This window comes from Schistocerca nitens, chromosome 4 (genome assembly GCF_023898315.1).
Source record: "Schistocerca nitens isolate TAMUIC-IGC-003100 chromosome 4, iqSchNite1.1, whole genome shotgun sequence".
In the NCBI taxonomy this organism is placed as follows: Eukaryota; Metazoa; Arthropoda; class Insecta; order Orthoptera; family Acrididae; genus Schistocerca; species Schistocerca nitens.
The window spans coordinates 538,973,297-539,117,475 of record NC_064617.1 but is presented as its reverse complement, the minus strand read 5'-3'; positions in this window follow the sequence as shown (position 1 = coordinate 539,117,475).

Below are 144,179 nucleotides of genomic sequence, written 5' to 3'. Positions count from 1 at the left end.
GTTTATGTTGATCTCTATTCCAATTTTCTGTACAGATTCCGGAACCCTCGGAACCGAGGTGACGCGAAACTTGTTTTGATGTGCTTAGTTTTTCCTCAGTTACGGATCACAAAAATCTTAATAAAATACGTTATTAACTTCGGTCGGTAATGATCAGCTTCAGACCTGAGTAAACGCAGTACGCTTATCATATCAAGTCGACTTGTCATTAACATACTGTGTGCGCTCTGGTCTAGGATGGTCATTGTCAACTGAAATTAATGACCTGATTTAAAACAATTTTGTGATTTGTGACTGTAATAAAAATATATATAAATATCTTTTTGTTTCAGTTTGAAAATTTTGCTGCTACTATGTTGCAATTCTTGACACCTCACGTCCTCATCTGCGACATGACTTGCGACGGTGCCATGGGGACATTTTTCAAGAGGACAATGCTTGTCCACACATGGACTGTATCTCTGTGAGTTGTCAGCGTCTTGCTAAGGCACTCTCACGGTCAGCAAGATCCCCAGATGGTTCAAATGGTTCAAATGGCTCTGAGCACTATGGGACTTAACATCTATGGTCATCAGTCCCCTGGAACGTAGAACTACTTAAACCTAACTAACCTAAGGACAGCACACAACACCCAGTCATCACGAGGCAGAGAAAATCCCTGACCCCGCCGGGAATCGAACCCGGGAACCCGGGCGTGGGGAGCGAGAACGCTACCGCACGACCACGAACTGCGGACATCCCCAAAACTGTACCTGATAGAACATATGTGAGCTCAGCTTTGACGTAATCTCCGTTGTAGTGCCTGTATCAAGGATACAAAAAACCAGTTCCAACATTCGTGTGGGAGTCTGCCAGGGGGAAAAAATTCAATGGCTTTATGACACCGTTCATGATGGAATCCAGCATCCAAGCCACAGGCGAGGCGACGCCATACTCATAGGCGAGCTCTTACCGCAAAGTTATTTTCAATTTTCACTCGAGTTTTTAATCAGTGAAATAACATCACGTACCCTCTCAACCTTTGAATAAACCCGTTAAGTTTCATTTCGTTTCCTTCTCCTCCCTGGGCGCTCCCCTCTTTTTGCGAGGCAGTGTGACTCCTCAATTTGTAAGATGCTTCTAAATGGCCCTTACTTGGGCACCGATTTAAGAGGTGTCTCTCTTCGGGAAGTAATGTTTGAAGAACCCAGACGCTGTGAATGCAGACCTTTTCAGCGAATTTCAGTGAAAACTTCCTGGAGTTTTAACAGATTGACGGGAATATCTTTGAAGGAAACGCTTTCACTCCTCCGCTAACTCGACAAGATTCGCTCATCCTAGACGCTGCTCGTCATAAGGAAATTAGCCTGGCAATAGATGCTTTTAATGTGGAGATAAAACAGAAGTCGCTCACAAAATGATTTTACAACAGATTCAGCCGGTCAATGACAACAATCGTTGATCAGATAGTCGTTGCCGTGGTGGCAATGCATTAGGAGATACCGTCCCGCCACACAGTCACACTTTTTATGTTTCAGTATGGAACCGTTTAACGATTCTCGTTGTTGATGGTCTAAACCTGTTGTAAAATCATTTTGTGTGAGCGCTGGCACGTTTACCTCCATATTACTCACAAGGGTCGCTGTGTCCCCGGCGTCAATGGCCTTGCCGCAGCGGTAACATCGGTTCCCATCCCTCAACTAAGTAAAGCAGTGTCGGGCTTGGCTAGCACTTGGATAGGTCACGTCCTGGTCTTCTGAGTGCTGATGGCAAGTGGGGTAGCATTCAGCCCTTGTGAGGCCAGTTGAGGAGCTGCTTGACTGAGAAATAGTGGCACCAGTCACGAAACCTGACAACGGCCGGGAGAACGGTGTGGTGACCACATGCCCTCCTCCACATCCGCATCTGGTGACACCTATAGGCTCAGGATCACATGGAAGCCGGTAGATGCCGTTGGGCGTTCGAGGCCTGTTCGCACGTTGTTTGCTTGTTTTGCCCCGGCAGTCCATGCCTGCGTTTCCTAAGGTGCACTTGAGGTCAACTAAAACCGTAACTAGTCGCGGTGTATAGCCGCGCGGTGTAAGGGCGTATTGTTACGGTCCGTGCGGCTGCCTCCGTCGGGGGTTCGAGTCCTCCCTCGAGAATGGGTCTGTGTGCTGTCCATATCGTAAATTAGTTTGAGTTAGATTAAGTAGTGTGTAGACTGAGGGAACGATGAACTCATCAGTTTGGTCCCATATGACCTTACCAGCAATATCCAATTTCCAAAAGCGCAACTTCTGTTCTGGAATTGGTGAAGCGCAGCTACGCATCCGTTCGTAAATCGCCATTGTGCGACATTTCTGTGGAGTTCTATGTCGTGCAGTCTATATCTACATCTTTACGCCGCAAGCCACCTTGCAGTATATGGCGGAGGATACTTCTGGTTCCACTGTTTTTTCCCCTTTCAAGTTCCATTCGTGAATGGTGTATTGGAAGAATGATGGTCGGTAAAGCTCCATATGACATAATTTTCTCTATTTTCCTCCTAGTGTGCATTTCGCGAGACGTGTGTGGCAGGAAGTAATATATTGCACAGCTCTTCTCAGAACGTACGCTGTTGAAATTCTGCATGTCGACCTCTCCAAGATGCACAACGCCTCTTGGATTTGTCTCCGTAATGGCCTGTACCAACTAAATAATGCCGTGACGATACGTTCTGCTCTTCGTTGGAGCTTGACTATCATTCTGTTAACGTTTATTGCAATACTTATGGCCAGATACTTATGAGCAGCGCTCAAGAATCTATCGAACAACTCTTTTGTAAGCCAATTCTTTTGCAAATAATCATGTATATTATTTCTCTATTCAACATCCCTGATTTTCAACACACAAAAACGTACAGGGATGAATAGGTATCGTCAGAAATGTTTCCTAGCCATCGTCTGACAATGCATACCTATTTTGCGCTAAAACTTACTATTTGTGGAAAATTTTAACATGAAAGAGGCTTTTAACTATAATAGGGAAAAGAGCATCTTGGATGCCAACTTCAGACCAATATTTTACGAATAACCTATTCATCGGAATGAGAGACTCCCTTCTCATATTATTACAAATACAGTTTTATTTGTTTCGGAGTACTTATTAACTGGATAATTTGTATGCAGCACTGTTACAGAGAATAACTGTATTCACTGTGGTATTTAATTCTCTCCGCCGTAGAAGTTGAAGTTCCTATGCGAATAGACTTTCCGAAACGTCAAACATACTTGTCACTGCGATCTTGAATTGTGATTTACCTATTGTTACTACGGCTTAAAGTGCTTGCTGCAAATGAACGCTGTTCAAAATTATACGCTTGGAAATGAACATGCGAGATGTATCACAAATTCATGATGATTATTTCACATCGTTCGATTCATTTTTAAAGTTGTTTTCGCTCCATTCTCACAACTACCCATATCCCAACGGCTACACTTATTTCAAATACTGTCATTATTTAAATTTACAGAAAGTGTGAAAGTTTTCAACAGATCGCTTAGCAACTGATGTTAAACATTCTCCCTGTGAATAGCAGTCAAGCATCTGCTTTTGCTACTATTAATTTTATGTAGTCTTTCCAGTTTAAGTTTCCCCAGTTACTTATCGCTTGGTATTCTACGGTATTTACTGCTTCCAGCGATGTGTCGTCTACTGTGTAATTGAAGAGCGGTGAATCTCGTCGCCTACTTGTGCGAAATACACCACGTTACGTTTATTTACGTTCAGGGTCGTTTGCCAGTCCCTACACCATTCGAAGATCCTCTCCAGGGTTTCCATCTTCTGGCACTGCAACCTTTCTATAGGCAACAGCATCGTCCAGAATATTATCCCTTACATCATTCACATCAATTGGCAATAGGAACGTTCCTATAATAAACCTTTTGGTTACTCTCAAAATTACCTTCCTAATTCCTGTTTTGTTAAGAACGACGTACTGAGTTCTATTTACTAGGTGAACTCGTATCTTTTCCACCTGACGACAGTGCGGAACTACATTAGGAAGTTAAGGAACACGATATCAACAACCAAGCGGCTTTACTACGGCGCTGTAGATGTCATTAACTAACAGAAGAACCTTAGTTAATCACGGTCTCTCTTTGCGGAAACTATTTTGATTTTTGTAGGGGAGATTTTTCTTCTCAAAAAGCGCCATAATATATGAACATAAAACCTTCCGCAATTCTATAATAAACTGTCGCAAGCGATATAGGCTTATAATTATACGTATCTGTCCGACGACCCTTCTTAAAAATGGGAATAACTTGCCCCGCTCAATCGATCCGTTTGCTTTTGCTGCAGTGCCTTAGACACCCGTATGAATAAGAATGACAGGAGGATAGTGAGTTGTAATCACGGAAATTCTTCACCCGGCCGTGATATACCACACCTCTGCCATTTTGGTGGGACGAAACAGTTCTCTCAGAGCTTTCAATGGATCGGTGTCTAGTGACACTAGGATTCCTCCTCTGATAATAGTACCAATGCTACACAGTGTACTACTGCACCAGTTACAGATACCACAATTAAATGATCGAAAAAATGACAAACTGTTAATCGAGAGGAAGTCATAAAGTTTTAATTGTTATCTCAAAAATATTTAGTCACAACTTCAAAACTTGGTGACAGTGCTAGCCGTTCTCTGCATGTTCATCCTTCAGAGGGACACATTTTTTCAAACCTTGGGTGACTTGGCAGAGAGCCTGGTTCTAAAATCGCTGTCCGGGAAACGTACCGCATCGAAATCACTTTGTCGTGAGCCCGCAGGTGCCTGCGACGCAGTAGTTTCTTCACCCGAGGAAAATGCTCCTGGTAAGGACACTCATGCCGGATTGACCAGTAGGTGAGAAACGAGACAAAGAGTGGCATGTTAGTGTGCTCCTCCTTCGAAGTATCTCGGTGAAAACCACATGGACACTTAGCCAAATCTGACTTACTTCTGTCACATTTCTTCTGTTTTCCTTCCTGTCAGCCGCTCTGGGCCAACCCCTGGTTTTTCGACCCTGGGTTTCGAGGCTCGAGGGTATCTCGCGTTCATTCTTACCTTCCATGGATAGAGGAAGGCCACATCAAATGCGGCGAAATCAGCTTTCCTAGTGAGCAAACTCATAAGACAAAGCCTGTTCCTCCTAGTTTAGGGGTGTTAGTAAGGCCGGTAGCCTATCCATGTAAAAATTTTAATACTCATAAGCCACAAAGTAAGTCTTCATTATAAATGAAGAAATAAGAGACGAACTGGAGTTAGCACCCATTAATTAAAAAGTAATCCAACGAAAGCAGGGGTGGAAACAGTGTGTACCGCGTCAGTCACCTCAGAGAACCAATCGGCCAAGTGGTGGAATACAGTCCCATTGGAAGAAAGGGTGTGGGAAGGCCAAGGAAGAGTTCGGCAACTGATCGAATAAGATCCCATTCGAAGAAGGAGATTGGGAAGGCCGAGGGAGAGATGATCAGTCTTGTAATGGAAGAACTATACCTAACAGCTTTTCTTAAAATGATTTCGACATACTGTAATCCATCGATAAAGTTCAATGCATACCTAAACATAAATTGAAAGCAGACATTTTTGTGATTTAGAAAAGTAACAAGTTTCTGAATACTTATTTATTAATATGGACAAGTAGTTGCGATAATTATTTTGATAAACGTATTTTATTGCACAACTCCCAGGTTTTATAAAATAGTAACTGGAATTTAAAAGTCGTAATAATGAAAGTAGCGAATCGTACATGGCTGAACAGCTCCGACGAACAGTGGTGTCGTGCGCAGCAGCAAGGAGAAAGGAAGACAGCGAGGCTTTGAATTGAGCAGCAGTGTTGTCTACGGCTCGTGACACAAAAATTTATTTTGTGGTAAAAAGTGTTTTTCAGCAACTTTAAAGTGTTGTGGCGTTTCTGAAATTTGTAAAGTTCAGATGCAAGAATTTCCACGCTACTGACGCTGCAGAGTTCTGGAGCTGTGACCGCCGAAATAACAATGGCTCCAAGTGACGTCATATTGTTCGATGAGCAACTAATGTATCAGAGATGTGAAGAAGCAGTGCGATCTTCGTTTGTCGACTGCTCGTCTAAACAACGCATGCAACAACAAACGTCACAACACAACAAGGCAAGGCTCTCCAATTAATTTTCTTGAAGACCAACTTGGCGATCATAAGGTAAACAGGAGTGTACTAGTAACAGTTTTTACCACAAGAGTATAAGACGAGTCACGAACTACTGTTTCCTAAACTGCGATCTTCGAGCGTGGACTTACGGATATAGTCACGATGTCAAAATGGCGTCAAAGATAGGCAGTGTAAACATTAAGACATATGTCATAGTGGGTGAAGTTGAGGATCGATCCCTATATCCACCCGTCGCTTTGGAAAAAGTAGTCGATCGCCTTTATTGTGCTTGAAACAGTCTGAGTAGGCACACACAGGTCAAACGAAATGTGGCAAAGTTGCTATCGTTATTTGCCAGATATTAACAGCGTCGGTGTACCGCTGAATGAAAGCGAGTACTTGCTTGCAGCAGGGTCCGGCGTAACAGTTCAGGGACACGATGCTGACGATGCCAAAATCGCACGCCGGCACACTTCGGACTAAAGGTAGGAGAGACAAACAACAGGGTACAGCGACAGGGGTCGCAGCATGTTGCTTGTCGTCACGAAAAATCAAACACTAAACAAACCTTTTAACGACACGATATTAACTGAAACTGTGAACAATATACCTGATCTCTTGCTCGACTTTTAATATTCATTGTAGAGATGTTAAGAATTTTATGCGAGTTGTACGCAATTTGTCGGTAACTGCAAAATGTGGATTTAATTAATAGTAAAAGATCTAGAGGGTTCGGTCGCAGGCTGGAACAGAACATTAGGCCTGAGCCAGGATTGACAGATGAAGAAGAAGGAAGCAGCATGCGAAACTGTGTTCTGTGCAGAGCAAAACCTCCTTGGAAACCTGTCCATGACACTTTGTTCCAACAGCCTCCCATGACCTTGTCAGAATATTTCGTGCATATGCCCCTGTGAAAGTTTTCCCCTTGCAAAGGTAGTCTGCTAGCGCCACAATGTGGCAGTCTCAAATTCATATGTTTCCACTGCTTGCCTTGCTCCTTTTTCTCGAGGTCACAGTGATACCCAACATTCATCCGTTGTGACCGTTGTGGATAAGAAATGGCTCTGAGCACTAAGGGACTTAACTTCTGAGGTCATCATCAGTCACCTAGAACTTAGAACTACTAAAACCTAACTAACCTAAGGACATCACACACATCCATGCCCGAGGCAGGATTCGAACCTGCGAACGTAGCGGTCGCACGGTTCCAGACTGTAGCGCCTAGAACCGCTCGGCCACTCCGGCCGGCCGTTGTGGTTAGGTGGCTAATGAAATCATGCGGATTGACTTAACACAGCTGCACAAATTCCGTTGCTGCCTGTGTTCGCTGGGCGTTTTGAAAGGGTGTGGACAGTCGCGGGGCCCGAAATGACAAACACCACATACATTATTAAGGCTCGGTTGACCATTTATCACTTCAGTGAGGATGCTATCCACTTTCGAAGTCTAACGGGAATCGGCCAATTGCCGCGAGTAATGAGGATAATGGGAAGGGGCGCTACATTAGTAGTGGGTGGTTAAGTGGAGAATTCGGATTCGAGTCCCGGTCGGGGCACACATTTTCAGCTGTCCACATCGAGGTATATCAACAACACCTGTCAGCAGCTGAGGGTTTCAGTTAGCCATCATTTATTCCAGGGAAAAGCTGCACGGTCATCAACAGTATTCTGTTCCTTCGAGAGCAGTTACTGTCTTCATATATTCTTTCTTTTGTTTCCATTTTATTTTTCATTTTCTTCTGTATATGTATATGGTAGACACATATAAATTTAATTAAGGGTAATTTCCCCTCCACACTCACACTGTTACTACAACCCACTCGATGTAGATGTTTAAGATATGGCCCGTGACCAGTTAATAGGTGCGCCACACCTCAAAAAATGGTTCAAATGGCTCTGAGCACTATGGGACTCAACAGCTGTGGTCATAAGTCCCCTAGAACTTAGAACTACTTAAACCTAACTAACCTAAGGACATCACACACATCCATGCCCGAGGCAGGATTCGAACCTGCGACCGTAGCAGTCGCGCGGTTCCTGACTGTGCGCCTAGAACCGCTAGACCACCGCGGCCGGCGCCACACCTCAAGTAGGGGCAATTTCACACAGTTTGAGCTTGTTCCTGATGCTTGGGAAAATGCTGTACAGTGCTCCTAGTGTCCCAGTCAGACTGGCATTCATCTAATTTCCAGCCTCGTAAATGTCTTTCATCAGTAATATGAGTTCCTTTGGTCTCATACTCACGGTCATTCGCTACAACCAATACAGCGCTGCCCTGTAACGAACCACGATATCCATCGTACATATCCCGAGGATTACCAGTAAACACTCTACAGGTGCAGAGCAAAAGGCACCCATGAGCCTCGGAAGTACACTCTTGTGTATTCGTCGCACTACTCTTTTGTAGCTGCCTATTCTAAGGCGATGCACCCACAGTGGTGTTGAAGATACCTTCGTGATATGACCGCACCACATGCAACGGTAATTTATAGTTAGCAGTGCCGGCACAGGCGATCTTATGTATAATTTTCGCCGCTTTCTGGATGGCAGATTGTACGTATTCTAGAAAGTTTCCTTACTCGTCTAGAAGAATGCCTAAATAACTACAAACAGTGGTGCGTTTTACAGCCTCGGGGGACGGTTTCTAGCAAGAGAAGTCTTTCCTTGTATTTATGTTGTTTTATGAACAACTGTATTCAGTTTGTTGCTCTGGCACCAATGCTGCAACTGAGCAAGCACATCATTCGCCATTTCCTCAGGTCTCGCCCTGGAGTTTGTAGACATAACTATTAGGATGGCATCTGCGTGTGCAACAACACCTTCAACAGCATCCGCTCAGTCTAAAAGATGTAACAGGTGTTCAATTGTAGAATACCAGAACGGTGGACTACTTATGGAGCTTTGAGGACGCCCTTGGTATCTTCTCTTCCCCGCAAACCTCTCGACGCTGTGTCCACTGTAATAATCTAAAAAGTTCTTATATAGACACTTGGCACCCTGAGTCCTACAAAGCTCCGAACATTGCAGGCCATCAAGGATTGTCGAATGCACCCGCAATGTGAATGGTGAGCGCGACTGCACCCAAGAGCTCCCAGTGCACCTGCAACCGATCACAAAGCAGACATTCCTGAACTTTAGCCAAGACGTTTAATAAGCAAATAGGTCTATAGCTAATCGTTAATGCGGGGTCTTTGTCCTTTCCCTTTTTACTCTCTACTGCTCTAGCTGTTTTCCATATCGCAGGCTTCCTACCAACTTGGAACGCCTCGTTTAATAATGCTTTCAAATATGACACTACCAGTGGACCTACGATCCGCACGACTTCTGTGCAGACGCCATCCGGACCAGGTGCCTTTCCAGTTTTGTGCTTGGAAATTGTGACTGTAGCTTCTTCTTGACCGAAAGACGTCACCAACATCTGATTTTCGTATTCGTTATCTAGTTCACTTCTAAGTTGTGCATGTATATCGGTATCTGTGCCATTCTTATCATCAGGAAATAGGGCGGTAGGCAGATATTCTGCTTACTCCATCCAGCCGTCATTGAGCCATCCTCCTTACGAATTTTGCACATTTTCCACAGGCAATAAATTATGCCGTCTTCCCCATATGTCAAACTGTAGTTGTCTTCGTATAAATTTCTCCCAGGGTATTGTTTTAGTTTCCTGAAGCCATGTTTTGTAGTGCATCTTAATTGCCCTGTATTCATGGAGCCTAGCAGTGCGCTCTAACTGCCCTAGAGAACATTGATAAGCTCTTCTTCTCAATCTTACCCTTCGCCTCTAGGCTCCAAGAGATTATAGTCTCACTGTACCTAAGACAATCCTCCTTTCCTCTGCTTCTATCCCTGTGTAATTATTTCGCCCTTCGACAACTGTATTATGGTCACTGGATGTTAGGGACTGGAGCACTTGCCAACTATTAATCTTAGCTGCTATCATGCGGTCTATGTTAGTGGGTACACCTGCTCGTTCCTCGAATGAACTCGGCTAACCCTCTAGATATAAAACAATGACCTTTCTGTACTGCGTCCTCTAGTTTCTCACCTCGTTCGTCAGTTTACTTACTGTGCCACAGAGACGATGCTATGAGGACACACGCACCTCGACCATATAGAGCAACTGCCCTGAGTTTTTCTATATAAGGTACGATGGGAGCGTATACTGCATGTATATGCTTGCTACAACCCACTTTGTTCGCGCGTCTTTTGCTGTGACCTTGTGCTTGTCACACAGCTGTGCCACCTTTGTTACAGTGAATTTCCTGCTTGTTACAATGGATTGCAGCCATTACCTCAATATGGATATATCCGCAGGAAAATATGAGACATTGTTTCTACAGTGTGGTTCTTTCAACTCAGATCGTCACTTAGTTTTCGTATTTCAATTCTTGCTAGTTTACATCGAGCAGCATTTACCTGCAGTCTCTTTTATCCTTTTACGTGTTTCGAGTGTAAACAAAGCACTTCGGAGGGGGGAGAGCTGGGACAAAGAAAACGCGTCCATATGCTTTTACAATATCCAGGTATAAATTCCGAATGTCGAATGGCATTTTTCTTCTCATAAATGACTGCCGAAGGAGGTCACATAATGGTTAAAACTCTCAAAAGAATCCTGTCTAACGCCTCGGATGCCGGACACGTAATAGATTTTCATTTAGGAGGTCCAGCTCTGGTAATATGTCTATGAGCAACCTGCAGTACATTGGGGTCCTTCAAACGACTTAACTGGACATTAACATCTAAATTATTATAAATTTTGTCTGTGTGCAATTGAGAAACACATTTAGTGAGGGTCTAGATGCTACAAAAGTTTTTGTATTTGATGTAAGGACCAGATTTTCACTGCACTAACCTGTTCTACCATTCTTCTACACGTAAGTATTATCACGATCACCACAATGGCCTTCACGCGGCAGTAAGGAGGCTCTGCAGATGATGTCGAAGCTGCGTGGATGTCTGCTGATACTGCAGATGCTGCGTCGATGTTGCGATGATCACCACCTATATCATACCCTTTCGCAGAAGTTTTGGTAGCCCTCTGCATCACAGTTGGAGCAGACTCGATTCTTTCACTTATAGATCCTCTTAGTGCGGAAGGGTCTGACGAGAGGTGTGCTACGGTAGTCCATGCAGTTGTGATGACCACTGTGTCCGGAGGGCGCAGCGATCAGCCCACCTGCCTAGTGAGCAGGAGGCTCTGGTTCAAATCCCGGTCTGGTACAGATTTTCAAAATCCCCATTGACTTAAATCAATGCCTACTGCCAGTTGACTTCATTAATTCCTTTGTGTCTTGATTCAAACTGGCTGCAGGATCCGAAAGGCGTCTGTTCTTTCGTACAGCACATATACAGATGTATACGTAGCCTGTCCATTCACTATATGCATGCATGTGGATTAAACGATTTTTATCCTGTCTGTTGTGTTGTATCCCCATTTCGAACATGAGGCTGGTCTCAACTATAATGCCTTCAATATTTCGCGAGCATTCCATTTTGACGTTTATTGGGAACCGTCCATTTAATGAGTTGTCATGGAACCTAGTTGAACGTTGAATTACAGACACCTCCATTCCAATATTTACACGTAGAGACAACCACGAGAACTTACTCCCATACGAGATATGGTACAGCATCAGTGGTAACTCGTGCAGAATTATACCAATGTGGTAGTACTAGGTGGCCCGCAGCCTTTTAACTCAGAATGGTAGTTATCGTATCTAAATTGAGTACGTTATCTTTTATGTGTTATATAAATTGAACTGTTGAAACATATTTAGTGATTAATGGTTGAACACTGCGAGGAATAATATAAAATGAAAGTGTTGGTACCCGCGGGTAGCGAACCCATGTCTGCAAATTACCAGTCTGTGCTAAAACCACTCACCCACAGTTCCATCAGGACAACAATAATTTTTTAAAAAAAATCTCATACTCAGTGCTTGCAAAATGTGCTACACGCAGTATCAAAGAAAAATGTTGGCTTTGTTCTGTGAGCAATGTAGGGTTGGTAGTGATGAGAAAATAGAGCACCGTGACGAAACAAGTGTTATATCATTTGAGAGATACAGAGGCGGGCGAATGTGCCGGGACTTAAGCCAGTTCACTGCTAGCAGCGTCACGTCACCACAACGCATATTTGCATGGCACACAAGTATTCCACCATAATTTAAGAATGGAATTAAAAGTTAAAATTGCTTTTTCAAACTTTGTCAGCATGTACTATAGTATATTAATACTTAGACTGGCAAATCTCAGATTGATCAGATTAATATTTTCCCCTAAATACTTCGTTTTAAGAAAAAAATAAGTGGAGTTAAATAATAAAGCTAGGACCTCATAAATTGGTTATAATGTGCAGACGTATGTCAAAATGAACTGGTACGAGTCACAACGCGATTAAACCAATATTTTGGTCAGAATCGATGTGTTTAAGAAAAACTGAAGGCTCTAAATATTAGATTTATAAACACGAAAATTTGTATGAAGCTTCAGTTTAGTATAAAAGTATTAATTATGTAACCCCACTGAGCTACCTCCAATAGTTTTCAAGTAATATGCTGAAAACTAAATTTGGATCTAAAAATGTCCTTATTTGTTGTATATTAAGCAACTATAATATTAATGGTAGAAAATTTTGGTTACAGCACTTGATGAAACCTATCATATAAAAGAGCTGTAACCAGTTTCAAGGCCTGGATGGAAATAATAGCAAACACAAGGTCTCGTCAAGTTCTACTGTCAGTTCCATTCTAAAAATTCTAGACGGCAAAGTTTTTATGTAGGCAAGCTAAAACTTTTTCTGTGATTTTAACCAACTTAACTACATTCATACAAAAATTATGAAGAATCTAATTTGATTCATGAGACTGTTATTAAATATTATGCGCCTGAGAAAGCGGCCGTTTATGGGCTGCTACCGTGGGCATAGAACGGATAACAGCATGGGCTCCCTTGGGCATCCGCTGCGCCAGTATGTAAATACAGCCCGAGAGGCAAGACTTGTCTTCACTTCGCACCCACCCAACATACGATCCGTGGCAGTCAAACACCGGAGTACACGATGCCTCGGATGACGTCACAGCCATACTGCAACTAATGTTTTCGATACAATGAAATCGCGATGCCTGTGCACCATCCTGAATCACTTAAATTTCGCAGAACTAACTGTTAGTGTACCGCCCATAAGGTTAACAAATCCGCGTGGCGAGTGATGACATTTATTTTCCGCTTTTGTGGTGAGCAAATATTTTGATTATCAGAAGTCAGGGCGAAAGACGGGAACTTACCTTAGAGGTCGCCTCTAAACTGCTCATAGTGCTGTTTAGGATAGAAGGGTTTATTATTAGTATTAGCATATTGAATATTACGATGTAGTGCGTGTGATAATTTCCCAAATATATCTATCACTTAGAACTCAGAATTTTCGTTTATAATCTTAGGCGTGATCCCGCTGAGCAAATGGAAAATATAAACATTTCTTTCAGTTGGTTGGACAAGAATGTGGACTTGCAGACTGGGAAATATGGTCAGTATGTTCTCCATCTCTTTGTAGCTGACGACAGAAATAGTTTACAGGCTCCCGTAAAAGACGGCGAACAAATTTCCAATATTCCAATAATCACAGTTTCCTACTGCTTATGACAGACTATATTATTTTTATTAACCTGCTGCCCCCCAGCATGTGCAGCAGAAAACAGAGCTGCGTCACTTCTCTAAGATGTGTATGCGCAGCTGACCGTCGTTCCAGCACTCGGCACTGGTTTCTAGTGGTCGCGGAGAGACCGCTACAACAAATATTTTCATCCATCTTATTTGCATACCAGCACGCAGTCGAAGATGAATGGCGTAATTTCAGTGCGATTTTCCTCTCACTTTCGAAGCAAATTGCCGTTATTTTAGTGCGATATTTACAGTTTGCTGTAGCCCATTAGCGCATGAAACTGGCCACCACTGGCCAGCTTTCAACCCTGTTCCTGTCCTGAGACAGCTCACTTCCTGGACAATTTTCTTTTAATATAGACGTTCAAGCTTTTCCCCATACATCTTTACAGATCACTTCAGCATTGACTGTTTCTATCGTTCATTGAAACTTCAGTGTACTATACGAAAAATTTTGTGTTCTAATTGCATTAGGATTTCAGTTCTGAAGATATTAAAATTTTAGGTCAAGCCTTAATATGCCAGTATCGTAGACCTTACAAGTATGCAAAAGTTACGGACGAAAGTAACTTCCACATGATGTGTCTCTCCCAAGTGACATAGCTCGATGAAAATCGGACTATACACAGAGAAAACGATTGCAGTATAGTACAGGAGATACCTGAAAGAAATGCGGAATGAGATGAACAGAAATGACATTTTTACTCAAAGACAGTAATTAAACTGAGGTCATCGCTATTTATTTCACCATGGATGTCAATAGCTGCTCTTCAGCGTACTCCAATGCTGGCAACAAGATCGGGAAGTTCTTGTGGTAGGGTATTCCATTTATCCACCAACATGATCGTCTACTGATGGCTGGTCGTTAGTGGATGTGAACATGCTGTAGGACATCTTACCAAAGCAGTCCACATAAGCTCGATGGGATTTAAGTACATGAAACAGACAGACTAGTCCATTCATCGAGCATCCTTTCCTTCCAAGAGCTCCTCCACGTGCGCTCTTCGATGTGGTACATCATTTTCATCCACAGAAACGTCCGAGCGAGGAGGCGTTGTGGTTAGCACGCTGGACTGGAATTCGGGATAGCGACGGTTCTAACCCGCGTCCGGCCATCCTGATTTAGGTTTTCCGCGGTTTCCCTAAATCGCTTCAGGCAAACACCGGGATGGTTTCTTTGAAAGGGCTCGGCCGACTTCCGTCCCCATCCTTCCCTAACCCAATAGGATCGATGACCTCGCTGTTTAGTCCCCTACACCAAATCTACCAATCAGCCAGCCACAGAAATAACCCCTTAAAAGGCGCACACGTGGAAGAAATACAGTTCCACAATAACGTTGACCTGTGAATGTACCAGATTCAAAAATTTCCGTTGGTGCTGAGGCCGTAGGGACTGAACCAACCAGGAGTGGGCTCGCGTGCTCTGGTCGGATGATAGCAGATTCTGGACATACGCTCAATATGCCAAATGCACACAGGAATGTCATCGAACATGATAGTTTTGTTGGTCCAAGTGTTGTGATATGGGAATCCTACTGATTTTCAAAATTTTTGAACACGCTATACTCACCATTCAGTGTTACTGTTACACTGCACACTTTCCCCATTTGCATCTTTTCATGGGTGAATTCGGTCCTAATTTCAATTTTAGGAATGATAATGAGCGACAGCATTTATTTTCGTCTCACTGTGTATTTCTTCCACTTTTCTTCTGTACTATACTGCAGCATTTCATCATACGAAAGTTACTTTCGTCCTTGTGTTTTGAACGCTAGTGTAGCGTATTTCAAAAAATCAGTTACCTTAATTAATGCAATGATTGTTCCACAGCGCTTAGAAAACCACTTATGTTATTTGCTGAGTATGTGGACTAAAACACTGATGGAACGATAAACGGAAGTGAGAAGTCTTCAAATTGAAAAGGGCGTAAGACAGGAAAGACGTTCAACCTGTATATTAAAGAAGCAATGAAGGAAGCAAAATGTTCTTAAGAGAGATTACAATTCAGAATTTCAGTGGCATAATCCTATTAATAAGCTCGTGCTATGGACAGGAGCAAAACAAATCAAGGCAAAAATAATGATGAGCAGGTTTTTCCCTTATCAAGGGAGAAAGCTAAGCTCATGTTGTTAAAAAGTATGATCTGCAAAAAGCCAACGCCAGTACAGTAATGCAATCAATTATATACTTCTACCAAAAACTCTGTCCTACTGTTATCGAATTTGGAAAAATACTTCTTGTGGTTTCAGACCAGGGTCCATACATGGCTTCGGCTGTTAACCAATTGAAACCTGTTTTCCCTAAGTTGAAGCATCTCGCATGCTTGGTTCATGCCCTCCACAGGGTTTGTGAATTCATAAGGAACGAATACGACGTCGCAAATCAATTCATCTCTGCCCTGAAGAAGACTCTGCTGAAAGCTCCGAGCTGTGTTGTTGCCTACAGGGAAACCACTGACCTGCCCCTCCCAAATTTCCCGGTCATTACTCGTTGGGGATCTAGGACTGAGTGTGCTACTATGCTGTGTGATAATTTTGAGAAAGTTATAGAGTTTGTGCTTTCTTTCGGTCCAGCCAGCGCAGCTGCAATTTCCAAGACATAGCAAATTCAGTTTCTGGAGCAAATACATAATTTGCAGAGAGAACTGTATTGTGTTCATAGTTACAAGTAGCTGCCTGCAGCTATTAAGCGATTAGATGAACAAGGCCTGGAAAAGGAAAAACAATGGGATATTTTTACTTCCGTGAGGGAGCTGTTACATGGCTTTCCCAAAAAAAACTCGAGTCTAGCCCTCAGAAGTATCCAGACGTCGAGGAATTCGCGACATCTGTAGAGTTTCCATTCATCTACAAACGCAGTCTGCCTCCTAATAGAAACAGACTTTTAAAAATGTCAAGCTCCTTAATGACTTGAAGTACAACAGCTTTATGTTTTTTCCTTCTTTTGACGAGTGATAATTTTATATACTTGTTTGTAATTCAGAAAACTAAAATAGAAGAAAGGGAAATTGTTTGATTACTTGAATAAACCAAAATCTTTTGTCCTTTTTTTACCTTGTTTGACCACCTTTCCTCTTTCTTCTTTCATCTGAAATTTGCACCTAAAAACCCTAACCCTGTTGATGAGTAACAGAAATGGGAGAACACGCAGTACATAAAGTGAAGGAATTCTGTTGCCTTGGGAGGAAACTAATGCAACACGTGGGAAGTAAGCAGGAGATAATCAGAAGACTAGCACAGGAAAAGAGAGCATTCAGGGCTAAAAGAAGCCCAGTAGCATCGAACATCTGACTTCATTTGAGGAAGTTCTCATACCGTACATGTAGAGCAAATCATTGAAAGGAAAAGAATCGTGGACTGTGGAGAATTCGAAATTAATGAGTATCAAAATGACTGAAATGTCGACGATTTCTGAAAAAAAAACTAAGTGGACTGATACGATAGAAAATAAGCTTTTCTCAAAATCAGCGAGGAAAGTGTGTGTGTGTGTGCGTGTGTGTGTGTGTGTGTGTGTGTGTGTGTGTGTGTGTGTGTGTGTGTGTGTGTGTTTTTCACTTTACGAGAGCTCAACGGCGAGGTTAGAAGGGCCCTGATATATTTTAAAAGCGGGAAAGGAAGAAGAAGATGGAAGTTAATAAGTCATGTGTTACGACATCATGGACTCCCGCAGAGGGCAGAAAGGATAGCGGAAGATAAAAATTGATTAGATGAACAAATGGTGGACATTGTTGGGCATAAGATCTACTCTGAGATGGCACAATAGGGGAACTGAAAGAGGTCTCGTTAAATCAGTGAGAAGACTCATGATTAGAAAAATGGAGTGGTTACAGGTACAGTGAATTGTGGACAATATATTACTATCATTTAGATACAACCCTAAAATTATTGCGTTATTACCTTCTGCTCGACAAGTTGGACTATGGTTCATTTCTGATCAATGAGAGGAATCAAGTTCGCGATGAATATTTATAAAGCTTATCAAACCAGTATTTTGCCCTTCTCGACATTGTTTAAATGTTTATGCTGACTTCTACGTCACCTGTTGCGTCAAAAATGATTCTCAGGTGTAGTTTTCTTCTTTTTAATCAATTATTTGCATATTCGCGGATAGTAATTGGGACCTTCCTGCATGACGCGGAAAGATTAAGTATTATAATTGTGGTACACTTTTCCACTGGAAGAAATGGCGTAAAACTGACTGTTTACATAATAGTGTTTAGATACCTCGATTTTTTTATATTCAGTTTATATTTCTGAAGGTCACTTTGTTTTCGTACTGTGGTTGACCATTTACAACAAACAATGTAAGGGGGCAAATTTACTGCGAGTCTGTTGCCAGTACTCGAAATGTCTAAAGGGCTTTATGCAAGACGCCTCAGTTGCGGAAAAATACAGTATGTGATCAAAAGTATCCAAACACCTGGCTGAAGATGACTTACAAGTTCTTGGCGCCCTCCATCGGTAGTGCTGGAATTCAATATGGTGTTGGTCCACCCTTAGCCTTGATGACAAGGTTTCTTAGGGAATGGCAGTCCATTCTTCACGGAGTGCTGCACTGAGGAGAGGTATCGATGTCGGTCGGTGAGGCCCGGCAGTAAGTTGGCGTTCCAAAACATCCTAAAGGTGTTCTATGGGATTCAGGTCAGGACTCTGCAGGCCAGCCCATGACAGGGAAGTTATTGTCGTGCAACCACTCAGCCACAGGCCGTGCTTTATGAACAGGCACTCGATCGTGTTGAAAGATGCAATCGCCATCCCCGAATTGCTCTACAACAGTGGGAAGTAAGAAGGTTCTTAAAACATCAATGTAGGCCTGTGTTGTGACAGTGCCACGCAAAACAACATGGGGTGCAAGCCTCCTCCATGAAAAACACGACCACACCATAACACCACCGCCTCCGAATTCTACCGTTGGCACTACACACGCTGGCAGATGACGTTCACCGGGCTTTCGCCATACCCACACCCTGCCATCGGATCGCCACACTGTGTACCGTGATTCTTCACTCCACACAACGTTTTTCCACTGTTCAATCGTCCATTCTTACACCAAGCGAGGCGTCGTTTGTCATTTACCGTCGTGATGTGTGCCTTATGAGCAACCGCTCGACCATGAAATCAAAGTTTTCTCACCTTCCACCTGTCAAAGTACTTGCAGTGGATCCTCATGCAGTTTGGAATTCCGTGTGATGGTCTGGATAGATGTCTGCCTATTACACATTACGACCCTCTTCAAACGTCGGCGGTCTTTGTCAGTCAACAGACGAGGTCGGCCTGTGCGCTTTTCTGCTGTACGTGTCCCTTCGCGTCTCCACTTCACATCGCACACAGTGGACCTAGGGATGTTTAGAAATGTGCGAATCTCGCGTACAGACATATGACACATGTAACACCCAGTCACTTGACCACGTTCGAAGTCCGTTGAGTTCCGCGGAGCGCCCAATTCCGCTCTCTCACGATGTCTAATGACTACTGAGCTTGCTGACATGGAGTACCGGGCAGTAGGACAGCAAAATGCACCTAATATGAAAAACGTATGTTTTCTTGAGTGTGCAGATACTTTTGATCACATAGTGTAGTTTGGGGGTTCCGGTAGATGAAAGTTCATTGCGATATTGAGACTGATCGGTACCAAGTTACATTTAATATTAGTCCCCCAGCTCACATACACCTTTTTTATCGTGAATATCATTATCAATCCTTAAGTGTGCATGACGGACGTATTCGTCTATGGTTTGCGGCTACTCAGTGGGTTCTACAGATACACTGGACATCCATCCGCAGCATTCTACAACTGGTAGTTCAAAAAATTGCTCTGAGCACTATGGGACTTAACGTCGAAGGTCATCAGTACCTTATAACTTAGAACTACTTAAACCTAACTAACCTAAAGGCATCACACACATCCATGCCCGAGGCAGGTTCAAAATGGTTCAAATGGCTCTGAGCACTATGGGACTCAACATCTTAGGTCATAAGTCCCCTAGAACTTAGAACTACTTAAACCTAACTAACCTAAAGGCATCACACACACCCATGCCCGAGGCAGGATTCGAACCTGCGACCATAGCAGTCCCGCGGTTCCGGACTGCAGCGCCAAAACCGCACGGCCACCGCGGCCGGCCCCGAGGCAGGATTCGAACCTGCGACCGTAGCGGTCACGCGGTTCCAGACTGTAGCGCCTAGAACCGCTCGGCCACCCCGGCCGGCAACTGGTAGTTGTTATTAAGTAATGTTTGCTCCACTGGAAGGCATCTCTCGTCAGTGAAGGTAATGTAGTCTCACTCAGTTATATTTTCATTGTTTATATTGAGAACGACACTAACTACGGCACTTAGTTTCCTGAAGTGAAAATAACGTATCGAATTCTGTTAGATCTTGATCATGATTTGCTCGGGCGGGGTTATTCTGTTTATCGTGATAACTGTTACACTATCCAAATTTTGTTGACAAAGTAACGAGTAGGAATACCGACGTTGTTGGCACTACGCTGACAAACTGAATAATAGCGAATACGTTACGATCTGCAGAACCAAGCAGGTGTACAGTACATGGAAGGAAAAGAAAGATGTTGTGAATGTCAGCATGTTCCATGACGATACATTTGAAGAAGCATATTCAGAGAATTTCATTGTGCAAAAGACAAGTGTTGTCGTGCGTTACAACTAGAATTTGAGGCGTGGATATGAGCGATTCCCACCTGATAAGCTACGAAATGGCTAGGAGCCAACTGAAAAAAAAATGATCAGAAGATTTTTCGACATATAACACGTCAGCCTCAGCTGCAGATGGAATCCAATCTTTACCTAGGTTTCAGCCAAAATAATTTGGCCTTCATCAGAAACTATTGACCTAAACTATTGCACGCCAAGGTCTGGCCATGTCATGTATAAAACTATAGCACCGTAGTACCCAGTCATAAATCTACATTACTTAGCTGAAGATAAACAGCAGGCCCCACTGTGCGGACGAGGTCTGTAGGCCGCGAGAGATGTGCTGGGACTAATCGCTGCGAGCAGCTCTGTACCGAGCACCGCTGACTGTCACGCGCATGCGCGAGTCGAAATATAGACGCATAACAGTAGCTACCTTTCCGTTAGGAATTGGATTAATATAACCATTACAACTGTTAATGGCGTAATATGTAACCGAACTTACTTCTGAGGAGAACGAGACACCCTTTAAACAGATTCTGAGCCCGTAAGAAAGACTAGCTATTACTCGGCAAAATTATACCTCAATTTTGAATACATTACTATTCGACTAAAGAAACTGGAGTCAGGCACCGGCGACTGGAAAGGCAACGTAACATCAGGGCCGGTGAAGCAAAGGATAACAACCTTCGAAAAATTCTTATTTATCAATTGTAGCTGGTCATTAACTATGTTTTCTTTATCAAGCAACAGGTGTTTAAAGATCTGCAACTCCTCAAGGATGTTAAGCCTAGTGCCTTTAACCTCGCAATTTAATAGCTCTGTGTCAATTGGTGGCCGGCCGGCGTGGCCGAGCGGTTCTAGGCGCTACAATCTGGAACCGCGCGACCGCTACGGTCGCAGGTTCGAATCCTGCCTCGGGCATGGATATGAATGATGTCCTTAGATTAGTTAGGTTTAAGTAGTTCTAAGTTCTAGGGGACTGATGACCTCAGATGTTAAGTCCCATAGTAATCAGAGCCATTTGAGCCATTTTTTTATTTGGTGGATTGGCAATAGAAGACAACCGTATTAGTTTCAACATTTTTCGAAAAAATACCTTTTCCAATAATATCATCCCAGCCGACTACACACCCCCAAGCCCACAAAAGGCCTTCTTCCATTCTTGCATACACCGAGCGCTCGCCATTCCTCTTTCAGCAGATGCAATGGAGAACGACTTACAAGCCCTAGAACTTATCACCTATAATAATAGATATAAATCAGAAATTGTGAGACAGCTCTTTAACAAGAAAACATGTAGAAAAACTGTGGCCTCATATACACTAGGTGTCGCACCGGAGGGTAACTCCACTAGCTTCATTTCTATTGCCTTCATAGGCAAAGCATCTTATAAAATAGCGCGACTCATAAACAGCCACGTCCTTAAGATTACATGTTCTACGAATAACAGCTTCAAAAGGAACTTGGTCCACTCTTTAAAGAATACTAATGACGAATTATCTCGTTCTGGGGTGTACAATATCAGCTGTAGTGATTGCCCGAGTTATTACTTCGGCCAGATAAGGAGCCGTCCCAGCTAGATATAAAGAACTTATACCCACGAAATGTGATGATGGCACGCGTGGCTCGACTTTTGCCGAGTACCTTGTTCAATTGGGCCATGCTCCCAATCCACCAAATAACACAGAGCTATTAAGTTGTGAGGTTAAAAGCACTAGGCTTAACATCCTTGAGTAGTTGCAAATTTTTAAACACCTGTTGCTTGATAAAGAAAACATACTTAATGACCAGCTACAATTGATAAATGAGAATTTTTCGAAGGTTTTCATCCTTTGCTTCACCGGCCCTGATGTTACGTTGCCTTTGCAGTAGCCGATGCCTGACTCCACTTTCTTTAGTGGAATAGTAATGTATTCAAAATTGAGGAATAATTTTGCCGAGTAATAGCTAGTCTTTCTTATGGGCTCAGAATCTGCTTATAGGGTTTCTCGTTCTCCTCAGAAGTAAGTTCGCTTATATATTACGCCATTAACAGTTTTAATCGTTATATTAATCCAATTGCTAACAGAAAAGTAGCTACTGTTATGCATCGACATTTCGAGTCGCGCATGCGCATGACAATCAGCGTTGCTCACAAGGGAACCTCCCCATCGCACCCCCCTCAGATATAGTTATAAGTTGGCACAGTGGATAGGCCTTGAAAAACTGAACACAGACCAATCGAGAAAACAGGAAGAAGTTGTGTGGAACAATGAAAAAAATTAGTAAAATATACAAACTGAGTAGTCCATGCGATGATAGGCAACATCAAGGACACTGGGAGTCAAGGAGCGCCGTGGTCCCGTGGTTAGCGAGAGCAGCTAATGAACGAGAGGTCCTAGGTTCAAGTCTTCCCTCGAGTGAAAAGTTTAATTTTTTATTTTCAGTTTATGTGACAAACTCTTATGTTTTCATCACTTTTTTGGGAGTGATTATCACATCCACAAGAAAACCTAAATCGTGCAAGGTAGAAGAATCTTTTTACCCATTCGCCAAGTGTAAAAGCTAGGTGGGTCGACAACATATTCCTGTCATGTGACGCACATGCCGTCACCAGTGTCGTATAAAATATATCAGACGTGTTTTCCCGTGGAGGAATCGGTTGACCTATGACCTTGCGATCAAATGTTTTCGGTTCCCATTGGAGAGGCACGTCCTTTCGTCTACTAATCGCACGGTTTTGCGGTGCGGTCGCAAAACACAGACACTAAACTTTTGCAGTGAACAGAACGAACGGACAGATCATAACTTTGCGAAAATAAAGAAAGTAAAATTTTCAGATGAGGGAAGACTTGAACCAAGGACCTCTCGTTCAGTAGCTACTCACGGTAACCGCGGGACCACGGCGCTCTTTGGCTTATATTTGCCTTGATGTTGCCTATCTTGCACATGGACTACTCAGTTTGTATATTTTACTAATGTTTTTCACGGGTCCACACAACTTCTTCCTGTTTTCTCGATTGATCTTTGTTCAGTTTTTCAAGGCCTATCCACTGTGCCAACTTATAACTAAATCTGAGGGGGGAGCGATGGGGAGGTTCCCTTGTCAGTACAGAGGTGCTCGCAGCGACTAGTCCCAGCACAGCCCTCGCGGCCTAACGACCTCGTCCGCGCAGTGGGCCTGCTGTTTTCCTTCAGCCCAATTAATGTAGATTTATGACTGGTTACTACGGTGCTCTACTGTTTTATACTTTACATGGCCAAACTTTGGCATCCAATAGTTTAGGTCAATAGCTTCTGAAGAAGACCAAATTATTTTGCCTCAAACCTAGTTAAAGATTGGTTTCTATTTGCAACTGAGGCTGACCTGTTATGTTTAATTATCACAGTTGCTGACAGTGCTATAAGATATTAAAATTTTTTAGATTTTTCGACGTTTGTTGGACGTTACGTAATTCAGTGCATACGTTCTGTACAAAAGAGTTGACCGTATCCCTTCCACAACAAGGATTATGAAGTAATTATGGTAGAGCACTTGCCTGCGAAAGGCAAAGGTCCAGAGTTCGAGTCTCGGTCCGGAACACGGTTTTAATCTGCCAGGAAGTTTCAAGGATTACGAATTCGGTGTCCACCTCGATCGCAAAAAGAGATTTTTCCGGATTTTTTTGAGAAGCACAACGAAGAAAACACTAAAACGGAGGTGAGGAATGTGCACGAGATGATGCCCTCGTGGCGAGACATTTTATAGATGTTCTGAATGTGAAGTTACTCTCTGGGCAGCACCACGTTTTAAGATATTGCACACAGGACACGACTCGTAATCATGTAAAACTAAATTTTAGTACTCTTCTTCTATACATTATGTTCTATGCTAACTGGCTTTTATTTTGGAACGTAAACTAAAGTCAATAGAGAAATGTTTTAATGAGAGCAAGTCACGTGGTTCGACTGCAGCAGCCAGCACTAGGCGGAACTACTCCCTGAGACAGAGATGCGCTCTCGAAAAACTCTCACTACACTTCATCCTTTACCGATGAGTCATGCGCTTCAGTGCCTACCTTCAAACATTTTTACACCTTGACCCCCTTGCTGCGTATCGAACTTGCCCGCTAGTCAGAAGATTACACACCGCATCTGGCCATAATAAGGGCTGCAGAGCCTTGGGACCTGTGGTGCTGACGTCCCCGGCGCTGGCCAGCTGTTTGACTTGCAAAAAGCCCCGCAGGCTTTACTCGGCGCTCCTCAAACAACGGCCAAGTGGGCGCCACGCCCCGCATACAACAAGTCAAGTGAGCGTGTCTAGGGACCACAGAGCGCCGGGGCTACGCCCAGCAAACACCCTGGAAAGGTCTACCGTCTGTCACCGGCTCCATCCACGTCGTTACAGTCCAGTGTCTCGTCATCCGATGTGTACAACAGCATTTACGGACAAATACACTACTGGCCATTAAAATTGCTACACCAAGAAGAAATGCGGATGATAAACGGGTATTCATTGGACAAATATGTTATACTAGGACATGTGATTACATTTTCACGCAACTTGTGTGTATAGATCCTGAGAAATCAATACCCAGAACAACCACCTCTGACCGTAATAACGGCCTTGATACACCTGTGCATTGAGTCCAACAGAGCTTGGATAGCGTGTACAGGTACAGTTGCCCATGTAGCTTCAACACGATACCACAGTTCATCAAGAGTGGTGACTGGCGTCTTGTGACGAGACAGTTGCTCGGCCACCATTGACCAGACGTCTTCAATTCGTGAGAGATCTGGAGAATGTGCTGGCCAGGGCAGCATTCGAACATTTTCTGTATCCAGAAAGGCCCGTACAGGACCTGCAACATGTGGTCGTGCATTATCCTGCTGAAATGTAGGGTTTCGCAGGGATCGAATGAAGGGTAGAGCCACGGGTCGTATCACATCTGAAATGTAACGTCCACTGTTCAAAAGTGCCGTCAATGCGAACAAGAGGTGACAGAGACGTGTAACCAATGGCACCCCATACCATCACGCCGGGTGATACGCCAGTATGGCGATGACGAATACATGCTTCCAATATGCGTTCAGCGCGATGTCGCCAAAGACGGATGCGACCATCATGATGCTGTAAACAGAACCTGGATTTATCTGAAAAAATGACGTTTTGCCATTCGTGCACCCAGGTTCGTCGTTGAGTACACCATCGCTGGCGCTCCTGTCTGTGATGCAGCGTCGAGGGTAACTGCAGCCATGGTTTCCGAGCTGATAGTCCACGCTGCTGCAAATGTCGTCCGTGCAGATGGTTGTTGTCTTGGAAACGTCCCCATCTGTTGACTCAGGGATCTAGACGTGGCTGCACGATCCGTTACAGCCATGCGGATAAGATGCCTATCATTTCGACTGCTAGTCATACGAGGCCGTTGGTATCCAGCACGGCGTTCCCTATTACCATCCTGAACCCATCGATTCCATATTCTGCTAACAGTCATTGGATCTCGACCAACGCGATCAGCAATGTCGCAAAACGATAAACCGCAATCGCGATAGGCTACAATCCGAACTTTATCAAAGTCGGAAACGTGATGATATGCATTTCTCCTCCTTACACGAGGTATCACAACAACGTTTCACCGGGCAACGCCGGTCAACTGCTGTTTGTGTATGAGAGATCGGTTGGAAACATTCCTCATGTTAGGACGTTGTAGGTGTCGCCACCGGCGCCAACCTTATGTGAATGCTCTGAAAAGCTATATTTGCATATCACAGCATCTTCTTTCTATCGGTTAAATTCCGCGTCTGTAGCACTTCATCTTCGTGGTGTAGCAATTTTAATGCCCAATAGCGTAGAATTGGGGAGAAGTTTGTGGCACAACTTGACAAGAAGAAGAGATCGGTTGGTAGGACATGTTCTGAGGCATCAAGGAATCACTAATTGAGCATTGGAGGGCAGCGTGGAGGGTAAAAATCGTATAGGGAGACCAAGAGATGAATACACTAAGCAGATTCAGAAGGATGTAGGTTGCAGTAGGTACTGGGAGATGAAGAAGCTTGCACAGGAAAGAGTAACATGGAGAGCTGCATCAAATCAGTCTCAGGACTGAAGACAACAACAACAACAGTGTAGAATGCAAAATCACTAATGCACTTTCGCATCATACTTACCCATCACACACAGCACAAACAACCGTAATATTTTCTCAGTAGGTCTAGGTGTAGTACCGAGCAAGGTGTCGCAATGGTCAAGAAACTAGGTTCTTACGCAGGATTATGGTGATGAAAATATCTTCTTTTCAGTGGACGACAATGATGTCTATGGAACAAGCGATGTAAGACTCATTTATGAAGGTGATTAAAACTACCTAAAACACACAAGCAGAGTCTACACATGTCAGAAACGTGTTATCTGGAAGACCTGCGACCTAGGAATACTATAAAAAATGACAGATATTTGTAACTAACTGTGCAGTTAACACTAATGGGATGAGCCAGTGTCTTTCAAAGCTGTAACACACAATCTGTTGGTGTAATTTAGGCGATAAAAAAATTTACATACTTCTTGTATGCTTCTCCCCATTCCCATAGCCGTCATATGCCACCTTACCAAAATAGGAAATAGGCGCTTTTAAAGCTGGCGACACTAGTTTTGGTATTTGACATGTAACGTTAACCAGTGAAGGTGCATATTTTATCATGGAAAATATTTAAATTGATAGGCTACAGGATTACTTCAACTGTATCGCACAATAAATTAAAAATAATTGACTAAATACAAAGAAGATAAAATTAATGATTGATAAATTTATTTGATATTAATTGATTAATATTAAAATAACGGTATCTGGTGACGTATTTTTGTATTAAATAAATTAAATATCCAGTGTATGGAAAGCTGAAATACGTAATTGGATACATGGCTCCTGCAGTAGACCACGTTCCCTCAGAATTATTGAGATTTTTGGGGGAAATAGCTACTACGACATTATTCCACCTGCTGTGCAACACACAGACGAAATACCCTCAGACTTTAGGAAGAACGTAATAATTTCAGACCCAAAGAAGACAGGTACTGACAGGCGTGAATACTACCGAACCATAAATTGGAAAATATTGTCGGTATATATTTACCGAAGAATGCAAGAACTGGTATAAGTCGACCTCGGGGAAGATCGTTTTGGAGCGAGATCTGTTTGTGCTAGCTATGTTCCTACATCCAAAACATGTAGAGCTGTTGCGAGCAAATCTCACGCTGCATGGAAGTCACGTGACATGGGCGAAGGTGACATTATATGTTCTACATCTACATCTATACTCTGCAAAACACTATGAAATGCATGGCAAGAAACGAACCCATTCTACCGGTTATCACTAGTTATCATGGCTTTTTGTCGTTCCGTTCACGTGTAGAGCGCGAGATGAATGATTGCTCAAATGCCTCTGTGCGTGCTACAATTAGTCTAATCTTCTCTTCGTGATCCCCAAGGGAGCGAGTTGTAGGGTGTTTTAAGACAGGGTGTCCTAGGAGCAATGGTCAATGTTCGGGGACGTAGCAGGAACGATCATTCGAAGCGAAAACGTCTAGTAAGCATAGAATCATGGGATTTGAGAAGCGCACCTTAAGAGATAGGAGCACTTATTCATCTTCGATACTATGAAAAAAAAACGCCTTCCACTGCAACATCTTTACTTTCCATATTTTGAGAGGTGATATAATTGACTAAAACATGACAAAAATGTACAATACACGTATGCCTAAGAGGCATACCTTAGGACCTATGAGCAACTGTGTATCTTTGCCATTGTTCATTACAGTTAAACATCTCTTCTACTGAACAAGAGCTCATAACTCTTAAGGTATGCATGTTAGAGCCCATGTTTGCTTTACAATTTTTTTCATTATTTGATTCACACTACCTCATTCCACAATATGGAAAGCAAAGAGCTAGCAGTAGACAAGATTTGTATCACACTATCGAAAGTGAACAAGTGGTCATAGCTCTTAAGGTACCCATATTTACTAAATTCTTTTACTTCGAATAATTTTTCCTGTCATTTCTCTAAATACTGACAATTCCTCCTGAGACGCTCTGTATATTCCTAGATTCAACGCTTAAAGTTCGTTCCTAAAACTTTTTATGTTGGTTTCCACAGAACAGGTTTCGTCTGTCATCAAGCGTCTGCCAGTTCAATTCTTTCAGCAACTTGTTGATACGCTTCAGAGGATCATAACCATTCGTGCTGCCCTTCTTTGTGTCCCTTCAATATACCCCGCTAGTCCTATTTGGTACGTTTCCCACAGCCTTGAGCAGTATTGTCGGGTGGGTCTGTCGAGTGTTCAGTCTGCAGTGTTCTTTGCAGACATACTACATTTTCCTAGTATCCTACCAACGAACCACACAGTCTGCCATCTCCTTTACATATGACTAAGATTACGTGATCGTTCCATTTCACATCTCTACAAAGTGTTACACCCAGGTTTTTGTGTGAGTTGACCTACTCCAGTTGTAACTCTTTGATAGTCATAGAAAACTACGTTTTTTTGTTTTGTTAGCTGCTCAGTTTAACATTTCTGGTCATTTAAAGGAAGTTGATAATTTTTGCATCAATTTGAAATTTTATCAAGATCTGACAGAACATTTGTGCAGTTTGTTTCAGATGGTAACAAGGGTCTCAACACATTTCCATGGGCCACATACGAAGTTACTTCTACATCTGACTATGATTCTACACCCAAAATAACTTTTCGTGTCGTCCCTACCAAAAATCCGAAATCCAGCTACATTTTGCTTTGTGCTCATATGAGCGTACTTTTGCTTTTCGTAAATCGAGGAATACTGCATCTACTTGACTGACTTGATCCGTGACTTTTACTGTATCATCCCAGTGAAGTGCGAGCTGAGTTTCATGTGATCAATGTTTTAGGAATCTATGCTGGATGGCACGGAGGTGATCAGACTGTTAGAGATACCTCACCTCATTACGTTTGAGCTCAGAATACGGTTTAGCATTCTACAACAAGTCGACGTTTGTGCATCTACGTGCTCACTCCATAAATACTGTAACCTATGGTTGCATCGGTCTCTGTCTCAGTAGTGCGAATGGAGGGTGAAAGTAAACGGCACACTGTGTTTTCTTCAGTTCTCCTTGGCTGCTATGCTGTCTCGTAATTGTTCTGGATTCTCACGTGGCATTGTTCCTATCAGAATGATAGAGAGTTACCCAGTATTTGGAATTGTGTACTTTCCACACATTTCCTCTGCTGAAAACGTCTGTTGTACCACTTGAAGAGTAAAGTCGAGAAGACCATTGGAGAAACACTGTGCGTCCACGATACTGAATTACAACAGACTCTTCAAGATCGAATATAGTCAGTGAAAATGAGAGTATACAGAGTGTTTCTGGAGAAACTTTATATATTTTAGGGTGTGGTAGTATAGAGTAATATTCGAACTGAACATTCCATATAACATGTTTCCAATTTTTATTGCTTTCGGGGATACGGCAAGTTGCAGGGAAGTTTTCATTTCACGCGTTAGTACTACAGCTGGCGAGGATTTAGTATTCGATTTTCAATTTTGATTTGTTTGAGATTCAGGTTGAGACATGTTGGACGTTTCTATTGTATCGTTTAAGCATGACGCACGTATTAGGAATGTTGAGTATACAAAGTAATCAGAAACAGTCTGGAAAGCTTTTAAGTGTTGCAGGGTAGGTTGTGCTGCAAAATAGTTATTAAGGAAAATGTTCGATACGTTGAGCTGTTTCCGAGTTAATTAGCAATAAAATTAGCCAATCAGGCAGTTGTGCAAATTCAAGCGGCCCTCCAGAGACGGTGTCGGCAAACGTTTCCTTCTAACAAGAGAGAAATACAAAATTTGGACGTGAGACAGCAGTAAGGATAGAGCCAGGGCCAAACCCCGAGTATTCTCGTGCGCTATGGGAACAGCTGACACTGTTTCTGGCGGACCATTTGAATTTGCGAGCGCAACTGTCTAATTGACTAACTTTGATGCTAGTTCACTCTAAAACTGCGCAACGTCTGAATTTTTTCGAAACAATCATTTATGAACACAAACTACCCTCAAACACACTTATAAGCTTTTCAGATTATTTCTGACCACCCTGTATATCGACATGGGACTTTCGTATGTGTAATGCAAAGGCAGCTTCAGCTTGTAGAAGATTTCCTAACAGCTGAGTATGGGATTATAGAACTGTTGTGTGTGTTTTAAACTACATGAGACTGATGCAGTGTCTAGCATAAATGCAAATCATCAGTTTATCGACGAAGTGCAAGGCATTATGCAGATGCTAGTACATAGTCCTTCAACAAGCACATGCAGAATTTCTACAGTTATCAGTGTTGCACAAACACTGTCGGACATTATTTGTGCAGAGCATCTCCTCTTATCACTTACAGTGGATTCAAAACCTTCAAGAAGGCGATGCAGGTAGACGAAACAATTATCCCGTTAGCTAATTGCAAATAGCCAAGTAATCACTTTAATAGTGTTTGCTGCTGACACTTTCAGACGTGATGCTATCAATAAAAATCGTTGTTAATATCGGCGAGCCGACTAGGACCAGCAAGCCTTTGGAGACAGGTTTTCAAGAACTCTTCCCTTTAAATGTGTGGTGTGGCATGATGGACAATCAGTTGATTGGGAATGTTGTGTTACCGCATCGCCATACATGGGCCCGTTGCCTAGACTTTGTTGTAAACTTCCAGTATTACTGGGAGAAGTTCCTATTGTTACAACGTTGAGTACATTCTTCCAACACGACGGGGCCCCGCGTAATCTGCATGTCCATATACCATCGCTGGGAACAAATGACTGTGTCCTGTGATGCCGATTTACACGCCAGTAATAACTAAAACAAGCAATAACTGAGAAAATACGGCCACCAAACTTTGTAAATAATACCAATAGCTAAAGTGTGTACTGGTATAGAAAAGAAGATATGCAGATATTGATATAACACAGAGAAAAAAAAAGAGTGTTACATTGGCAGAGGTCAGTTCCTACGTAGAAATAATGATAGACGGAACTGTCTGTAACCAACCAGCGTGGCTGGACTATCTGCAAAGTAAGCTGTCTCGAAAATACTGATATAAAGAATATAATGTGCGAACTACATAACGTTATAAGTCAGATAAAGTGATAACGATCCAGTATTACTCCAATAACAACAAAGGAACGTAATCAACAAGCAAACAGTGACAGAACCACCGGGCTGCTAGATTTGTTGCCAGTAGGTTCGAACAAAACGTAAGTGTTACGGAGATGCTTCTAGAACTCAAATGGGAACCCTGGAGGGAACATTACGTTCTTTTCGAGAAACACTATTGGGAAAATTTAGAGAACCGGCATTTGAGGCTGACGGCCGAAAGATTCTACTGCAGCCAACATACATTGCGCGTAAGGATCGCAAAGGTAAGATACGAGAATTTAGGGTTCGTAGGAAGTCATACAGATAGTCGTTTTTTCCTCGCTCTGTTTACGAGTGGAACAGGAAAGGAAATGAAAAGTAGTGACACATGGTCCCCTCTGCCACACACCGAACGATGGCTTGCGGAGTATCTCTGTAGTAGTAGATGTAGATATCACGTTAAAATGTACAACAATTAAAGCTATTCAACTGTTACCTATAAAACTAGAAATGATGTACCAAAATTATGTACCATTTACTTACAGACAACTTGGTGATGACAATTCAGCCTACTGCAAAAATAACAACAATCAAACTTAGCAGCACACCTGGAATTATAATTATACAATGTCCCTAAGAGACACACACTACGCAGCATTCCCAGTCGAATATAAATTGAGGAAATAAACTTGAGCTTAGTTATTTGTCTTTCCTTAGCACCTTCTGTGAGTATTTGTTTCGGTTTCATTTTAAGAGCTCTATCTCCGCAACCGACGAAAATTGGACCCAAGTTTGTGGATTCGTCTTCTTGTTCTTTTTATTAGCACCTTACCGTTCGAGCAGGGTCCACTTTTTGGATCAATGCACGTCATTTCGTACGGTCTAATGATTGCTGTGGATTTAGGCTTCCTGGTATTAGGTCTGCGTTCATAGTGCCTAGCCACCAGGTCTTCCACATTGTCTCTGGCCTTCGGCAGTGAGATGGTGGGCTGGGCTGATGACTGAAGTAGGTGGTGCCCGTATGATGTGCCCATACCACTGAAGTCTCCATTCTTGCATCTTTTCACTGACTTAAGTCACTCCAGCTGGTTGTCGGGACGTTGTGTTGTTGATGCGCCCGCGAAGGGAAATACCTTAATGATCTTCTCAGTGTCCGCGTTTCCATGAGATAGAGTGCACATCACTTCTAGATGTGGGATAACATTCGGTACTATATAGTGCAGTTGGCCTCGCCATTGTGCGGTACATCTTTGATTTCAGAAAGAATAACAGTGGCGTCTCTGAATCGCATCCAGGTCGTTTTGATGCTTGTCATCTGGAATGTTTTTCTCGGATTAGTCTATACAACCATCTCCTGAAATATTTGCTATTCCTCCGGAAACATGCTTTATCGTGACATGATGAGGGCTGTCCCAAGACGCTACGCAAACGGTGTGTGAATTCTTCTGTTGAAAAAGCTTGTGGTCTGCTGCTGAAGACCTAAAATGCCCCACCCGAATTTCTATGTTAACATATGTGGTCGCCCGTCACGCACCACACCAAATTACGTAGAGTGGTAGCACGTGAAAGCGCTACCTAACCTACAGCAGGAAGCCACAGCCGCTTTACGAAACAGAAAAGAACGAAACAGTTCAAGTACCTAATCGCCCTGTCAGATAGTGTTGGTTAGTTAGTTAATTCCATGACCCATGGATACCTTCGCGTGATACTTCGTAATGATATGGAAGAAGTCATTTTAAATTCAGATCGCTGTGTAATTTACGAATAAGGCTGCTTGCTGAAGGTTTTTTTATTTTAATATATAGATGAAAGTTAGTAATTCCTACCCACCATCTTTCGCACGTTACAACAATAGAAATTCAGAAATTCTTCTACGGCATAAAAGGCACTATTCAGGGAAGCCATCTTCAATTTTCTTTATATTGTACTTTTTTGTCTATCACACATTTTGTATAATTGAGTACGTGATACAAAATTTTAGCTGCAGTACTGTGCACCTCTTTTTGTGCTAAAAACAACCCTAATGGGAAGCAATTTATGTCATTTTTTCCTTCTGGTACTGTACGAGTAATCATGTACATCATTGTTCCTTTTGAAGTGCAGTGGATTTGTGACAACAAAATTCATGGGGAAATAGATATATTCTGAACCAGTAGTCAGAATACCCAACTTCTTGAACAGAAGTCTACAAGATGATCGTGGGTGAGCACCTCATATTATACTTACAGCACGTTTTCGAGCAACGAAGACTTTCTTTCTTAAAGATATGCTCCCCAAAACATCATTCCACATGATATTATTGAATGAAAATATGCTAAACATGTTAACTTACTGATTTGTCTCTCACCAAGAGTTCAGTGATGCTAAGTGCAAATGTTGCAGAACCGAGCAGTGTTACGACTTTCAGAATGTGCTTTTTTAAATTCTCATCAGTATAGACACATAAGAGCTATGAACTTTCCACCCTATTTATTAGTTCGTGATCACCCTAATCATTCGTGTAGTACCCACAGAGACGCAGTTAATCAGCACTGAAGTTAGCCATTCAGACCGTTCCGCGCGAAAATTCAAGTCGCCCGCCAGAAACGGTGTCACCAAACGGTTTCTTCGTTTGCTTTCCTAAAACCGAACAACAGTGCAATGCCAAAATTGGACATGGAAGGGGAGTAATGTTCGAACCCCAGAAAAAGTCGGAGCAGTCCCGTCCACTATCATCTACCCTATAAGAACAAGTGACACTAACAGCTTGAATTTGCGGGTACAACGACCTGATCGTCTAACTTCAGTGCTATTTAACTCGGAAACAAGTATGGAATTTTTTACTAAAAATTATTTCTCCGCACAATCTACCCTGCAACACCCTTGCAAGCTTTTCAGACTTTCTGACCACCCTGTATACAGGATGAGCCACCTAACATTACCATTGGAAACACCTCCCAAACCACAACAACCACTGAATAACCAATTCCGCAGACCGAAAGTGAGGAGGGGGGCTGGAGTAATTGATTAATACAAACCACTGAAAAATGCACGGAAATGTGATTTTCAACACATGCTTATGGTTTTTTAAAATGGAAACCGGTTATTACTTTTAGCACAACTGAAAATAGAAACAAATACTTAATCAATGCCGTTTGTAACATTGTAAAATGGTAATTACATCCAGAGTAATTTGTAATGCTTGAGTAATTCCTCAGCAGTTCAATCGTGTGTATCGGAGAGAACCGAATTAATTAGGAATACGAAAAGAACAGTGTTGTATCGTTGGTACAGAAGAGACATGAACAGCACGTTACGTCCACATGCTAACTTTTTTATTAGTCTTTTCTCTGAAGAATATTGTACGGCACTGATTTGTTAGAAGAAAATGTACATTAACATGAGAAAGTAGTTAAACTTACAAATCTGTTTTTTGATTTCAATTACAGAATGTTAAGGAGTGTGTCCTGACATTTCAGGCCAATAAATGTTCAAAGTGGTGCCCATCGTTTGCTGCACACATTTGCAGTCTACCTTGTAATGAATGTCTTACACGACGTAGTACATCTGGTGTAATGTTACCGCAGGCTGCCTCAATACGACGTTTCATACTCTCTGGGGTTGTAGGCACATCAAGGTACATGTTTCTCCTTTAACGTATCCCACAGAAGTCTAAAGGTGTAAGATCAGCAGAACGGACTGGCCAGTTTATGCGTCCGCCACGTAGTATGAAACACGCGTCGAATGTTCTGTCAAGTGTCAGCCTAGTGTTCGTTACAGAACGTGCAGGAGCACCATCTTGTTGATACCACATACGTCAACGCGTTTGCAGCGCGACATTTTCTAGCAATGTTGGCAGATCAGTTTGTAGAAACTATGTATTTTGCAGCTGTTTGGGTGCCTTCAATGAAGTGAGGACCAATGACATGGTCGCCAATTACTCCGACCATACATTTACTTTCCACGGTCGCTGTCGCTCTGCCTGTCGAAGCCAGCGATGACTGTCCACCGACCTGCAATGCATGTTTCGTACATTCACTGCACCGTGGTTTGTGAAACCTGCTTCATCGGTAAACAGGTAGAACTGCAACGCATTCTCTGTTAAAGCCCATTGACAGAAATTCACTCGTTTATTAAAGTCATCTCCATGTAAATGCTGATGCAGCGACACATGATACGGGTGAAATTTGTGACGATTAAGTATGCGCATTACACTACTTCGACTCATTGCACTGCCGCTAGCGATGTCACGTCAACTCATGCGTGGATTCACGGCAACAGCAGCTAACACACCAACTGCACCTGCTTCTCGTGTGATAGGTTTGTTATGGACGCGTTTGCGCGTTACAACCATACCTGTTGCATACAACTGTTTCTAAATAAATTTGCAAATTTGTGGTAAGGTGCCGGCCGGAGTGGCCGTACGGTTCTAAGCGCTACAGTCTGGAACCGAGCGACCGCTACAGTCGCAGGTTCGAATCCTGCCTCGGGTATGGATGTGTGTGATGTCCTAAGGTTAGTTAGGTTTAATTAGTTCTAAGTTCTAGGCGACTGATGACCTCAGAAGTTAAGTCGCATAGTGCTCAGAGCCATTTGAACCATTTGTGGTAAGGTCTTATGAGACAAAACTGCTTAGGTCATCGGTTCCTAAGCTTACGCACTACTTAATCTAACTTAAAATAACTTACACTATGGAAAACACACACACCCATGCCCGAGGGAGGACTCGAACCTTCGCCGGGGGCAGCCGCGCTGACCGTGACAAGGCGCCTAAGACCGCGCGGCTACCGCGCGCGGCGCACTTGTTTGCAGATGTCTTCAAATGCGCGGCGCGCTGTATGATCTCTGTCCGGGTACCTTCTGCATATAACCTGCAGTCTACAGCTGCATTTTGTCTACACTCGCCATAGATGAGTATCATCTCTGCCTTTTCATAGTAAGAATAAACCATTTTCACACTGCACACACTGTTGTACTTGCGACATTCTCACGTTCCTACTGTGCGTACTTCTGTTCTTCCTTGTGTACACTACACTATCACAGACGTCTGGTAACACAGTGTACTACAGTTATCCTGAGTACAAGGACTAGTTCAGCAAGCGCTACAAGCAGACACTGAGACACAAAATCGTAAACATCATAGTCTTCGTAAACAATAGTTCTTGTTTGTTACAACACGTGACTGAACGTCTGAGGTTGCGCTATCTCCTGTTTATACTGTTTTGTGGCAAAATAGCCGGCCGGGGTGGCCGAGCGGTTCTAAGTGCTACAGTCTGGAACCGCGCGACCGCTTCGGTCGCAGGTTCGAATCCTGCCTCGGGCATGGATGTGTGTGATGTCCTTAGGTTAGTTAGGTTTAAGTAGTTCTAAGTTCTAGGGGACTGATGACCTTAGAAGTTAAGTCCCATAGTGCTCAGAGCCATTTTGTGGCAAAATAAACACAACCTTGTAAAATTTTCATTTGTTGCTGTAATTTTGGACACCACTGCAGATGTATAAATTAGATTCGGTATCGCTTATATACAGTATAATCCAGTGCTGTTAGGACTGTTTGTATGAAATTCCAAACTGCCGTGCTATATAGCAGGTTGTGGTACGATTCTTGAAGTTTTAATAACAGTTGTATAGTAGGTGAAAGCGCTAGCATTACTGCAGCAGCCGTTCCTGCCGCGAATGTAACATTATGTGCCTGACACTCGTCGGAAAATGGCAGTGCGGCAGCGAGGCAACATTGAGTTTTGTGTTAAGTTAGGCAAATCTTCCAGTATAGTGTTTGGTACGATGGAACTGCTTATGATAGTGATTGTCCAAGTCATTCAAATGTTTGACAGTGGTATACTTGATTTCGTAACAGCAGGCAGCAAGTTAAGGTCGAGCCACGGGTACCAAAGTGGCTAGCAAGTCAGAGGGAGAAAGATGCGCAAAAAATCACCGAAACCATTGCACCAGACATGTTTCTACACGACCCATTAACGAGCTGTCATAAATACTGAAGACTACAGCACGCAGAATTTTGACCAAGGATTTCGACAAAAGGAAAGTCCGTGCGATGTTTGTGGTGCACGCACGTCCAGGAGATAATAAACATGGGAGAGTCCAACACTGCAAAGACCTGTTGCAGGCATCCCATAGTGATACTGATTTCATGAAATCGATTGTAACTGGCTACGAGCCATGGTCCTTCGACCCTCTTACGAAGCGCGTGGTACAGCTTTGTTAAATCCACAAAAGCCGAAACCAATGAAAGTGCGCTTGCAGGAGATCATACGATGACAATGCTAACAGTTTTCTTCAATTGCAAAGGAATCATTCATAAGGAGTTTATACCAGAAGGGCAAACCGTTAATTCTCAGCATTATTTCGGCGTCCTCCATCGTTTGCGCGCGAGAATTCGTTGAATTTGACCCGGATACCGAGAGGCAGGGTCCTGGTTGCTCCTCTATGACAACGCCCCACTCCACAAAGCGAAGATCATACACGAGGTTTTGCCAGCAGACGGATCATAGTCCTGGATCACCTACCGTATTCGCCGGATTTCGCTGTAGACAACATCTGGTTGTCCCCACATCGAAATTAGCAATATAAAAGGACACCATTACGATGCAGTTATAAACATCCAAGATAAATTTACTGGAATAGCAAATCCAATTCCAAAACATGAGTATAGTGACTGTCTCAAAAAAAACTGTTAATACGATTTCAGCTGTGTATTGATCCAAGGGGAGACTATTTTGAATAAATAAAGTGATTTTGGGAATATAATCCATGGCTTTCATTTTTAATAGCCAGTCCTAACGGAACTGGGACACACTCTGTACGTCGCAGGATATCACAAGTATACACTGCGCACAGGTGGCCTCTTGCAGAAAACTCTTATGCTCCTGGTATTTATTCTTGACAGGCTCTCATCTGACGTTTAATATGAAATTTTTCCCGTGATCTTGTTCACCAACATTTATTCAAAATTATTGCATCCCTGTTGGTGCAATCTTTGATACGAAATATCTTGAATAAGGAAAGAAGCGACTATGAGCCGCAGGCCGCAGTGGCCGAGCGGCTCTAGGCGCTACAGTCTGGAACCGCGCGATCGCTACGGTCGCAGGTTCGAATCCTGCCTCGGGCATGGCTGTGTGTGATGTCCTTAGGTTAGTTAGGTTTAAGTAGTTCTAAGTTCTAGGGGACTGATGACCTCAGATGTTAAGTCCCATAGTGCTCAGAGCCATTTTTTTGCAATGGTCTTGTTTAAGGAACAATGTTGGATGAAAGCGAATTGTCGACCACAATGAGACAACAAGATAGCTCAGTCCAGCAGTCAAATCTGGCGTTTTTGGAACTGTGAAAAGTAGTAAAAGGCCAGACATCATAGAAATAATAACTCAGATGATTGGTAAGTCATCTGTAGCTTTAAGGAGAATGAAAACCGAAAGACTGTCCCTCGAAATTAGGAACAGAAAACGAACAAGACGAAGGAGCCTACTCAGAGTGAGAAAACGATAGGCACAATAAAAAGTAAGCTCTTTTTATATTCAATGAAGAAGAAGGAGAATATTCGAATGATACCTGCCTGACAACACGAGTGAAACACTGACAAGGGCAGGTGGAAATGGAAAGAAACTTCATTGGTGGAAAGGACATGTGATGTAATTTTAGTGACTACAAAACCGCGTTAAATGTACAGATAAATTGGTAGTAGGAGCCCATATATCATTATGACGTTGCATCTCATTTAACCTGGATGCATGCTCTGATTCGGTTGGGAAGTGTGTCATAAAGGCGTTGTAGCCTCTCCTGAGGCAAGATGGCGCACAACTGTTGTAACTGGTCCTTGAGATTCCCGGTACTGGCACTGGAACGGAGTTAACGTCTGGACTGGTCGCCCACATTTCCTATGGTAGATACATTTGGGGATGTTGTTGGCACAAGAGCACCGCAGCATCAAATAGGCAGTTCATAGAGACACGTGTGACGTGTGAACGAGTCTTGTTGTGGTGAAAAATGGCACCGTGATACTGTCGCGTGAGGAAAACAGGACAAGAGGAGAGTTTGTTGCCCCGACGACAGTGTGATCATCAGAGATGGAACACAAGCGTACATTGCCATAGGATGAGGAAGGACCGTGTCCTTTCCAAAGGAGCCCTCCCGGCATTTGCTTGGAGCAATGTGGGGAAATAACGGAATAACTAAATCTGCATCTCGCGTGAGTGGTAACACACTAGGACGCAGGGTGTTCGTCACGTACTGTTGTATCATCAGAGTTCCTTCAGTCATTATCAGCCGTAATCTGAAGTCTTACCCTATGTCTCCTCAATCTGTGACCTCAATGGTAACACCCATGTACTTCTCAAAAACATTGGAAGAACGCAACCTCTCCTCAGTTGGCCTCTATACTCGCCAGCGATGGTCATCCGGGGTTGTCCAGAAGTGCGATTTTTCGCTAAACACAATGTGGCGCTATTCGTCACTAGTCTATGCTTTCCAGTCAAGGTACCACTCCAAACGGAGCTGCCTGTGTTGAGAATGGCACCCTGCGCATGGGGCGGCGGTAGCCTAGTACGGCTGCTGCTAATCCCTGAACTATGGAGTGGGATGACAGAGAAAGCTGCAGGGACTGCATTACTTGTTCTCGGATGATAGGAGTGGATTTGAAGAGTTTTCAGTGTGTCCGGTGCACTCTTCAGCGACCCTCCCTTGTGGTGGTTAGACGTGATCGACTGGAACCTTGATGACGAGTATGTCGACTTTCAGTTTCCCAAGCAGTCTAACACAGGGGCACTGTCACAACCAGATGCTTCAAAAATCTGAAGAAAGGACGAGTATATTAACACAGCAAGTGGAAACTCGTAATGAAGCCAGGTTTAAACTCAGTCAGGTGCTGATGACGCGACAGTAATCACTCAACATCTGACGCTGCTCACACCACTTGTATACCCTACCAGGATTGGGAACAACACTAAACGAAAGCAACACTAATGCAGTGTGGTGGTCGTTCTACGTGTCACAGAGTTTTGCTACTGCAGTAATTTATACACCGACCGATGGCGAGTTCGCGTACGAAGTGACCTTAGCATCCGACAATGTCCTCTGAGTGCTCCGCATTTTTTGACTCATCAGTCTTGTGGCTGGTTTGATGCGGCCCGCCACGAATTCCTCTCCTGTGCCAGCCTCTTCATCTCAGAGTAGCTCTAGCAACCTACATCCTCAATTATTTGCTGGATGTATTCCAATCTCTGTCTTCCTCTGCAGTTTTTGTCCTCAATAGCTGCCGCGCGGGATTAGCCGAGCGGTGTAAGGCGCTGCAGTCATGGACTGTGCGGCTGATCCCGGCGGAGGTTCGAGTCCTTCCTCGGGCATGGGTGTATGTGTTTGTCCTTAGGATAATTTAGGTTAAGTAGTGTGTAAGCTTAGGGACTGATGACCTCAGCAGTTAAGTCCCATACGATTTCACACATAACACAATCCTCAATAGCTCCCTCTAGTACCGTGGAAGTCTTAACGTACGACCATTCTTCTTGTCAGTCTTTTCCGTATATTCCTTTTTTTCTCCGATTCTGCTAAGATTCCTTACTTTATCAGTCCATGTAATTTTCAATTTTCGTCTGTAGCACTGCATCTCAAATACGTCGAGTCTCTTCTTTTACGTTCTTCCGTAAGCTCAATATCATACAATTCTGTGTTCCAAACGTACATTCTTAGAAATTTATTCCTCACATTGGAGACTATGTTAAATACTAGTAGATTTTTCTTGGCCAAGAATGCCCTTTTTGCCAGTGCTAGTCTGCTTTCTATATCTTCCTTGCTCCGTCCGTCATTGGTTATTTTGCTACCTAGGTAACAGAATTCCTAAACTTCATCTATTAATTGCCCATCGATCTTGACTCAAGTATCTCGCTGTTCTCGTTTCTGCTACTTCTCGCTACTTTCGTCCCACTATTTGCTCTGAGTCAATATTCTTTCCTCGTCAGACTGTTCATTCCATTCAGCAGATACTAATACTAGCATCATAAAATTTTTTTGAAAAGCGAAGGATAGTGATACAACGTTTACCAATGTCAGTCCTTACAGTTTGAGAAATTCTTTTTCATGCACTAACGATTATCGTAGATAGTAAGCACTTTCATTATGGGCATACTGTCTCCACATTTCACGATACAATGTGAATAAAATTAAAACGGGTTCGGCGTCCGCGACAACTAACGTGCACGCAAGCTGACCACTGTAGAAAGCCCCCCTGAGAGGATGAGAAACCACTTATATTAATTAACCTGAAAACCCACAAGGGGATGTCTATTTTCCTCCTTTCTTCAGTACGGAGTTAAATCTGCACCCACATTACGCTCGCTAACTGAATGGTAAATGTTGGCGTTACATGCCTGGCTTCTCCACCACTGTACCGAGCTTATCCGAGCCAGCTATTGCATTAAGTCCGTGAATAGCGGGCGCAAAACTTTTCTTACAAATATCGTGATAGGAGATTGATAACAAGTATTGTTCATTCAGGATGTATGCAGACTGAATCGAGAACGAGGGAACTCTGTATTTGTGGGAATGCCGTCGGGGTCTGAAGTATTATGCTTGCAGATGGTGTTAAAATCAAGGCAGAACTCGTAACGTAATGAATCTAAGAACGAGAACAATTCCCAATAATTGGGTTTTAAGTTTATCTTCTCACAAATGCCGTAGGCAGCTCATAACTCAGTATCTTTCACGCCTTCTTTTCGTTAGCGTTTACTCCGTCTATTGCGGGCTCTGCTGCTGTTAGAGTTAATGGTAAATTTATTTTATTCAACTTTGCGACCCGATGCCCTTACTGTACTCGCAGTCGTCAGTCACCTACTAGAGGGATGTCATGTGCGACCTCTGTCTGCGAACAGAGTGAACTTCGTTCTTTGTGTGATCGTACCTTAGATGTTCGTGTAGTCGTATTGCCTGAAGCGGAAAGTGGAAACGAACCTAGGATTTGCTTCGAGGAGAGTTGGAGGTGCGTTGTTCCATCACCTTTTGCCTACCCAGATTTAGGCTTTCGGTGGCTTCCCTAAATCATTTGTAGTAACAATCGGGATAGTTCGTTTGATAAGTAATCGGCCAATTTTATTTCTCATCCGTGTCAGATCGGAACTTGTGAAAGTCGATGGGACTTAGAGTCTCATTTTCCTAATACGTTAGTCAATAGCTAATCAACGCAAGTTTAAAAAGAATATCTCCCATGACTTTTGACAAGAGTATCCTAACACGAGAATCCAACTAATTTGCAAAGCTTCCCTCAGGTACTCACCGCTAAAAGTGTAAAAGCTTTTTTTTTTTACTCCATGTGGCCCCTACGAATTCCTCTGACGTGAAAACCTTTTCACCTCAGAGTAGCACTTGTTGTGGCCTCTCCAATTATTTGCCTGATGTATCTTCCTCTACAGTTTTTACCCTCTACAGTCCCTCCAGTACCATAAGAGATACTTCCTAACTCCTTCATGTCTTAACAAATGTCCTATCACCCTCTCCCTTTTTCTCGTCAGTGTTTTCTACGTATTCCTTTCCTCGCCGATTCTGTGGACAATGTCCTCATTCCTTTCCTTATCTGTCCACCTAATTTTCGACATTCGTAAGTAGCAACACATCTCCAATGCTTCGATCTTCTTCCGTTCCGTGTGACACTGCAATACCTCTATACGGTTTGCTCTGAATGAATATTCTGTACTCATTAGAGTGTTCACTCTGTACAACAACTGTTGTAATTCTTCTTCACATTCAATGATAATTGCAGTGTCGTCAATGAATCTTATCATAGACATCCTTTAACCTCAATTTTGATCCCACTCTTCTTGAATCTTTCTTTTATTTCCGTCATTGCTTTATCGATGTATAGATGAACAGTAGTTGCGAAATACTGCATCCATGTCTTACACCCTTTTTAATTCTACAACTTCGCTCTTTATCGTCCAGTCTTAATTTTTCCTCTTGGTTTTTGCACCAGTGTATAACACCCATCTTCCCCAGTATCGTACTACTATTTTTGTCATTATATCGAACAACGGAACATCACACACCATTTTACACTGTCGAACGATTTTTGTAGATCAAGAAATTATATGAGCGTGTCTTTATTTGTCCTCAGCCTTGCTTTCATTATCAAACGAAGGTAGAACTGCCTCTCTGTTGCCTTTACCTTTCCGAAAGCCCAACCGTCAGCTGACTGACCCTCGATTTGTTTTTCCAATCTACTGTATATTATTCTTGTCAGCAGCCTGGATTCAATGTGCTGTTAAACTTATTGTGTGATAGTTCTCGCAGTTATCTGTCCTTTGTATCATTGGAATGGTATGGTCTTCCGCCCGGCCGCGGTGGTCTAGCGGTTCTAGGCGCGCAGTCCGGAACCGCGCGACTGCTACGGTCGCAGGTTCGAATCCTGCCTCGGGCATGGATGTGTGTGATGTCCTTAGGTTAGTTAGGTTTAAGTAGTCCTAAGTTCTAGGGGAATGATGACCACAGATGTTAGGTCCCATAGTGCTCAGAACCATTTGAACCATTTGTACGGTCTTCCGAAAGTTTGATGGCACTTCGCTAGTCTCATAAGTTCTACAGACCAGCTTTAATAGTCGTTTCGTTGCCAGTTCCTTCAATGATTTTAAAAATGCCGATGAAATATTATTTATGCCTTATGCATTACTTGATCTCAAGTCTCTTAAAGCTCTTTTAAATTCTGACTTCAATACTGAATCCCCTGTCTTCCATATCGATTCCAATTTCCTCTTATATCACATCATCAGACAGGTCCTCCTCCTCATATACTCCCTCAGAGAACTCTTTCGAAATGTCTGCTCTGTATTTAGTAGTCGAAATCAAATTGCACTTTGAATGTTCCAGCCTATACTTTTAATTTCACCGGGGGTTGTGTTGTCCTCCAGACAGTCTTTTCTTCTTCAGTTTCTTCGCAGCTTTCCCGCAGCCATTGCGTTCTGACTGCCCTGCACTTTCTACGTATTTCATTCCTGAGAGATTTATACTGATGCATTCCTGTCTTTCAGTGGGAATTTTTGTATTTCCTTCTTTCGCAGATCAGCTGAAGTATTTCTTCTCTTTCCTGGAGTTTTTTCACCGTTACCATCCTAGTACCTACGTTTGACTGTCCGACATCCGTGAATACTCCTTTTAGAGATATCCTTACCGCAGTACCATCTTCATCGAGCTTCAAAAGCGTTTCATGATCCCTTAGTACTCCAGTGTTCCACTTCCGTCCACACTGATTCTTCCCGACTACTCTGTTAAAGTAGAGGCTACTCTTCATTACTGAATTGTGATCTGAGCATATATCTGCTCCTGGCTTACTTAAAGTCCAATATCTAATTTCGGAATCTCCACCTGACCATGATGTAATTCAGTTGGAATCTTCCCGACTCTCTGCGCCGTTTCCACGAACACCTCCTCTTCGTGCTGTTCTTGAAAGTCTTTGCTATTACTAGTCGAAATTTATTGCAAAACTATTTTTTTTTCTTCCTCTCCTCTCATTACTACTACCAAGTCCACAATCTCCCGTAACTCGTTCTTCTGCTCCTTTCCCCACAACTGCATCCCAATATTTACGATTATTAGATTTTCATATCCCTTTGCGTACTGAATTACCGTTCAATATTCTCACCTTCTGCTTGCGACATTTGCAGGTATACCGGAACTATTGGTGTCGGAGTTGGTGTACTGTCGATTCTGTTGAGAACAACCCTATAATAACCGAACTGTTCATAATAGCCCACTCCCTGCCGCACCCTCTTATTCATAACGTATCCTATTCCTATTCTGTTATTTTCTGTGGCTGTTGATATCACCCTATATTCGTCTGATCAGAAATCCTTATCTTCTTTCCACATCATTTCACCGATCCTCACCATATCTAGACTGAGCCTTCGCATTTCCCTTTCCATATTTTCTAGCTACTCTTCCACCGTCAAACTTTTGATATTTCACGCTCCTGCTCAGAGGACGTAATCCCATCGTTGGTCATTCCATCTTTGTCAGACCATATCGAGAGAACCGAGGGGCATCTAGTCCAGTAGTCCAGAATCTTTTGCAAATGGAGAGTTTATCATGACACTTTTTGAATTTAAGGATACATTTCCTGTGGACACACGGTATATGTCTTTAATGCAGTGATTTCCATTGCCTTCTGCATCCGCATACCGTTGATCACTGGTGACTCTTCCGCCTTTTAAGGGCAGTTTCCTACCCCAAGGGCAAGACAGTGCCCTGCACTTCTGTCCGCTCCGCCGTCCTCTTCGACAAGGCTGTTGACAGATAGAGGGTGACTTTTTACGTCGGAAATCTTCGATCACCTCTGCTGATGATATTTATTCCAAATTTAAGCAGTGGCTGTGTTCTGATTAGTAGTCAAAGATTCAACCCCTACACCGCAGGTGAAATCCAGTTGCCTAATACGAAGATTGCTAGTAATTTCATACGCATAGCCTACTAGTTCACGTCGGGGGCCATAAATTATGATCAACACTCTTTGAATTCTCACCTAGTAGGGTATCATAAAGGAGCCTATAATGTACAAGTAGATCCACTTAAAATCAATCGCATTGCTGCTTCTTCGTCTGATCCAGTAACATTATTTCTCGTGTTAATGGAAGACACAGAAGAGCAAGAAGAGACAGGAGCGCTAAGAGCCGCTGCGTAGTTCCCTGACAGGAATGAGACAGAGGGCAGAGTAATTTATGAGGGCCGGAAGTCAGAGATAGCGCTTACACGGGGGCTTAATCGGGCTCTCGGGTCGGCCGGCTGGTCGTTAAAAAGTTATTTGCAGCCAGACTGGATGGCTAATCTAGTAATTAAACTCCTCGGCGCGTATTCATTCCTCAAGAATAACTTCTCTTTCGTCGCCGTAAAATATTTATTGGACCGAATGGAGCCACAGCCAACCCACTGCTGCCATCCCTGATGCTCTACGAACATCTCACTAAATTGGTTCGTGACCGAGAAGCTGCAAATCGGTCGAGTTGAGAGTTTTATGAGAGGACAGGAATGAAAATACGTCCTTGATATTCATGTAAAGCCGCTGAAACGATGCAGGCATCGTGTTCAAATCTTTTATGGAGACATTAACTCTCTTGAAACGTGATTTGCTTTCTACGTCAAACTTTTTAAGCTTTCCTCACTTCAAAAGCTTCAAAACTGCTGTTTTTTTCATTAAATGCTGTTTGCAGACACGATCCTAGAATGAATTCTTCACTTCTAAGATCCATCCAAATGATTTCTCACCTGATTAATAACCACACTTATGCTCATAAATTAAGGATAATTGCAGAATGTGTTACCACACAACGTGGCACTACACAAAACTGGCGCTAATAGCATAGGCACATAGGAAACACACACGACACAGATCTGTAAGTCCACAGTATCGGTTATAAGTTGAGAGAACCGTTCCGAAACGTTAATTTAAGTATTAATTGTATTTTTCTTACTTGTCACTTCTTCTCCCGTGTGTTTTTGCTTTTAGGAAGCTTTAATTGTCGAGTGCTAGTAATAGTGTTCCATAGATTTCGTGTCTGTTTTGAATACAGTCAGAGAGAGAGTCCCTTTGTCAACCATAGCGCCCAGTAGTGCTAGTGGTTGTTTTCAATACAGTCCAGAGACAGGTAGTGCTATTTTCATTGTTTTCTACAAGAAGTGTCTAGCAACCACTGTTTAGTCAACAATCAGCCGCCTTTAGTGAATTAGCAGTCTAGTTAAAAGTTGATTAACTCTCTACATTTAGTTAAAAGTTGATTAACTCTCTACATTAAATTGATTTCTTAGGACGGATAGGATGTGTGACTGCTGTGTACGGACGCAGGAGGAGCTGGACACTGTTCGCGAACAGCTGAACGTGTTGATGGTCGCGGTCAGCCGTCTTCGGAGTGTAGCGGCAGTGGGGAGTCTGGTGCGTCGCATGGTACACCCCAGGTGTTACATGCTTCACCCACTGTCCCTGCTGTCGAGACATCTTCGCGGGTACCGGGCGCGGTTGGGCCACCCTCTCCCCAAGGGGAGTGGTGGGTTCAGCGGCGTTCGCGACGCACGAGGCGGAGGATCAATGTGGAGGCTGGCCGTGTGGCATCGCCCGCTCTGCCTGTGAGTGGACATGTGGCCGCTCCTTCAGCAAGGTCCGAGCAGGCACACGGGGGGAGGGGTTTATTAGTTATTGGGAGCTCCAAATTTAGGCGGGTGATGGAGCCCCTTAGGGAAATAGCGGTAAGGTCGGGGAAGACGGCCAGTGTTCACTCTGTCTGCTTGCCGGCGGGTCTCATCCGAGATGTGGAGGAGGCCCTGCCGGCGGCGATAGGGAGCACTGGGTGCACCCGACTGCAAATTGTTGCCTATGTCGGCACCAATGACTCCTGCCGACTGGGTTCAGAGGTCATCCTCAGTTCGTACAGGCGGTTGGCGGAATTGGTGAAGGCGGAAAGCCTCGCTCGCGGGGTGGAATCTGAGCTAACTATTTGTAGTATCGTTCGCCGTTCGCAGAACTGATCGCGGTCCTCTGGTTTGGAGTCGAGTAGAAGGCTTAAACCAGAGGTTCAGACGATTCTGCGGAGATCTGGGGTGCAAATTTCTCCGCTATCGGGTGGAGAAATGTAGGGTCCCCCTGAATAGGTCAGGCGTGCACTACACGCCGGAAGCGGCTACAGGAGTAGCGGAGTATGTGTGGAGTGCACATGTGGGTTTTCTAGGTTAGAGAATTCCCTCCTTACGCCCAACAAGACGCCTCCTGAGACGCGGAAAGGTAGGAGTAGGCTAAATGCAACAGGGAATAACAATATTAATGTGCTAATAATAAACTGCAGGAGCGTCTATAGAAAGGTCCCAGAACTGCTCTCATTAATAAAAGGTCACAATGCCCGTATAGTACTAGGGACAGAAAGTTGGCTGAAACCAGACGTAAACAGTGATGAAATCCTAAACTCAGATTGGAATGTATACCGCAGAGACAGGCTGGACAGTGAAGGGGGAGGCGTGTTTATAGCGATAAGAAGTGCAATAGTATCGAAGGAAATTGACGGAGATCCGAAATGTGAAACAATTTGGGTGAAGGTCACGGTTAAAGCAGACTCAGACATGGTAATTGGATGTCTCTATAGGCCCCCTGGCTCAGCAGCTGCTGTGGCTGAGCACCTGAAGGATAATTTGGAAAATATTTCGAGTAGATTTCCACACCATGTTATAGTTCTGGGTGGAGATTTTAATTTGCCGGATATAGACTGGGAGACTCACAAGTTCATAACGGGTGGCAGGGACAAAGAATCCAGTGAAATTTTTTTAAGTGCTTTATCTGAAAACTACCTTGAGCAGTTAAACAGAGAACCGACTCATGGCGATAACATATTAGACCTTCTGGTGACAAACAGACCCGAACTATTTGAAACAGTTAACGCAGAACAGGGAATCAGCGATCATAAAGCGGTTACAGCATCGATGATTTCAGCCGTAGATAGAAATATTAAAAAAGGTAGGAAGATTTTTCTGTTTAGAAAAAGTGACAAAAAGCAGATTACAGAGTACCTGACGGCTCAACACCAAAGTTTTGTCTCAAGTACAGATAGTGTTGAGGATCAGTGGACAAAGTTCAAAACCATCGCACAATATGCGTTAGATGAGTATGTGCCAAGCAAGAGATGGAAAAGAGCCACCGTGGTACAACAACCGAGTTAGAAAACTGCTGCGGAAGCAAAGAGAACTTCACAGCAAACATAAACATAGCCAAAGCCTTGCAGACAAACAAAAATTACGCGAAGTGAAACGTAGTGTGATGAGGGTTATGCGAGAGGCGTTCACTGAATTCGAAAGTAAAGTTCTGTGTACTGACTTGGCAGAAAATCCTAAGAAATTTTGGTCTTATGTCAAAGCGGTAGGTGGATCAAAACAAAATGTCCAGACACTCTGTGACCAAAATGGTACTGAAACAGAGGATGACAGACTAAAGGCCGAAATACTAAATGTCTTTTTCCAAAGCTGTTTCACAGAGGAAGACTGCACTGTAGTTCCTTCTCTAGATTGTCGTACAGATGAAAAAATCGTAGATATTGAAATGGACGACAGAGGGATAGAGAAACAATTAAAATCGCTCAAAAGAGGAAAGGCCGCTGGACCTGATAGGATACCAGTTCGATTTTACACAGAGTACGCGAAGGAACTTGCCCCCCTTCTTGCAGCGGTGTACTGTAGTTCTCTAGAAGAGCGTAGCGTTCCAAAGGATTGGAAAAGGGCACAGGTCATCCCCGTTTTCAAGAAGGGACGTCGAACAGATGTGCAGTACCATAGACCTATATCTCTAACGTCGATCAGTTGTAGAATTTTGGAACATGTATTATGTTCGAGTATAATGACTTTTCTGGAGACTTGAAATCTACTCTGTAGAAATCAGCATGGGTTTAGAAAAAGACGATCATGTGAAATGCAGCTTGCGCTATTCGTCCACGATACTCAGAGGGCCATAGACACGGGTTCACAGGTAGATGCCGTGTTTCTTGACTTCCGCAAGGAGTTCGATACAGTTCCCCACAGTCGTTTGATGAACAAAGTAAGAGCATTTGGGCTATCAGACCAGTTGTGTGATTGGATTGAAGAGTTCCTAGATAATAGAATGCAGCATGTCATTCTCAATGGAGAGAAGTCTTCCGAAGTAAGAGTGATTTCAGGTGTGCCGCAGGGGAGTGTCATAGGACCGTTACTATTCACAATATACATAAATGACCTTGTGGATGATATCGGAAGTTCACTGAGGCTTTTTGCAGATGCTGTGGTGTATCGAGAGGTTGTAACAATGGAAAATTGTACTGAAATGCAGGAGGATGTGCAGCGACTTGACGCATGGTGCAGGGAATGGCAACTGAATCTCAATGTAGACAAGTGTAATGTGCTGCGAATACATAGAAAGATAGATCCCTTATCATTTAGCTACAAAATAGCAGGTCAGCAACTGGAAGCAGTTAATTCCATAAATTATCTGGGAGTACGCATTAGGAGTGATTTAAAATGGAATGATCATGTAAAGTTCATCGTTGGTAAAGCAGATGCCAGACTGAGATTCATTGGAAGAATCCTAAGGAAATGCAATCCGTAAACAAAGGAGGTAGGTTACAGTATGCTTGTTCGCCCACTCCTTGAATACTGCTCAGCAGTGTGGGATCCGTACCAGATAGGGTTGATAGAAGAGACAGAGAAGATCCAACGGAGAGCAGCGCGCTTCGTTACAGGATCATTTAGTAATCGCGAAAGCGTTACGGAGATGATAGATAAACTCCAGTGGAAGACTCTGCAGGAGAGACGCTCAGTAGCTCGGTACGAGAACATACCTTCACCGAAGAGTCAAGCAGTATATTGCTCCCTCCTGCGTATATCTCGCGAAGAGACCATGAGGATAAAATCAGAGAGATTAGACCCCACACAGAAGCATACCGACAATCCTTCTTTCCACGAACAATACGAGACTGGAATAGAAGGGAGAACCGATAGAGGTACTCAAGGTACCCTCCGGCACACACCGTCAGGTGGCTTGCGGAATATAGATGTAGATGTAGAAACACATGTGCTACAAAACGCCACTGTTTCCTGCGCATGCGTCCCGAAATCAATATAGGATATGATCACCATACATATGTTGTCATACTCTGGATCAGATGGTCGAGCAGCTGCTGGGGTATAGCCTCCCATTCTTGCGCCAGTGCTTGTAGGAGCTCCTGAAGTGTCGTAGGGGTTTGAAGATGCGCAGCGATACGTCGACCGAGAGTATACCAGACATGCTCGATGGGGTTTAGGTCTGGAGAACAGGCAAACCACTCCATTCGCCTGATATCGTTTCGAGGTATTCCTCCTCCACGATGGCAGCTCGGTGGGCCGTGCGTTATCATCCATCAGGAGGAATGTGGGACTGACTGCATCCTTGAAAAGGCGTACATACTGGTGCAAAATGACGTCCCGATACACCTGACCTGTTATAGTTCTCTGTCAAAGACATGCAGAGGTGTACGTGCAACAATCATATTCCCACACCACACCATCAAACCACGACTTCCATACAGGCCCCTTTCAAGGAGTTTTAGGGGACTATCTCTGCCGATTTCATTCTTGTGTTCTCAGAGATCCCGTCAACATGGGAGTTGGAAAGTACTGACACCTTATACCGTACATCAGAGTGGAGACTGCTGTGCTATTTAATTGCGTATAAAACTCTACGCCATTCCAAACTGCCTTTCACGGCTAAGGTCTCATGATCTACTCTGTAGTTTCAGTCTTGCAGTATTTCTGTCCTACTTTGTAAACTCTACAAATGTTCTCCCGCACGCTAACTAAACTAGTATTCCTGAAAGAGGAGATACCGATAGTTCTTGGCTTGACACCCTGGTTAAGGTTCGTCAGTTAGAGTAAGGGACATCGTGTGGGGAGGCAATGTTTGCACAGTATTATCTTACGCGAGTAAAATAAAAAGAAAACATGAAATTTGCCGCCTCCTTTTGTATAAAGAGAAAAAAATAAACTATTCCTATAGTTTCAAGAAAAAATATCTTCGTAAAGTGGACATAGAATACATCTAATATTCCTGAGAGGGCAAAAAGCTATTCACGTTTCCCACCGTTAGCTCTCATCAGTACTAAACAGACGTGGTTACAAACACCGGACAGAATTCTTACTGATATTATTTGGTGTTTCATGTCTCATAACCAAAGGAAATGACTTACTTCGAAACATCTGCACATTTGGCCTTAAACTGTTTATAGTTGCTGTTGAGGTTCATCTTTTCCATAGTTTCTGAGATATGAGAACTAAGTGAATACAAATGGCTTGTGTACTTTACGCCTTTCCTGCCGAAAAAACGATTTCAGTTCCTTGGGTGATCGTGGCAAGAGTGTCGTTCGCTGTTAACCGTTCAACCAATACTGGCTACGAAGATCAGTAACATAAATGTCGATTGTAGACGCCACAGGAAGTGTATTATTAATATTCATGTTCCTTCATTCAAACCTGAGACGCCCGCTAAACCCGCTGGACAGAACAGGTGAGTAGGATTGCGGAAAGCGCCAAATAAGGTTGGGGTCAGTTTCACCTTAAAATTGGAATTTAATAACACATTTACAAACACAGCGGCACATAACCGAATCTTTACAACTACGGATTTCAAAACGCAATTCTTTCACGGCTGAAGCCCTCCAAACAAGAAATCTTAAAAATCAACAAGATAAAAATGCAGTTGAAATAAATAAAATAATTAAAATATATATATTTTGCAGCTAGGCTGAAAGTCTCAAGGCAAGAGTGGATAGACAAAAATAAACAAGATGCAACACAAACTGCGGAAGGTCCACAATAAAATTTTCAAGGTTTTAAAATAAATTACCATAACCTTTAAAAGGCAGAAGGCCGCAATGTTTAAGCTTGAAAGGTAATTTTAAGAATAAGGATCGAAGGCTGAAGGCTCACAATTAATTTTCCAAAATTAAATATATATATATAACCATAAGCCTTAAGTTCTAAGCATCTGAAACCAGACTAAAAGAAAAGATAACACAACGGCAATAACATTTCAGCAAATATCCACTTGCCGGAATTCAAACTTAATTACATAAAACACAGTAAAACCAAGAATTTCTTTTATCATTGGTTATGATAGATAATAGACAGACAATTAAACGCTGGTGAGAAGGACAGTAAATACAGCAGCACTCAGAAGCCTCCAGGGGGTCTGTCTACCGTCGTTTTCTTAGGTGTGACAGGTTGTGAGCTCAACTACATTTAATCCGTCTGAACCCAACCAAGGGAGAGCCATGGACCGACTGACAAACGACTTGCTTGCCACCAGTCGGTACATCAGAATTCAAACAGAAAATGTTACGATGTGATTATCCACAATCGAATACGTATATGTATTAAGCTGTCAAAACTACACACCGTGTTGGATAGCGACAACATGTGAGGAAAGGACACTGCCTGAAATTACGTTAGTGGCCAGTGCAGGTAACCGGAACACTAACGGCCAGAAGGCAGAAAATTCCGCTGGTGCACTTGAATTGTAATCAACCAATAAAATTAATTCCACCGCATGGCGGCTAAATTTCAGAAATACAAACACTCGGTGTTGCTCACAGGAAAACCTCCCCAATAGCGAACTACCGAAACGGACCACACAACATGAATGGACGTGGCTTGGGTACTTGAAACCACTACAGAACTTTGACGTCCTGGATCGGTGAACCACGAAGCTCGTAGCGATCGGACATCTTCATACACGCTCCCACAATGCACAGGGACCGCCAGCGGACCCAGCCAACTCCACCGCGAGCAGAAACTTCCCTGGTACTCAGCAACCGACCGACCGCCCTTACAATGCCGACAATATCTAAATAGTCGTCAGTGGAAATAACGCGAACTACACACACAACCTGACAAACACTTGGACGGAGACCTGAACAATACCCAACAGTAACTAAGCACGTACGAAGACAAATCGCGAGACGATGCACGCATACACACACACAACCAGCAGGACGACCGACCGACCAACGATCCACCAAGACCGTGGCCCGGCTCAGGTGATGCGTGGCGGCAATGGTCGGGCAGGCCATGTCGTCGCAGACCTCACTGCTGCTCCAACCCGACTGGCAGTCCGAACTCGCGACCCGAACTGCTTACGACAGACAACGACCGGCAAGTAACAGCAGTCGAGCAAAGATACTCCGAGAGGGAACATATCGATATGCGCTGCTAGCGCCGCTCATAGTCAGGCAAAGCAGCAACTCAGTGACAGTAGTAATTTAAATTAAGGTAGTGAGGTGTAAGAACGTTAAAAACAGGGTGTAAAATACATGATGGCTGGAACACGAACCATGCACGGCACAAAACCTATATGCGACATAACTATGTCTTGAACAGGGATATTATCTTCTTGGAAAGTTTCAGTTTCTCGCTGGTAACGATGTCGCTGAATGAACATAGTCACCGGCGAACATAGTCACAAAATAAATATTTCATTCTGCTGTGGATAGTGCGGTGTTATAAAATTTCCTAAGAGATTAAAATTGTACCCCGGAGAGGAACTCCAGCGCGACGTCTTGCCTTTCGCGGACATGCCTCTTAATCGTGTGAACTAGGGAAGCGCGACTCACTAGCCTCCCCCACAGACTTAATTCTGCCAGTGCCGCAGCTATGAAATGAGTGTCACCAGTCGTGCCTGGATAGGTTAGTCGGAAATAAGCCACGAAAGGCATGGGTCTGGGATCGAGTCCGGTCAAGCAAACAAACGTAACTACGGCCGACTGTATATATGCATATCGCTATCCCATGACTTTTGTTACTTCAGTGTACATCGCCAGCACAGAGAGATCTAGCTGAAAAGTTACATATATTTTGCATGCATCTTTCATAGGCATCTTCATTAACTGTATTCGATAACTCGTCTTATTGGTTTTAGTGTATTCACAGCTATGCAATTCGATACTTTATCATCAGAACATAGCTGTGGCAAAAAAAAAAAAAAAAAAGGAAAATAGAAACTGCTAAGGAAAAATAGTTCACCCATAATGCAGCAATATCTACTCATACTTACAATAAAATAAAAAGTAAAGCTCATAAAAGTGGGCACATAAGTCACTATAAATAAGGCTTCCTAAATATGGAGTTAAGTACCAAACTGTCTATGCAATGATGAAGGAAACATTACAGATGCTAGGTGGCCTTAGCGGTCAACATAGAGAAGAAATTAAGTGTCAAAGAATAGAACACCTATGAAAAACCTATAGCGACATACCGATTTTTGCTGTGTGAAATCGCAACATTAAAATGTCACTCTAACAAAATATTACAAAAGAACTGACATCATGTAAATGTTGCCAGTATCTCCGGTACAAATACAGTCGTTGAGATAGATTTACGTACAAATTACACAACAGGCACTGAAACAGAACAGCGTACAGTCATTACTAAAATGGAAAAATGAATTATCATTGACAGCTAAAGAGGAATGGAAATTTCTAAAATGGCCAGTAACGAACTGACTAATAAAGGTAGAACAAGGTAATCGCGAAGAATTGTCAGGTAACCTAAGAAATACTTCAAGTGATCGACGAAAGAGGACAGTACAAATATGCCCAAGAAAAGGTAGGTATGCAGCAATATATCACTTAGGTACGAAATAAGTAGGAAGTGCACGGAAGTTACGCAAAATGGCTGCAGGAAAAATCTGTAGCAAGCTAGCAAGAAACACTCAGAGGAACAATTCAGCCCATAGAAAATTCAAGAAGGCCGTCGGCGAAATTAAATGCAAGGATTTCAGTATAAGACATCTTGTGGAATAACACCGTTAAAAGTAGAAGACAGAACGGATGGCTGGAAAGAGTATACTGATTGCCTCTATGAGGGGCAGGAACTGTTTTCTGACGTGGTAGAAGGAGAAACGATGTCGGTTTGACAGATATAGCGTATAAAGGGCGAAGGACTCGTTAGCAATTGCAAGGTAGGGCAGACAGCATTTTACTGTGAACAGTACTGCGACAATATTGTTTTTACCAGATTCGGCTACAAACCAGTGTCGACAACAGAATTTCAAATGTGAAGTCATGCTCAAAGTACCAAAAGGACCTGAATTGCATTTCGCCTGATTCGTATGCAACCCGCACAACGCAGCTGTGTAGCAGGTCCTCTAATCGCTCCTTGGTACAGTCGTTTGACTATTGAAAGTGGTTCCAACAAGTCACCAATAGAAAACACTGCTCTGTATCGCAATAACTCAAGATGTAAAGTAATACTATGATACTTCAAATATCAGGGAACACCTTATCACTGATAAGACTGTCCTTAAGGCTTGTGAGCTCACATTTATTACAATTAATGACATACCTTAAATGTTACCACTCTCATTATTACGTCAGATAGGTAATGCACGTAGAAAGTTCATCGTATTCATGATAGCCTCTTCAAAGTAACATACCGTACTTATTATTTAGCACAAAATGACGTTAAAAATTTAAGTTATTCACAAACAGCTACTTGAGAACATGTATGAACTTCAAATGACACGACGCACCGTCTCGTTCTGCATATGGATTCAAACCCAGGTCATGCAGAATAAGCAAAGATTTGGTGACTGACGGAAACTAACAGTCATTCCTCACTAGGCATACAGAGAGTGATATACCTCGATTTTAGACAGTATCAGTTAGCAAAAATATCAACTCTAAATTACATAATGTAAACATTTTTAACGGACGTGAATTTCTACCCAGCATCTATTGCCCCTTCTAACGAACTACGAGAGATGTTAAATACTGCTTCTTCACAAGTAACTTACTTGAAATGCCGTGAGATAAGGTTTTGTGTTGGACAGGGACTCGAACCCAGAACCTAATCGGATTGATATCGAAGCACAAGCAACTGTGATATATCGGATTTTCTCGGCAGCAGCTAGATGTTTTAACTGAAATTACGAGACGAAACATTAGTTTTTTGCTTGCCAGGACTCCGACCCGGCACCTATCGCTGTTATATTCTGGAGAAAACGAACGTTAAATATGGGTCTGTTACACCAGCAGTGACATGTGAGCATGTTTGAACTAGAAATAATATGACAAAGAGTTCAGTGCTGACTGGGAATCGGACCCCACACATATCGTTGTTGACTGCACACGGAGGGACGTCATCTACCGAATTTTTCTCCACCAGCAGCTCGGAATAATATCCTTGAACTCAGTGATCTATCACATAGTTCTGTGTCTCACTGGGAGTCAAAAACGTCAGATATCTTTACTGTTGGAAACGAATGAATACACATTAAAAATCAAAACTATTATCCACCAGGAGATAAGTGTTCTCATGCTAGAGCTTGATAATACATAATGAAAACTTAGTGCTGGGCACGGATTCGAGCCCATTTACGCGTAATATGTGGAGATGTTGAGGAATCTGCAGTTTTGAACAAACAACAAATTGTAGTCGAGCTGTATTGTCACGAAGGTATCAGATTCTGAGTTAAGGGCGGTCTGAGTTGCATTCCCAGTTCAGAACCAATTTTATCGACATGCAGAAGCTCAAATAAAAGGTGAAATAAGTGTCCTGTGACCCTACATAGCGTTTGTTTCCTCACTAGAAATAAATAACTAGTATAAGAAAGGTTTCTGATGATAGAGTTTCTACCTGTCGCCACTCCTGACTTTGTGGTTCAACCTGATGTCTACTTGGTAGTGAAGGAATATCATGTTTAATTTGAATTTCAGACCACAATGCAATTATACCTTCTTCAATGGCGTAGCCAGAAGAGAATAGAATCTGTCTCTCCCTATAAAAAATTATCGCCAGAAGCTGTAATCAATCCCAAACCATAAGTATTTAAACCTATCATCAATCCAACAGACCACCAAATCCTTTTGTCTATGACTCATTTTTCTATTGCAACGCCGTTGCGCCACACTGGCTGAGAATTCTGACACACAGGCTCCTTGTAGTGGTTTGTAGCATGTTCTGTACATTCATTTTCTTGATTGACAGAATCGCCATGAACTAGCTGCCTTGACTACCCAGTGCATACATTTGACTATTTTGTAATCACCGAAATGAAATCTCGTAACTGCCATCTACACAGAACTGCCAACAGTGTAGGATGCAGAAATTTAAATAGGAAGTGTTCCTTTCCACTTGAGCTACTCTATCGCGCTATCTATTTGTTGAAAACGTTATGCAGGGCAAAGGAAAAGCTGTAACTGTCTGTCTCTTGGAAGTCTATATCCGGCCATATGCATTATCTCAGAGCACTGTGGAATGCGGAAGTTCTGGAGGAATTGTTGTCGACTTCTTTGGCTGCTGTAGCTACTTGTCAGCTAGTAGCGTAACGTCGCGCACCATAGATAAAACTTCGCGAGTTCGAGTACATTCACTGCTAAATTTTTTAAAACGCAATTCTGCTGTCAGCTGAAATTATCAATCTAATGGAACTTTGAAAACAATTCCCTTCACTCTGAACACAAAATATTTGCACGTGGAAAAAGGGCTAACTTCTGTGACATTTTGTTCTTTCCAGGTTTAATAGATGGCCATGCAGCAGATGCATCTCGAAACATTCATACACTACTGGCCATTAAAACAGCTACACCAAGAAGAAATGCAGATCATAAACAGGTATTCATTGGACAAATATATCATACTAGAACTGACATGTGATTACATTTTCACGCAATATGGGTGCATAGATCCTAAGAAATCAGTACCCAAAACAACCATCTCTGGTCATAACAGCGGCCTTGATACGCCTGGGCATTGAGTCAAACAGAGCTTGGATGGCGTGTACAGGTACAGCTTCCCATGCAGCTTCAACACGATACCACAGTTCATCAAGAGTAGTGACTGGCGTAATGTGATGAGCCAGTTGCTCGGCCACCATTGACCAGATGTTTTCAATTGGTGAGAGATCTGGAGAATGTGCTGGCCAGGGCAGCAATCAAACATTTTCTGTATCCAGAAAGGCCTGTACAAGACCTGCAACATGCGCTCGTGCATTATCCTGCTGAAATGTAGGGTTTCGCAGGGATCGAATTAAGGGTAGAGCCACGGGTCGTAAAAAATCTGAAATGTAACGTCCACTGTTCAAAGTGCCATCAATGCGAACAAGAGCTGACCGAGACGTGTAACCAGTGGCAACCCATACCATCACGCCATGTGATACACCAGTGTGGCGATGACGAATACACGCTCCCAAATTGCGTTCAATGCGATGACGCTAAACACGGTTGCGACCATCATGATGCTGTTAACAGTACCTGGATTCATCCGAAAAAATGACGTTTCGCCATTCGTGCAACCAGGTTCGTCGTTGAGTACACCATTGCAGGCGCTCCTGTCTTTAATGCAGCGTCAAGGGTCTCCAAGCTGATTGTCCATGCTGCTGCAAACGTCTTCGAACTGTTCGTGCAGATGGTTGTTGTCTTGCAAACGTCCCCCTCTGTTGACTCAGGGATCGAGACTTGGCTGGACGATCCGTTACAGCCACGCGGATAAGATGCCTATCATCTCGACTGCTAGTGATACGAGGCCGTTGGCATCCAGCACGGCTTTCCGTATTACCCTCCTGAACCCACCTATACCATATTCTGCTAAGTCATTGAATCTCGACCAACGCGAGCAGCAATGTCGCGATACGATAAACCGCAATCGCGATAGGCCACAATCCGACCTTTATCAAAGTCGCAAACGTGATGGTACGTATTTTTCTTCCTTACGCGAGGCATCACAACAACGTTTCACCATGCAACGGCGGTCAACTGCTGTTTGTGTATGAGAAATCGGTTGGAAACTTTCCTCATGTCAGCACGTTGTAGGTGTCGCCACCGGCGCCAGCCTTGTGTGAATGCTCTGAAAAGCTAATAATTTGCACATCACAGCATCTTCTTCCCGTCGGTTAAATTTCGTGTCTGTAGCACGTCATCTTCGTGGTGTATCAATTTTAATGGCCAGTAGTGTATATAGAAGAATGAAAATAAGATTGAGGATCTCTTAGGCGACCACGTCTTGCTTTCAGAAACAGCAAGGCACCAGATTTGTGGTTATGACAATGGAAGCAGGACTTAAGAAAATCTGGACATATTTATAGAATTTATCGACCTCGAGAAAGCGCTCGGCGATGTTAAATGATGCAAATTGTTCCAAATATTCACAAAAATTCAGTGTAAGCCATTTTAAAGACAGGTAATACACAATGTGTATAAGAGCCAAGAAGGAAGAATAATAATGGAGAACAAAAAATGAAATTCTCGGATTAAAATGCTGTAAGGCAGAGATGCAGTATCTTCCTAGTGTTTGGTCTGACACAGAATGGGCAATGACAGAAATAAAAGCAACGTTCAGGAGAATGATTAAAATTGAAGGTAGAGCGATACCAATGATTGTGATGACATTGCTATCCTCAGTGAAACGGAGGAAGTTTAAACGCTGCAGGCCCCAACTAGCAATTAACAGCCGCTCCTCGTTTTTTGCGCACTGGGATGGGTTCTGGAATTGGCGAAACTGCTTTTTACCGTATACGGCCAGTAATTACTCCAATTTAATTTCTTTTTCAACGAGAGCCTTTGCGTATACGTATGTATTTGAGCTCAGAGAAAAGCGTGTTTAACCAACTGCTTCAAAATCACTTCTTTACCTATATGCCCAAAATATTAACAGTTTTACTGTATGAAGTATGTGTCCCGCACTGGCGGGATAGACTTATTGTTAAAAATGCGTCTAAAAATTAAGGAATTTCGTGTTACGGAAACAATAATGGACTGAGTAGGGAGACATCCCGGTTTTTTTCTTTTAATTTCTTCTTGATTAGTCTTCTATCAGCTGATTTCAGTGTCAGTGTTTACACGCGATCGTGATGGTGCTTGAGTCGATGCGATGTATTCGTACACTGAATAAAATCTTCCCGGTTTTCAAGCCCAGCCAGTTCGAATAAATTTCTCGGGCTTTCGAGCCGGCCGTTGTGGCCGAGCGGTTCTAGGCGCTTCAGTCCGGAACCGCGCTGCTGCTACGGTCGCAGGTTCGAATCCTGCCTCGGGCATGGATGTATGTGATGTCCTTAGGTTAGTTAGGTTTAAGTAGTTCTAAGTGTAGGGGATTGATGGCCTCAGATATGAAGTCCCATAGTGGTTAAAGCCATTTGAACCATTTTCGGGCGTTCGATGGCTATCTCCGCCACTGTCGTCAGGAACAAAACCACTGACTCCCTCGGGTTGCGGTATAGCGTCCCCGGTGTAGAGTGGTCTAACTGTCTTGGTGGAGGAGTAGAGACTTAGTCCCCTAGCGCTCTCCGACGGCGTAAGTTCAATGTTGCCGGTAAGATGTGACAACTACAGAGGTAGTTATAGTGATAGTCGCACCGAGGATTTCATAGAATGAGTGGCCGTATTAAAAGACATTATTACTGGCCGCATCATGGCTATCGTTAGCCATGTTACGAGTGCATGTCCTCGACTATGGAAAAAGGAACATGGTGGTGGTGCCAGTGCTGGGGACTTGTGGTGCCAATATGTTGTAATGTGTACGCTTCGCCGGCGATGGGCGAAGCATGACAGAATCTCTGACCAGAGAGTAGTTTATTGTTAGTTGTTGCTTGTCGCGAGTCTGCGCTTGTCTGCGCGAGCCTGCAATAGTAGTCAGTCGGATACGGTAGTAGGGAGTCGGCATGCGTCGGCTGTGTGCTCTGGTTGCGACTCTGGTCAGGACTCTGGAGGATGAGTATTGTTGTAGAAGGTAAAGAAGCAGCATTGCCCATATTTAATAATGTATGTTAATTGTAATTTAATTTGTTCAGAAAAAATGCCCCAATAATAATTTTTTTATAAAGTAACTCTTTTAAAGAAAAGTAATCTTTTAAAGAAAAGTAATCATTTCAATTTAAACAATTTTTCCACTCTTTTGAAGAAAAAGTATTCATTTCAATTTAAAGAATATTTCCTATGCATTCTTTCCAAGAATCAAAAAAATATATATACACGCCAGCATTGCACGCAGCTGTGTCGATATATAAGAGCAGATATAGTTGCAGTTTTTATTGAGGTAAGAATTTTGCTTTTGTTATTCAGAATACAGGGCCGAAGGTCAGCGCTGCTGTCCTTATAAAATTTACCAGATATTATTATTTCTGTTAGGAGGTTACATTTCGTTCATGGTTCGTTATTTAAATAATATTATTGTGTGGATTTATGGTCAATTTTCATTCCTTAATTTTTGTGGGGAGTTTACGCATGGTTCCATTTTGCATTATTATTAAACATTATTTTTGTTGGGAGGTTACACTTGGCTCCATTTCAAATTAACATTTATTAAAATTACGTGTGGGGAGGTTACAATGTTTCAATTCATTGGCCGTGTCGCCCAGGGCATGCAGGTTCCACCGAAGGAGAATTTGCCTCGGCGAGGCACTGATCGTGGCACATGCAGAGGAGATTTAGGTGAGGGAAGGGTGGGCAACCGTCCGGTCAAGTCGGTGCTGTGTGTGGGTGTGTACTATGCTGATTATCATTCCATCATCATCGATTTACAAACCGGGAAAGTAGCTGAATTAAAATAATGCACCAGGCGGCTGAACTGCCCGGAAAACGACTTCCTCTGAGATATGCCATTCGCACATTTCATTTTCTTCAGTGACGTCTTGACTATGTTCCAGTCAAGACAGTACACGTACCCAGAAGATAAATCGCTCTGACCCACCGACTACTCGATACGAAAAGATGTACCTTACTGCACTGTGTTGTGATGTGTAATGAAACGAAGCTAACTGAGGCATCATGTAACAAAGGAGGTGATTATTACTTTGTCATAATGTAACGTCTTCTTACATTCTGTGACATCGCCGTTACAGTACAACGTCACAAATCGGTGAAGAAATAAACAGTTTATGGAGGTTTCTGGGCGGCAGATAGATAATCCCTCGGCACTGGCCTTGCTCAATTTGAGCACTCAAGCGAGATCAGGTGCTCGTAATTACCAGTTTTAATACAACTCTTTGTTCTGTCACTATAAAGATAAAACCATTTAATAGGTGGTAAAGTCACGTTAAAATTATGTCCTGTCAAAAGCCGAAACAACCATCTTTTGCTGGGCGGACGTGCAGGGTTGTGAAGGCATACGGACTGTAGTGCCGTGGTCAGCTGCGTTTGGTTTCTTGGTTGAAGATCCACACAGCGAAGATCCCGATCGAGGTGGTCCCATAGATTCTAGACTAGGTTTAAATCTGGGGGGTTTGCTGGCCAGGGAAGTACGGCAGACTCATCTTGGTGCCTTTAGAATCAAGAACGTGCACTGCGAACTGCGTGAGACGTTGCGGTGTCCCACTGGTTGATGCTATCACGCGGCTGAAATGAAAATGCGTTACAGGAGGAAATGGTTCCCTAGGACAGATACATAGTTTTCTTGATGCTTTGTCCCTCCAGAATGACGAGATCACCCAGCAAAACTACAAAAACATTTCCCAAATGGTTCAAATGGCTCTGAGCACTATGGGACTTAACATCTGTGGTCATCAGTCCCCTAGAACTTAGAACTACTTAAACCTAACTAACCTAAGGACATCACACACATCCATGCCCGAGGCAGCATTCGAACCTGCGACCGGAGCGGTCACCCGGTTCCAGACTGAAGCGCCTAGACCGCACGGAACATCTCCCAGTCATTCTAAACTACGGTATATGTAATCTGGCGCTATCTAAAGCCAAAGCTTGAGATAATTCTTGTTTCATCAGTTTCGTTTATGACAACAATCGCTCGTCTTCATCTAATCTATTGTGCCAACATGTGATGTAATAAGTGAGTACGTTTACTTCACAAATAATTTTCCAGTAATACACTCCTGGAAATTGAAATAAGAACACCGTGAATTCATTGTCCCAGGAAGGGGAAACTTTATTGACACATTCCTGGGGTCAGATACATCACATGATCACACTGACAGAACCACAGGCACATAGACACAGGCAACAGAGCATGCACAATGTCGGCACTAGTACAGTGTATATCCACCTTTCGCAGCAATGCAGGCTGCTATTCTCCCATGGAGACGATCGTAGAGATGCTGGATGTAGTCCTGTGGAACGGCTTGCCATGCCATTTCCACCTGGCGCCTCAGTTGGACCAGCGTTCGTGCTGGACGTGCAGACCGCGTGAGACGACGCTTCATCCAGTCCCAAACATGCTCAATGGGGGACAGATCCGGAGATCTTGCTGGCCAGGGTAGTTGACTTACACCTTCTAGAGCACGTTGGGTGGCACGGGATACATGCGGACGTGCATTGTCCTGTTGGAACAGCAAGTTCCCTTGCTGGTCTAGGAATGGTAGAACGATGGGTTCGATGACAGTTTGGATGTACCGTGCACTATTCAGTGTCCCCTCGACGATCACCAGTGGTGTACGGCCAGTGTAGGAGATCGCTCCCCACACCATGATGCCGGGTGTTGGCCCTGTGTGCCTCGGTCGTATGCAGTCCTGATTGTGGCGCTCACCTGCACGGCGCCAAACACGCATACGACCATCATTGGCACCAAGGCAGAAGCGACTCTCATCGCTGAAGACGACACGTCTCCATTCGTCCCTCCATTCACGGCTGTCGCGACACCACTGGAGACGGGCTGCACGATGTTGGGGCGTGAGCGGAAGACGGCCTAACGGTGTGCGGGACCGTAGCCCAACTTCATGGAGACGGTTGCGAATGGTCCTCGCCGATACCCCAGGAGCAACAGTGTCCCTAATTTGCTGGGAAGTGGCGGTGCGGTCCCCTACGGCACTGCGGCGGCCGCGGTGGTCTCGCGGTTCTAGGCGCGCAGTCCGGAACCGTGCGACTGCTACGGTCGCAGGTTCGAATCCTGCCTCGGGCATGGATGTGTGTGATGTCCTTAGGTTAGTTAGGTTTAATTAGTTCTAAGTTCTAGGGGACTTATGACCACAGCAGTTGAGTCCCATAGTGCTCAGAGCCATTTGAACCCTACGGCACTGCGTAGGATCCTACGGTCTTGGCGTGCATCCGTACGTCGCTGCAGTCCGGTCCTAGGTCGACGGGCACGTGCACCTTCCGCCGACCACTGGCGACAACATCGATGTACTGTGGAGACCTCACGCCCCACGTGTTGAGCAATTCGGCGGTACGTCCACCCGGCCTCCCGCATGCCCACTATACGCCCTCGCTCAAAGTCCGTCAACTGCACATACGGTTCACGTCCACGCTGTCGCGGCATGCTACCAGTGTTAAAGACTGCGATGGAGCTCCGTATGCCACGGCAAACTGGCTGACACTGACGGCGGCGGTGCACAAATGCTGCGCAGCTAGCGCCATTCGACGGCCAACACCGCGGTTCCTGGTGTGTCCGCTGTGCCGTGCGTGTGATCATTGCTTGTACAGCCGTCTCGCAGTGTCCGGAGCAAGTATGGTGGGTCTGACACACCGGTGTCAATGTGTTCTTTTTTCCATTTCCAGGAGTGTATATTGTACGGGAGAAATATAAAATGTAAAGTTGCCATCGTCTTTTTAATTAATGTGGTGGGCCAATGCTTTTACTCAGTCGCTGTCTGAATTACTGAATAAACCCTCCTAGCTGGAACTGATGGGTGAAACATTTGTAACATGCACAGGATGATGCAGTTATTAAAAAAATCCGCAATTTGGATAAGGATTTATGAGGGGTCTCTAATAGATAAGATTTGGCTTCTTAAACTTTTATTTGGGGATTTCTAAATAGAACGTAAATAAGGTTACTGATGGCACCACGGATACGCATTATCAATTTAATGACCCCTAATCACACTCTAAATATCTTAGAGGTCTACTGGCACAGGGAAATTAATACACATTAGTAATTTTTGAGAACATTTCTCGTGAAGAACAGTGGTTTCTTAGAACTTGAAAATGACAAACAGTATTGACCCCAAGAAACTTTTATTTTCTAAGTTACCCGTTTCGGTCAGTTTCTGATCATCTTCAAACCTCGCACCATGATGGTGGTGGTGAATGGAGCACCCGTTACGACTTCAGTTGACGTTCGTTGAGTCGTCACTTCTGCTCCGCTGACCGATACCATCAAGGTATGACTCTTGAGACAGTCAAAAACTGACGAAACCGGTAACCACGACAGTTAAGGTTTCTTGCGGTCGAGACTGTTTATGTTCATTTTATAACACACATCAAATTTTCTAGTATTTTACGACAGCTCACAATATCAGGGAAGCTGAAAAACGATGAAACCGCGAGTAAGCGATAAGGTAATCTGTTTGGACGCCTCAACAAAGAAGGTTGAGGTAGAAGGTTTGCCCACTCTGTGCAGTAGGATAGACGGTGATCTGTAGCAAATCTGATGACTTCGCACAAGGCTGGTGCAACCGCAAATGCTTCTGAGCACTCAGTCCAGCACACAATGAACTGCAGTGGGGAAAGGATCTCCTCCATTGGACGGTGGATCATTATGACATGGTCGGATGAATCACGTCTCTTTTCAAACGAGATCGACTGTAGTGTCCTCTTACCCAGTCAAGCGACTGCTCAACATATTCACTACATCACGGACGCTTGTCAAAAAAAATGTTCAAATGTGTGTGAAATCTTATGGGACTTGAATGAGATTTTCACTCTGCAGCGGAGTGTGCGCTGATATGAAACTTCCTGGCAGATTAAAACTGTGTGCCGGACCGAGACTCGAGCTCGGGACCTTTGCCTTTCGCGGGCAGGTGCTATACCAACTGAGCGACCCAAGAACGACTCACGCCCCGTCCTCACAGCTTCACTTCTGCCAGTACCTCGTCTCCTACTTTCCAAACTTTACAGAAGCTCTCGCAGGAGAGCTGTTTGAAGTTTGGAAGGTAGGAGAGCTTCTGTAAAGTTTGTAAGGTAGGACACGAGGTACTGGCAGAAGTGAAGCTGTGAGGACGGGGCGTGAGTCGTTCTTGGGTAGCTCAGTTGGTATAGCACTTGTCCACGGAAGGCAAAGGTCCCGAGCCCGAGTCTCGGTCCGGCACACAGTTTTAATCTGCCAAGAAGTTTCTTATGGGACTTAACTGCTAAGGTCATCAGTGTCTAAGCTTACACACTACTTAAATTAAATTATCTAAGGACAAACCCACACACCCATGCCCGAGGGGGGACTCGAACCTCTGTCGGGACCAGCCGCACAGTCCATGACTGTAGCGCCGAGACCGCTCGGCTAATCCCGCGCGGCGGACGCTTGTCGGTGGGTGAAGTATAATCCATGGAGATAGTCACCTGGAATTTCGTGGGACTAGTCATGTAATCGAAAGGACAATTACAGCTACTTATTTTACTTTTTTATTTTTTTATTCATTTAACTTAATCTGATCAGATCCATCAGGTGGAGGAGGTGGAGGAGGAAGAGATTAGTGTTCAACGTCCCGCCGAGAACTAGATCATTAGAGACGGAGCACAAGCTCGGATTAGGGAAGGACGCGGAAGGAAATCGGCCATGCCCTTTCAGAGGAATCATCACGGCATTTACCTGAAGCGATTTAGGAAAATCACGGAAAACCTAAATCAGGATTGCTGGTTGCGGGTTTGATCCGTAGTCCTCTCGAATGCGAGTCAAGTGTGCTAACCACTACGCCAACTCTCTCGGTCAGCGCCATCAGGCCCTCTTTCACATCGCATCAGTGTTTCACAAATGCAGCACCTTTCTTACATCAAGAAATAAAAATTTAAGGACAACTGTTTTAAAATGATCTAAGTGTCTGTAGAGAGAATGTGAGTAAATAATACTGACTACGAATTAATACTATTAATACTGACATATTTCTATAACGGCTGCTGCTGCCACTAATAATAATGATAATACTGACGGAGATAATAATAACAATAGTAACAATAATGAAAATGCAAATACAAAACGATTTATAACTGTAAAAATTACATGTTTTCTGATATAGGAAGTTCTGGAGAAAGGAAAAAAAATGAAACAAGAGTGTGGCATCCTTGGCCGGGAGGCGCCTTATCGGGGAAGTTCGGCCACCAGGTGCAAATCTTATTTCATTCGACGACATATTGGGCGACTTGCGCGCCGGTGATGAGGATGAAATGATGTTGAGGACAAGACAACATCCAGTTCCTGAGCAGAGAACATCTCCACCGCAGGTGGGAATCGAACTCGGGCCCGCTTCGATGGGACCGAGCTCGTTACCACCCAGCTAAACAGGTGGACTGGACAAAGGAAACATACGGAGACAGCTCCAGTGAAGAATACTGGGAAGTAGGAAGATTTGGTTGGAAAGAAGGATATCTGCCATGTTAGTCCATTAAATTTCGGTCATCCATCCGCGCAAATAAAATTTTCTCCACTGATATTTCGGCCGCGTATCGTCCGGCCATCCTCAGAGTGTGTCACAAGGCTGACGACAAGATGCCAAGCCCGACCTTATATGCTCCACCGCGGTGGTACTGCGCATGCGGGTCACAGATGCTTACAGACATTCTATTCACTTATCGATGTATGATCGTCGGCGGTGGCACCACGACGACTTCTCTGCAATTTAATTATCTCAAGAGCCATATTCCATGCTTTGTCCAAATTAAAACCATTATCTCTATTTATTAAATTATTAGCTAATCTAATTTCTATAGCTTCCTTGAAGACAGATTCCCAAAAGGAATAGGTGGATGTTAAAATCTACACTTCACTGTAATTCATGGAATGTCCTGTAACAGTACAATGCTCGGCCAAAGCTGACTTGTCTCGCTGTAATAGGCGTGTGTATCTTCAATGCTCCACGCATCTCTTATGAACGGTGCGTGTTTTTTGACCTATGTACGACTTCTCACAATTTCCGCAAGGAATGTGTTACACACCTGCTTTACGAAGCTGTAAATCGTCCTTCACAGAGCCGAGTAAAGCTGCAATCTTCGTGAGGGGGGGGGGGGGGGGGGGGGCGGAAGATCACCTTAACATAGTGTTTTTCAAGAATACGGTCTATCTTAGAGGAAAGAGCACCCACAAAGGGCAAAAACGCACTAGATCTGAAGGAATTACTGATTACATCCATTTTTATCTGACTCGAAAACCAATAAATCTAAAGACAGCTAACGAGAATCTCAATACTTACAAATGTGCACTATCAAAATGGAAAAAATATAAGGTTTAAGCTCATTCCACACTGAACACAAGACGCACTTGGATGGTCTTTCTAGGCTCATTAGCCCAAATTTTTGGAAATCCTTACATTCATCAATTCTAGATGGGACAAATATCAACTTCTCTCCCTCAGAAAAGTGTCTAGAATCAATAATAGGTGAAGGTCTCAATTGGACTAAGCAAGTAACTGCAATGTGTAAGAAGGCAACAGGGTCTCTCCATGCCCTAAAGAAATATGGAAAACTTGTAAAAACACTTCCAATTATTGATTACAGCGACTTACCTGAATATTTTTTTTCTTCGGGACAGCTCACCGCGCTTGGACTTCGTCATGAAAGTCTGCGCCAGACATATATGCGACGTTCGACTCTGATCATATTTCACCATTGAATACACTGTGTGAGGGCAAACGCGCTAGTACAGTATTAACGCACACTTTCCCCGCATATCACTCCCTGACTTTAACACTCTTGTCTGAACAACACGGAGAAACACCCGTTCCCATTAGAGCAAAATCCCTTCTGTCCCACTCCATCGCTCATCCAGGTTCTCGAAGGCCTTCTCAGTAACAGCAAACCGATTCTCGAATAACCTCCCGCATTATGTCAGGTAAGACAAATAACTTCTCCAGGATCAGAATAAGGTTAATGACATTTCTACTAAAGCAACACTTATGACTACCATTGCCTCTGTACGTAATCGTTATCCTTTTCTTCAACCAGATCTTCCTCATTTCCCAGGATTCTTAGCTGGTTCTCCGAAAATTGGCTTTCCCCAGAACTCGCTATATCAGAAAATATCTGTTTTATACATCTTTTGTATCTGCCACTGTGATTATTGTTATTAATTCATAATAATATAATTAATATTATCATTATTGGTGGCAATGGTAGCAGCATTGGAAGTACTGTCAGTATTAACAGTTTTATTTACTCACATTGTTACTATAGACACTCAGCTCATATCAAAAGTATTATTTCCTAGGTAAATATGATGTAAAAAAGGTGCTGTATATCTGAAACTTTGGTCTCATGAAAGAGAAGGCCTAATGGCCCTAAACGGATCAGGTTATATGAACAAACATATAAATAAACAATCAAATTGCGACATTCTGAATCTGAAGGGGTTTAAAGATTTCGACTAAATAAATTTACAGAAGCGTATATAGACGTATACCAGCTTCCTTCTGAAGATACCGAAAACTGAACATGCTTAAGAGATAATGATGAACAAGTCAAATCGTAAACGTGACATTCTGCACCGTTTCTTCTTCTGCGTTAAGCCCATCCGGTATCGGTTATTGGGAAAATGCCAGTTTGGTTGACTGTCACTGTCGATAGTGGGAAGCTCACAGCTCCACGACGTGTAATACACAGTAAATCAGGGCTACCTGATTCAACACTTATGTACATACTAAAGAATGTCGCTTGTACCGTGTCCAGGCCGAATGAAGGCCTTCAGTCACAATCAAGAGGGGCTCAAAAACTGGATCTCAAAACAATAAAACTATTATACCCACTTAAAAATAAAAAAACAGTGAAATATCTTGGCATGTTTCTGATTATTTTACTATTTAGAACAACAAACTGTCGCAACGAAGACGATACGTTCATCTCGTCTGTACGCAATTTAAAGTTTTTGAAACTTATTTCCAAACGAGTTAAAATAAAAATTAGTCCTGTCTGGTCTCTACTACTGCAACATAATTCAAGATGGCAAAAAGTCTAGGTTAGTAGACTTGCATCAGATATTTTCATAACATTTATTTGCTTCAGCACATAAGTCCTCCTTACACTGTTAGGAGGCATGCGACAAAGTTGGTGACGTATATTCCAATACACACTTCCCTTTATCTATTTTTTCTTTTTCATTTAAATCCTAAACATAGACAAGAGCATATCGTAGGTCCATTATGATCCCGTAAATGCGATTAAAGTTTCGATACAAAGTTTATGTCTCATACTAACTACGATGGCACGTAGTACCGAAGTCAGTGCCGGCCCGTAAACACATAGTCGTCGTTATGTCGCTAATGGCTCGTTCGCGGGCTCATGTTTACTGGGAAGTTTCTGCTTCTAGTATTTTATCCTTTCACCCATGTCAGTTTTCGCTGTAATTACGACACATCCTGCATACAAATTTTGACTTCTCTGTCTTCTCTGTTTGCTGCAATAAGCGGTCGCTTTTGGCCACTTGAGGCGACCAAAGTCTCATAATATCATGTCGGACATCGTTCTGTGCCGCGTAGTGAAGCGGCTCGACGTGCCATGGACTGAACAAGTCGCTGCAAGACCCTTGCAGAAATATTGAGCCATGCTGCCCCTATAGTCATCCGTAATTGCGAACTATTACCATGTGTAGGATATTTCGCTGGAACGCGCCTTTCCAGCATGTCCCATAAATGTTCCATAGCACTCATGTCAGGCGGTCTAGGTGGCCAAATCATTAGTCTGAAATGTCCAGAATGCTTTCCAAACCAATCGTGAACAATTGTGTCCCAGTGTCATGTCATCGTCGTTTTGGAACATGGAGTCCATGAATCGCTGAAAATGATCTCCAAGAAGCGGAACATAACCGTTTCCAGTCAATGATCTGTTCAGTTTGACCACAGGACTCAGTCCATTACACGTAAACTCCTTTATAGAGCCAACACCAGCTTTCACATTGCCTTCTTGACAGTTTGGGCCCATGCTTCGCGTCATCTGTGCCACACTCGTACACTACTGTCAGCTTACCAACTGAAAGCGGGACTCAACTGATCATGCGATGATTTTCCAGTCGTCTACGGTTCAACCCATATGTTCATGAGCCCAGAAGAGGTACTGCAGGCGTTGCCATGCCGTTAGCAAAGGCAGTTGCGTCGGTTGTCTGCTGCATTGATCATCAATGTCAAATTTGGCGCCATTGTCCTAAAGGATTCGTTCGTCGTACATCCCACGTTGATTTCTACCGTTTCTTCACGCAGTGTTGTTTTTATTTTAGCACTGACAACTCTAGCCAAACACCGCTGCCCTCGGTCGTTTGCCACTGCGTTGTCCGTGGTGAGAGGTTACACATGAAATTAAGTACTCTCGGCACAGTTTTGATACTGTGGATTTCGGAATATTGAATTCCCTATCTATTTTCGAATTGGATTATCCCATTCTAACTTCAACTACCATTCCGTGTTCGAAGTCTATTAATTCACGTCGTGCGGCCGTGATCGCGTAGGAGAACTTTCCACATGAATCACCTCAGTACAAATGATAGCTCCGCCGACGCACTGCCCTTTTATATCTTGCGTAATCAATACTACAGCCATTTGTATATGTGCATATCGCTATCTTATGAATTTTTTCACCTCAGTGTAAAGTGTCCCTGCTTGTAGACCAAGAATGTAAGACGCTAGCAGATGATGCAGCCATACAGCACGCTGGATTAAAGACGTGACAACACAGTTTTCATTAAACTTCAATAGACAATTAGGACGTTAGATACGTTGGCTCCTTGTACAGATCAGCAGCCACAAAGCAACTTATTGAGACATGCACCTTGCTCTAACTACCACTCTGTAATCATGTCGGAAACTTTTTCACATGAATCACCCGAGTTCAAATGATAGCTCCACCAATGCACTGCCCTTTCATACCTTGTGCAAGCAATGCCACCGCCATGTGTACATATGCATATCACTATCCATGAATTCTGTTACCTCAGTGTATAGTTACGTTGCGATTTAAGACAGCTGTACTATTTTAAATCTCCTGTGAGTTCAAAACGCCGTTCCAGCACGTTCCATCCGAAACTAATCCTATACTCCGTAACGCGTCACCGGAGACTACGGATCTTCTATAACAAAATACTCAGAAAGTATCCTTGAAATAATTCCGAAATTTTGTCTGTGGGTGACGGCTACACCAAGCAGTCACATACATGTTGCTCGTGATTGGTTTCTAATGAAGTTTATACAAATTCCATTGGGTCGACTTTCCGTGTTATCGAAACCAGCAAAGGACCTCACTTGTATGTCTGTCAACCATTCTCCTGACTGACTGTCCTTGATACAGCCATTTAGTTTTCACTGAAGACTTTGCCGTCTTCGTTGATCCTTCTTTGTTACTGATATTGTTACAGCTGTCGTAAACCTTACGAAATACATTGTGACTGCAAATCGTTAAGTTAGAGACACTGCACAAACAGCGGCATTCTATCAACGCTTTCTATCTACGCTTTGACAAACTAAAATGGCGATGTTATACTTTTCTCCCTGTGCAGGAATCACGGAATCACAAGTTGTGCGATCATAAGGGTACTGACTACGTGACATATGGAAGTTTTGATCGGTCCTGCAGGAGTGCTCGAATAGCCGAAGTGGTTAAGGCGAATACCTACGATAAACGGGAAATGCGGGTTTGAGTCCCGGTCCGGCAGGAATCTTCATATATCGCATACAGTTGACGTCAACGTGTAGTCGCAATATGCCAATCTATTACGTACACGATGACAATTTCTACATCCAGTGTCCAGGAGTCTTGTGTTTTGAGTTTCGAGTTGCATACAATACATCTAAACAACGCTAAACAGGGAAACTGGAAGCATGTGAGTAAAACAAAAGAATCTTGTTATATCAATGTCTGATGTTTCTCTAGGATTTTTCTAAGAGAATGGTTTGACGGACCCCTCATCTCCGGCGGGTACTTTACAGAACAATAAATTATCACTATGTATTTGGTTTTTTATGGCTGTAACCTTTGAAAGTATCTCCACAACAGCGATAAAGCCCGTAATATACAATACACGTACAATACAAAACCTAGAGCACCCAAGAATCCTCAGACGAAACACGTCTTCACTCTTTTATGTCAATCTACAATACAGTACGTAGAAAATGCAGAACTGTTTTCTCATACGTATTGTTTAAAATGTGGACCACCACGATAACGCCAGGTGTTAACCTACAAGTAATAGGGATGGAGAAACAAACCAGGGACAGAACCTAAGAGTACTGAATGCGGACTTGAGAGTACTGAATGCAAATTTGAGAGTGAAGGGAGAAATAGACGTTGCTGTTGTCAATAGTACCTACAACGCTTAATTTCTAATATTTTAAGTATTGGAAGGTACCTGTTCAATCACAAAACACTGTTCATAAGGAACAGGCGTTGCTATTGTCAACAATACCTACAATGGTCAATACCTACAATGCTTAATTTTCTAACATTTTAGGTGCTGTAAAGCTCCTCTTCGAGTATGAAACACTGTTTATAATCCGCCTCCCCAGCAATAAAAATCGGAAATTTCGATTTCTGAAAACTTGTGATAAAAATTGCAATCATTAATTATTTTCTACAGAATACTAGTCTTAAATTGAGGGTTTTAGAAAATACTTTCTTATAATCAAAACAATAATACCAAAAGATTTAATGCAAACAACGGGTGCTACCGTCTGCCCACGTACCAGTGTCACTTTCCTCCCTAGATCCGTTCGATACAAATCCGTCCAAGTCTGTAGTCTTCGTGACTATGACATCGTTACGCTTTTAATTAAAACCAGCCACGACGTCATTATGCTTTCAACTTCAGCCAGTCACCAGCTGCCAGCCACAAACTAATCGGTGAATGTCAATCCTGTGTTAATCCAGTATTACTTAATAAGGCATTTAGTGATGAATGATGATGAAGATATTCCTGGCCCATTAGTGTCTACTTTTCACACACACACACACGTACGCACGCACGCACACACACAATATATTGCCCCACGCCCCTGTCCACCGCATTGTGTCACGTTCAGTGGCGCCGGTGCAGCGTCAAACTACACTGAGATGACAAAAGTGATCTGATACCTACTAATATCGTGTTGGACATCCTTTTGCCCATTGAAGTGCAGCAGCCTGGTGTGGCATGAACTCACCAAGTCGTTGGAAGTCGAATTCAAAAATACTGAGCAACGCTGCCTCTAAATCCATTCATAATGGCGAAAGTATTGTGAGCGCAGGATTTATGAACGAGCTGACTTCTCCCTTGTGTACCATATATGTTGATGCGATTCACGTTGTTCGATCTTTGTGGCTAAATCATTCACTCGAATTCTTCAAAGCAGTCGTTAACAGTTGAGGTCCGGTGACATGGCTCATTGTCGCCCATAAGAATTCCATCGTTGTTTGGGAACATGAAGTCCATGAATGGCTAAAAATGGCCTCCAAGTAGCCTAGCATAATCATTTCCAGTCAGTGACCGGTTCACTCCATGTGAACACAGTCCACACCAGCCTGCACGGTACCTCACTGACAACTTGGGTCCATGGTATGTTGGGATCTGCGCCACATTCGAACCCTACCATCAGCTCACACCAACTGAAATCGGGGCTCATCTGACCAGGTGACGGTTTTCCAGTGGTCTAGTGTCCAACCGATGTGGTGACGAGACCAGCACAGGCACTGCGGGCGAATCTGTGCTGTTAGCAAAGGCACTCGCCTCAGTCGTCTGCTGCCTCAGCCCATTAATGCCGAATTTCTGCTCTTTGTCCTAACGGATACATTCGTACTATATCCCACATCGATCTCTTCGTTTTTTTTCTTTTTCCAAGCAGTATTGTTTGTCTTTTAGCACTCACAACTCTACGCAAACACCGCTGCACTCGGTCGTTAAGTCCGCAGCTCGTGGTCTAAGGGCTAGTGTTGCTGTCTTTGGATCACGGGGTCCCAGGTTCGATTCCAGGCCAGTTTGGGGATTTTCTCTGCCCGGGGACTGGGTGTTTGTGTTGCCCTCATCATTTCATCATCTTCATTATTCGCGACAGTGGCTGGATTGAATTGTGTAAAAATTAGACGGTGTCAAAATTGGGGCTTTGTACGGGCGCAGATGACCGCGCAGATGAGCACCCCACAATCCAAATATCATTATCAACTCTGTCTTTAAGTGAACGCCGTCGGCCACTGTGTTGTCCATGGGGAGATGTAATGCCTGACGTTTGCTATTCTCGGTACATTCTTGATACGGTGGATCGCAGAGTTGTGAAATCCCTGAGGATTTACTACTCTGCAGTCTAAGTCTGCTATTTCAGTTCGTGCGACTGTAATCATGTCGGAAACTTTTTCACATGAGTCACCCGAGTTCAAATGATAGCTCCACCAATGCACTGCCCTTTTATACCTTGTGCAAGCAATGCCACCGCCATGTGTACATATGCATATCACTATCCCATGAATTCTGTTACCTCGGTGTATAGTTACGTTGCGATTTAAGACAGCTGTACTGTGAGTTCAAAACGCCGCTCCAGCACGTTCCATCCGAAACTAATCCAAATACTCCGTAACGCGTCACCGGAGACTACGGATCTTCTATAACAAAATACTCAGAAAGTATCCTTCAAATAATTCCGAAATTTTGTCCGTGGGTGACGGCTACACCAAGCAGTCACATACATGTTGCTCGTGATTGATTTCTAATGAAGTTTACACAAATTCCATTGGGTCGACTTTCCGTGTTATCGAAACCAGCAAAGGACCTCGCTTGCATATCTATCAACCATTCTCCTGACTGAATGTCCTGGATACAGCCATTAGTTTTCACTGAAGACTTTGCCGTGTTCGTTGATCCCCCTTTGTTACTGATACTGTTACAGCTGTCGTAAACCTTACGAAATACATTGTGACTCTACAAATCTTTAAGTTAAGACACTGCACAAACAGCGGCATTCTATCAACAGCGAGGTCATCGGTCCCTGCTGGCAGAGCTCGTCGAAATAATGCGTCGCTGGAAATAAGTCTGTTGAATTCATGATCAGCTCAGCCCGTATAGCGAATGAAATTGTTTTCTTGCGCATAGTGTGCTTTATGCTGTAGTGGTTGGTTTTCCGCAGATACAGATCTTCTCTCGTGCTTGCCGCTATATTTGAGGATTTGGGAGCGATGGAAAGCCACTATAGACAAAGGAACAATGTCCATTGTGTGACAAATGTAACAAAGTCTTGAAACTTGTTTAACGCCGCAATACACAGCTAAATTCCTTCCTTAATTTGTTCTGAAGATAGTAAAACCTGTCCTTGTATCTCTCTGTTATTCTTATCAAAAAGTCGGTATAAATTTGAAAACTTAATAAACCACGGAATAATATACACTCCTGGAAATGGAAAAAAGAACACATTGACACCGGTGTGTCAGACCCACCATACTTGCTCCGGACACTGCGAGACGGCTGTACAAGCAATAATCACACGCACGGCACAGCGGACACACCAGGAACCGCGGTGTTGGCCGTCGAATGGCGCTAGCTGCGCAGCATTTGTGCACCGCCGCCGTCAGTGTCAGCCAGTTTGCCGTGGCATACGGAGCTCCATCGCAGTCTTTAACACTGGTAGCATGCCGCGACAGCGTGGACGTGAACCGTATGTGCAGTTGACGGACTTTGAGCGAGGGCGTATAGTGGGCATGCGGGAGGCCGGGTGGACGTACCGCCGAATTGCTCAACACGTGGGGCGTGAGGTCTCCACAGTACATCGATGTTGTCGCCAGTGGTCGGCGGAAGGTGCACGTGCCCGTCGACCTGGGACCGGACCGCAGCGACGCACGGATGCACGCCAAGACCGTAGGATCCTACGCAGTGCCGTAGGGGACCGCACCGCCACTTCCCAGCAAATTAGGGACACTGTTGCTCCTGGGGTATCGGCGAGGACCATTCGCAACCGTCTCCATGAAGCTGGGCTACGGTCCCGCACACCGTTAGGCCGTCTTCCGCTCACGCTCCAACATCGTGCAGCCCGCCTCCAGTGGTGTCGCGACAGGCGTGAATGGAGGGACGCCTGGAGACGTGTCGTCTTCAGCGATGAGAATCGCTTCTGCCTTGGTGCCAATGATGGTCGTATGCGTGTTTGGCGCCGTGCAGGTGAGCCCCACAATCAGGACTGCATACGACCGAGGCACACAGGGCCAACACCCGGCATCATGGTGTGGGGAGCGATCTCCTACACTGGCCGTACACCACTGGTGATCGTCGAGGGGACACTGAATAGTGCACGGTACATCCAAACCGTCATCGAACCCATCGTTCTACCATTCCTAGACCGGCAAGGGAACTTGCTGTTCCAACAGGACAATGCACGTCCGCATGTATCCCGTGCCACCCAACGTGCTCTAGAAGGTGTAAGTCAACTACCCTGGCCAGCAAGATCTCCGGATCTGTCCCCCATTGAGCATGTTTGGGACTGGATGAAGCGTCGTCTCACGCGGTCTGCACGTCCAGCACGAACGCTGGTCCAACTGAGGCGCCAGGTGGAAATGGCATGGCAAGCCGTTCCACAGGACTACATCCAGCATCTCTACGATCGTCTCCATGGGAGAATAGCAGCCTGCATTGCTGCGAAAGGTGGATATACACTGTACTAGTGCCGACATTGTGCATGCTCTGTTGCCTGTGTCTATGTGCCTGTGGTTTTGTCAGTGTGATCATGTGATGTATCTGACCCCAGGAATGTGTCAATAAAGTTTCCCCTTCCTGGGACAATGAATTCACGGTGTTCTTATTTCAATTTCAAGGAGTGTAGATAGAGAGGTAAAAATTGACACACATGCTTGGAATGACATGGGGTTTTATTAGAACAAAAAAAAAGTTCACAAAAATCCGAGAGATGGCGCTGGACAGCAAAACGTCAGTGACGGCGCATGACAATCTTGTATAAAAGGAGCTGTAATGAGAGAGAAATTCGGATGCCTTCGTCCTAAATGATACCTTCCTTCAACCCCGTATCTCGATTTCCACAGCTCCTTACACCCTTCACCGCACCGATAACCCGTACCCTCTGGCGTGTGGCGGAGTTGCTATAGGCCCCCTCCAGCACCTCCCTGTCCGATCCCAACCTCTCCATAACAATCCTGCCTAACATCTCACCCTCAGCCTCTTCTTCCCCACCATTACCATCACCTGTGCCACCATTTATGTCCGCCCTCGCACCCCCATCCCGTACGATTTCCTGGTCCACATTGACCGCACCTTCTCCACCTACGTGATTGCCGCCGACCTCAATATCCACAGCCGTGATCCTGCCGACCTCCAGCGGTGGCATCAGTTTCTCACCACTCTCCAGGGAGACCTGGTTCCCCTGCCTCAGCACACCCAACCCGAATCCAACACCACTCCTGATGTGGTCCTTGCCTCTCCCAACCTCCTTGGGCGCATCACCACAGATGTCCTTGACCTCATTGGCAGTGACCATGCTCCTGTTCTCCTCACTATCTCTAATGGTCGCCATACCCGCAACGCTCCACGCCCTGACGTCCCTCCTAAACTTGTCCATGATTACTCCCGTGCCAACTGGGATGCCTACCGGAACTCCATTCACACCCAGGTTGCCGGCCACGACCTTACCCTCCAATCTCCTGATGACATCTCTCGCACTGCTGCCTTCCTGCACCAGACCTTGTCTGACGCCATCGCCACCCATATCCCCACCAAAGCCATCCACCCTCACCGCCCCGCCCTGCCTCCACAGGCCGTCCTCCTCCTTCGAGAGTCCCGCCGCCTATACCGCTCTTTTCTCCGCACTCGTGACAGGGATACACTTACCCGCCACCGGCAATTACAACGACACATGCGCAACCTGCTTACAGCGAAGAAACGCCGTGCCTGGCGCCAGACATGTACACAACTCAATACCACGCTCCCCATAAACTCTGCTTTCCACCGCCTTACTGGGACCCGCCTCACCCCCCAGTATCCTCTCCTCCTTAATGACCGTCTCTTTCCTGACAACCTCAGTTAGGCCAACCACTTTGCTTCTCACCTCTCCGATGTTTTTTCCATTCCAGATGATCCCCACTTTGATTATTCCCTCTTCCCTGACGTCATGGACCGTACGAATGAATACCTCTGTTCCTCCCCTTGCTCCTAGCTCCCAGTACTTGGGCCACACACCCCCATCTGAACTTAACACTCTCATCACTAAACAGGACATCAGTCTCACTTTCCGCACTAAACGCAACACTGCTCCTGGCCACGACTGCATTACCTACCGCCACCTCAAACACTGCCTTGCCTCCTTCCTTTCAATCCTTGCCACCCTCTACAATGTCATCCTTGCCACTGGCTTCTGTCCCAACCTGTGGAAAACCTCCCGTATCCTGATGTTCTCCAAACCCAACAAGCCTCCATCTGATGCCTCTTCCTATCGTCCTGTCTGTCTCACATCGGTGTTCAGCAAGCTCTTGGAATCCATCCTTTCCTGGCGCATCCATCACCACCTCCACCAACACCACTTCCTCCCCAACACCCAATGTGGCTTTCGACCTTCCTTCTCAGCTGATGACCAACTCCTCCGCCTCACTCATCTCCTCTCCCTCCAGCTTAACTCCCGTCGCTCCACCATTTTTGTCTCCCTTGACCTAAAAAAGGCCTACGACCGTGTCTGGCATCCCGGTCTCCTGTTTAAACTCCAAACCTACGCCCTTCCTATCAACTACATCCGTCCGATGGCCTCCCTCCTTTCCCACCGCCCCTCCTATGTCACCATCCATAATGCCAATTCCCACACCTTCTACCCCTCTGCGGATGTGCCCCAGGGCTCTGTCCTCTCCCCTCTCCTCTACCTCCTGTACACGGCAGATATGCCCCAACCCCCCCCCCCTCCAGTACACCTCTTGCAATATGCTGATGACACCACATTCCTCGCCCTCGCTCCTACCCTCCAACGGTCCCAACGCCTACTCCAGAATCACCTTGACCTTTTTGCTGCATGGTGTAACCAGTGGCTCCTGAAAATCAATCCTTCCAAGATCCAGGCAATCATCGTAGGTCGTACCACTCGCTCCTTCCGGCTCCTGGATTTCTCCCTTACTGTCTGCGCCCATCCTGTCCGCCTCACCCCCACCCTCACCTACCTTGGCCTCACCATTGACCGTGACCTCACCTGGATCCCTCATCTCCACTCCATCCAATCCAAAGCCCACAACCACCTCTGACTCCTCAAACTCCTCTCTGGCCGGACATGGGGGTTGCACCCCTCTACCATCCTCCACACCTACAAATCCTTAATCCGTAAAATCCTCTGTCACACCAGTCCTGCCTGGATATCTGCCCCCCCCCCCCAAATTCTATAAGTCCCTCCAGATCCTTGAGTGCCATGCACTCTGCCTCGCCTTCCGTATACGCCTCCTGTCCCCCACGCGGTTCCTCTATGATCTCATTCCTTTCCCCCAACTGCTCCTCTTCCTCGAACATATCCTCATCCTCCACACCTCCCGCCGCCTTGAACCCCCTCACCCCCTGGTTGCTCCTCTCCTCTCCCATCCCCGCCCCCTGCCATGCCTTCAGAGTCCCCCCTACCCTCCATCTCTACACCCTACATCTCCTTTCCCAAGGTGGCTTCCATCAACTCTCCCTCCATTTATCCCTCCTATCAACTCTGATCCTCACTCCCCTCCTTTCCTCCGTCATTTCCCTGGGCTCCCTCTTCCTCCCCCCTTCCATCCTGTGTTTTCTTCCCGCCTACCCTCTACCTATCTCCTTTCTCCCCCCTCTCCCCCGAGTCCTTTTGTACTCCCCTCCTCTGCCTTCCCCACTCCCTGGCACGTCTGCTCAGCACCCCCCACCCCTCTTATGGATCCTCATCTTCCATTGGCTCCTTTCCCCCCTCCCCCTTCACTTTTCCTCTCCTTCCCCCCCATTTTTTCCCCGTCATCTGACCAGTTTCCCCCCACCTGCTCTCCGGTGTGGTATGTCGCATTTGTGCAGTGTTTAAGTGAGTGTTCAGTGTTGTGTGTCTTTCCACAGTGTTGCAAACAGAAATCATGCTGTCGCTGGGTGTGCATTTTATATCTCTTGCGAACAGAACCCAGACTGTCGCCGTGTTTTTTAATTGTCTGTCTATTATTGTTCTGATCCTGTGTATTTTATTAGCATCATCAACCCTGTTTTTTATGTTTTAAGCTCCAGAATTGTCTGCCATTTTACCTTTAAGTCACCGATTTTATCGCCAACTGTTTTTTTTATCTTCATCTTTTCAAAACAAATTCTGTAGGCTGAAGAGTGGCCAGCCCGAAACTCAACAAAGGAAAAAAAAAAAAGAGAAAATCAGATGCGCCAGCAGTCGCTGCATGTTGACGTTATCTGAAAAGGCGCTTTTAGTGAAGCTGTATTATCAGAATGGGGAATGTGCTAGTTCAGCGTTACGATCCTGTCGCCATAGGAAGGGGATTCGAACGGGTAAAGGTCCGTTGACAAATGCAGCTGTGGCGAGAATGATTTCGAATTTCGAAGCCACGGGTTGTTTAGACGATGGACACCGTAGTGGCAGACCAAGCACAAGGCCGGGTTCGATTCTCGGCGGGGTCAGGGATTTTCTCTGCCTCGTGATGACTGGGTGTTGTGTGATGTCCTTAGGTTAGTTAGGTTTAAGTAGTTCTAAGTTCTAGGGGACTGATGACCATAGATGTTAAGTCCCATAGTACTCAGAGCCATTTGAACCATTGGAGCACAAGGCGTAATGCTGCTGAGACAGTTCAGGACGAAATGGAGACTGTAGCGGGTTCGTCTATGCACGGGGAAATCAGCGCTCGTGCAGTCGCACGTCGCACCGGCATTCCATACACTACTGTTTGGTTGGCACTGAGACGTACCCTCCGATGCTATCCGTACAAAATCCATCGGCATCATGAACTGTCACCTGGAGATTTAGTGAAGCGGAGGGCATTTGCGGTGTGGGCGTTTCAAAAGATGGCGAAAGATGACGATTGGTTGAGTAACGTGTTGTGGACCGACGAAGCTCATTTCAAGCTCCGAGGGTCTGTCAACGCCCACAACTGCAGAGTTTGGGCTACCGAAAATCCTAGAACTGTCGTGGAAACTCAATTGCACGACGAGAAAGTCACGGTATGGGTTGGATTTACCACATCTACTTTTATCAGGCCTTTTTTCTTCGAGGAAATGCGTGATTCTGGTTTCGTAACTGCTACCGTGACGGGTGAGAGGTACGCCTATATGTTACAGAATCGCATCATCCCCAGCCTGGCTGATAAACACCTGCTGGAATGTACGATGTTTATGCAGGATGGCGCTCCACCCCTAATTGCTAGAAGGGTGAAAAATCTTGTGCGCGTCGTTTGGTGATGATCGTGTGCTCAGCCGCCACTTTCGTCATGCTTGGCCTCCCAGGACCACAGACCTCAGTCCGTGCGATTAGTAGCTTTGGGGTTACCTGAAGTCCTAAGTGTATCGTGATCGACCGACATCTCAAGGGATGCTGAAAGACAACATCCGACGCCGATGCCTCACCATAACTCCGGACATGTTTTACAGTGCTGTTCACAACGTTATTCCTCGACTACAGCAATTGTTGAAGAATGATGGTGGACATATTGAGCATTTCCTGTAAAGAACATCATCTTTGCTTTGTCTTACTTTGTTATGCTCATTATTGCTATTCTGATCAGATGAAGCGCCATCTGTCGGATATTTTTTGAACTTTTGTCAATTTTTACCTCTCTATCTACATTATTCCGTGATTTATTAAGTTTTCAAATTCATACTGACTTTTTGATCACCCGGTATATATATATATATATATATATATATATATATATATATATATATATATATATATACATATATATATACGTTTCCCTGCGCCTTCACCTGTGTATGCGTTCCTCTTCCTATCTGCGGTATCGGCCTCCATCCTCTCGGCTGCGCATCAGTCGCGCCTCCCCATTGCCAATAGCCGCTACCACAAACGCTAAACGCCGCTGCCAGTGATTTGCAAGCACCCCCTATCCAGAAGTCCAGCTGCGAGTCTACTGAAGTTCTAACATCGATTCACATTCCATAACATTTATAGAACTACATAGCAGTCAGGGCTCGTCATTTACAGAATAATTATTGTATTAAATACTGATTGAACTGTAAATATTTGTATCTTTATATAATCCAACATTCAAATCTACTATTAGGAATTGAAACTGCAACTGCAACACAAAGTTATGTATTACTTTTGTTATTTGATATTAGATGTAGAATAAATTGATATCTGACTTCCATGTCAACAAACATCATCTGTTCTTCGTTCGTGTGTCCACTATAGAACCACAAAATGTGCAAAGTGAGTTACAACACTCCATCTCTCTGAGTCTACCTCTTCCTCCCTCTGTCTGCCCACCTCGTCCTCCAATCTCTCTCTGTGTCTAAATAGTTTCCGATGGTGCTAAGCCACAACCAAGCACTATTTTTTGACAGAATGTATGTTGCTGTAATTTTGTTCTGTGGTATCAGTCTATCTCCTCCTTCTCTATCTCCTCCTCCACCTCTCTTTACCCATTTCCTCCATCCCCTCTCTCTGTATCTTCCTCCCCACACCCTTTGACCCTATTCTCCTCCCCATCTCTCCATCTTCACCTCTACCTCAACCCTTCGCACCTGCACTACCTCTCTAAACGTTCCAGTTACCTCATCTCCTGCTGCTCTCTCTGCCCATTCCTCCTCTCCTCACTTGTCCCCCTATCTCAGCATGTCCCCAGCCATACTCACAGCCTGTAATACAGTTCAATAGGACAGGGCGATACTATGCCCACAACATAGCCATCAAGCAGAGTGCAATACTAATCTCACACTTGCCTGTCATGAAGGGCTGCCTGCATGTCTGGGCCATGATAATTGTTTCTTGCGCCTGACATGTAGGCTGCCCATGCAAAGCAGGCTGATTTGGCAGTCCGATTAGTTCTCCCCTATGTACATATACTGTGCATGGCAGCCTATACTCCAGGGGCTGGAGAAAACACGTCTTTGCACATATCTCTGCTCCTATTGAAGCCAGGAGATTATAAACTCCACAGTGCTGATTCTCACCATTTCTGATGTTTCTGTGACACATTTTGTTAAAATAGATCCAGGGGTTTTGGAGAAGATCCCAGACATACATGTTAACAGACTCTACTTCTATTATACATACAGGGTGGTGAAAAATTGCGTTTCAAAATTTTAACCTTGGATGGCGGATGCCAGTGGGAACCAAGATTAATAATGTTGTGTAGGTCGACAACACATAATTTTTAACGCTCCAATTAACTGTGGGATTGCGCTGTTGCCAGATGCTCTGGACAATGCTTCACTGTGAATGCTTTGTGTGCCGGAGATCGCTATGTATCCAAGGCGACCTTCACAGTGGTAGTGTGTCAGCCTTCCACTCTGGGGGCCCTGGGGCGAATTCGCCATGGTCCCAACACATCCGTTGTAGTTTCGTAATAAGAGGTACTGAAAAACACCCATCAACAGCTGTTATTTTGCATACAGAAAGTCTTTTACAAATTGTGTTGGCCCTTTTTGTGGCCTTTTTTGTAGCTAAGACATTGTTTACCTAAAGTAGGTGCTCGAACTGGCGACCCTCTGACGCGAGACAAGCTTGGTAACGTCGAACAGTGATTAGCCAAACTCTTTCAAATATTCCTGGCATTGCCTAATGCGATTCACAACATGTTGAATCCCCTTCCATTAATGCCTCTTCGTTTCTAGGTCGTTCGCATCTGGGTGGGTGAACTAGAGCCTTGAAGAATCCCCACAGGAAAAAATTCTCTCTCTATGCTGTTCATTTTTGGAACACGACCTACTATCAGCTTAGAGACAGAAGTGATGACACTTTCTGCAGAGCTGACCATCATTTTGCAGGAGAATGCTCAAGCACATACAGTGCAAGCTATTACTGATTTGTTTGACTGATGGGACTGCGAAGTGCTATACCACCTATTGCACTCCCCTGATTTAAGCCTCCGTCAGTTCAACTTGATTTCTAAACTGAAGGAAACACTTCACGGCATTTGCTTCAGAACTGCTACAAATTCGTCGGGTAATAGACCGCGCCGATCGAACTGTCAACACAACTGGCACTGCTAAGAGTATCCCACGACTTCCACATCGCTGGCAACAGGTTATACACAATGCTAGTGACTACATTGAAGGTCAGTAAAACTTTGAAACACATATCTATTTTGTACGAGCTGTAAATATATAGTTGCCACTACTAATGTTCCAGCAAATGCCAATCAATCGATATTTCAGTCTAACTTAAGCATGTCTTATTGTACAACCGTTCTGGATGTTGACTTACTGCCTATACAACTGTAATATGGTCACTATGCAATTTGTAACTGACTTACAGTCCTACTTTCTAATTCATTATTAGACCTACTACTGCCTCATGCATTTGACACTAGAGTTATTCCTCTGAGTGAAGTTGAGGATATATATGTAAGTGCTTTTCTCATGACCAATATTATATTTAAATTTATCAAGGGAAATTATGTGTTTTCGGGAAGGAGGGTGGTTTTGCTCACCTGAGGAGAGACAGGAATATTACTCATGGCTTAAGTTACACTGATAAGCCAAAATATTATGCTCAGCTGATCAATAGTACTTTGGTCCACCTTTGGGACGCAATGCAACAAAATACAGATTAGGATGGATACGACAAGTCACTGGTAGGTTTCTGGAGGTATGTGGCACAACCTATCTACCCACAGGTCACGCAATTCCCGTAAATTATGGGACAGTGGTTTGCGGTCGTGAAGCTGGTGCCCGATAGCGTTCAGATGTGTTCCACCGAGTATAGACCGGATGAATATGGTGGCCAAGAGATCGATATGAGTTCATTACCATGGTTCTACAACTCACTACTATCCGAGTCCGCTCTTATAATAGACGGTAAGCCTGCTGGAGATGCCATCGCCATCGAGGAATACATCAAACATGAAATGATACATATCGTCAGCAATAGCGTTTGCATAGCGCACAGCCGTAATTGTATCTTCTGTTACCACCACAGATCCGATCAACAATGTGTGACGAACGATATGCCCCGAATTACTTGTCTCTGCAGGAGCGTTTTACTCTGTCGACAGATCTGTCGCCCTGGTTTACAAAGCCGGCACGTTCCTGATCTCCACGTTCTGAGATCAGGCTTCGACATCCACCTTCTTACCTATACCTGATTTTACAATCCGTCAACCACTTTCTATAGAGTTTTGCCTAAGAAAAATCAGTTGGCATAAATGAGATGCCGAAGTTGGTCGTGTAAATAAAATACGATCTTCAGCACCCTGAAAGACTAGACACGTAGTATATGTTAAGGTATACCACTAGCTGACATTACAATAAACGATGCTTATTATAAAAGTTGTTAAAACCTACAAATTGCAACATGCCGCATTCAGAAGTGTGCCTCTGCACACAAAATACAATGAAGAATTAGTGTGAAGGTCGTTCGATGAACCCTCTGCCAGGCACTTAAATGTGATTTGTAGAGTTTCCATGCAGATGTATACATAGAAGCAGAATATGTACACGTACTGGCTCATAGCGAATCAACTATTTTGACATAACAGAATTATAATGAAACATGCCAAACGATATGCAAATGATTAGCTTTTTAGAGCTTTCACAGAAGGTTGGCGCCGGTGGCGACACCTACAACTTGCTGACATGAGGATGGTTTCCAACAGATTTCTCATACACAGACAGCAGTTGACCTGCGTTGCCTGGTGAAACGATGTTGTGATGCCTCGTGTAAGGAGAAGAAATGCGTACAATCACGTTTCCGACTTAGATAAAGATCGGATTGTAGCCTATCGCGATTGCGGTTTATCGTATTGCGACATTGCTGCTCGCGTTGGTCGAGATCCAATGACTGTTAGCAGAATATGGAATCGGTGGGTTCAGGAGGGTAATACGGAACGCCGCCCTGGATCCCAACGGCCTCGTATCACTAGCAGTCGGGATGACAGGCATCTAATCGGCATGGCTGTAACGGATCGTGCAGCCACGTCTCGATCCCTGAGTCAACAGATTGGGACGTTTGCAAGACAACAACCATCTGCACGAACAGTTCGACGATGTTTGCAGCAGTATGAACTATCATCTCGGAGACCATGGCTGCGGTTACCCTTGATGCTGCATCACAGACAGGAGCGCCTGCGAGGGTGTACTCAACGACGAACCTGGGTGCACGAATGGCAAAACGTCATTTTTTCGGATGAACATCGCGGTGAACGCACATTGGAATCGTGTATTCTTCATCGCCATACTGGCGTATCAGCCGACGTAATGGCATGGGGTGTCTTTGGTTACACGTCTCGGTCACCTTTTGTTCGCACTGACGACACTTTGAACAGTGGACGTTACATTTCAGATTTGTTAGGACCCGTGGCTCTACCATTCATTCCATCCCTGCTAAACCCTACATTTCAGCAGGATAATGCACGACCGCATGTTGCAGGTCCTGTACGGGCCTTTCTGGATGCAGAAAATGTTCGACTGCTGCCCTGGCCAGCACATTCTCCAGATCTCTCACCAGCTCAAAACGTGTGGTCAATGGTGGCCGAGCAACTGGCTCGTCACAATACGCCAGTCACTACTCTTGATGAACTGTGGTATCGTGTTGAAGCTGCATGAGCATCTGTACCTGTACATCCCATCCAATGGCCAGGTGTATCAAGGCCGTCATTACGGCCAGAGGTGGTTGTTCTGGATACTGATTTCTCAGGATCTATGCACCAAAATTGCGTGAATATATATATTCTTGAGTTTAAATTTGAATGAGGATAGTTTCTCATAAGAATTATGGTGTTGCTCATTTATATAATTAACAGAATTTATGGATATTTTATATACATAAATATGAAAAGATACCAGACAAGCATTTTTCGTTTGTCCGTCCGATTTTTTACATTGTCTATTTTTTTGTTTTTCATTGTGTTTGGCATGTTTCATTATAACTGTTATGCCAAAATAGTTTCGATGCTGAACAGTATGTGTCCATATCCTGCTTTATTGTGCTTTCTGTGCACAAGCACCCTTCTTAAAGCTGCATTTCACATTTTGTAGATTCCAACGACTTCTATTATTACGTTTCATTTTCTGTAATGACGACTAGTAGTATACATTGACATATAGGTTGTTTGGAAATTCCAGTTACAAACATCTAGGACTTCTAGAGGCCACTGAGAGATATTATCTCTAATTGGAACCCATTTCCGGAAAAGTACCGTTTCTGTCTTGGTAACGTACCAGTTTTACACGTAATTAATTAGATGTGACCCAGTACATCACGTATTTTACCGTACCATTCATTAACAGCCAAAGGAAGTGCTCGTGTCCGTGATGCAGTATGGCCTCCTCCTGTTCAGGTGTGTGGTTCCTCCTTGTAGTACCAAAGTCAGGCCTGCTGACGATGAAAGTACCCTTTCTCGAAGCGGTTGCGTAATTGTGGCGAAAAGGTATGCGATGGAGAACGATCTTCATACAGACGCCTAGCAGCTGTTCCATTGCCGTGATCTTCGCCATTTAGAAGGATCATGACGGTGTATTCTGCAAAAGTGTACTCAGTCATGCTGCTCTAATACTCACAGACTCGTGAATAAGGTTAGAACCAGGTCAGTAGATCTGACGTAACCCCCCCCCCCCTCGCTCCACCCCAACAAGACTGCCCTGTCGCATACATACATAGCAAACATGTTTTCAAACGGCTGGAGCACGTAAACGGAAATGGATTCCTGTTCAAAATATTGTGTACTCACTCCTCTCTACAAATCCTAGAAGTCTGTAACGGAAATTTCCAAACACATTGTATGTATACTCGTTTTTAACATGTAGTGGCCTGAAGATGGCTTCAGTGAGATGCCCAAACAGGTTGCGAAAATAAAATAATATCTGGGAACATTTGGCTGCTTGGTGACTTCTTTGGTAATTATTTGACCAGATGCTGTCCCGTATCCACGATGAATCAACAGAGACTTTCCATAGACGTTGACTACGGTACCATGCGAACAGGCGACTAACTTCTCCGTTTGCGGGACGCTCGTTCGCAGGCGTTAGACATTGACAATGTCATCATGTAAAAATGGTCCACGTCAGTCTCTCCCCATTTGCGGCCCGAATCGTCTCTAGAATAATTCCCCATTCGTCTCAGCTCGGCTTACATACTTTCCTTATCGCGCCACATTCCCTTAACGCCATCAGGTGGCATTTCGTATCGCGGTAGGGAATGGTCATCATCATGATCACCACCATCATGATCACCACCACCATCACCACCACCATCATGATCACCACCACCACCATCACCACCACCATCATGATCACCACCACCACCATCACCACCACCATCATAATCACCACCACCACCACCACCACCACCACCATCACCACCATCACCATCACCACCATCACCACACCATCGTCAGCCTGTTCGATCACTCGGTAATGTGGCCTCTTGGCGTGCAACATAGGATCCCTGCAGGTTCTTCCATTTCTCCTGACCTTGAGGTTACTCCGCTGTTCAATCCGACTGTCTTCTTTAAGTCTCTGTCCCATCTGTCCAGTCTTTTTCTGGTAATCTGGGCTCCAGTGTAGTACCTGTTATGACCACCTGCCATCTTTTCACCGAGCGACATGACCAGCCCACTCTCATTTTAAGGTATCCAGTCTACCACGACGGAGGGCGACGGTTCAAACCCGCGTCTGGAAATTCTGATCTAGGTTTTCAATGATCTCCCTAAATCGCTTCAGGCAAATGTCGAGATGGTTCCTATGAAAGAGCACAGCCGACTTCATTCCCTTCCCTAGTCCGATGGTACCAATGTCCTCGCTGCTTTGTCCCCTCCCCCAAATCAAGCAACCCGCCCCCCTCCCATTATGTCACTGACCTTTGTTGTCTGCCCTGTATCAACTGCTCTCTTTTTTTCTTTGTGTAGCCCAACATCGATCTTTCTGTTCCGCTTTGGCGTACTATTAGTTTCCTGACAATGAACTCTATTGCTGACAGTATACATTGGTCAAAACTGTTTTCTTCAGCTCTGGCGAATTTTGGATTTCAAGACTGAGGAGTATCTTCCGTGTTTTAGCTCATCAGTGCATATTTGGGGGAGCCAGGGGAGTAATGAATACGTCTTGCCTTACATTTGAAATTGTAGACCAACAGAAGCTGAGCGATGCCTCAGCTAGGCGCTTGACGAGCACGGGAGCGCCGGTGTCGTTCGGAGCCCTTGACGACGCGGCGGCTGCGGCGCGACGCCAGCGGCTGTCGGCGCGCGGCACAATGGGAGCGCGCCCTTGATTAAAGCCCGGGCCGAGACACAGCGGCCCGGCCCTGCCGCGCCGTGTGCCGGAAATGAAGTGCCCGGGCGGCCCGGCACGCGTGCAACCTGTTGCCTGCTCTGAAGGCGCTCCCGCTCAGCAGCCGTGCCAGGAGCGTGTCTCTCTGCGCACAGCACGACCAGTGAGGATGCCGCACTCCTCACTACCGTTCTTTTCTACGCAGATGGGAGTTAAAATTACAACACCATTAAAGCCGCACGCTACGAACGTCAAATTGGTGTGCAGGGTGTTGTATCTTTGGTTATGCAAATGGTTAGTGTGCCGGTAGCGAGCGTCGGTGTGAGGGAGTGGAGCGTTCCCGTGGTTTCACTGGACGCAATCCATGTCATCATATATTGATAAACAATCAGCATGTGTGAGGTGTACTTTATTCAGAATGGTTCAAATGGCTCTGAGCACTATGGGACTCAACTGCTGCGGTCATCAGTCCCCTAGAACTTAGAACTACTTAAACCTACCTAACCTAAGGACAGCACACACATCCATGCCCGAGGCAGGATTCGAACCTGCGACCGTAGCAGCAGCGCGGCTCCGGACTGGAGCGCCTAGAACCACACGGCCACCGCGGCCGGCGAGGTGTACTTTAGACATTGCATTTAACTGCTGTGCAAAACTGACTGTTAGTTCTCCCTGTGTTGCACATGTGTTAGTGTCGTGAAATAAAACTTCTTCATGAAATGCAAAATTTGAAAGAAAATGAATCTCGCTGATGCGAAAAGAAACTAATTGTCTTCACAATGAAAGACTTATAGTTAAATGTCAGTACCAAAGTACATTATGAACGTTGCGCGACAAAAATAAATTACTGTTCTACTCAAAAGTAAAAAAAAACTGTTCGTAATTACCAACAGTGTTCACTGAAAATAAATGTGCTTGCTAGCACGACACCTGACAATCCCGACTATACACTGTTTGCTCAAGAATGCAAGGTGAGGTCTGCCCTAAATTAAAAGTGACTTACCTCTTACTCAGCATGCTGTTTTCATGTCTGGAGTCCTGACGTTCTCGATAACTTTTAGCTAGCGTCTCGCCAGGGGGGTGCGGATTACTCTCTTGTGCGACTATCGCTGCCTCGCCTAGTCTTCAAAAGTAGCCGCTACAGTCGCGTCTGGGTAGAGGCTTCCGAAAAGTGCAGAGCTGCCAGTTGCCGGGTATTTTTCGCACATCGTGGAGGTGGGAGCAGCTGCAGTGATTATAGCAACGGACTCGCGTTGCGTATCGGTACGACACCTTTTCCGGTTCATCGTTGACTCTTTTTCGACAGGACTGGGTAGAAAGTAAAGGCCTTGTTCACTTATGTTGCGCGTAACTAGTTGTTCAGTTCTGTGCTCCGATTTCCTGCTCCATAAGCAGTTTGAGCAGGTGCTCGTGTTTGTGTTCGTTGTGTCATTATGCACGCCTTATTATTTGGCTCTGTCATTCTAGGACTAGTGTATTAGCCTGTCTGCTTTGTGTGATTTTGAAGTAACGTGTGTTAATCTGCTGGCCAGCGTTCTCTCTGATAAAATGTACCATGGTTAATGTTGTTATGGTTATGTAATGTGCCCAGCTGTCATGCATAGCTATATCTGGGGCCTACGCCTTATCTACTTAAAAAAAAACTGTTTGTCTTAAAATTCTCATTCAAGAGAACCAGCTGCTACTGAATTTTAAAATTTGTTTCCTCGATGTTTTAGAAGTTGGTGGTTCTCTGGTGTCACTGTTATCCGGTCCTTTAAGCAGCTTATGAGCTCCAGCTAATGGTAAGATTCCAGCGAGTTGTTATTTACATTCCTTCCTGAAAGAAATTACAGCTCCCTCTCAGTAGTTCTCTGTTAGAGAAGCTTATTTCATAGGGCGTTTCAACTTATTGGAAAACTCTATAAGTGCAATCATAGTTAAACCGTAACCTTTACTTGTAGTATAATCCAGCCAGACACTTATCTCTCTTGTTTATTGACAGCACTTAATAAACTCCTGGGGGAATGTTCCGTGTCGGCGGTTTCTTGCCGCGTGGGCCTGGTTTAATTACGGCCGTGTGCATGGCTCTAGAGCATTTCCTAGGACGGCTTGCAATTTGTTTGCAGTCACGCGCCCCAGCTGTCTGTGCACAAGCTGAGTATCTTCTGTTATCTGACCTGCACTGTAGCCGGCCAGTGTGGCCGAGCGGCTCTAGGCGCTTCAGTCCGGAACCGCGCTGCTGCTACGGTTGCAGGTTCGAATCCTGCCTCGGGCATGGATGAGTGTGATGTCCTTAGGTTAGTTAGGTTTAAGTAGTTCTGAGTCTAGGGAACTGATGACCTCAGATGTTAAGTACCATTGTGCTTAGAGCCATTTGAACCATTTTTGAACCTGCACTGTAAACAAAATTTTCTGTCCGCCAAGACGCTTTTGACTAACTGGCTTCGCATAGAAAATTCTCTGTTTAATCTTTAATACATATTGTACCCTTGTTCTAAGTTTTACTGTAAATTTTTTGGTGTCAAACTTAAGGGTAATCCCATAAGTCTTTGTTAATATTTACATTTAGTGGGACTGCCTAATGTCTTGGATTTGAATTCTCAGGAAGAAATCTATTTAGAACGATTTTAATTAATTTAATCAGCTGGTTTATTTAAAATTGTTTACTTTAAAAATTCCAATATTGTTAAGTTCTTACTTCTTGAATTTGTTTGACGTTATTACTATTGTAATTACACGCCTGTCTCATTCACCATTTGAACGCCTTCATATCTGTAATAGCAAATTAATGGTAAATTAACTTCAACTTTCCTACCTGTTTATCAAAAGAGACCTATTGTTACGCAAAAAATTTACAAAAATAAATGTTGTTGTCCAAGGATAAATAATGTTAGTTAAAGGGGTCTAGTCTTGCCACCTCATTTCCTCCATCCTGGTAATTCCCGATTTCAGAAAGCAAACAGAAATCAGCAGGTGCAGCAACTTAAAAGGAATATAAAGTGCTCACTACTAATTTCTTTCTGTTTGATTGTCAGCAATAATATGTGACTCTTTGTGGCGTAAGGCGCAACGCACATACGAGATAATATTCAAAACTTTACTATGAAACATGGAAGTGGGTTTTACTTAAAAGAAAATCGTTTTTGAGAAATTTAACTCTGGTTATTGACAAAAACACTGGACGACGTAAGATTCTAACAAATATAAAATTTTCTGATTACGAAATAACTGCAGATATTTCAACCAATTGAGTAATTATATGAAGATGGTATCTGTTCTTTATAACATATGTTCTTTATATAGTTAAGGCATACCGACTAATCATCTTCTTCAGTGCGGATGCACTCACATTGCCCGAACTCTTCCGGGAATCGGTAGATTGACTGCCGCCATTACTGAGTATAGTGGGGAGGGGACTACAAATGTAGTGTGTGGACAGAAAGTTGGAAGTGTGGGTCTCACAGGGAGCGTGCCAGAGATAAGTCGCTGCAGTCGCCCTATCCTCCGTGTCCTCGGTGGCTCAGTCGGATAGAGGGTCTGCCGTGTAAGCAGGAGATCCCTGGTTCTAGTCCCGGTAGGAGCACACATTTACAGCTGTCCCCGTTGATATTTATCAACGTCTGTAAGCAACTAATGGTCTGAATTTTATTGAAATTTCAGTTGAGTAATTCAGCACATGATAAAACAAAGAGTTCAAATCAAAACTAATTGTGAAAACTATTAGTTATGTCATGAACAAATATTTCCTTCAGTTAATAGTTCTGACAGGCAAACATTTCATTCTTGCACAATCATGCTATCGTTTACCTTTAAAATTCCTCCAAAATCTTCGCCGTCATTATAAACAACGAGAAAGTATTATATAAGAGTCTTCATCTCCATAATTATGTGTTCTGTATAGCTTCTCCCAGATTTTCAGAAACCAGAACTCATTCTCTGAAAAACTCAACTGCTCGCGACAAAGCTTCAAATAATGTCCCAGCGCTGAACAACTGACTGTCTTGCAAGTCAGCCACAGATAAAACGAAACATACAGTCAAGGATATTATTCACTACTCATGCAGTGCGCTTATGAATCTTTGTGCCAATACTTTAAAGGTGCATTATTTACAACAGCAGAAAACATATGAGAACCTTATAACCCTTCATGATAAGAGCAATTGCACAATTGTCGAAGACAACACAATTCAACAGCCATTTACACTTGCATCTATACTCCGTTAGCAACACTGCTGTGTGTGGGTTCAAATGGCCCTGGGTGGGCACTATGGGACTTAACTGCTGAGGTTATCAGTCCCCTAGAACTTAGAACTACTTAAACCTAACTAACCTATGGACATCACACACACCCATGCCCGAGGCAGGATTCGTAGCGGTCACGCGGCTCCAGTCTGTAGAGCCTAGAACAGCTCGGCCACCCCGGCTGGCAAACAAGAATACAATCAAATGGTGGTGCCTTCACTTAAAAATTATTATATGACTGTTGTTCAGCTACATTAAAATTGTCTTTTAATTCATTCATTGACAAAAAATGGTTCAAATGGCTCTGAGCACTATGGGACTCAACTGCTGTGGTCATCAGTCCCCTAGAACTTAGAACTACTTAAACCTAACTAACCTAAGGACATCACACACATCCATGCCCCAGGCAGGATTCGAACCTGCGACCGTAGCAGTCGCACGGTTCCGGACTGCGCGCCTAGAACCGCGAGACCACCGCGGCCGGCCATTCATTGACATGCAATTAGTAGACGAATAAGAACAATGTTATATCAGTATACACTGGAAAACATTCCTGTAGTAATCTTCTACAGCGGTGAGTATATAAATGAAAAATATTGAAGTTTTCTGTGCTTGTTACGCTTACAGTGAGGTTATTATACGTGTTTATCTCATGGGAGTTCGCACTATGACAATGATTAAATATGCATACATGTATTTAATTTTCAGAATTTTAAAGCTATATTAACCATGAGATTGTTGGGTCACAACAAGACAAATTGCAAGAATTCTTGGCAAATTTCACCATGGTGTAGTTTTTATCTATTCTACACTAGCACATTGAATGAATGTTTGAGCAAGCAGAGGCACAACTTGTAGTGGCTTGGTTGTGGACCGTTGCCTCAGTTGCCTGGTGTCACTATTTCTCGTAATTTCTGTCAGATGTATGGTCATAATTTCCATTATATATTCTCCAACAGATATTTTTACATTTGAAAATGACGACGTAGTTCGAGGAAACGGGTAATGTACCCCTTTCTTTTTAAAGAAAAAAAATTATATACTGTGACTTTGGCTTCACTATTGTAGAGTCGAATAAACTTTTAGATTATATTTTAGTCACACTTCTTATGACTGTCTTGTCAGAATACAAAATGTAATAGTAATAATCGGGTTTCAGACACGGGACGAAAAGCAAAGAGGCCGCAACGATAACCACTGCGCCACCGTTTCGTCTGGTGACATTGCTCCGTAAATCGTACATAAAATACCTCAAAAACTTTGCCCGTCCTTTAATTTCAGAGTCAGCTTCTGGGAAATCGCATTATGGTACTTACCGTGTTCTCCTAGTCAGTGTCGATATCACCCACCCTGTCATAAGCAACAAGTGGGGCAACCCTACTCTTGAAACATGTTGGGGCGAGAATGTTACTTTGTCTGTGCTAGTATAAATCTCCTAGCCATACAAGTTTCCCTTTTTAAAACAAATAAATGTATGTGCGTTGTGGCCGGAAAAGTCACGCTGCTCGATATGCGCTCCCTCCGGAACGACTCTAGTAGAGCCTACGTTATTTCTTAGCATTCCATCTCAGAGGGACAACTGTGTACTTTTATTTCAAGCCACTACCTCCTGTTGGCGCTAGTACTGCTATTCGTGGTTGAGTATTTAGGAGACTAACTGGAACTACATCCGTTGTAGGTCCCTATAAATCCATTATTATAGCGATCTTTAGTTCAGCAAAGAGAATTTCTCCCGTGGTAAAAATTTTGCACTTGTATAGAATCTTTCTAACTAAATGAAACAGAAAGCAGCAGCAGAAACTACACGGATCTTTCCTTCCTAGTACTGTTTGCTTACACCATGTTTACCTGACCTTGACCCTAACAAACATCGGTTCTCACGCTAAATAACGACGTTCTGTTTTACCTTTGTCCCTCTGTCTACTTACAGGTAGTTGCGACAGCGCCACAGAAATCCTCCACCTTCCGTATTGGTTACGTCAGCACCAGCCGCCGTCTGAAATGTTAGGCCGTCACAGTCGGCGCAACCGCTGCAGCCGGGGACAATCGCAATTTGCCTCCCTGAATGCTAATTGCTTGCTTGTCTCCCTGGAATGCCAAACACACTGACACCATTCCCCGTAAATCAATAGACGGCAGCCATCCACCGTTGACGTCAGTTATGTCAATTAAGTCGGTCCAAGTGACGTCAACTTTTTTCCCTGGTCGTTTTTCCAGTTAGAGATCACAGACATTCTGTTATTCTTTGACACAGTATGTCCGAATAACATCACTATGGAGCGTTCCGCGCTGGAGCCTTCTTTACTTCAGAGTCCTTCCTCAATCAAATTGAGGAAATTTCGTGACAGAATTAACTTACAACCGGTGAACGACATTTTTACCATTGTGTTTAATACAGCGACTTTCAATTAATATTTAACAAAATCATAAAAAATTAAAAAATATTCATGCAGGAAGAACTGTGAGCCGAACTTTACGAAGGCACTAGTGCTGCATGATAACACAGCCGGTATATTACGAGAACCTGCGAAAATTTTTCGGAACGATGTAAGGAATTTATCATCCACCTAATGACTGCCATTTCAGGATATACAAGTTCTAATAACTAGTAGGCTTATCACAGTAGATGTCGGGACAGAAAAATTCACTAACTGCTGCATGGTGTCTACGGTCTTTTTAGACCACAAGGCTCGTTTAACTATAAAGAAACAGTTTCATTGTGGATATAGATTTCTCATCCTCCAGATATGCTGCTTATGAACTTTTTATTGTATTTGGGTAAAATATTTATGGTTACATCAGGGTTCGTAGTACAATAATTTGAAATTTTTGCTATGCTATCATACAATATCACACGTATACAATTTTTGATTTTCAATGTTATATTACAACTGTATTACGAAAATACTAACTTAGCAACATTTCTTTTTCTAAACCGACATTTATATGTCCAGAATTGTAAATAGTTCGTATAAAATACATACACGAGCATTGTTATTAGACATTCATAGAAATATCGTTTTATTGAAGTAAGAGGTAGTGTTGTATTCGTCATGAATAATTGTATACGTTTTGAAAGAGGTTACAGTCTCGAGCGGGCTTCAGCAGATTTACAGAAGAGTGACAGTGACAATGAGTCAATTTTTAGAAATGAGGACGAGAGTGTTGCTGATGTAGATACGATAGAGGAAGATACACAGGTCGGAGATGAAGTGGATGTAAGTGAAAGAGACGAAGATGGATCCGGAATGAGATTTTCACTCTGCAGCGGAGTGTGCGCTGATATGAAATTTCCTAGCAGATTAAAACTCTGTGATGGCCCGAGACTCGAACTCGGGACCTTTGCCTTTCGCGGGCAAATGCTCTACCATCTGAGCTACCCAAGCACGACTTACGTGCCGTCCTCACAGCTTCAATTCTGCCAGTACCTCGTCTCCTTCCTTCCAAACTTCACAGATGCTCTTCTGCGAATCTGAGAGAATTGAAGCTGTGAGGACGGGTCGTGAGTCATGCTTGGGTTGCTCAGTTGGTACAACACTTGCCCGCGAAAGGCAAAGGTCCCGAATTCGTGTCTCGGTCCGGCACACAGTTTTAATCTACCAGGAAGTTTCAAGAAGATGGATAACGGTATGCAGGAAACTAGTGTGCCTACTCTTGTATGTAGAATTGGATAGGTACCATGTGACGTAAGACCAACTAAGGTGCTCAAGGAGTTTTTAAGGAATGAAATACGTGAAATTGCATATATTCCACCTCGCCTTAGACCACAATTACAGACAAGCCCAGACTGTTTCAGACTTTATCATCAATCCCATGCGAAGTGTAATGCATATCGATCTCTGTGGAAAGGTGTTCTTCAAAGTTACAGAATCAGAAAACATGAGTTTCGTTTATCCACAATTAAGTGATAACAGGAAGCAGACATTCTATAGGACTACATATCACGTAGCATACCATCCTTCCACGAACCAACGGTTAGGGAAAAAGCGCAAACGATGGCACATCGACTAAACAAGTCAGCACACTCTAAAATTGGAAGATGCATTAGTTGCTGTAGTGAACAAGTACCCTTCAATCAGCAACGGTCAGTTCCAAATAACATGGTTGTCTGAAAAATAAACACAGTCGCTGCCTTTACAATCCCACGATTCACAAAAAGTCTGGTTTTTAACAACGTTGCATGCCGGATGTTCCGCATCTCGTATGTACTTGATAAAGGACACCTGTGGACTGCACTCAAAAGTATTTATTTGCCAAACTGGTATCCGAGCATATCGGTTTGCCACAGAATCCTTGAAGATATTAACAATTCGAATTAAATAAGTTTTCTTAAGTCCGAGAAGCTTATGTCCACGAATCAGCATGGTTTTAGAAAGCACTACCCGTGTGAAACTCAGCTTACCGTTTTCTCATATGTATTACTGTGAACTGTGGATGAAGAGCAACAAGCAGATTCCACATGTCTAAATTTCAGGAAAGTATTTGACGCGGTGCCCCACTGCAGACCGTTAAAGCATGTACGAGTGTATGGAATAGGCTACCAGATATGTGACTGGCTCGAAGACTTTGTAAGTTATAGAACCCATTATATTGTCCTCGATGGCGAGTGTTCATCAGAGGCAAGTGTGCGTTAGGAGCGACCTAGGAAAATGTTATAGGACCACTGTTGTACTCTATATACATAAATAATGTGACGGTTAGGGTGCGCAGCAACATACAATTGTTTGATGATGATGCTGTGATGTGTGGTAAGGTGTTGACGTTGAATGACTGTAGGAGGATACAAAGTATATAAAAGCTTTTTTCTTTTTTTTTTTTTAATTATCTCTACCAGTCACAAACTTTGTCTACTATTGTAATACTACACTATCACAATGCACAAATAAAAATAACAACAAACAATGTGACTCAGCTTCATCACACAACATCCAAATAACCCAACTACATAACGTTACCATATTTAGGTGTCACATCAGACAAAATAGCCAAGCTGTTCAAAACATCAGATATCAGGACCACCTTTCGCACCAAAAACAACTTAAAAAAGAAACTCATACATGACATCTCACATCCCACAGAGAAATTTAACAAAGCAGGAATTTATAAAATTACAGGCAGTCATTGCAACAAATATTACATTGGCCAAAAGGGAAGAAATTTTAAAACCCTCTTTAAAGAACACATTGACTGTTTCAGACTTGGCAAACCGAATAAATCAGCTATAGCGAAAAATATAAATGAAACAGGACACATTGTTACAATAGACAACGATCTCAAAGTACTACATAATTTAGAAAAGAGCTGGAAAATGGACATCTTGGAAGAAATGGAAATATTCATCCATGGCCACATGGGGAGATCGTGAATGAAGTGACAGGCTTCAAAAATTCACATTTCTTTTCCAATTACACTACAGTACTTCTAAAATAAAATATACATAATATAACAGTCGGTTGACTCTAGCCCCAGCAATAGCATAAAAATATGGAAAATTAATAGTTTATATCATGATGTGTTCAATAACATTGTAACAGGTGCTCAATTTGTAATGTATTTCGTCAACCTTCATCTGTAACAAGATAACAAGACGTGCAGAAGACAGGTAAACATCTGAGACCACATAGATCGACAAATCGATAGTCAAATCGAAACCAGCTGTATTTCGACCGCAATCTTGGCCACTGCACTACCAAACTGTTTCTGATCGTGATTCCAAGTTACTGCTATGTTTCTGAACAGTGACCAAGAAGCCACGGAAATGGAAACACTGCAACGCATTACAACGAGACTACCACGCCAGAAAAACAAAGTGAGTGACCGTTACAAAACATTTTCGTGCAAACATCAGTCCAGCTTCCCAAGTGACATCGCCTCATAATAAGTTTCCTCTTCTTCCACAGGATGACCACTGCATTTACGAAAAGACTTTGTAACATCAGTATGACCTTGTTGTAAAGTTTTTTTTGTAATGCCATTTAGCCTGAAGATTAGGTTTAACCCTCGAAATATGTCGCCAAATAAATAAGTAATACAATAGTTAACAAAGTTTGTGACTGGTAGCGGTAATTTAAAAAAAACCTTTACATATTTCTTGAGACAGTCAATGTCGAAAAATAGTCAAAATGGCTTCAAATTCTAGGATAAAAGATGACTTAGACAAAAAACTTTTGTGGGTGTAATGAATGGCAAATAGCTCTAAATGTAGAAAAATGTAAGTTAATGAGGCGAGTAGAAAAAATAATGTTCGAATACAGCACTAGTAGTGTGCTGCTTGACCCACTCATGTCGTTTAAATATTTCGCCGTAAAATTGCAAAGCTATATGAAATGGCACGAGCGTTTGAGGAGTGTGGTAGGAAAGACGAATAATCGACTTCTGTGTATTGGGAGCATTTTAGGGTGTGGTTTATGAGTAAAGATGGCCACATATAGAACGGTAGTGCGACCTGTTATTGAGTACTGTTAGTGTGTTTGCGATCCGCACCAGGTCGACGAAGCAATTCAGAAGTGAGATGCTTTCTTTTGTTACCAGTAGCCCCCCCCCCCCCCCCCCTCCCATGAGCCATGGACCTTGCCGTTGGTGGGGAGGCTTACGTGCCTCAGCGATACAGATGGCCGTACCGTAGGTGCAACCACAACGGAGGGGTATCTGTTGAGAGGCCAGACAAACGTATGGTTCCTGAAGAGGGGCAGCAGCCTTTTCAGTAGTTGCAGGGGCAACAGTCTTGATGATTGACTGATCTCGCCATGTAACACTAACCAAAACGGCCTTGCTGTGCTGGTAATGCGAATGGCTGAAAGCAAGGGGAAACTACAACCGTAATTTTTCCCGAGGGCATACAGCTTTGCTGTATGGTTAAATGATGATGGCGTCCTCTTGGGTAAAATATTCCGGAGCTAAAATAGTCCCCCATTCGGATCTCCGGGCGGGGACTACTCAGGAGGATGTCGTTATCAGGAAAAAGAAAACTGGCGTTCTACGGATCGGAGCGTGGAATGTCAGATCCCTTAATCGGGCAGGTAGGTTAGATAATTTAAAAAGGGAAATGGATAGATTAAAGTCAGATATAGTGGGAATTAGTGAAGTTAGGTGGCAGGAGGAACAAGACTTTTGGTCAGGTGAACACAGGGTTATAAATACAAAATCAAATAGGGGTAATGCAGGAGTAGGTTTAATAATGAATAAAAAATAGGACTGCGGGTAAGCTACTACAAACAGCATAGCGAACGCATCATTGTGGCCAAGACAGACACAAACCCCATGCCTACTACAGTAGTACAAGTTTATATGCAAACTATCTCTGCAGATGATGAAAAAATTGGTGAAATGAATGATGAGCTAAAATAAATTATTCAGGTAGTGAAGGGAGACGAAAATTTAATAGTCATGGGTGACTGGGATTCGAGAGTAGGAAAAGTGAGAGTAGTAAACATAGTAGGTGAATATGGATTGGGGGTAAGTAATGAAAGAGGAAGCCGTCTGGTAGAATTTTGCACAGAGCATAACTTAATCATAGCTAACACTTGGTTCAAGAATCATAAAAGAAGGTTGTATGCAAGGAAGAATCCTGGAGATACAAAAAGGTATCAGATAGATTATATAATGGTAAGACACAGGTTTAGGAACCAGGTTTTAAATTGTAAGACATTTCCAAGGGCAGATGTGGACTCTGACCACAATCTATTGGTTATGAACTGCAGATTAAAATTGAAGAAACTGCAAAAAGGTGGGAATTTAAGGAGATGGGACCTGGATAAACTGACTAAACCAGATGTTGTACAGAGTTTCAGGGAGAGCATAAGGGAACAATTGCCAGGAATAGGGGAAAGAAATACAGTAGAAGAAGAATGGGTAGCTCTGAGGGATGAATTAGTGAAGGCAGCAGAGGATCAAGTAGGTAAAAAGACGAGGGCTAGTAGAGATCCTTGGGTAACAGAAGATACATTGAATTTAATTGATGAGAGGAGAAAATATAAAAATGCAGTAAATGAAGCAGGCAAAAAGGAATACAAACGGCGCAAAAATGAGATCGACAGGAAGTGCAAAATGGCTAAGCAGGGATGGCTAGAGGACAAATGTAAGGATGTGGTGGCTTATCTTAGGGGTCAGATAGATACTGCCTAGAGGAAAATGAAAGAGTTCTTTGGAGAAAAGAGAGCCACGTGTATGAATATCAAGAGCTCAGATGGAAACCCAGTTCTAAGCAAAGAAAGGAAAGCAGAAATGTGGAAGGAGTATATAGGGCGATGTACTTGAGGAAAATATTATGGAAATGGAAGAGGATGTAGATGAAGATGAAATGGGAGATACGATACTGCGTGAAGAGTTTGACAGAGCACTGAAAGACCTGAATCCAACAAGGCCCCAGGAGTAGACAACATTCCATTAGAACTACTGACGGCCTTGGAAGAGCCAGTCCTGACAAAACTTGACCATCTGGTGAGCAAGATTTATGAGACAGGTGAAATACCCTCAGACTTCATGAAGAATATAATAATTCCAATCCCAAAGAAAGCAGGTGTTGACAGATGTGAAAATTACCGAACTATCAGTTTAATAAGTCACAGTTGCAAAATACTAACGCGAATTCTTTACAGACGAATGGAAAAACTGGTAGAAGCCGACCTCAGAGAAGATCAGTTTGGATTCCGTAGAAATGTTGGAACACGTAAGGCAATACTGACTCTACGACTTATCTTATAAAATAGATTAAGGAAAGGCAAACCTACGTTTTTAGCATTTGTAGACTTATAGAAAGCTTTTCACAATGTTGACTGGTATACTCTCTTTCAAATTCTGGAAGTGGCAGGGAAAAACACAGGGAGCGAAAGGCTATTTACAATTTGTACAGAAACCAGATGGTATTTATAAGAGTCGAGGGGCATGAAAGGAAAGCAGTGGTTGGGAAAGGAGTGAGTCAGGGTTGTAGCCTCTCCCTGATGTTATTCAATCTGTATATTGAGCAAGCAGTAAAGGAAACAAAAGAAAAATTCGGAGTAGAATTCGGAGTAGGTATTAAAATCCATGGAGAAGAAATAAAAACTTTGAGGTTCGCCGATGACATTGTAATTCTGTCAGACAGCAAACGACTTGAAAGAGCAGTTGAACGGAATGGACAGTGTCTTAAAAGGATAATATAAGATGTACATCAACAAAAGCAAAACGAGGATAATGGAGTGTAGTCGAATTAAGTCGGGTGATGCAGAGTGAATTAGATTAGGAAATGAGACACTTGAAGTAGTAAAGCAGTTTTGCTATTTGGGGAGCAAAATAAGTGATGATGGTCGAAGTAGAGAGGATATAAAATGTAGACTGGCAATGGCAAGGAAAGCGTTTCCGAAGAAGAGAAATTTGTTAATATCGAGTATAGATTCAAGTGTCAGGGAGTCATTTCTGAAAGTATTTGTATGGAGTGTAGCCTTGTATGGAAGTGAAACATTGACGATAAATGGTTTGGACAAGAAGAGAATAGAAGCTTTCGAAATGTGGTGCTATAGAAGAATGCTGAAGATTAGATGGGTAGATGACATAACTAATGAGGAGTTATTGATAGAATTGGGGAGGAGTTTGTGGCATAACTTGACATGAAGAAGGGACCGGTTGGTATGACATGTTCTGAGGCATCAAGGGATCACCAATTTAGCATTGGAGGGCAGCGTGGAGGGTAAAAATCGTAGAGGGAGACCAAGAGATGAATACACTAAGCAGATTCAGAAGGATGCAGGTTGCAGTAAGTACTGGGAGATGAAGAAGCTTGCACTGGATAGAGTAGCATGGAGAGCTGCATCATATGAGTCTCAGGACTGAACATCACAACAACAACAACAACAACAACATGCTCTAACAATGCGCAAGTGTTACTGAGGTTCTTCGGGAACTCAAATGGGAATCACTGGAGGGAAGAAGATGTTCTTTCTCAGGAACAGTATTAAGAAAATTTAGAGAACCGGCATTTGAAGCTGACAGGAGAACGACTCTACTGCCGCCAACATGCGAGTACATTGCGCGTAAGGAACACGAAGATACGATACGAGAAATGAGGGCTCATACGGAGGCATATAGATCGGTATATTTCCTTTGCTCTGTTAGCGAGTGGAACAGTAAAGGAAATGACGAGTAGTGGTATAGAGAATTCTCCGCCACACACCATACGGTGGCTTGCTGAGTATTTATGTAAGTTTAGATGGAGAAATATAGCCTATCATGAATGGTATATACTTTGGTTGTCCAAATGCCACTGGTGATGTGCTACATGCTCGAACACCAGTACGGTAGTTCATGGGAAGCGATAGGATGTCCTTTATCAAATACGGGTCACAATACTTTGGACAGCAGCTTAAATACGTATTTCAGAACCCTCATCCAAAGCTAAAAGGTTTATAACAGCACGTACTAAATTCATATCAGTAGATCGTGGCCATGGTGGAGATACTCACACGCTGCCCAGTCACTTCAATCTGAATACCTGTCAAAAGTCTGAATAACCACCTTTTGCAGTGTGGGCCGCTGCGAGACGTGCAGAAAGTGACTCAGTGTGGTTCTGGAAACTACAGACAGGGATGTGGACCCATTCTGACTACAGTACCGTGGTCAGCGGCTCTAGATTTCTCGGCCGGCCGGTGTGGCCGTGCGGTCTAGGCGCTTCAGTCTGGAACCGCGTGACCGCTCCGGTCGCAGGTTCGAATCCTGCCTCGGGCATGGATGTGTGTGATGTCCTTAGGTTAGTTAGGTTTAAGTAGTTCTAAGTTCTAGGGGACTAATGACCACAGCAGTTGAGTCCCATAGTGCTCAGAGCCATTTGAAACATCTAGATTTCTCGGTTGAGGATCCATCAGACGGACGGACCGATAAAGATGGTCCCACAGATTCTCGATAGGGCGTAAATAAGTGGAGTAGGTGGCCAGAGGAGACTAATAAATTCATGCTGTTACTCTTCGAACCATGCACATACACCGCGAGCTGTGTGACCCGTTGCATTATCTACTGGTAGATGCCATCGTGCCAAAGAGAAACAAACTGCAGATAGGAGTGGACATGGTGCCTTCCAGAATAACGAAGTTCACCCAGACAATTCCACGGAGACAATCCCTGGACCACATCGCCCCTCCTCCGGTCTAGACCCTTCCGACAGTTGTTGTACGTTACTTGTTTCCGATGAAGCATTAAGCCATTCCCATACTCCTATCTGAAATGGTTTCATCTCAAAAGGTCACTTGTCACCACTAATTAGACGTTAGTTGCTGTCTTGCCGTGCTAATTCCAGCCTTTGTCGACGATGAGTAGCAGTCAGCATGGCTGGATGAACCGGAAGCCTACTGCGGAGGCACATATTCAGCCACATTCACTGAAAGCTCGTTGATGGTACACTGTTGGTAGTCGGGTCGTCCCTTGGTTCATCTCGGCGGTCAGTTATTGAACGGTTGCACGTCTGTTCACCTGTACACATCTCCGCAGCCGTCATTCTGTCGTGTATGGACCGTGGTGAGCTTCAGCTGCCTCGGTGTCGGTTTTGGGTAGCGCCATTTTGTCACTCACGGTGTACTTTAACCACCACGGGGCGGTAAGCGATCAGTTCACAGACGAAGCCTTTTCGCACCTCCTTCCCTCCTCCCCCCCCCCCCCGTCCCTCCTCCATCCCCCTCACATAAATACACACACTTACATATTACACGTTAACATCGAACGTAAGGACTGAGCACATTATTTGTAACTGGATCGTATAAATCAAATTAGTAATAACTGATTATGAATAGGTGCACCCAGTAACAGGCAACGAAAACTACATTCAGTGCGACATTTAACCTGATCTCTTACAGCCCGTTTATCGAACAAACAAGTCAGAAAAGTTTCCAGCGAACTAAAATAGTTCACTTACTCCGGTTAATCAGGGCAGAATTAGGAAAAACAGTAGCTTACAGTGCCTTTCCGAAAAATCTACCTTTCCAGCAAATGCTAATCACATTCACTTGTAGTTCACGCACTAACATACCGTGCCCAAAACGTCAAAAATCTCAGCCACATCTGCACACTCAACATAGGTGAGCCATACGTTCCAAAACACTGGGTGCACACACCACCCGGTAGGACAGGGAGCCTCCTCCGCTGCTGGCGCCCGCTGCCTCGCGCACTTCAGTCAACAGCCATGAACTCGGCTCACAGCGACCTATATGATACGGCTCGCAGCCGCGGTATATCACAGTTTCCCAACGGGAGCATATACCATCTGTGCCCAGCGACTCAGACTCAGAGTGGTGTCAACCTTGTTACATAAATAAAAAATAGTGCCACCCTTGGCACACACAATTTAACGGATGAAGATATCTCCTAAGAAACGACATAGGAGCACATAAATAAATAAATAAATAAATAAATAACACATCACATAAACAGCATTTAACGATTACAACCACTTACGACTAAAAATAAACAGCCTACCAATACAATGACGAGCGATATTGTACTTTAAGACCATGTGAAGAGACTATCAATGCGCTAAACAGCAGGAAACTCACTTACCGTAGAAATCGTCATAGCAGTTATCTAATAACACTAACCGCAATACCGATTTCACAGAATCCTTTCTTTCCCTACTTACTGTCGTTTACTCCATCGACTCATCATTTTTCTGGTTTTGTCATTCATGTCACATCACGCGCACCATTTTGCTACACCTTTTCCCCTTTCTGTTCTTATAATTTGAAAAAGAATAAAAATTTCTAAGTGGCCTATTTTTGTAGTCACGACTTATTGCATGTAACGTGCTCTATTTTTTTCTTCTTTTTTACCTTTGGGTGTCGTAACGCGATGTTTCGGCAATGGGAAGCAATAACTCAACATAAATTTTACTATATTTGAATTCCCACTGGATATTTGTACTAGTTATACTTCGCAATACATTTCTAAAAGACGTTCAATGATTTAATTACGTAAAATACGAGTAGCAAAACTGACATCGAGATAGTAACTGCACATTACGAAACAGATCTGCGAAGTTGAAAGTTCAGAGTTCCGGCAGTACGATGAACTCTCAAGCTTTGTGAAGAATGCAATAAAATTAATAAGAAAAAATGAATTAATGGTGTAGTTCATTTGCTCCACAATTTTACATACAATGCCGATAGTTAATCGGAAGAATAAAAAGAATAGAATTTCACAATTTTTTAAAAGTCCTAAATATACCCTCCTTAGGCATAGATTATAAATCGTTAATAAATTATCAAAAATGCATAGTACTTAATACTGGCTGATCCCGTTCTTACGTTACAAACTTGTAGCCGTGATGGAGAATGATAAATGTATTAATTTGAGGTAAGTATCTGGGACAAAAACGACAAAGTCGAATGTTATAAGTCACGATCGTTGCGATACCTTCGATAGTGGACCTCTTCTGCTGCAAGCTCTTTGCGTGCCATATTTTGGGAAGAGATAGTCTGGACCAAAACAAGAAATAATTGATAGCAAAAGGAGGGTCATTATTGGTCATTTAATTAGAAATTATTATTTCTGTTGCAATTCAACTGCAATCATGCGTCACCATCAGTGCTGCTGGTAAAAAAAAAAAAGAAAAAAAAGAATAAAATAATGAGACTGCACTATTGTAAAGCGCGTATAGCTTTTAACATGGATAATTGTATGCACCTGTAGAACCAAGACCGCTTGTAACAGTAACATACAGTGGTTTTTGGGATCGGGTTTTTTTAACATCTGGCTGTTAAGCCTCTTTTTCTATGACAAAGTGGTAGCACTCATAAGAAAAACTGATGAGACATGTCAACCCATAGTTGATTTTCTCTATTTCGCATCGCCAGTGATCAGTTATTGGCGAAGTTTTATACTCGGTAGTATGGTGTGTGTGATATGTTCGCATTTGAGCATCAGGCTTAAAAGTATGTGTTTGTGTTTCAACATGTGCAAAGGAAATGACTATGTCCAGTCGTAAGAAAGGTATGGATTTGACGTGGAGTACTGTGATAGCATGTAAATATCATGTCAAGTCATACGAATGGCTACCGATATTTCTATTTCCAGAGCCACAGCCTTCAGTAGGGTGTATATCTGATACTTCACTCATCGTCGAGTGTCATTCAAATGAGACCGCAGTGGTAACATTTAGTTGTTGGTAGGGATAAAATACACATGTGAACGATTTTGTTGGATCATTCTGTCTATGCGTACTTGGTCTGCAGCGCCGGGGACTTTTGTGGGAATGATTCACGTTTCCTTTTAACAGCAGCAGCTGTCCGAATGCAAAGGCCTGTTGGAATGCAGGAATGTAGCTGAGTTAACTTGGCTGTCCGCTAGACGGCAGAATAGTTAACTAAAACTTACTATGTGTTGGGCAGCTTTCGTGATCACATGGAAATTTGAGAAGATGAATATGGAGGGGTGTTTGTGCAGGACTGTTATTCCCTCCCATATAAATTGTTCAGTTGACTGATTCTGCAAATTTCGCGCCTTTATTTAGTTGAGGGAACATCGATTATTGTGTGTGCATCTAGCGGGTGAAAGAGACATTTGCTTGTTCTCTATAAATGAGAAACATCTTAGTTGACTTTGTAAATTATAGGGATGATTTGGAATCTGTTACACTATCAAGATCGGTATTCGCGAGTGGAAATATCATTTTCCTCAATTTGTTTCGAGTTCTCACGAAAAGGTCTTTGCAGATGGGATAAGCGCTAAAGTTTCGGGTTTGTAGAGAAATAATTTCCATTCTATGTCTTCGGAATTATGTTGCGCAAGCGATCAGTAGGCTACTGCTGCGTGCAAACCATGCGAAAATACATGTGTTCTTGTAACCGCAGACTCTGGATGTGTGTGCAGAAAATAGAAGGCAAGCAAGCAGGTCCGGACCGGAAACAGTAACGTGATTGTGCCATGGGAACGAGCCCGAATTTGTAGAACAGTTCTGAGAGTGACTACGATCCACTGGGTGTGCTGCGAGAAGTATATACAGTGCTGTCTGTCTTCGCAGTGTATGTATGAATGATGTAAAAGGGGCGATTTTGTATGTTTACTACATCGACACGGTATGCAGTGATATATTGCTGGGTTCGAGTTTGGTTTCACGCTCTTATATTCAAGCTCCTGTGCTCAGTGGGAGAGCAGTGTAATTGAGTAAGTCTTTCCGTATTTGACGATATATAGGGGCACTTTGCAGGGTTTAATTATCGATCCAATATGCCTATCTGTGTAAAATAGGTTTCTTCCCACTGAATGTCTTGTCTGCAGAAAGAAAGAAAAGGTGGATGGTGCTTCCACACCAGTCGCATCAGTAATTTGGAGGGTAAATTCGATAAGATCCAATCATTATGCTCGATTCATTCACCAGGCATTCTTTTGTGCTGGGATATAAGAGTCTCTACACAGCGGAGGGAACGTTTCTATGTGTTGAAAGCTGGAAGGGTAACATGTGATGGATGGGGTACCATGTTAGGACCGCGAGGAAGACTGCTTTCGATGTCATTCTGCGCTATTTTCGTTAAGAGGTTCTGTTAGAGCAAGAATTTCCGTGCATACTAGCTGAGACATAAAGAAAGCGAGTGTTAACTATTTCTGGAACACTAAAATTTCAGAGAGGACGACTCGGTTCTTATGTTTTACACAGCCACGTGACATAAGTATTGGATTGAGACATTGTTAGATGCGCTTAAGATGGTTTGTAGATACGTGCACGCACTTCGAGGCTTTGCGTCAGTCAAACTGGGCTTTTAAGCACGGTTAGACACAGCTTGCATGTTCAGCTAGGAACAATGCACACTGTGCTACTCTGTCATCAACGGTAAACACACATGCTGCCCAGGGTGTCTTGCATATGAGACCAGTGTGAGTTTGCCTTGGAGTTCTGTGACTTCAGTATAACACTGACTGTATACTCGAAAACAGAATCAACTTTCACCCAGGCGCTGCAGGCAGCAACAGTGTGAGAGCGATGGGTCGTGCTGGCTTGCGTCCGGCGGCTGCTCACAGTGGCATTGAGGTGCGCACGCCTGTGGAGAGACTGCACTACAGTCCGGTCGAGTCAGTATCGGTGCCTAGGTGAACACGTATTTCGAGAGGAATACCTCAAGTACCATGTATGAAAGAGATGTCGCCACCTCAAGCTTGATGGCACCTGTGCATGGTTTGACAGCTGAAGGCTGCCTCACTTTGTGGGGGTTGCCGGTAGCCTCCTGTGCTGTCTAGTGGACAGGGGGTGGCGGACGGTGCTTGTGCACATTGTTTGCGTGTCTGTTGCATTATTTTTTAGCAGGTCTTTAGGCTGTTCTATGCACTATTTTGACAGTTTACGAGTTGACTTCATGTTTGCACATCTGTGTGCTGCATTATTTAGGAGGAGTCTGCATGTCCGTGCTGAAATTATTTTGGTAATTTAGGAGTTGTCTGCATGTCTGTATAGCGTTATTTAGGAGTATTTTACAGGTATGTGGGCTGTGTGGCATGACCCCAAGCATGTGAGAGCACTTGTTTTGTATTAGTGTGATAAATATACTCCATCCTTAAATAAATTGTTCCAAAATAAATAAAGTACACTCCTTCCTTACTCGCTCCAACAGCCCAGCGCAGGCTGAGCCCTTTTCCTGCAATGTCCCCCATCCCAATCCATCATCTCGGAATACGTTATGGAATGGATGTCGTTGTTCTCTGGTGGTGGTACTCTGTACTAGACCCAGACCTCATGGCAAGCAAACTGTTTGCTGCAATCTTGGATAAAGGTACTTGCGTCATCAACTGACATCATGGCAGCCATCTTGGATCATGTCACGGTTGAGAGCGCCCTCTGGCAGTGGTGTTATGTACTAGGTCAGTTGGAGACTGGAGCCCTTGCAATCACAATGGATGGTGGTAGTGCCTCTAACTGTTTAAATAAAATAGTGCATGCAAAATAATAAAGACTTACGTCAAGCAAAGGGCAAGTGTCCTCTCCCCACCAATCAAATGGTTCAAATGGCTCTGAGCACTATGGGACTTAACAGCTCTGGTCATCAGTCCCCTAGAACTTAGAACTACTTAACTAACCCAAGGACAACACACACGTCCATGCCCGAGGCAGGATTCGAACCTGCGACCATAGCATTCGTGCGGTTCCAGACTTTAGAACCACTCGGCCACCCCAGCCGGCCTCCCCGCCAATCCCTAGAAAGTGGTGGCAGTCGGGTGACTTAGGTTAGTGGAATTGCCCTTTCTTTCCCGCCATTACCTTGTGTTAGTAGAGTTAGCACAATTGATCTATTTTCCCCGCCAAAATTCAAACTCCTAAGATGAGGTTGTGGTCGGATGACTTAGGTTAGTGGAGGTAGCCCAAGTGATCTATCTTCCCATCATTTTCTTAGGTTAGCAGAGATAACCATCGTGTGATGCATATTGTGTTGGACTTAAACTTCCACCATTTTTCTGGTGGAGGGGAGGGGAGGGGAGGGGGCTTAGGTTAATGGAGGTAGCCCAGTTGACCTATCTTCTCACCAAAATCCGCCATCTTGAGATATGTCACAGCCGCCATCTTGGATGATGTCATCAACTGACATCACAGCCGGCATCTTGAATGACGTCACAGTCGCCATCTTGGATTACGTCTTCGCCGCCATATTGGATAATGGTACTTTGGGGCAGAACCCACTTTGCCCCAATACTTACATACATCCATCCAACTATAAAAGTAAGAAGAGACCGTTGCATCTGCATACCTAGTATTAACGCCCTGTGGACTCAGAAACACAAGCAGTCCCCATTCAAGAAACAATTGCCTAATGAAGGTGGGTTCTAAAACTCTAGCTTAAGAGTTGTGAGCATTTATTCACTAGAAGAAATGTGTTTCAAAGTATAAAATATGAACTAGAGGCCGTAGGTTTCTAGAGCCCATATTAACTCGACATTTGTTTCCTTTTTTGTAGGTCCATTCTACCTCTTCAGAGATTATGAAAAGAAAAGAACTTGCAGGAAATGAGGTCCACTGTCAGAGGTATCAGGAAGACTTTCACCTTTAACGTTCGCTTTTGTTATTTGCGAGTCAGGGTCCCGTCCAATTGATATATTTACGATTCTCCATCAACCTTGAAAGATCGCAACTTCACCCTGTACAGCACAGTTACTTTTGGTAATGAGATAACCGTCTTGGTTTCATAGTCGATTTCCTATTGTAAATTGTGAACAATATTCTCATACAATGTCAGGTACTATAGGCTCATTCAGTTCACCTTCAAACAAATCAGTTGGACTGAACAATTGAATCAAAAATGGGTCAAATGGCTCTGAGCACTATTGGACTCAACTGCTGTGGTCATAAGTCCCCTAGAACTTAGAACTACTTAAACCTAACTAACCTAAGGACAGCACACAACACCCAGCCATCACGAGGCAGAGAAAATCCCTGATCCCGCCGGGAATCGAACCCGGGAACCCGGGCGTGGGAAGCGAGAACGCTACCACACGACCACGAGTTGCGGGCAACAATTAAATGATGGATGCACATGAAAATTTCAGGTGGATCTGAATTTATAGACTACGACTTAATCATAACACAACTAGAGACATTCGCGATCAGTGGACATAAGAATATTAACAACTCTCATCTTACAACACTTCAGGTTCCACATGTACTCTATCAATATCTACTACAGGAATAATTTCCAGCCAAATATTGCACATTGTTCATTTAATAATTTTAATCGCCTGGAAATCGAAGATTACGGAATTAGGGCATCCCAGTGAAAAAACATTTCGTGCCAGCATCAGAGGCTTTCCCATGGAAACTCATTCTGCGTGTTAATCTAATTTTCGTAGTCAAAAATAGACATTTACTGTAGTGATTAACGTGCCATCGACATGGAACTCATTAAAGATACAGCATTACCTTGGACTAAGCAAACATGTTGGATGAACCTGACTGTGCACATTTTGGGGGAACCTTGATAGCAGTTACCGAAAATACACTAATGGAAAAGTATCGCAACGCCAAAAAATAAATAATGTAGAGTAATGAACTTTCATGAATACGTTTATCTAGGTAACATATTTAAGTGATTAACGATGTAAGATCACAGGTTAATGTAAGTACTAGAAAAGCCATTGCAAATGAGAAATGCTGGTACTATAATAAGCGATGTAAACGCCAGAATGTTCAATGCAAGCGTGCATGCATTGTGTTGTGCAGCAGCCGTATGTCAGTTCTTGGGATCGAGCTCCATGCCTGTGGCACTTTGTCGGTCAATATAGGGACGGTTAATGCTTTCTGTGGATGACGAGGGAGTTTGTCATCCGATGATGCCCGATATGCGCTCGATTGGAGACCGATCCGGTGTTCGAGGAGGCCGAGGTAACATGTCGACACACCGAAGAACATGTTATGTTACAACAGCTGTATATGGGCAAGCGTTATCCTGCTGGAAAACATGGAATACTGTTCACGAATGGCAGCACGACAGGTCGAATCACCATACAAACATGACAATTTACCGTCAGGGTGCTTGAAAAAGCAACGAGAGTGCACCTGTCATGTGAAATCCCGACCTAAGCGGTTCATGTAGGCAAGTTGGGTGTCTTTACAAGCCAAATGTTCCTGTTATTTCGTGTTTGTTGAAAAAGTGGTAGAATTTTCTAAACCACCATACCGGTGTGATAATAAAACGCGTGCAGCACGTAAGGATTCAGTGCATAGTAGAAAACTGGCATATTAGTATTGTGCATTGTGGTGCAAGGAACGTTCTATTGCGTATCGGTAATATTGGGGCGAATGCGATAAGTTACTTTCGCAAGAGCTCTGTCCTTTCGTATTAAAGCATTTGTAACTTCATACAACTGCTGTAACAAATGTACACCTACAAAATAGAGGACGATAGGTCTTGACGATATATTAAGTTTTTACCAGATTTGTCTTTCATTATTATATGAGAGTATGATTTTCGTAGCACATTTGTTCTCAGAATTCATATACTGGCCTGCGGAGTGCGTGTAGCTGTCCTGCAGGTACGATGAGATGTGTCTGACAGATGAGGGCCGCCCGCTGTGGCTGAGAAGTTCTAGACGCTTCAGTCCGGAACCGCTGCTGCGGTCGCAGGTTCGAATCCTGCCTCGGGCATGGCTGTGTGTGATGTACTTAGGTTAGTTAGGTTTAAGTAGTTCTACGTATATGGAACTGATGACCTCAGATGTTAAGTCCCATATTGCTTACAGCCATTTTTGAACAGATTGGGAAGGTGTGGTTGGACATAGAAGATACAGAACCACTATAGCCATGCAACCCTGTTAGATTACCATTTCCTGAGGCAGGCAGTTTACTTACGGTACGTTGTTGGTGAGGATTTGGACCACTGCTATTTTCTCTCGGAGGAAACCAGGGTGCTTGTTTCAGACAAAAAAAAAAAAAAAAAAGGGTAGCATGCCAAATTCACTCAAAATATGAGAGGGATAAGCCAATAGGCTACAACCTCTTAAATAGTTGCCGATCTAGTCAGGAATCTTCAGCACTTTTCTACAAAGAGACTTAAAATTCTTCTATTCTCTATTTGTCTGCAATGTATCTATCAACTATATTTCGCTAACATAAAAGGCTGCACTACAGACGAATACATTCATAAAACATGTACCGACACTTAAATTAGCATTTAATCCTAATTCATTTCTCTTTGCCAGAAAAGCTTTTGTGACATTAAAAAATCAGCATTTTTATATCTTATTCACTTCAGACATGGTCACTCATTGTACTGTCGAAACAGCATTCATCGTCTATTACTTAGTGTCGTTTTCTATTGCAGTTCCATTGGCATCACCTGATTTAATTCGGCAGCACTGCATAAACCTGAATTTAATTTTGTTGACGTTCGTTTTACAACTTCTTTCACGGCGATATTCTTTCCGTTCAACTTATCTTCCAAGTCCTTTCGCATCTGTGAGAGGGTTACAACTTCTCCACCAAACAAGTCTTTGTTTCCTCTCAGTGAACTGTAATTACTCTTTATTCCCAATTTACCTTCAGTTACCTCTCTTGCTTGCTCTGTGTGCAGACCGAATAACGTGAGAGGCTGGATACAGTACTTTCTCGCTTCCTTCTCAGACACTGGCTGCCTTTCATGTTCCGTGTGTCAAAACTTCTGTCTTGTTTCTGTACAGGTTGCACAAGGAGTGTTAAAAAATAACAGGATTTTTTTTAAATTTTTTGAATGAATTTCAGTTATCCGTCTAGATCACTTTCAAAATGTCTCCATTAAATATTACACGTTTTTGCCACCACCTTTTTCAGGACCCTAAACTCTATCTTCACGGTAGCTCTCTTAACGAAACGATTCTGATCTCATGCATACTTGTAATACGACGGTCCTTTACGTTTTCTCTAGTTTTTGGAACAGAAAAAAGTCACTTATAGCCGTGACTACCGGATATGGAGGCTAGGGCATCAATGCAGTGTAGTTTTTGGTGAAACATAAACGATCAAGTTACGGAGACTGAGCTAGTGCATTATCTTAACGCAAAAGCCAGGAGTTATTTTGCATAAATTTGGCCAGTTTTTTTTTTTTTTTCATTTTCCTCCCACAAACGGCGTTGAACTTCTAGGTACTACTCCTTATTGTCCGTTCGGCCTTGTGACAATAAACTGTTATGGAACGTTTCCGTAGATTCAAAGATGTTTCGGGCTTACAGGCGGTCAACTTAGACCACATCATATTTTGACTGGGCACTTGGCAGTCATCTTCAAGTGAGCAATCTTAGAGTAATGGACACTTCCCCAGTACCGAAAGTTCGTAGCACGTTGTGTGCTTTCCGCACATGGGTTTAGCTCGTGCTGACAGACAGACCAAACTACGATGCAGACAGCGTCGTTGCTGGAGGAATTATTGCCAAACTCAGCTGTCCTCAGGGCTGCTACTAGTCCCGGCCATAGAAGTGCTACATCCTCATCGTTTGGGAGTAAATTGTGGACATGACGGGGTTTCACGCATTGAGCAATCGATACCCGCCACCACAGACCATCAGCTTCAGTAATGCAGTCCCAATAATATGTTACATTGTCCAGAATTATCATTGTATCATTCTCCGTTAAATGTTCGGTGGAGATGCAATGTTCAGATATTGCATACCTTATTAGCTGCAAAATACAAGTCCGGCGCTATTCGACGATGTTTGAGGTCAGACCTACAAAGCTATGCGACATTGGTAAAGTATTTTCTAATTTCCAGACTTCCACAACAACAAATTGTCCTTCACTGATCAGCGAAGGACTTCAGTCGTAGATGGTGCGCCGAAAACCTTTTTAACGCGGTATTTCCGGATGATTCTGGTTATCTCACACGAAATATTACCATCAGAGGAAAGAAAAACTCGTGACTTTACCGGCGTGCTCTCTTCTTTATCCAGTTTCTTGTTTTTAACTTTCTCTTGATGTGTCCTGTTGATCTACTGGGCAGAATATTCATTTTCTCTTAACACTATTTTTAGGTGGCCGAAAATCTTGGGCTCACTTCCGAGCTCTGAGACTGTGTAAGCTCTGTGTAGGTGTTTTATACAAGGATGTGCTGTATCTTGCCTTTCTCCTTACGTTTTTCTCTGTCGTATTTACTATTACATCTACTAAGATGTTGATAATGATCGGAATGTGGGGCGCCCAACTGCGCAGTCATCAGCGCTCTACAAAGTCCCAATTTTAACACAGTCCAATTTTTTACACAGTGCAATGTAGTCAATGCCACAAATGATGATGATGATATGATGAGGACAACACAAACACTCAGCCCCGGGAAAAATCACCAATCCGGCCGGGAATCGAGCACGATACCCCGTGATCCAGAGGCAGCAACGATAGCTTCTAGACCACGACCTGTGGACCATCTACAAACAGGCTACTCACTCATATTCTACCGTATTTCTCTCTCTTGCTTCATTTAGTCGTTGGCTAACGCTCTCTTTGAAACTGCCAACGGTATTTGATTATTTCAGACTGCCCAGACCCACACTCGTAGCTTTTATTTATTTATTTATTTTGTTTTTATTTATTTATTGCATCTTTTTGTTATTTCTTCAGTTTTAGACTGCATGTCGTGTCAAGGTCAGATTACATGTATTATCCTGATAACGGTCTGCAATTTAGAAACCCAGTTTCTAAATCTTTGCCTTAACACTGTATAATCTGTGCAATACTTGTATCTTCTACAATCTTGTTCCATGAGTCTTAAGCCAAGCGTTTGATGTGGTTAGATTACGATCATGATAAAATTCTATTACGGTGCTTCGTCTTTCATATTTTTCTCCCTTGTGCTGGGTGAGCACCCAGTCGGGAAACATTTAGCACTTTTCATCGAGTTTCTCAAATACTCTCGCAGTGTAACTTCAGCAGGCAGCTCAGCCTTTACTTCAGACATTATCTGTTCGGCCCAGTAAGAGCTGACAAAGGCTGAGCAACTCCATTCCCGGCATCTTTGCTGAATAAATTGGTGTACGCACTGGTGTAGCCAATAGAGAACATGGGAAATGAGTCTTGTGTGTGGTCACTGGACAGTCCTGGACGGCAGAATGCGTTTCCTGCTCCCTCTTGCGTTTGAATCTTCAGCCAGACCGAACGGCTCACGAACGTAAACACCCAGCTATCCCGTTTCCTTTTTCTTTACATTTTTAAACGAAAACCTGGGCTGTCAGTCAATATCTGCCCTCGCGCGCAGTGCGAGAGCTTTCTGTAGTCCATCACTAAGAATATATATTTAGTTTCCTCTAATATACACTTTATTTCGTCGCCACTCTTCCGACGCCCACCCATCTCGCTCCGCATCTGTACTTCCAGTTCACGTCTCCCACTATTCTTCCTTCATTTTCTTTCCCTATTATCAAATTTCTGTCCCTCATCAAAAAGTTCTGTCTATTTTACCACATGATACATTATTCGACGGTGAAAAGAGGTGATTGTTATTTTTTATTTATTCATCCAATCAAGCTACGCTTATGAATTAACACTTACGTAGTGATTTTTTTTCTGTGTTCAGTTGAGCCGTACACTTATACTACATTTACTTAGTTTGTAGGTTACTATACAGGGTGATCAGAAACAGTCTGAAAAGTTATGCTGAGAAATAACTGTCAAGATAAAAATTCGTTATGCTGCAACGTTTCAGAGTTATTTATCATTCAAATTATTTCAATTAATCAAGTCTAGATCGCTTGCAAGTTGTACCTATTTCGTTGGTGACCGTTTCGGTCTTTTATCTGACCATCAGCAGAATATTTTTTTCGTCCCTAGTGACAGCTGGAGCCGGTGGCTTGGAGCAGGTCACCATGGATGGGTGTGGGTACACTGAGCTGTGTACCTCTTTTCGTAAGTGATAAATTTAAACTAGGTGAGTAAAAGCTACGTTTCTTCCATCTTAGGAAACCAATCGAAGAACACGTCTGTCGACTGTCTCCGGAATGTTGCTTGAATTTGCGAGCTGATTGGATAATTTCAATGGTAAATAGGTCGGAAAGCCGCGAAGTATTGAATTTCTTTCTTAACGATTATTTCTAAACACCATCTGCCCTGCATCACACTTACAGTCTTTCCGGACCGTTTGTGACCAACCTGTGTATGGTAGAGAAAAACTATTTAAAAAACTTGCTAATCACCTGTCAGTTTTAGAATAATTATTTTTCTTTTCGTACTTCACATTTATTTTCTTTTTATAATGAATTTAGAATCTAATTTTATATTGAGAGTAGAAGTATTACTTGGAATCAAAATTTACGAGTTAACGAGCCGTACAAATTAACAACCAAGAACATGTTAGCTTCTATTGTACCACCAACAGCATTCACAGAACTGTACGTTTTATGGACGGTTTACATTTTCCTGCTGCAGCTTTTAAAGAAGCTGCGTGAACTTTCACTTTCGGTTATGTTCGTCAAACTTCACTGGAAGAAGGGCCTGGGACATTGGCGGTGGCACATATCAAAACAAGCGTGCGACTGCAACTGCCTTGATAGATGCCAAAGCCTTGCAAAATATTATGGTCTTCACCTGATAATGACCGATGAAAGTAACCGGTGGTGGAATTAAATGGATTTTCGTAACATCAGGTGAGCTGATAACCGAGACATTCCTTTAAAAAGATAATATACTCCTTTCTGTGTTTATTACGTTTTTCGACGCACACTTTCTGTATCTGCTGTATGGAGCAAGTCCCTTAAAAGGATTACAATTGCTACTACACGCTGAGACAATGTGACGTCAAGCATGTGTATGCCTGGTCAAACTGCCCAGTTCACTTTGCGTGTCATCTTCGTTTGTTCGCAGTCACAGACTCTACCCTACCAGCTGAATGCGGAGGCATAACAGCACTGGATAGTAGCTTGAGTCATACCAACGTAGATATGGTACTCGATTCCGAATTTTCCTCTAGTTAATGGTCTCAACTGTTCCTATCGAATAAAGTAAATCCCCTTGTTCTCCGGTAGCACTGAGAGATTTGTACTACATCCATTTACTAATGAGGTTATAGAATTGCCTTTTAGTAGAATTTAATTAGGCTTCTAAAGAGGAGACAGGGGATACAGTATTAAAATCAGAATTTAAAAGACCTTTAGGAGACTTAAGATCCAGTAAGGCTGTAAGAATAGGTAACTCCATCAGAATTTCTAAAACAATTGGAGGAAGTGGCAACAAAACGATTATTCACGTTGGCAAGAGTAAAGCAAAAGCGAGACTTGTTCATTGTATTTGTCGACCTGAGAGAAGCGTTCGACAATGTCAGATGATGCATGATGTTGAAAATTCAGAGAAAAATAGGGCTAAACTATAGGGAATGATGGGTAATATACAAAATGTACAAGAACCGATAGGGAACAATAAGAGTGGATGACCAAGAATGAAATGAAGTGATGTGCTATTTCGCCCCTAATGTTCAATCTGTTTACCGAAGAAGCAATTACGGAAATGAAAGAAAGGTTCGGGAGCGGAATTAAAATTCAAGGTGAAAGGATAACAATGATAAGATCCGCTGATGACGTTGCTAATCTTAATGAGACTGAAGAAAAATTACTGGATCTGCTGAATGGAATGAACAGTCAAATGACTACAGAATACGAATTGAGAGTAAGTCTAAGAAAGATGGAAGTAATGAGAAATAGCAGAAATGAGAACAGCGAGAAACTTATCACCGGGATTGGTGATCACGAAGTAGATAAAGTGATAGAATTCTGATACCTAGGCAGTAAAATAACCCATGACGGTCGGTACAAGGAGGACAAGTAGACTAGCACTGCCAAAAAGGGCATTCCTGGCCAAGACAAGTCTGCGTCAAGTATACGCCTTAATTTGAGGAAGACATTTCTGAGAATGTACGTTTAGAGCATAGCGCTATATGGTACTGAAACATGGACTATGGGAAAACCGGAACAAGAGAGTATCGAAGCATTGGAGATGCGGTGCTACAGAAGAGCGTTGAAAGTTAGGTCGACTGATAAGGTAAGGAATGAAGAGGTTCTCCGCGGAATCGGCGAGGAAAGGAATATACTGAATACACAATTAGAAGGGACAGGATGGTAGAACACCTGTTTCCCATTAACAACATCAAGTGCTAAAGAAGAATCAGGTATTTTCTGAAAGTAACATTTGTTGAAGCATCTTATAATGGTCTCGACGTTGAGTCAAAGAATTTTTCTGAAATATTAATTTTTGGGCCTCTATGATGGGAGACCACATTGTTACTGGTTTCCATTAAGTAAGAAGAGTCAGATCACATTACATTCTGGGTGATTCGGCCATACTGACCATACATGTACTGCAACTATTATTGCTAAGTGATTCTTATTAATCAGTACTTTACTTTCGGTCTATGATCAAGAATTTGTCATCTCAAATATCTGGTAGCATAAGCCTTTAGAATGGAATGAGATGTATCTATATGATGAACGAAATATGGCTGTACACCATGAGCTGCAACTCAAAAGTATTTACTTTCCAGCCCGACATTCGGGAAATGACTCAGTATCAGTTGTCTCTGATACAAGCAATAAACAAAGAAAAGCATGCATGCCGATGTTAATAAAGCATAAACATTTTGTACACGCCAAAATATCATCAGCAGATGCCACGGGTGAAGACCACATGTCCAAATACTTATCTGGTAAAAAAATATTTTTGAAGAGCAGCCCATTGTGTATAAAAGAGGTGTCTTTAATGTACTAAATGTGATTTGTGTTTTAAATGCACGTTTTGGTATCTACTTGCTAAAGGATGTGATATCAGCTAGTGCCGTAAATGCAAATGAAACAGAAAGATTACAACAGAAGGGCATCACCAGTTTTGATTTATGACAGTGAGAAATGAACTTTTACCGAGGAATCCCATTAAAACCAGAAGGTTACTGGTCGATCAATGCAGAGGTACACTTTGTGACTTACTAAGAGACAAAGGGGAAGAAATAAATGGGTCAGGGAATAGATTTGAGTGAATGACGTAATTGTGACCGTCTTGAAAATAAAATGGACTCTATGGGACACGCATTCAGGATAATGGATAGAGTAAACCAAGGGAGTTACTGGACAGGGAATGATCTAAAAAGACTTAGATGACCAACAAGTGGAATATGAGTACATGACGTTAGAAACCATACGTTAGCGACACGTAGGCGTATAAATATAGCTGGTTATGGCTGGTAAAATCTAGAGGAGACTTATCTATCAGAGTATGTCAAATAACTGATGATGATGGTTAGGATTATTCCACATGTAAAGTTTAAGAAGCACGTTGACTTTTTAGTCTAGTTTTAGTATTTACGTACTGTGAAATCATATATTTTACTGAATATAGTATTTTTTTAAGCTCTTTTCCAAAACGGAGCTCTTTGCTTGGGGTATACACAAATCTTTACCGTTTTATATTATCTATTGCAGTGTACTATTTGGTTTGTCCTTTGTATATGAAAACCGGCTGAAACTAGAGGACTTTGTCAAGAGTTATAAAGAAGAGATTTAGCAGCTATGAGAAATGCCTTCTCCAGGAATTTGTCTGAAGAATTAAATTAATTTTTTGTAAGTTATAAGAGATCTTGTGGAACTCAGCTCGCTATGTTCCTCCATGAGATCCATAGGGCTGTAAACAGCATCGCTCAGGTTAACGCCGTGTTGCTTGACTTCAGGAAGGTATCTAACACAGTCGTGCACTGCCGATTGCAAAAAAACGAATTTACCGAGTATTGGGCGACATTTGCGATTGGATCCAAGACTTTCATGGATATAGAATTCAGCTTGTCACATTTAACGGAACAAAATAGACAGATGCAAAGGTAATTTAGGGCGTACCCTTAGAAAGAGTACTAGGACAGTTACTGTTCACAATGTATGTATTCGTAAATGATCTAGAAGAAAGCGCCTGAAGCTCTTTAAGACTGCTAGCAGATGATGCCGTTGTCTATAAGAAAGTAGCAACGCCAGAGGGCAGTATCGATATGCAGAATGAACTGCAGAATATTAATGAATAGTATAGGCTGTGGAAGCTGACACTGAACCTACATAAATGTAACATACTGCACATACATGGGAAAAGAAATACACTACTACCTAATTACACTATTAATGGAAACACTAGCCGGCCGCGGTGGTCTAGCGGTTCTAGGCGCTCAGTCCGGAACCGCGTGACCGCTACGGTCGCAGGTTCGAATCCTGCATCGGGCATGGATGTGTGTGATGTCCTTAGGTTAGTTAGGTATAAGCAGTTCTAGGGGACTGATGACCACAGATGTTAAGTCCCATAGTGCTCAGAGCCATTTTTTGGAAACACTATCTACCCTGAAGTATCGAGAGTAGCTATCCAGAACTACCTTAAGTGGAATGACGGCATAAAACATGTAGTAGGAGAACAAAACTAGGAGTCCTAGGGAGAATCTTAAGGAAATTTAACTCATTTACGAAGGAAGAGGCTAACAACCCTTTTGTCCGGCAGATTATTGAGTATTGTTAATCCATCTGCGACGTAATAGAAGAGATAGAGAAGATCCAGCGAAGAGTGGAGCGTTTCGTCACGCGTTCGTTTAGTCGGTGCGATGCAGAGGTGCTCAGCAAACTCCAGCGGCACACTTTACGGAGAGGATTGCTTTTGTAATGTCTAGAGAGTACTTTCCGGGAAGAGTCGGCAAACGTATTACTTCCTCTCACATACATATCACGAAGTGACTACGACGAGAAAATTCGAAAAATTGGAGGTAACACAGAGGCTTAAGGAGAAACTTTCTTCCCACGCGCTGTTGACGAATGTAACAGGGAAGGGGAGTAGAGTTATTTGTTCCAAAAGTACCCTCCGCCGCACTCCGTTAGGTGGCTTACGGAGTATGATGTAAATACTGACGGATAACAATAACTGTACACCGTGGGTGATCCAGAAAATCCGACTAATTCACTTGTTAAATATTCGATTTTTGTGATGTCTCAAACTCAGCACCACGGCATACAGCCCTCACCAATTTTTAGATAAATTTAAACAACGTCGGTATTGTTAATGCATGGTAATAACCTGATACTGTTCTGCAAGGAATCAGGTGACAGGTCAGGAGTTTATGTTTTAGGAGAATAAGTCTAGGTACCTGACGGTAGTGTGCGACCGACAACAGAGGCGCCGCACGGATGTCGCCACGCCCGACACAACGTAAGCGTTTATCATGGTGGCAGTGATCGATTGGCCTCGACACTCGCATTTATTATTCAGCCCTCTCGTTGTGCCACGAGCTGGGATGCGACAATCGGCAGCTGCGTAGAACTCTTCTTTGTCTTGTCTAACAAGTGAAATCTTTTCTGGACTTAAGTTCCAACAACTGGTTTAAATACGTCACAAATATGGTATTTCCACACAAAACGAGGAAGAAAAGAAAAACTTAGTAATACAATTCGTGTAATGTGTTTACATTTGTATAGTACCACTGTATGTTTTTTTTGTTGTTATTGTTTTGTTCTTCAGTACAAAGACTGGTTTGATGAAACTCTTCACCGCTACTCTATCCTACGCAAGTCTCTTCAACCCCAAATAACTACTGAAACGCAGAACCATTCGAACCTACTTACAGTAGCTTTATCTCTCTCTAAAACTTTTACTTCTAGGCGCTACAGTCTGGAACCGCGAGACCGCTACGGTCGCAGGTTCGAATCCTGCCTCGGGCATGGATGTGTGTGATGTCCTTAGGTTAGTTAGGTTTAAGTAGTTCTAAGTTCTAGGGGACTGATGACCTCAGAAGTTAAGTCCCATAGTGCTCAGAGCCATTTGAACCATTTTTAAAACTTTTACTCCCCCCCCCCCCCCCCCCCACATACATACACGCTTTCCTCTAAAAACCTTGATGGCTCAGTATGTTCCCTATCAACCGATCCCCCCTTTTAGTCCAGCTATGCCACGAATTTGTTTTCTCCCTGATTCGTTTCAGTCCCTCTTCATTAATTATGCTATCTACCCATCCTATCTTCAGCTTTTTTTCCACAGCATAACATCCGAAAAAATTCTGATCTCATCTTGTCTCAGTTGCTGATCAGGCAACTACGTTTCGTTTCCGTAAAAGCCTACACTCCACAAAAATATCTTCCCAAAAGACGTCCTAACGCATAAATTTAGATCCGATGTTAACGAATTTCTCTTTCTCGGAATTGCTTTCCTGCATTTGGTATCCTCTCTACTCTGATCATCGTCAGTTATTTTGCTGTCCAAAAAGCAAAACATAACTACTATTTCTGGTGTCTTATCTCCTATCAAATTTCTTCATCATCACCTGATTTAATTCGACTTCATTACAGCACTATAGTTTTACTTTTGTTGATTTTCATCTTCCAAGCTCTTTCCTAGACAAAATCCCTTCCGTCAAAGGGCTCTCCCACAATTTATAATGTAACCGCAAACATGTTGCAATTTCTTCTCCATGAACTTTAATTCCTTCACCAAATTTTTCTTAGGCTTTCTTTACTGCTTGTTCAATGTACAGATTGAATAACAGCGTCGATAGACTACAGTCCTATCTTACACCCTCCTTAATTACTGCTTCCCTCTCATGTCCTTCGACTCATATAACTGCTTCCTGTTTTCTGTATAAGTTGTAAATAATCTTTCGCCCCCTGTTTCTTTTTCCACTACCTTCACAATTTTAAAGAGTGTATTCCACTCACCTTCGTCAAAAGATTTTTCTGAGTCTACAGGAGCTACAAGCGTAGCTTTGCCTTTTAATCTCCCACCCACTCCCACCTCCGTATGAAACAATTTCCATCGCTGATGCAGAGTTGGTTAACCTGTCCGACTGCCAAGTTTCGTAACAGGTGGACTACTGAACCCTCGCAACGTCAAGGTCATCAAAGTAAAGGAAAATATATGTATGTTCATGAAAAGAAAATTTATTTTGCGCACTTGGACAAAAACTGGCACATCAGTAATCAAGAATAACTGTTGTAGGTTAATCTAGCACTCACGAACCGTCGAGTGATGATTCTAAATGAGGCGACATGAAGATGTTTTTAAGTTCTAAACCTCATATACATTGATTATGACGTGCAAAACGTATAATCCGTATTTTCTCTAATAATTTAAGAAAATATATCTAATTTAATCATTAAGTATGTTGATTTGTCAGTCGCCAACTGCTATGAACAATAAACTAATGATTTTTAGGTTTCGTCTACGAATAAACTTGTCGTATAATTCTATGGGTTGCCACCAGTGGATCTGCATATTAATACGTAGTACCTTTCGCATTCTGACTTCTTTCGAGGTCATTACGAGGGACCTGATAATTTTTGCTGGTTGATTTTAGGGAGACGTAATGTTTTGTATACTTTGCATTAGTGAATACTAATATTTAACCTGATCGTTTAACTTGACGTAATATTAGAAGTATGTGAGGGTGAGCGATGTGACTGTGCTGAAATCAATAATTATCAAATAAAATAGGGTTCAATTAAACTTTCCTTCAAGAAGATTACTATCGACACTTCTAACAAGTAACTTTAAGCGGTGGAGATCGGCATTTAATTCGGAACTTCTTGTCCTAGACTGGACGAAGAAATGTTAAGTACTCACTTTTCAAAAAAGGAACCAAGAGTTTCACAACAGGTACTTGAGTACTGCATATTTTATGGCCTGTGAATAAATAAGGAACCTACACTCAAACCGAAGGAAAGCAATTTACTTTTTGCCAGAAGCGTTTCGCTTCAGCCTATTGATGCACCATCAGCGGTAGTATGCGTTGGATTTTCTCTAAATGTATCTAAGCTATTCTGCAGTGCTTGTGTACTATGCTGACAAGTGTTTCTGGTGATGAAAGCAAAAGAGCAAATGATATATTTATAAGGAGTGTCCAGATTCACTGCTGTGTCATATTAATTTTTATTTCTTTCACTTTCACTAAAGATCCGTTTCCGTTAACATTACCATTATCGAGTGATCTGCACTACAATGTGAGTGACATTATCCTCGTTATAAATTTTTATGTTATGGCAGAAAATTGATCATGGATTGCTACTTCCGTATATATTTCCTAGATAGATCGACACGCATATCGTTGGCAACTGTATTTTGACAGTCGTTCCATATTTGTTAAATTAAATACTGAATTCCTTATGACATCAATTCGATAGTTCTGCAGTCGCGATAAACGTCTAATAATTATAGGCATTGGTATACACATGATGGTTGTGCATATGCTTTATGTTTGGAGTAGTGTTTTTTTGTTGCGATTGCACATGCTATTAATTTTTAGGTGTATATTAGGTACGGGTTCTTATTTGACGTTTAATCTTTTCTTTGATCTATTTTCCATCATTTTTCGTAAATTATGACATTCTCGTACGTATTGTACTGACAGCCTGACATGTTTCTAGAGTATGTGCGTGAGCTACAATGTTAGGTTTTATTTTGGTGTGCGTCATCTTTTGCTGTGCAATGGGCTTTGAATTTATGTGCTTTCTGTTTGGAAAATTTCAATAAAAATTTGGAAATAGTATTGATGTTTTATCAGATCCGCCTGTTCGTTTAATATGTGTTATGATTGGCTTTTTATGTGTTTATAAATTTCAGTTTCCTCTAGAATAACCACGGTAGACGTTTCAGAATTTTATTAAATTTCTGCAAACCGTGTTCAGTCGTATCTATAGTGTGCTGACCATCTTTTACGCGGAGAACAAAATTCTGATTGATTATCATCGCTATTCAAAATGTGTTCTTTAAACGGGTGAAAAAGCTTCTTCCTGTCTGGCCTATGTTGAAATTTTTACAGCTGTTACACGTGAGTACCAGGACTAGCATAGATTGGTGGTTTTGTTTTACCTGATCTTAATTTCAGTATGAGTTTTTTCTTCTTTTAGTCGTATTTCGCTGTGTTCTATGTTGAGCAGTACAGAAGGACATTGTAGAAGAACGCCGTAACTGTAAATTACATTTGTTCATTTACACATGGACTCATCAATATAATATTTCTATCTTCAATTGAAGTATAACGAGATTATCAATTATTAAATACGATTCCAAATGTGTTAATGTTAGAGTAGTAGTATGGTATTCTGCCATACGCCAGGTCTTGTCACGGGTTAAGCCTTTTCCACTTTTGTCTGTCCATAGCCAGGCTTTTCATTTTTGAATATTTGTAATTTCAGAAGACAGTTGTTGAAGGACTTCCGTGGTTTCGCAGTCAGCCGCTGTGAAATCGTTATCATATTTATGTGACTTCTGCGATCGATGGTGTTTCCTTCCGGTTTTGCAGCTGTAATTCCCAGAAACGTTATTCAAATGGTAACTGTCATACATAATGATTTTTACGGAAGCACACTTAACACTGCTCTTAGGCACGCCGTGTGGTTGTGTAGTGTGAAGTACGGCCACGCACTTGGCTTCGATACGAAAATCCCGTGAGGGACTTTCTGGCGCAGCGGTTTAATGGACTGGGGAGGACGTGCCCTGAATCCTGCACTCCGTATTGCCACCTTGCCTCAGACTACTCCCCCCACCCCCCACCCCACCCCCATGCCCACAGCTTCCTTTCTCGCAGAAGACCATCTGGGCCTCGTATCCCAAAGGTTGACGGGCGCTCCAGTCCTGTAGAGAGCAAACAAAACCTTAGTCCCTCCTCTTGAATGGCCTTTTCCAGCGTGTGGCTTCAGACGCCAGTCTTGATGCTCACACCTACTCGCTAGCCCGCTCAAATGCAGATTTAGGGGAAATTGTGGTTTCCGCCGAGTAAACTGAATCCGTAAAGAGATTTCCTCTTGTACCACCGAGACATAAAAAAAATGGGCTACGAACTGAGAAATTAAATCCTACACCATTTCGACGTGAAATACCGAAAGTTTCGGAATTTACCAGAGTATTACTAGAGAAAATTGAATGAAACGGTATGGGTTATGGTACTTGGTTTCCTTTCTGTTGAGGGAGATGGCACGGTGATTAATATATAACGCCAAAGTAACAGAAGTGCAAGGCCCATATTGCAGTACTGAAACAGAGACTGACATTAGTGCTCCAAGTGATCTGCCAGTGAACTACGAATTCGGGAAAATATTGCATGTATAGAACTCTTTGAATTGCATTGTAAATATATTGCTTGTATTCTGCTTCATTTTTTCTGTCATCCGTAATATGTGGCGGGTAAATGATTTCAAATTTGTTTTATGTTACGTGAGAAAGAAGCTGGCTTCCTTTCATGGTCTACTGTGGACTCATGTATATTTTTTACTGCTTACGAGTCAGTCTGTAAACTGCTCAATTCAAATGCGTTGTAAGTATTCTACTTTATTTTTGTTCCCATCCGTTTTTCGTATTCTCACAGTTAATGGAGGCCACCAAAATTTTCATTGACTTCCACTAAAATGTACTTCTTGTAATACCTTATAATAAAGTGTGATAACATCTGCATAACAATTATCGCATTTTTGGAATTTCAAGGAAGAGTGCTTTAGTCACCAAGACTACAATTCATACTCATCTACTTTATACCCATAGTGTGCAAGCCACTGTGAAATTCATAGTGCTCAAAGCAGAGTTACATACTCATTCCGCGACAAGATGTAATAAAGTTGAATACCAATACCGTCAAAAATTGCTAAAATGGAGCTCTCCATTAAACGCGAGAAAGTACGGAAAACGAAGGCAAACAAAAATAAAGTGGAATGAAAGCAGTATACTTGAAATGCATTTAAATAGAGAAGTTTACACACAGATTCGTAAGCAGTAACAAGTACACATAAGTCCAGACAATACCATGCAACGAAAGTAGCTTTTGTTTCAAGCGAAACAAAAACAAAAAAGGAATCATTTACCTCACCCAATATTACGGATGAAAGGAGTAGACCCTACGCAATCAGCATACGAGCAAAACATTTACAATGCAATTCAAAGAGTACAGTAGACACGAGAAGTTACAACCAGAAGCACAAGGTAATGAAATCAACATCTGTTAACTACGAAACGAAAACAAACATGGAAAACTGACAATCAGCCAATAAGAAAGCGAGATTATGAACTGACAAACCTGCAGCGCTCCAAGTGGCATGGCACTGAATCAAGGCCGTCTTACCGGAAGTCCCTATATGAGTTTCAACCCCGCGGTGATTAAGGCACTGTGCATGAGTTTGGAAGAAGCGGTGATCTGATCTCCGGCCCGCTAAACAGATTTCGATTTCCTGTATTCTCCCGTAATCGCTCAAAGTAAATACCGAGATTGATCCCTGAGGAGGTCTCTGTCAGTTTCTTACGCCATCGATGGCTAGTCACCTGTACTTCGTCGTCAGTGAACGATATACACCAATCTTCTTTCATATTTCTTCTTCGATTTTCCTATAGCATCGTATTGTTGACACTTGGAATAATGCGGTAGGTATAACCTTCTGAAGGAGGACACTAAGTTCCCGAAACCGATAAAGAAATTAAATTTTTTATGCAACTGATTGCTTATAATTTCGTTATATATTGTGTTTAAGAATACTACGCTCCCTAAATTGCAATTTACTGATTTTGATACGCTGATTTGATCACTAGATGTATCTGGGAAACCAAACCCATCTGCACAGATTCAATGAGGAATGCTCCCAAACTTTTACATGCGCTAATTAAGGTATCCTGCCATGACTGTTTACCACTAGGTAAAATAACATAAAATTATGAAAAAAACTTATTTTTATTTTACAAAACAAAAACCAGCCGTGGTACGCTCTGGGTTGCCATCTATATACTGATCCTGCCGTGTGCTGAATGACATGACTAGTGGTCTATTAATCATTTTGAGTTAGTTTTCAATCCTGGTACACATTGATATTTTCTCCAGAAGTTATTGGATATTCCTACAATTTTTATCAGGAAACAATTGTGCATAGGAAACCTTACCTTTAGCGAAACGTTATTGTGACAAATAATAATATCGTCAATATGGATATTTCTGGAAAGTGCTGAGTCTGGCACAAACCACAGAACGGTAGCCGTGAAATAGCAACTGAGTGTCGTGCTAATGAAACAATCATTGTACAACTGACGTGAGAAATCAAATTCTGAAACGATAAACACGGATGTTCATGCAATAATATGGTTGATAACGTCTTGAAAATAAATTACACAATGATGCCGGTGTTCAGTAAAGTCACAAAAGGTGTGTATCTAGTTGTTTTCCTCAGACATATCACCTGCGAACATACGCAGCGTACAAATAAGCTAATGACTTTTTCAAATGCGTCCAAAACAAAACATTAAAATAGGGAGACTGATACTGAATCATATAGTACGAGAAACTGAATTTTTGCACGAGTTAAGCAAGTGTCTAAGAAGATATAATTTCACGTACGAAAATTGATCGAAAAAGACTACGTACCCAATTGATCGAAAATACTTAGTGCCTCCCTCATCACTTACATTGTGTGTGTGTGTGTGTGTGTGTGTGTGTGTGTGTGTGTGTGTGTGTGTGGCCAGAAACCTCTTCATCAACAGTCTTTTGATCACAGAACATCGCTACGTACAGCCACCTGCATAAAGATGAACCTGCATCCTCTCAGTACAGTCCAGTGTAGCGCGCTCTCTCCATCCGTGAGCGGGACAGTTCCACTCTTATACACTGTCTGTCAATAAGCCTCGAATAGTCATCTAAAGTTTAGTCCGTATGCACATTATCACTTTTGAATTGAAAATGTGCCTAGTAGTCGTCTACCGCAGCACTACCATCTGCGGAGTGGGACCTATAAATTACGGCTCGTAATACAACACAACTAAGGGAAGCCATTTTGGAAGCAATAGATAGGTCTGTGTCGGCCCAGACACTGTCTACGCTCAATCATTTTGTCCCCCAGTCGTCCGCTACGAATAACAACATAAATCGCCCAGCACGTAGATACGTGAAGAAAGTTGGCAACGGAAAATCTGATGTAGAGCCTGGGTCAACAGCGTCGGGTTCTCTTCACTGACGAGTGCAGGATTCGTCTGACGGCTGAAGATCGCCGTAGAAGATGTAGACAACCAAGTCTCTGTCACACTGTCCCACTGGTTCAGCAGCGCGGTTAGTCAGCCATATTTGGGTGATGGGAAGTCTGTTAGCGCTATAGAGAGCAATTGATTACGCAGTACAGGAACAGGACCATCCAACTTACTGTCCAAGCAAAAACATGAAAACGTAAACTCTTAACTCATCGCTGTGTAGATCTGTATCAGCCGAGAGCTGGAGCCTCCTTCTAGAAAGATTAAACTGCAAGTTGGCGTGTTATTGATGCTTTTCAGTTTCAATCAGTACATTCCACCGAATGACGTGGCAATGCTTGACTAATGAGTTAATATTCTGTGCAAACAGTTCGCGAAGAACTGCAGACCAAAAGGTCAAATGATGACGATATGATTATTATATTTTTACCGTTGTTTAAAAAAGTCTTTCGATGCTCACGTGTTGAACCAACTGTTACTCAGAAATCACTGTTTATATCTAACGAAAAAAATGTTTTCAGAATCGGTATAACAGTGTACAATGTCACGTAATGAAGAGACAAATTGTTTATCTTGTCATCAGCGAACTCCTTAAAAGTTTCGCAGAGCGTGCGAAAATATAACGAAAGAGAAAAAGCAAGGTCGTCCCCGAAGTCCAACTTGCTCGCACACACTGGAACCACGTCGATATCGAGAAAAAAGTAGAGCAGAAAATTGCGGTCCCTACTCTGTCTCCACATCCTTACCCCTCCGCCTAGTCCCACACTCCCCTCACTCATGAAATTTCATAAAATTGTGGAGACGCTGTGACGTAAGTCGTACAAATTGCAATACCGTTCCTTTCCTCTCACAAAGTTCCAGTAAAAAACGCGGCCGCAGCGATATGGAGCGTACACACTCCCACAGACACACACACACAGATACATCTCAGGCGCTCTCTCTCTCTCCCTCTCTCTCTCTCTCTCTCTCTCTCTCTCTCTCTCTCTCTCTCTCTCTCTGTCCCTGTCTCTCAGACACACACACATGGACACGGACCCAAACTCCTATCTTTGTCTTTCTTGATCAGGTTCTGTATTATTTGTAGCTCTATTCTCTAGTTGTTTCTTTAGGAAAAGATTGCGCATGATTTCGTTTCTTATGTTACCTATCGTGAGAGAACTGAATGTTCTAACACAATCTGTACCACGATATAGTTTGGGCAAAACATTTAGTTAAAGTTATTCGTGTTAAAAAAAACTTCAGTTTCTCACTGCAGGTTGACATACTTACTCCAATTTTTTTTTCTTGCTCCATTCCGTAAGATATACTCTCGAGGAAGCCACACGTTCCTTGACTCTTCTTGAAAGGTCGATTCTTGGAATTTTAGGAGCAGTTCTCTCTGCGATATAATGCATTTCTGGAAAGGAATTCCGATTATCACATGAGCATCTTCAGACTTTCAAAGCGTATTCATGGACAATGGCTGTACATGAACTAGGAACAACGGAATGACGCTGATCAACTGCATTTCATTATCGCCATTCAGCAGTTCCTGGTCCATTTACAACCACTGTCTATTAGTATGGTTTGAAAGGTCAGACAATGATCATGTGTAGATCGAAACAGGTAACCTTGCAATAAACGAGCGTTTGCAGTCTAGAATGTTTTATAATTAATTTCAGATTATTTTGATCGCTATCTCCAGAAATGTTTTGAAAAATAATCAATGTTAAATAACAGAAAAAAAATTTGCTGTAAATGCATGTAGAAATTCAGTTTTTAAGAAATGTATTCACAAATTTCGAACGGACAATTTTTTATACAGGCTGATTCCGGAGGAAAGGTACATGCATTCAGGGGTCTTAGTACTAGTGATTCTGAACAAAAAACTTCATATGGACATATGTCCTATTCCGAATTGTTTGCGAGAAAGAACACACTTAACATAAGTTTTGCATGTTTGTCTTGAATAATTCGAAACGCGCACACTGCGCATACTCCAGCGAAGACTACAAAATGAAACTACATTAAATTTCATGCAAAAAATCCAGTTCTGTTTTCCTTTAGTACTAATTACGACTAACAGATTCCGCGAAGAGAACGTGAGAATATTTTAAATCCCGCACGACGCTCGTGTGCCGTATCTGGAGGGGCAGATGGAAAGACGATACGGTAATGGATTATTCGAGACGATTTTCTTGTTATGGCGATACAAGCATGACGACAATCCAACACCGTCCCGGCTGGGAATCGAATCTGGGCCTCTTCAGTTAGCAATCTGGCGCTGATGGCGCAGTTACCGAGCATTGTGAGCGAAGATACTGTACTGAATGAAGAAAGGAGCTGTACTGAATAATACAGAAAATAAATAACAGTATACGTTAAACGTGATCTACTTCGGAAACCTTTCGGAACGGGGCGTATGTCCGTATGAAGTTTTTTGTTCAGGATTACCAATATTATCATCCCTCAAAGCAATTACCTTTCCTCCTGACTCAGTCTCTACATATTGTATTAACACATGCTGTGATTTCTGTGAGTTTCTGCATTTTGCCTTATAAATGTTTTTCTTTGATAGTCTTTCATCTGTGATTATAAAGAGATTAATACAGAGAAATTATTTACGCCGAAAATCTACAGCTGTGGATGATATGCTAATATAGTTAACATTTTATTGTGTGTGATAGAATAGTTACTAAATAGGAAGATAATTTCTGCTGCACTTAATACAGAATTTTAATTAACTGTTTCAAACGAAGAGTACGAGTTATTGAATCATATGTCGATTTCTGAGAGTGATAATAGAAAGGAATCTTCCTTTCTTTGTCTTAACGTCCCTCAAATGGAACGAACCTGAACATAAGCAAAATACTAACGAGGTTCAAAATTTATTGAGAATATAAGGGTGCTTAATTTATGCATGCAGGATATGCTACAAGGTGAAAATCGAACTGACGTCAAAGGTAAAATTTGTTAATCCGAAAGGAGCAGTTTATCATAACATGTATTATCAGTTATCATGTGTACGAGAGGCGTTCAATAAGTAGTGCAACACGTTTCTTTTTCTCGGACAATTTCGGTTGGAAAAATGTTGAATTTGTTGTGTTACATCGTGGAATATTTCCGCTTTAGTCCCGTACAGTTCCATGAAGTTCCGATAGGTAGCGGCGCAATACGTAGCTTTCAAAATGGCGTTTGTAACGGAGGTGCATTCCAAGCAGAGAGCTGTCATTGAGTGTCTTTTGGCGGAAAACAAACGAATCTCAGTTACTCACAGGTACTTGCAGAGTTTCTATTGTGACCAGACAGTGATCAAAAGCACGGTGAGTCGTGGGGCGAGCCGTCTACGATCATAGCAACAAGGCCGCCTAAACACGTCCGGCAGCCCGCACACATCTGTGACTAGCGCAATCTTGGAAAGTGCGGACATCCTCATTCGAGATAATCGATGGATCACAATCAAACACCTCGCTCCACAACAGAATGTCTCTGTTGGTAGTGTTGATACAATCGTTCATCTAATTGGCTTCCTCGTGGCTACCCCGCCGCCTGACAAAAGAGCATAAAGAGCAACGAAGGTCCACTTGTGCGGAATTACTTGCGCGTTACGAGGTTGATCGTGACAATTTTGTTTCGAATATCGCCACACCAATCCATGGAGTGGCACCACACCACCTGGCCTCCGAAAGGAAAGTACAAAGCCGCACCCTCAGCTGGTGAAGTCATGGTGTCCGTCTTGTGTGACTCAAGATATTATTCTGTTTGATTTCCTCCATCATCGTGCATCCACAAACTCTGAAATGTATTGTGCCTTCCTCAGGAAATCGAAGAAGCGACTTCAGCGTGTTCGTAGCTAGATAAATGTAAACGACGCACGGTCTCACAAATCTGCACACCCTAGAGGAGCTCACAAATCTTCATTGGACTGTTCTCCCTCATCCACCCTACGCACCGGATTTCGCACCTTTCGCCTTCCGTCTGTTTGGCACAATGAACGATGCACTCCGCTGGAAGCACGACGTGGGTAATAGGGGGGGGGGGGGGGGGGGTGGAATTGATGCAGCAAGACCTTGAGGAAGACGTTGGCTCCGACGTCGACCAGTAGACTGGTACCATGCAAGCATAGCGAACCTCCCAGTAAGGTGCGTAAGGGCCATTACATTGAACGGAAATTATACTGAAAAACAGAGTTTTGTAGCCAGAGGAGTCGGACACGATATGGTATACTGAAATCCTGAATAAACCCAACCTTCTTTCAGAAAAAAGTGTTGCATTACTTGTTGAACGCCCATCGTACACATGGTGGTTACCTGACGTATATTATACTTTCTTCATAGACATTTCTCATTGAATAGACGCCCGTTACATCGAACTTTGCAGTGCATTCTCGTGAATGCTACCGAGGTAGTCGGCAGCTGATCCTCCTCGTTACCCGAACTTGTTATGGACTGGAAAACGTCCCTTCGGTGTTTTCAGTGCAAATGAGCTGCATCGAATCTGTTCCGAACCATTGTTCCAGCGGGAGAACAGCTTCGGACCGCAGATTCGCTGCAGATTTTGCCAGGAAAGAACATGCAGTAATGCGCGGAGATGGCGGCGTGCACTAACCTCTGGATGTCCGCTGCGCGCTCGGCTTTTATCTCCCAAAGGGGTCGCGGGCAAAACGCGACCTCACAGGGCCTCCCGGGGCTGTGGGAGGGGGTGGGGGTGGGGTGCGGGGCAGGTGCACCCACGAGGCACTGAATCGATTCCGCGAAACGCGATGCAAGCCGGCTTGATGAAAAGTGATCGCTTACGGGTGGTTGACTGCATCAGTGGGTTCGGCGTCAAGCACCACATGTTGCGTGCAACGCTCCTGTACTTTCTTTACTCTGTTGTTGTTGTTGGCTTCAGTCCGAAGACTGTTTTGCTGAAGCTCTTCAGGATAATCTATCATATGTAGGTATGTTCATCTCCTAATAACTACTGCGACCTATATACATTTCAACCTGCTTACCGTTTTCGTGCAGGGGTAGTGTCTTTGACTAATCATCAAAACGTCCTGGGTCCGGGATTCCAACCTCGTCACAGGTTAAATTTTGAATAAAATCATCAGCACGTCGACGTTTCCGTTAGTCCATGTTACATAAATGGAAGAATAGGATTGCAACTGGTAGACTACTTGCAGATAACAGATATCCAACAGCTGTAAATGAAAGGAATGAGACATCGATGCCTCATTGCACCAGCTTTCGCACGTACACGAAATGTCTCCGGGGGGGGGGGGGGGGGGGGGACAACTTTAAAGGAGGCAGTAAACCAAAACGAGAATAGCAACCTGGAATGTTAGAACTCTGCAACAAGAAGGAAAACTAGAAAACCTTAGAAGAGGGATGGAAAAGAATCATATGGACCACGTGGGGGTTGCTGAGGTAAGATGGAATGGATGTGGAGAGTTGCAGTCAAATGAGTATGTACTGCACTACTCAGGAGGAGAAGTACGAGGAATGAATGGAGTGGGAATGATTGTGACAAGGGAAATGGCTAAATGTGTGGAATATATGGACTATGCAAATGACCGGCTTATTGGTGTAAGGTTGAAAGGAGCACAAAAAGATTTACTGATTGTCCAGATGTATATGCCAACTTCAGAACATGATGACCAAATTGTAGAGGAAACGTACAATGTAATAGACAGAACAGTGGACGAAAATAAAAAATGCTGCAAAATAGTAATGGGAGACAGGAACGCCATTGTGGAAAAAGGGGAAGAGGGAAACATAGTAGGCAGTCATGTTCTTGGAAAGACAAATGATAGAGGTGAATGGCTAATTGACTTCTGCAGGGAAAGGCAGCTGACAGTGGCGAACACATGGTTCAAGAGCCACAAGAGGAGGCTCTACACTTGGAAATTAGCAGGGAATAAATACAGAAACCAAATCGATTTTATACTGGTAGAAGAAAGATACAAGGTGCACGCATTACTAGGTGCAGATATGAATAGCGACCACAAGTTACTTATGGCAGAAACAGAAATAAGAATGAAAAAACTGAAGAACGCGACCATGGTGAAGAAGTGGGATCTAGAGAAGATAAGACCCAACAAAGAACAAATTACAGAAATGCTGTCACTTGAGTTCCAAAACACATTACGAGACAGAGTACACCTGATAATATCAACGAGTACTGGAATGTGCGGAAAGAAGGGATCATTAAAGCAGGGCAGCAAAATATAGGATATGTAAGACGAAAAAGGACAAAAAAGCCGTGGGTCACACAAGAAATAATCGAGGAGAGAAGAAAATTTAAAAACAAGAACACTGAAGATTCAAGAAAGAGGTACCGTACGTTAAATAATGAACTGGGAAGAGAAACTGAGCAGCCTAGGAAAAAATTGCTGAAAGAGGAATGTGATGCAACTGAAGAACTGGACAAGAACTTACTACACAACAGAGTAAAACTATGACATGGGATCAAAACAGAGCAAGAAGTGCGACTATGGAAAATTTTGAGGAAAGACGAGGAGGTAGTATACAAAGATCGTGACGATGTCGTCTAGAGATGGGAAGAATATCTAAAAGAGCAATATGACACAGATCCCAAAACAGAAACTCTGGAACTTGAATCACTCAACAGTGTAAGTGATGACGAGAAAGGACCAACCATCACAATGGAAGAAGGAAAGTCTGCCATAGCTGCAACGAAAAATGGCAAAGCAGTAGGCACAGATACAATACCGGGAGAAACATTAAAATGCTTGAACCAAGATGGAATAAGAGATATATTCAGATTATGCTACAAAATATATGTGGCGAATGGCCTGAGGGCTTTGTGACAACAGTAGTCCGGCCGCGGTGGTCTCGCGGTTCTAGGCGCGCAGTCCGGAACCGTGGGACTGCTACGGTCGCAGGTTCGAATCCTGCCTCGGGCATGGATGTGTGTGATGTCCTTAGGTTAGTTAGGTTTAAGTAGTTCTAAGTTCTAGGGGACTGATAACCACAGCAGTTGAGTCCCATAGTGCTCAGAGCCATTTGAACCATTTGACAACAGTAACGATTCCATTACCGAAAGAACAAGGAACCAAGAAATGCAGTGAGCTCAGGACAATTACCGCATTTCACATGCAGCCAAAGTTATGGTAAGAATAATTAATGAGAGATTTGAAAAAGTAATGGAGAAGAGTCTTGGCGAGGAGCAGTTTGGCTTTAGATGGAATACAGGCACCAGAGATGCAACAAAGCTCCTACGAATCTTGGGAGAAAGGTTTATTGAAAAAGGAAGAGACCTCTATATGTGCATCATCGAGGTAGAAAAGGCATTTGACAATTTTGCTTGGGACAAGCTGGCGTTTATAATGAGGGAAAAGAGAGTGGACTTGAAAACCGGAAGACTTGTAAACTCTTTATAGCTTAATCAAAAAGCCTCAGTTAAAGTGAGAGGAGAAAGTACAAACTGGATCGGACTATGAAAAGGAGTAAGACAGGGATGGTGTCTATCACCTACCCATTTCAACCTCTAGTTGGAAAATATGATTGACAAATGCTCATTAGATGACAAAGGAGTAGAAATTGGAGGAAGAAGAGTATGGTGTTTGAGGTTTATTGATGACATGGTCCTTCTAGCAACAGGGGAAAAAGAATTAATGGAGTTAGTGGACACCATTGAAATTACCGGAAAAAATTGTGGAATGAAAATTAACACAAAGGAAACAAACGTATTGGCACTAAGAGGAAATAAAGAAATAAAAATTATGCTGAATGGAGAAATATTAGAACAGGGGAAAAATTTTAAGTATCTTGGAAGTAGGATAGACACCGACTGGAAGTGCAGCACAGAAATTAAAACAAGGATAGCAATGGCAAAAGAGGAATTTTATAAGAAAAGGAGAATTTTCTGCAGCAGTCTGGACAGAGACCTGAGGAAAACACTAATAAAATGTTTCGTATCTATTGTTATTCTGTATGGCGCTGAAACATTTACTTTGAGGAAGAAAGACAATGGCTGGAAGCTTGAGATGTGGACATGGCGGAGGATGGAATGAGTAAGTTGGATAGACAGAGTAGAAAGGAAGAGGTACTGAGAAGACTGACAGTTACTAGATGTAATAAAAAGAAAAAGAAATAGGATTGGGCATATATTAAAAAAGAATGACGGTCTGATAAAACCAGTTTTAGAAGGTTATGTAGAAGGGAAAAGGAAGCTGGGAAGGAAGAGATTTCAGATACTGGATGACGTGATGGACGGTACAGCATACAGCAGCCTCAAGAAGGAAGCAATGGATCGTAGAAAATGGAGAGGCAAAGGACCTGCTAATATAGCAGAAAACTGATGGTGATGATGATGATGACGCGAAAAGAGGTGTCATCCAGTCGTTTGTGCTTTCTGAAGGAAACACTATATCAAATTGGTTTCCATAGACATCTTGACAACAGACGTGAACACGTCACACGTCTCTCTCCTCAGAGAGAGCTCTTGAGAGTTCTTGGCGAGTCTGTAGAGGAAGCAGAACGACCACGAGCACGTCTGTGAAGCATATCCCATACATGATCAATGAGATTTAGGCTGGGACTCTCCGCCAGCCACTCCATAACTTCAATATTCAAGTTTCGCAAGACAGTCTTGTTGACTCCCACTACATGGGTTCTGGAATTATCGTGCATGAGAAGGAATTCAGGGCCATCGCGATATGCAGCAGCCGTCACATGGTCCAACACGACATGTTCGGTGTACCACCTGGCGGTGAGGCGGCCATGAACAACTAAAGGCTGCGTACGGGTGTCAACACTGAAGCATCGCCACGCCATCACAGAAACTTGGCCGAATATGTCGATCTCTGGACAACATATGGAACGTACCACTCACCACGTTGTCTCCACGAACAAGGCCATCGCCTTGCCTAGGAGGAAATGTGGACTCGTCTGTAAACAACACGTTTCGCCAGTGACGCAGCTGCCAGTTGACATGGCAATGACAGCTGCGAGCAGGGAGTTTTCGTGTGAAGGAGGATATTCCAAAAGGTCACAGGGTCAGTTCATCGGACCTCGCAACCTAACAGGAAACAGCGTCTCCAGGACCCCACTGAGACCTATTGTAGTGTTCTGGTGGTAACCGTACGACGTTACAACGCAGAGATGGTCAGAAATCGACCTTCGCATGAGGTTTTAATGCGTCGGCGACCTTGTCCAACTCTCCTTCTGTACTGACGTGTCTCCCTGTACCGTATTCGCACGGATGAGAGATGGAGACATTTTGGCATCTGCAACATCTGCTTCTTGAAACAAACAGCAACGAGAAATTGCACTGCATGAGTACGTCGCATTGCATGTGCTTGATTAAATACAACGTCCACAAGTGACGTCTCCTGCTTGTGTACCACACTATAAAACACTAGGACACCAGTAGTCGCTTGCTTCTGAGAGGTCACCTTGTGCTGTAATGCATTCCGCAGCCAATAGATGGCGAATTACATAAGTAGTTGCATACATTGATGGCGAAGATCTTAAGCTATGTAATGAGACCGCAGCTACTTCTTGCATAAAAATATATTTAACATACCGGACTTTGATACATGTGTTTCCCTCAGTTTTTTTGAGCAGTGTATTTCATACGCCTTAAGATCGGCAAACCATCTAACATCTCCTCAGGGGTGGCTGATGTAAGTTTGGTTGCCGATCTTAAGGTGCGTTAAATACTTTCCGAGCTGGTTTCATTTTGCGCGGCCTGAAGCTTTGTACAAATTATCCATTACTTACATAAATTTGTCCACTAACAAACTCAAAATTCGAAGTATCTGAATTCCCAATAACGTAAACATAAGCACCATTCACGAAATAGGCTCCCTGGCCAACTGCTTCCCAACAGACAGTCCTAGGAACGATCTATGATCGTGGGGCATACGATTCTGATGTTGCCGCTGATACTTTATTCAAGCAGTTGTTAATGTCGGCTCATGTGACTGAGTGAACCCCGTTGAAGACCTCCCTACGTCATAAAAGTCCGAGAATCGGGAATCGAACCTGTGTCCTTCCACACCGAAGTCAAAAGTGCCAGCGATTCAGCTGGTGCTTTTCCTTAACGGTTTCCAATGTGGAAACTTATAGTTCGGTAAGATAAGACGTAAATAGCAGGAAAACTGCTTAAAACTCTAGCGAGATTAGAAACTAAAGCTAAGGTAGCGTCCCTTGCACAGCGCGGACACGATACCACTTTTTTATTAAAATTATAAAGAATATAGCAACCAGTCGCGGAAACATAATTTATTTATCTTGTTGCAAATCCATTTCGACTGATATCAGTCATCATCGGTGATTGGCAGATTTCTATCATGATAATAAATTATGTTTCCGCGACTGGTAACTACATTCTTTATAATTTTATATTCCACGGTCGCTGCACAGGAAGGGAATCTTATGGAGCCCAACATTCAAAACTTTTTATTAATTAAGTGCTGTAATTACGTCTTTTTAACGAGGTATTTTACTGATTTCTTCTATTTTCATACTGTACATCTGTGCTGTTGTATGTCCGCTACCCGTGAGCCAGTACTATAAGTCGGTTCATCTCTGACATGAGTGTTTCTATGCAGTTTTGCTACAGATCATGTCATTACAAGGCTCCGGCATCTCATCCTACCTCGATCAATGGAATGCCGACAAAACATAATGGTGAGCACGCTGGCAAAGAAGTTCTGGAAGTGGGGCAATGGCTGGCTGCGCCAGTATGCGGAAATGCATACATTGGAGAAACGCCGAGTGATTATCTCCCACATCACCATCGACCACGAAGTGTACAAAATGAGTAAGTCGTCACATTATTGCATTGTTTATAGTTTTCGGAGAAAAAGTTACAGGCCGAGAACAATATCAGTAGTGAAGATGGTGTCAAAAGGTGGTGTCAACAGATCTGGTAAGCAAAGCGAACCGTTTCCGGAGCCAATACCAGTTTGCCAAAGTCCAGTGCCGGTAAATCGATATTGGATAGTATGTATTAGAGCACATTTACTACATCTGTCCAAGTCACAGACGCCAATCCGATGCAAACGGTTCAAATTATTTACCACTCTGAATCAAGAAAAGGCCACTGCCATGGAATGAGCCAGGAGACTAACATTGCGCCATGCCGCATGCCAGGAGATAAAATGGCTCTGAGCACTATGGGACTCAACTGCTGTGGTTATCAGTCCCCTAGAACTTAGAACTACTTAAACCTAACTAACCTAAGGACATCACACACATCCATGCCCGAGGCAGGATTCGAACCTGCGACCGTAGCAGTCCCACGGTTCCGGACTGCGCGCCTAGAACCGCGAGACCACCGCGGCCGGCGCCAGGAGATATGCAGCGACAATTTTTCTATGGGATTGAGGCAGACCACTGCCAGCGAACGAGCAATGATCGGGTCGTACGTACCGGCCGTTGCAGTATATCGGCACGCAAGTAGCTCATGGCAAGGTAAAATTCTTTA